This window comes from Haliotis cracherodii, unplaced genomic scaffold (genome assembly GCF_022045235.1).
Source record: "Haliotis cracherodii isolate W230 unplaced genomic scaffold, xgHalCrac1.p SCAF_11, whole genome shotgun sequence".
Taxonomy (NCBI): Eukaryota; Metazoa; Mollusca; class Gastropoda; order Lepetellida; family Haliotidae; genus Haliotis; species Haliotis cracherodii.
In genome coordinates, this window is record NW_027266266.1 from 4,702,090 (window position 1) to 4,816,515 (window position 114,426).

Below are 114,426 nucleotides of genomic sequence, written 5' to 3' on the forward strand. Positions count from 1 at the left end.
CACGTTTTACTTTTCATTTCATATGGATGCGACCATGGTTGATCTTTTGTTGGTAAACAATGTATGCTTCTTAAAGAACATTCAAATCTTGACTCATTACATACAGAATTGCACATTTACTTGTGGTTACTTTACAGACAGCTGCCGGGGGGATATGTCATCTTTCTGATAACTCTTGTTTTTTGTTTTTTTCACGCCGCACTCTGCAATATTCCAGCTATATGACGGCGGTCTGTAAATAGGCGAATCTGCACCAGACAATCCAGTGTTTAATATCATGAGCATCGATCCATGCAATTGGGACACGATGACTGCACCAACCAAGTCAGCGAGACTTACCACCCCATCCTGTTAGTCGTCTCTAACGTCTAAACAGTACTGACGTTTTTACTTTGACAGTACTGGAGTGTTTTCAATTAATACAGAATTACTACTATTCTACTACTAATGACTGCAGAGGACTACCGTATGTTAATTATAACCAAAAACACACAAAATAAATAATAAACTTTAATAGTGTTCTTTAGATGCTGGTACAACTTGGTTGTTTATTTCTAAAGAGAGAATTATATACATCAAAGGCATTGGTCACATAAATAAAACTGGCCATTTAATGACAAAATCATTTCATTATTACAGAAGATTTTGTGTTCACGTTCAATTTAACGACAAAATATTTACGAGACAATGACATGTAGGAAGCGTTCTCAGAGCGCTGATGTTCCGACAGATGTATATTGAAGCACACGTAAAATATGTTACACCGACGATGTAAACTTGCTTACCAGACGTTACTGAACATACTCTGACACGATGCATCTCTGCGTGGAAATCTGTGGATAAGTCCATTATATTGTGGACTTTGTAAACATCGTATGTGTCATTTCCTTGTTCCGTGTCATGTACACCCACAAAGGTGAGGTGAGGTGAAATGGGGTTTAACGTTGCGTCCAAGATTATTGCACTTCTAGAGCGACGTGTATGAACGCGTGTGTGTGTGTGGCCGCTTGTACTAGTCCGGACTGATGCCGATTTATAGTGCTAGCCCAGTTTAACATGAATACCCCACTCAGACACTGTATACTGACTCCGAGCCGACCAATCCTTGTTTTAGCCCCTTTATGCCAAGCGCCAGACAGGGTAACAACAAGTATCAACTTTTTACGTCTTTTGGTATGACGCGGCCGGGGACCGAATCCCGGACCTTTCGCTGTGCGGGCGGACGCTCTACCACTAGACCACGGAGGCGGTCACACTCACAAGGGAGAACCATCCAAAGTATATATTTGTCCTGTGTGGGCTTTCTTCTGTTAAAATCGAATTTTCCGAATGGCGGTGGTAAAGAAATGAAGCCAAATCGATTTTATAAAGCTGCATCTAATTGGCTGATTGGTTGAAGAACCCATGCATCCTTCATTCTGATTGGTCGATAATCGTTCAGGGTACTTCAATAGAGATGATCTCAGATCTTAACGCGGAGTGGTGTCTATGTAGGACCGGAGTAAAATATCTCATTGTAATGAGATTGTATTTTTATGCATGTCAAAAACAACCCTTAGCACTTGTAGCATGCTACTAATCTTCAGCGTACGTTTCAATAACACAGTACTTGTTGCAGTCTGGTATGCATTGATCTACGTTGACATATTAAGCGATTGTCGGTACATACTACTTGGAAACAAAACAGTTGCAGTTAAAACGAAATGTTGATTTATGCCAGGAATGAATCTTTTGACAAGGGTATGACAAATATACATGTGATTAAGAAGGTATCCTTGAACGTTATTCCCGTCTCGAACTGAAGAGTAAACAATAGAATTCATATACAGGCAAACCTCGATATTCCGGAAATTCCTTTAAAATACAATCGTCTTGCCTCTTATTAAGACTAAGGTAGACATGTAGAAGTTGAATAAACATGAAGACATAGAGGACGGGGGGAAAGGCGATATTTACACGAGTGGCGTAGCCAAGAGGAAAAATGTCTCCTTTTCACCCGTCACGAGATGAGAGAAACATGATAGTTCACGAGACACACGGAATATTCTATTCATTATATGCTTTTAATGTAGTAGTTTAAAATGTATACCTTGAAACGTAAATTCTCCCAGCGTAACACACAGGGACGGTTCACCACCCCTTGTATTTGCGACTAAAAATTAGTTTCGTGTTTGCAAAATCTTATTAAGTAACAAAACTTATTAAGGAGCACGAAAGTTCATACATATAGATATGATTATATACAAATTCAACTTTAACAAAAGAATATACTCGAAAACTACCAAACCGCTGTTTGAAGTGAATAAACGCTGGCCAAGTAACAAAAATGACCGTTTGCGAAACGAACGTCTGGATGACGAATTAAATGAGAAATTTACAGTTTATAACGAAACATTTTCAAGAGAATAACAAACAGCATGAAGCGATATTAACTCCATTAATGACCATCTGTCATTATTTTGCCTTGTCAATTTGGAACTAACTTAAAAAGGAAGTCAACAGTTTGTGTACGGGCTACACACCCACCATAAGGGGAGACAATTTGAGGGGAGGTCACCCTTGCATGACACTAGATCCGTCAAAGTGTTATTTTCACAGTAGTGAAATATCAAGAGTTATGTTCACTGCAATGAAAATATCACTTTTCTCAACTTCGGAAATCTCAGTCATTCACACTTAAGAATATAATAAATGACAAATTTCTGGACATCAATTTCTTCATTGTTTGTAACAGTGTTTCAGAGCTACTGCCAAATTGACCCTTCATCGGGTGAATGGTGCGGCGCTAGTATCCCTTAAAACTTGCAACAGACAATAAAGACGTTGTAATCCACAAACGTGTCATTTCTCTTGATGCGTTTCTCGGATGTGTTGACATAACACGCTTGTAGAGGATGCCTTCATCATATACCCGTTGAACCTGTTCCCTGTTTACATCCAGCAATGTCGTTTAGCTTGTTGATAGTATATCTTATCTAATACTGTTAACATGATGTGTTACGTATGTGTGCGGTTCAAGTACACCTTCGCTCAGTGAGTAGAACTGGTCATAAGGACGGATCTTACATGTAAGGCCACACCTTTTCAAAATTAAGGTTTACGGGTCGACCGATTTAACTGAACAAATATATCCCATTAATTCAAATTAAATTCCGTATTATTATTTGGTTCTAACATACGAAAAAGAGAGAGAAAACCCGACAGAGCAATTGATACCAAATGTTAAGTGATCAAATGAAAAGTATAAGCTCTGGGTCGTACGAATCGTAGAATAAAAGGTACTTATGGAGCATTCGTTCCAATCAGGTTCACACGTTACATTTAAGTCACGTGTTACTTTACATCTTCAAGCCTTAGGCTGTTGCTCGATGCCTTCCTTTAAAAGATTGACTGTTTATACTTATGCCTGTTTTTCGTGCTATCCAAGTTGAGTGGTTGGTAACGACCCGTAAACCATTAAATCGAAAAGAAATGTGCCCAACTACGTTTAATATGATCGGTGAATGCGTACGCATGTACCGCGAGTACTGGAGCAAGCACCTGCCGTTATACTTGACTAGCCACTCATAAATGAAGCACCCAGCACTAGCGTCTTATAGTCTGGGGGCTAACACATGGCACCGTGTAGAAAATGCGCTATATACAAACATGTTATACTGTTTCCTCGTATGCTGAAAATGTAAGAATGATAACAATTGTAATTCTTATCTTACAATTAGTGTTAGATTAGGTCTTCAGCAACCCATGCTTGCCGCAACAGGCAACTGACGGGATCGGGTGGTCAGACTCGCTGACTTGGTTAATGCATGTCATCGTATCCCAAATTGCGTGGATCACTGGATTGTCTGGCCAAGATTATTTACAAACCGCCGTTATATAGCTAGAACATTTCTGAGTACGGCGTTAAACAACAAAAAACAAACTATGGTCCACAGTACGTTACAATGTTTCGTAAATACAGAAGTTCAAGTTTTGTTTTTGTTTGTTGTTTAACGACCCACTCAGCAATATTCCAGCTGTGTGACGGCGGTCTGTAAGTAATGGAGTCTGACTAATGATATCACGAGCCTCAATATACGCAATCTGGAGACGATGACATGCATCGTTTTTTTCACAAAACACTAAGACTGTATTAGTAGATTGTAGGCCATGAAATACATAAAAAAAATTATCATCGTGCGTTTTTTTTTATGGCAAGCGGTGTGAAAGATTTTATTTCTGGGATATCACTAATGTTTTACGTCCGGTTTTCATATCATTATGAATTTACGATTGTTATTCTTAAACAGAAGAGTTATCCCTCCTGTATTTGTCGCGATGATTGCTAAGGAGAAGGATTGCGTTTTCTGCGTAATGAGAAAAACTGCGTGGGAGAAACATCATCTATGTCTATGGACTAATATCACTGGGTGGCATGGGAGGCTGGTGGGTATTTTTAAACGGAATACTAATCCTGCAGAGATTCCTTAGGCAGGATGGTGGTTAAAGCGTTCGCTCGTCACGCCGAAGACCCGGGTTCGATTCCCCACATGGGTACACTGTGAAGCCTATTTTATGGTTTCAACACTGTGATGTTGCTCTAATATTGCTGAAAGCGGCGTAAAACCACACTCACTCACTATATGGGCAATGAGAGTATATTTTCCTACTGTTTCTATGTAATATGTAAAAATAGCATCATATGCTTGATTCGTAGTCTAATATTTCCCGACCTTCAATGATTATTTCTATATTTACACCCAAATGAACATTATGGCCGCTGATATATAAGAGAATATACACTGTTGTTATTCCATTACAGTCTCAGCATACAGAAACAGTTGATATGAATAGTGAGCCTCCTAAAGCATTCATGGGACACAAGGTATTACCCTTGGTGTGTTAACATGCTACCAATTCAATAACCACTCAGACCACTACGTTACAAGGAGCAGATAAAAACATAGAATGTGCGAACAGTGTAACCAATGCTGAGGATGCTAAAAGATGAAACGAAACAAATACATGAGAGCAGGAGGATTCATGGGATTTTTGTGGAACTATTTCTTTTATGTATGGTGGTGGTAGTGTCTTGGTTTCGAAATAGTCCTCTTCATCCGCGTTCAGCCCTTCCGGCGCATTACACAGATTCTTGGAGCAGACGCATATTCTAGTGTCGACTCTTTCAATACACTTGTCCGCCCTTCCATGGCCGTCATTAGCGCAGTCGTATGCTACAACCGAGCCTGCGAAAAAAGGAAAGAGAATATGTACAATTACAGTAAACTACGGTTATAACGAACTCGCTTATAACGAACTGACGATATAACGAACTTAATTTTTTTGTCCAGACTATTTGCTGTAATTATGCTGTATATATGCTAATAACGAACTACGGTTATAACGAACTAAAATTAGTAGTCCCTTTGAGTTCGTTATAACCGTACTTTACTGTAGTTTATGTTGTGGCATACTTTATGTGTGAGCGAGTTGGGTTTATTGCCTCTTTGAACAGACGTGTATTATGTAACGCTAACAATAAAATATATAACGTCAGGACCAGTCACGATTCTCCACCCAAACAGATTCCATTGGGCGAAAAAGGCAGAATAGCGGTAGTAATAATATGAACGATTCTCTGATTGACACCAGTGATGACACCAGGTGTTCGCAGAAAGGGTCAGTATGTCCTGCTCTACCTGTAGCACCCGCCACGCACACAATTTGCATTGAAGCCATTGAAAAACGTCTCACGACTGAAAGCTATTGCAATCCATATTTCATCTTATCTCGAGTATCTAGTTCGAGGTTGTTTGAGTTGCACACATTGATTTGTCTGTACCGGGCCATGATACACTGGACCGCCTCCGTGGTCTAGTGGTAGAGCGTCCACCCGGAGGATGGAAGGTCCGGGTTTCGATCCCCGGCCGCTTCATACCAAAATACGTTAAAATATGATACTTGTTGTTACCCTGTCTGGCGCTCGGCATTAAGGGTCTAAAAGATGGACTCGGAGTCAGTATACTGTGTCTTAGTGGGGTATTCATGTTAAACTGCGGCATGGTATGTCAGTGGGCTAGCACTATAAATCGACATTAGTCCGGACTAGTACAAGAAGACCCCATTCCACCTCACACCTGATACACTTAGCAGGCAGCCATGGTTTTACTGACAATCTGTACACCTTATCCTACAATTATCGCCGCATCTCAAGATGGAAAATGTTTTATTGCAGTTTCAAATTGAACACGAAACCAATAAGGAGTGGACTGTATACATATATGGTATAAATGTAACCTTTCTCTGATTGCATCCCCTAACTGGATGATATTTCATCGTGGCTGCATGTAAATTCCGATACACTCAGGCCCACTCAGCTCATTAGCGGACTATCTACATAATACACTCGGGTCATCTCGGCTTATTCCGCTACCTACATAACACACTCGGATCCTCTCGGCTTATTCCGCTACCTGCACAACACACTCGGGTCCTCTCGGCTTATTCCGCTACCTACACAATACCTCGGGCAGAAGCTGTCAGTGATGTTATTTGATGTCACTGTCGGCCACATGACGCCAAATCCCGTCGCATATAGTACCTATAACAATTAACATGACAGCCAATTTTAAAGACTTCTTCTGTACTTAGAAATAATATACATACATCCCGGATGAGGCCCCTAATCGCCTGCACTGAGACCACATGGAACGTGCCAATTTACACTTATCAGAGGGATACACAAAGAACGTAATCTAGATTACCAGCTGCAGGTTAGCCTTCCATGGCTGAGTGGGTTCGGTCTCAGCTGGCGATTACCCTAAGAGTATGGGTTCGAATCCCGGATGGGACTCCACTTAAGAAAAGTACTAGAAATTGTATTTTACTGAGAAAGTGTAATCCCAAATTTGACATTTGACCACTTTTTAAAATGCGTTGTCTATTTATTATTCTTGTCAGCGCCATACCCGTGCTCGTGGGTTTCAATGTGATGAAATTGGGCTGGAACTTTTCGAACACATGAAGGTGAAATACTGACTACGGATGTGTTGATCCTACATACTCTAAAGGAGCTGACACGTGCTGATTGCATGCGAAATCCATTGAAACAGGCCTTATTTTACAGTTATTTTATGTGTGAAATACATATAATTTTTCATTCTCAGAAAAAAACTGAATATCGTCCTATCTGAAGACTAACTAATATACTATATACGATTTATTGTGGGAGATTTCTTAGTTATTGTAATCATATCACATTTGTCAGTAATATTGTTATTATATAACCCCCGAAGACAAACATATCGGGGCTCATAAAAATCATATATGTGCCCCAGTGTCATATGAGGTCACAAGACAACAGTGTATTGTTTCCGTCATCCGGACGGCATTGTTGACGTCATTCGAATCTTATTGTGACGTTAGGTTTGAATGACGTCACACTAGAAACGACGTAATAGCTGAAGGTTGTTGACGTCATTCGTCAAATTGTGGTTCCGCTGCTGGTGCGACTTGCCTTCCTTATAGTCTCTGTATGTCGACATATTCTTCGGTAATAGTTGGTTCGTTTGTTGTTTTACGCCGCACTCAGCAATATTCCAGCTATATGATGGCGGTCTGTAAATAATCGAGTCTGGACCAGACAATCCAGTGATTAATATCATGAGCATCGATCCGCGCAATTGGGATCGATGACATGCATCAACCAAGTCAGCAAGCCTGACCACCCGATCCCGTTAGTCGCCTTTTACGACAAGCATAGTCGCCTTTTACGGCAAGCATGGGTTGCTGAAGGCCTATTCTACCCCGGATCTTCACGGGTCCATTAAAAGAACATTATTTTCGTGTTCATGTCATACTATGCTTACGTCGCTCGTGCCTAAATTCCGGTATTTTGCTCGCATTCGCTCGGGAAATACCGGAACACTCATGAACACTCATATAATATCCTCTATATATAAGCCTCACTTGTATCAGCACAGCGCCAACAATGGCGCAATGACGCAAGTATTTCAACCTGTTCTTGAGAACTTTGAACCAATAAATACTTTCATTTTCAGCTGAGTTATTTAAAATATGAAATGTTGATATATCCTGTAAAAATGAAAACTTAGCCTAGCAGGCCACATGTAAAATAAATATACAGCATGTGTTTTCATATTAAATACACTGAACTAACCCCTTTCATAAGTAAACATCCGCTCTCCTCAGGTTTTGGCTTGATAACGAGGCCGGCGGGTTGCACTGGATTCTTCTAGCTGGTTGCCAGAGAAACCGTGTCTGACTGATACGTGTATTATTAAGAAGTAACAATCAGCTGGAGACGAGATTCCATCCTATGTAATCAAATGTCTGGAAGGAAGGAACAGTATCGGGCCCAGAGGGAGGGCTGTGATACGCAGAGTTTGACATGTGCCGAACTAAGGATGTATCCCTGATCAGGATCATGTTATCATGCTATTATTGGAAACATGATATTCCGCGCTTCGACACATTCTATTTTCTTCCAAAAAATGAGGGGCGAAATTGTTTCTTCAACAACGGCAGACCGCCTCCGTGGTCTAGTGGTAGAGCGTCCGCCCGGGGTGCGGAAGGCCCGGGGTTCGATTCCAAAAGACGTTAAAAGATGGTACTTGTTGTTGCCCTGTCTGGCGCTCGGCTAAAACAAGGACTGATCGGCTCGGAGTCAGTAAAATGTGTCTGAGTGGGGTATTCATGTTAAACTGCGGCATGGTATCTCAGTGGGCTAGCACTATAAATCGGCATCAGTCCGGACTGTGTGTATACAAGCAGCCACACACACACACGCACGGACGCACGCACGCACACACGCGCGCTATATAAGTGCAATAATCTTGGACGCGACCCAATTTTACCTCACCACCTCAACAACGGCACATCTTTTGTCAGAACATCCAGTTCCAAAGAACGATTTGTTTGTGGTTTTTTAGTCATTGTGTTCCAGCATTTTCGAGAGCAGATTATTTTTTTCAATATATTCCAAGGTATTGGACGGATTGATGTAATGCTTTGTCGGTCGTCAGCGATCGTGAATATTGATTCATGCCGCTTTTTACAGTATTCCAGCAATATGACGGCGATGGAAAACACACATGGGTATCACACAATGTACACATGTTGGGATTCAAACCAGTGCCGTCGGGGTGACGCGCGAACACATTAACCATTTAGCTACCCCACTGCCTTATTGTTTGTTTGTTTGTTGTTTAACGCCGTTTTCAGCAATATTCCCGCTATTTGACGGCGGTCTGTAAATAATCGAGTATGGAACAGGCAATCCAGTGATTGATATCTTGAGCATCGATCCGCGCAGTTGGGATACGATGACATGCATCAACCAAGCCAGCGAGCCTGACCGCCCGATCCCGTTAGTCGACAAGCAAGTCGCCTTTTACATCAAGAATGAGTTGCTGAAGGTCTATTCTACCCCGGGTCTTCACGGGTCCCGGCGACGAGTGACCCCTTCGTCTTTCATCATACAAGAGTGTCAGCCAGGTATTAATGAAGGCCAATACCTCCACTCCGCGACTGGTAGCGTATAGTACCCTCACGTTTCGTCATGCCGTTATCCACCTCCATTTACGTTATGACGTCACCAATGATGCTCCTTATTGATATTCCGAGAATTGTCAATTACAATATCATTTCATTTCAGGTCAGCATTCAGTTCAATCATCTGCTACCCTGTCGTATTGATGTCTTTATGACTCCGTCGAATGGTAATGCTACAATAATCATCGGTATTGATTTGATGTCAAGAAGCGTCCCATCAACATTTTGAAAAGACATCGTTCAAATAGAAATTATTACTAGCCAATTAGACAAGCGTTAATAATCGATGACAGGATAAGGCGCTTCCGCCTCGTCAGTCTGTTCTCATTTGTCACCCTTTGTAACATATCTGACAGTTGGATAACGAATGAGCACCTTTGCGTGAGTCGTGTGTAGGTTTGTGCGTGAGTCGTGTTTAGGTTTTATGCGTGAGTCGTGTTTAGGCCTGTGCACGTGTCGTGTGTATCGTGTTGAGTGTGACTGTGTGCGCGTCGAGAGTGCCTGTGCGAGGGTTGAATGTGCCTGTGTGCGTGTCGAGCGTGCACATTTCGAGTTTTACTGCGTGCAGCTTTAGTATGCCTGTGTGCGTGTTTAGAATGCCTGTGTGCGTGTCGAGTGTATCTGTACACATTTCGAGTTTTACTGCGTGCGTGTCGAGTGTGCCTGTGTACGTGTCAACCGTGCCTGTGCCTGTGCGCGTGTTGAGTGTGCCTGTGTGCGTGTCAAGTGTGCGCGTGTCGAGTGTGCGCGTGTCGAGTGTGCCTGTGCGCGTGTCGAATGTGCCTGTGTGCGCGTCGAGTGTGCCTGTGTGCGTGTCGAGTGTGCCTGTGTGCGTGTCGAGTGTGCCTGTGTGCGTGTCGAGTGTGCCTGTGTGCGTGTCGAGTGTGCTAATGTGCGTGTCGAGTGTGCGTGTCGAGTCTGCCTGAGCGCGAATCGAGTGTGTATGTGCGTGTGTCGAGAGTGCCTGTGTGCGTCGAATGTGCCAGTGTGCGTGTCTGTGTGCGTGTCGAGTGTGCCTGTGCACGTGTCGAATGTGCCTGTGCGCGTGTCGAGTGTATCCGTACCCATTTCGAGTTATACTGTCTGCGTGTCGAGTGTGCCTGCATATGTCAAAGTTGACAGGCTTAAGTGCCATGTAAAACGATCTGTCTGCCTAATCGCGTGTATGTAATATACATGATCACGACGTCACAAAATCTACACTGAGGCCATATGGAAGAAAAATACACAAAGCCCAGACGCCACTTCAGTATCCACTAGAGTCGTCCCGTGACCCTTGCATGCTCTGCATCAAACTGCTTTTGGCGATATGTATACAATCACAAATGACGTTAGATAATGTACCTTCAAATTACCGTAAGTACCATCCTGTCAACACGAAATGATATTCGTCCTCGCGCTGCTTAAAGAGTTCCATCTGTACTGTAACGTACATCATGCAAGCCCTCAAGCAGCGCGTGCAGGAATTCAACGCTAAGTTGTTTATTCTAAATTAATGAAGGGACCTAAAGACAAGTAGACAAGCTTCAAGTTGTTCCGTAAGAGTAAACAGAGAGATCCAGGAAGATAACAAGCCTTGGTTACATTTGGCTTGATCTGCTCGTCTGGGAAATGTTGGAGGTAGACACTACATGATGGATCATTCAGGGTCGATGAAACTCAACTGGCGTCAGAAAGAGAAAGAAAGTGGCGCCTCAGTGGTCATGTGGTAGAGCGTCCGCCCTGAGAACTGAAGGTACGGGGTTCGAACCCCTGCTTCATCATACCAAAAGAGGTCAAAAGATGGTACTTGTTGTTACCCTGCCTTGCGCTTCGCATTAAGGGGCTAATACAGGGTATGGTCGGCTCGGAGAGTGGGGTATTCATGTTAAACTGCGGCATGGTATCTCAGCTGGTTAGCACTATAGTCCCGACTAGCACAGGAGGACACGCACGCACGCACGCACGCACGCACGCACGCACGCACGCACGCACACACGCACGCGCGTGCACTATATCAGTGCAATAATCTTGAACGCGACGTTCAACCCCATTTCATACAGCTGTACCAAATATTATACGTCCATGGACGTGAAAATTGAGAGACGATCACCAAGTTGATGCAGTGTTACGGAATGACCGGCGGAACGGCAGCCAGGCAAGGAAATTGGGGACCCCTCGTCACAGCCGCCGCTGAGGACCGATGTCTCCACACCTTTCACCTACGTCACATATTCCTCATCTGCCGTGACTGCGCTTGGACGTGTCATCAGCCGTTACACCATACGTCGCCGACGACGAGAGCAAGGCACCAATGTCTATCCACGATTCAGAGGAATTACGTTGACGAGGCAACATCGGTTTTGGTGTTTACGTTGGGCACGTCAAGCTCAACGTTGGTATTGTCGTAACTGGCAACGTGTGTTATTTTCTGATGAGAGCAGGTTGAAGAACACTGATGTACCGACAAATAGGAGAAAGAACAGTTCCTTGTATTCGGGGGCATGTCTCTGTTGGCGGGGACAGTCGGATTGTTTGGGGAGAAAAATGAACAGAAATCAGATGGTTTGCTTGTTTGGTTGGTTTGTTGTTTAACGCCGAACTAATCAATATATTCTAGCTACATGACGGCTTTCTGTAAATAATCGAGTCTGGAACAGACTATCCAGTGATTGACATAATAGGCATCGATCGATCTGCGAAATTGGGATACGATGACGTGCATCAACCAAGACACCGAGCATGACCACCCGACCGTCTATCACGACAAACATGGTGTTGAAGATTTTAACCTGGACCTTCACTGGTCCAAATTAGCTGGTACAAGCACAGAAAGGGCAATGGAGGGCAACACCAGAGAATAACTGCCGAAACAGATTCCATTCGGCGTGAAAGGCAAAATAGCGGTGACAATTATATGAATGGATCACTGACAATCAGTGACGCCAGATGTTCGCGAAAAGTATTAATTCACAAGGATTGGTCATTTCCACAAAATATGCCCTTCCTCAAAAGGATTTACTCGCAATTACAATTGCAAACATTTGTCCACTTTCGTGCACTTGGCTCGTGTTCCTTCAAAGCAGACATTTAAAATAACGTTCGCAGCAGACGTCCCTCGTAAAAAAACCAACGCAGATGGATGCCGGGATCCTCTTGAGATAAAACATATAATTGAGTTTATAGGGCTGACATTGATCTCCTGCAAAACACATTACTTGCAATACGTCTCTGGTCCGTCAGTCGTTCGGAGACTGTTACTTTTTTGCTTTGGCTCTATACAAATCCTGCAGCAGTTGCGTTGGAGAAGATGTGATTTTCGCTAGCTTCAGATTTTCTTGGACCAAATATTCCTACAGAGACGTTTAGTTTATTCTGCAGATTCCCGTGTTAGTTTTCTCGCCACTAATGCGATTGCTTGATCATATTATACTACATTTCAGATGTGTCGTCAAACCATTCACAGAAAGTGACAGGAATGTAATCACGTCAAAAGTCTTATTGATGACCATTGCTTATGAACAAAATGTACATAGTAAACATATATTGATCTGGTTAGTAGAGGTTGCAAGGCATCGTAAGAACAATTCTGGTCATTATAACGGCTGATTATTGTTCTCTAGATATCACTGAAAAAGTCTTGTTGACTTCGGGCACATTTGTACGTACGCACTGATAAATATTAAATAGAATGAAGATTCGACTTGAAAAGGTCCACTTTAAATTGTTAAGATGTGCAATATCCTTGATCCAACAAAAGTATTTATGCGTTGCAGACATTTTTAGAACATCTTCATCTTGCAACTTGGGTGAGTGAATGAGTGAGTGAGTTGGGTTTAACGCCGCTTTTAACAGTATCACGGTGTGACAGCTTGATGTGGGAGGAAAGCCCGATGCATGTCTTAGACGTTTACCACTTCGGTGAAACCCACTAGCACGGGTATGGTGCTGACAAACCTAGAAACATAATCGGGGCGAACCGGGATTCGAATCCACAATCATAGGTTTCTGGCGTGGCAACGCTGCGCAGCGAACTGGGCGCCTTGGACGACTGGGCCACCCGTGCACCCTCTTGCAACTTGGATTACATACATTTAGTTGTTCTGAAGTTCCTGCATTCAACCACGACCCTGTACGAAATTATGTGCCTTCAGCTTTGTGAAACATGCTGACATCGTTTCAAAAGTCATCTGAACTCTTCAGTGACAATTTCCTGAACTTGGACGGTTCTGACTATGTGTGGGTACAAGATCCTGCTTGTGCCGCATCTGATAATCAGATGATTAACGCACATGGGGACCCAAGCTCCTCACAGCGATTGCCCTTTCGCGGAGCTCTACTATCGCTGCCACCAGTCAAAGCTCCCCTCAGTGATAGGTGGCTACAAGCATGCTTGGAGTTGAACTCGCAACAGACTGACCAATATGGTTACAAACAAGCGATGACAGCCGTGACGCCGAATACACTTACCCTAACAAAAAATTATTTTTGGGGGGGTCAATTTGAATTTCTATTGCATTTAAACTATCATGTAATTGGTATGGTAAGAATGTAAGAACCAATCTGATCAAACAAACAAAAAGGTAAATTCATCAGGGAAATATGGTCAGTCGTAAACCTTTTCAAAAATTACTTATGGTGGCATTCCCAAAGACATAAACAAAAGTATAAACGTTACTACATTTTGGGTTAGAGGGCAAATATCAAGATTCCTGTAATGGCCGCGCCCACACGATGTTACCGAGAGTGTAACGAAGGTGGTACTGGGAAGGAGCTTGACATGGACCCAGAATTCCTATACCGTCACAGCCAGAAAGCTAAGGTAACCCTACAGACAGACAGATTGACACACCACATTCTTGTCATCTAATTTTAAATGTGAGTGAGTGAGTATGGTTTTACGCCGCTTTTAGCAATATTCCAGCAATATCACGGCTGGGGACACCAGAAATGGGCTTCACATCTAATTTTATAAAAAAACATACTGACTTTGATACAATGATATGAGATAGAAACATAAGCACTAGGCGTTAAATGATCTTCTTGAAAAACTCACTAACTATTCACATGGCATGGACTGATTCGTAGGAAATTATTATGGCATATGCACAGAAGAGTTGACATTTGACTTTTTATCAAAACGGTTCCGATGTATTTTTTCAGGAATCCACAGCAACACGTGCTTGTCGTGAGAGGAGAGCTATGGATCGGGCAGGGGACGGGCGGACTTGGTTGATTTCGTGTCATCGTTCCCTGACGTTCCCCTTACCAATCACTGGATTGTCTGGTCCAGACGCTATCATACAACCTGAATATTACCTAGTGAGGCGTAACGCACATACAAAACACCAAAAAACACCAGTTATAGATATTGTGCCCAGTATGTCGTCAAGCCAACGAGGGTTACCCAGGTAACAGAATGAACATGTATTGATCAATGCTGACCACCACTGAGGTATATCAGCGTATGCCCCGACGGGCGGTTTTACCAATTTGGGGATAGGTAATTACTTTTGACTATTCTCCATCAATCTGTGTCTATAATCTCGTCTCATCCTGAGCACCTTCTGTGACAAGTTTCATTTATACAATAAGACTTACATTTCGCCTCATAGACTGCCGGCGGTGCTGTTATGCAGCTGGTGGACTTCGTGAAGTTCTTTGTATGAATATCTCTGATCATTGCGCTCGGCCGATTTTGATAAGAGCAAGTCTACGATCTGGCGTTTTAATTTCGGATGCATTGACATCAGATTGAAGGGAAACAGGCATGGAAGCTGGGATGGTTTCGTTTGATGTGTCAGCGGCGGTAATGGCTCAAGCTGAACTTTTACCGTTATGGTAAAACTATTGAAACGGAGAAAGTGTATATACCACAGAACTCCTAAATTGATTTTAACATGAATAATAGGTGCGCGATATCCCAAGTTAAGTAGGATGTTTCACTTCTTTTCATTTATCACAAGTCGTAAGGTTCCTATGTTGTCAAGCATACCGATAGCAGGCCACTCCATTGAGCGTTACCGACACAAGCTTTCACGACTCTTGCACGCATGTCTGTCATTATTGTACACAGCATCTAACTTGACACATGTATACGTCATCACCACATAGCTAGGTGAATCATTTACATACATGTAAGAGATGCATTTGGCGTTGTAAATCGTGGCACAACTACCGATTTCTTCAGGGCATAACAACTAACCGTTATTTTATCTGGTCTCTGCGGGAACGAGTGAACCTTTACACAAATACCTATTTTAGACCGGGAAGCGTGACTCACTGTACAAATGCCTTATATCCAAAGGACCAATGATTCCCTGTACAACAGCCTTATATCCAAGGTGGCGATGATTCACTGTGCAAAAGCCTTGTATCCTAGGTAGCGATGATTCACTGTGCAAAAGCCTTACATCCTAGGTAGCGATAAGTCACTGTACTAAAGCCTTATATCCTAGGTACAGATGATTCACTGTGCAAAAGCCTATATCCTATATCCTATATCCTATATCCTAGATACAGATGATTCACTGTGCAAGATTTAGATAAATCACCTTACAAAAGCCTTGTATTCAAGATACAGATAATTCACTTTACAAAAGCCTTGTATTCAAGATACAGATAATTCACTTTACAAAAACCTTGTATCCAAGATACAGATAATTAACTTTACAAAAGTCTTGTATTCTAGGTACAGATGATTCATTTTACAAAGCCTTATATTCAAGATACAGATAATTCACTTTACAAAAGCCATGTATTCAAGATACAGATGATTTACTTTACAAAAACCTTGTATCCAAGATACAGATAATCACCTTACAAAAGCCTTGTATTCAGGATACAGATAATTCACTTTACAAAAGCCTTGTATTCAAGATACAGATAATTCACTTTACAAAAGCCTTGTATCCAAGATACAAATAATTCACTTTACAAAAGCCTTGTATTCAAAATACAGATAATTCATTTTACAAAAGCCTTGTATTCAAGATATAGATAATTCACTTTACAAAAGCCTTGTATTCAAGATACGTATCATTCACTTTAGAAAAAAACTTGTATCCAAGATACAGATAATCACCTTACAAAAGCCTTGTATTCAAGATACAGATAATTCACTTTACAAAAGCATTGTATTCAAGATACAGATAATTCACTTTACAAAAACTTTGTATCCAAGATACAGATAATTCACTTTACAAAAACCTTGTATCCAAGATACAGATAATTCACTTTACAAAAACCTTGAATCCAAGATACAGATAATTCACTTTACAAAAGCCTTGTATCCCAGATACAGATAATTCACTTTACAAAAGCCTTGTATCCAAGCTACAGACAATTCACTTTACAAAAGCCTTGTATCCAAGATGCAGATAATTCACTGTATGGTTGTCAATGAAACCAAACCTGATTTCGAATAGATATTTGAGCAAACCTAAAAGAGAACATTTTTAGGAGGTCCTGGCTTCACACATTGTACCCATGTCGGGAATCGAACCCGAATCTTCAGCGTGACGAGCGAACGCTATAACCACAAGGTTACCCGACCGCCCCCCATATCCAATAGAAGCAGAGTCGATTGTACAATTCCGACTACAGTAAACTACGGTTGTAACGACTCAAAGGGACCACTAATTGTAGTTCGTTATAGTCGTAGTTCGTTATAAGCAAATGTACGGAATATATACAGCAATTAGACAAGACCAAAAAAATAGTTCGTTATATCCGTCATTTCGTTTTACGCGTGTTCGTTATAACCGTAGTTTACTGTATATCATGAGCATGTGTTCATCAATCACTATCAAATAGTAATGATTCCAGGTATTGGCGAAAAGTGAGCGTATCCTGCCTCATCGGTGGCACCCATCAAAACACATGCAAAGGAAAGTCAATTGTTCACCCGAAAAAATATGGGAACATTTGATTCAAGTCAACGGTTCAAGACTCGAACCAACCCCGACGATCCCAATTTGACCTGATAAGCTGCGGATTGGAACCCTGTGTCGCTGCTTGCGGATAGGATTCAAGCTAAATCTGCCTTTCAGGGCAAACTATTCCTTCATCCATGAGTTTCCATAATTTCATTTTAGTGTCCGCTTAAGCATCATTTCCATAAGGATGTTGCATGACGCATGTGTTCGCTTGAGTCCACTGTGGGGCAGTTTAAAGTTCCACGTGGGATACAACAGTTCATCATTTAAGTTCTGACGCATCCCTCTTCTGTTGACACGGTCGGAATTCTTGGTGACCTCCTCTTGTGTAAGTAGATGGAAAATAAAATCTACTGATTTTACAATTACAATTATGACTTTACTATGACTTTACTAATTATGACGGTGGACCGTCTGCCCGAAGAGCGTAAGGTCCGGGTTTCGATCCCCGGCCGCGTCATACCAAAAGACGTTAAAAGAGTGTACTTGTTGTTACCCTGTCTGACGCTCGGCATTAAGGGGCTAAAACAAGGACTGGTCGGCTCGGAGTCAGTATACTGTGTCTGAGTGGTCTATATGTTAAACTGAGGCATGCTATCTCAGTGGGCTAGCTCTATTAAATCGGCATTTGTCCGCACTAGTACAAGCAGCTACACACAAATCACACACGCACGCACGCACGCACGCACGCACGCACGCACGCACGCACACACGCACGCACGCACGCATACACGCACACACGCACACAATGGTAAATGGGGAAAAAATGGGTTGTGCGGAAAAACAAGTCACAGGTAGACATTAAATAATGAATCTTCTTTTTTATAGATGTTGACAACGTGGCACCATGGGTATGGTGTTATGGCCCAAGGGTTACAATTAAGGGGAATGTGGTGTTTAACATCACGACCAAGCTAAGGGGAGCAACTCTTCACAAAGCTTCAGACCGCTTAGCCATTTGTGCCCTCGCGTTAGCCTGGCGGAGTAAGTGAATGAGTTGGTTTCAATGTCGCTTTAAATATTCTTCACGTGTAAGATTAATGTGGGAAGGACCATCCTGACCGTTATAGATATCTAAACACATGCTGACACGTGACAATTTACATTTTTGTGAAAATAATAACATAACCATATTTTATATCTCTCATTACTTATTCATATATTCCTTTACAATTGGGATCGGTATGCGATAAACAAAGAGATCAAAGGCAACGTTTCAAGTGTTACACAGCGACAATTGAAACTCTCGCACATGGTCATGAACATTCTGTGATTTATACTTGTTTATCCTTGTCACACCCAAACCCTTCATCGTACGACCTACTCCGTGAGAGATGAAACTGCCCCCAATGCTGTTATCTTTGACGTTATGAATATCCCACATAGAAGATTTACGACAGGTGGCTCAAGTGGGCTCGTCGGGGTCAAACGGTGACGCTCGCCAGTGGACGGCCATTTACAGTTATATAAGCCGGTGGGATATCCTGATAGGGCCCGTGTCTGTCACCAGCCGACTCATCGACATATGTTGGCTTTCATGGTACACTTCAACAACCAGAGTACATGTAGGTTTATTGCCAGGTTTTGTAAGGCTGAAGGTGACCTTTGGTTATTACGAGCGTGTCCGCAGTTGTTTTTGCTGGTCGATTTGTATTGAGATAAAACATAGTGTTATTATTTCCGTATTGTTTTTTTCTGTCGCTATAAGTATATAAGAACATGTATCAATTTGTTAAGAGGGGAAACACACTTGGTTCATAAGGCCCTACATACAGAGTGGTCCCTTGTCACACTCTCTGGTCGATGCTTTCAGTATCCGCTTTATAAAGCTTGATCAACAGAGATGATTATGTCGCTTGTGCTATACCCACGGCCATTTAGTGACCGTGTAACGTCAAACACACACACCCCACCCCACACCCACACCCCACACCCCCAACACACACACACACACACACACACAGTAACAGCCATTTGACTGAACTATAAATGTATTAAACACGGCGGTAGGAGGTGGGCGATCGCGATAGCACAACGTATATCGTACAGTTTAAAGTGTTACATCTTAAGCCAATCCTGGTTTATGTAAACCCGTGAAGATCCGGGGTAGATAAGGTCTTCAGCAACCCATGCTTGCTGTAAAAGGCGACTGTGCTTGTCGCAAGCGGCGACTAATGGGATCGGGTTGTCGGGTTGGTTGATGCATGTCATCGTATCCCAATTGCATGGATTGTCTGGTCCAGACTCGATTTTTTACAGACCGCCGTCATATAGCTGGAATATTGCTGAGTGCGGCGTTAAACAACCAACCAACCAACCTGATTTATGTGGTGAATGTAAGAAACAGCTTAAAATTGTCAATATTCCATAAAACAATATACAAACAAAATACCTCAGCATAATTGATACAGGGTAAGATTGATTCTCACAACATCTCCGTGTAAAGAAAATATGCATTTTATACCGAATGCGAACTAATGAGCTGATGAAAGGTCGAAACTGCCCGTTACAGTATTTCATATGTCATCGTATCGTCTACCGCTCACATAACGTACAACAGATACAGCGATTGAGATTAATGCTCTCAACAGCTCTCACAACCCAGTGCGCCAGCTCAGGTGTGTGTTTTTTCTCAACGCGGCCGTTGAAAGGCAATCACTGCCGTTATTTCATATAATCGGATTAACCTTACCGTATTTACCTATCTGGAATTGACCACTCAGAAGCCATATAATAAAAAAAGTATTTTAACCGAGACACTTCAACGTTACCGTTATATGAAAACGTGTCAGTGTGTAACCTTTGGTTACCATGGTTACAATTAAAGGATAGCAAACCGTCTGGAAATATATTGGAAACACTATTGGTTGAAGGATTTGTGATGTTAGGTATATTTACATGCGTGCACCATTGCTCCTGGATTAATCAAAGCTGATAGTATGGAAGGAGGGATTGTTATTCTAACGCGGTAGAAGCTATTTCTCGGTAGTCTTTAAGTGGAATCTTCTCAGACGGATGACCGTAGCACTTGGACGCCCGTCTGGGACTAAACACCTGTAAAACTGCGCGCCTACACACATAAAACTAATGGCCTGTTCAAATTAAACTGGTACGGCTGTAATATAAAAAAGAGAGTGATCGCTCTTGTTGGATTTAATTAATAGCAAGAGTCGAGAATCGATAGAAAAATCCCATTCTAAGATACGATTTAGTCAGTCAAATTGAACACGAAGTAATTCAAGTCCTTTTAATTCCCATCTCACTTGATTTGAATAAAACTGAACATTTAGTACGTGCATCTCATTGTTTACTTAACCGCGGCGACGATTCCGGGACTATGTTTTCATGACTCGTGAATGATTTGTTACCGCGGAGGGATTCGTTACAGAACTACATCAATCACTAAGGTATGAACACTTTGCACTTCCGACATATCCTTTTGCAATATCCTAAAAAGTAAATTGGAAGCGAGGCCCAAAGACGCAAAACAATTTATTTCAAGATGTCCATTGATGTTTTCCCAATAGAGCTATATTCACGGAGCAAGACTATCGGATATGGTGTAAAATAACACTTAAAAGCAAAGGGAGACGGACGATGCGGCCATTCTCGGACCAGCCATTGCTTCGTCCTGATAAACAAATAAAGGTTCCAATTTAGAAATAGGTATAAATAGAAATTCCCAATAACCATCGCATAATTATATTATCTTAGCGTTTTCTTTGAAATGCGTATAGTAGGTAGACCTTGACGCAACACATCATATTAATTCCGCTTGATCAGAGGACATCGTGAGAAAAGGAACGGCAAAGCTGGCGCACTAGTATCATTTGGATCCGTGCCTAACTGTTCCCGTTACAACAGATAACATGGGATTACTTGATACTCAGAATGTGCTGCTATCGTAAAGTTTATGGGACAGGTTTATCATTCATTGGGGGGGGGGGGGGGAGGGGGGGGGGGAAGGATATATATGTACCAGGGTAATGCCTTTGATCAAACAGTTTGCAGTTTCAAATACTATATTTCTCTATAATTTGTTTGTTTGTTGTTTAACGCCGCAATATTTCAGCTATATGATTCTGGTCTGTAAATAATCGAGTCTGGACCAGATCAGACAATCCAGTGATTGACATCGTGAGCATCGATCCATGCAATTGGGATACGTATATAAGTACCAGGTGGTAATGCCTCTGATCAAACTGTTTGCAGTTTCAAATACTATATTTCTCTATAATTTGTTTGTTTGTTGTTTAACGCCGCAATATTTCAGCTATATGATTCTGGTCTGTAAATAATCGAGTCTGGACCAGATCAGACAATCCAGTGATTGACATCATGAGCATCGACCCATGGAATTGGGATCGATGACATGCATCAACCAAGTCAGCGAGCCTGACCACCCGATCCCGTTAGTCGCCTCTTACGACAAGCATTGTCGCCTTTTACGGTAAGCATGGGTTGCTGAAGATCTATTCTAGCCTGGCTCTTCACGGGTCTATTTCTCCATGAACTACCGATGGTGGTACAAGATCGTACAATATGATTACAAACTTTTAAATGTAAAAATTGAGCTGAAAAATAAACATTTTATTGCAACTTTTTCACTCTGTGTTGACCTTATTTAATACATTTTGAGAGTTGTTTAACGCAGCACTCGTAAGTATTCAGCAACGCTAGCATATGACGGCGGCCTGCAACGTCCGATGATTGACATGGGGAGCAACCATCCACGCCTTCAGGCTATGATTGCACGCAGTCAACCAAATCGCCAAACTGGCCGCCAGATCCTTTGGGAATCTAATTTGACCGAGGACAGGGGACGAAGAGAAGAGAGGTAGATGATATTACTTTGTGTTTTAGGTTGTTCTTTCATTTTTCATGTACCCAGTGTGGGGGGCACAGGTGGCCCAGTCGTTCAAGGATCCGGGATTCGCTGTGCAGAGTTGTGTCCCTTGGGCACGCCAGAAACCTATGATTGTGGGTTCGAATCCCGGTTTGCCCCGATTATGTTTCTAGGTTTGTCAGTACCATACCCGTGCTCGACGGTTTCACCGAAGTGGTAAACCTGCATCACCTCGGGCTTTCCTCCCACATTAAGCTGACACGCCGTGATATAACTGGAATACTGTTAAAAGCGGCGATAAGCCCAACTCACTAACTCACTAGTTCAAGTGCATATAATGTTTGGCTACCTTACACGTGTATGTTCATACAAGGGTTATACACAATGTTAACTGATGTTGATAAAACGCATCAGCAACTGCTGGGGAACTACCTCATGTACACGCCCTTCCTTCTGTTGTACACTAACCCCACGATCTGGCTAAAATGGAGAGCTACGATAATTATGTTTCACATTTGGTATTGAAACATGATATTAGTTCGGTAACAGGAATATCCTTCAGATTTTACCCCCAAAAATGTAGATTATATTGTCCAGCTCAAATGTTGAAAGAATTAATCCTGTATAATTATTTCCACGGCACTAACGAGTGAGCTGGTGTACGACTCTTTAAATTGTATTTCAGTCCATTCGTCACCACTCGCCCCTTTCCGTAACCTGCAAGAAGACACTTGCCCCTTTCTGTAACGTGACTCGTCCCCTGGTCTATGAATGTTAGGTGCGAAAAAACGATAAAAACAGAATGTGCGGTCAAAAAATCCCTCAGGAAAAAACTTGATTTTACATACGTCTTGCATCTAAATATATACCCTAGATACAGTTAAATGTGTTCAATCACACTGTATAAGTACCGTAAGTCCCAATGTGTTTAAATAGCCTCTGGAATATATACGGGAATCATTACGCAACGTGTTGACAATTCTTTTAACCATGCCCGTTTGCGCTTAGACGGAACCCAGTCGCAAAAAATTAGCCACGAGAGGGGCGCGAGTCGCTATTCGGCTTGTCTAAGAATAACACGAATTCTTCGAATAACACGAGTTGGTCACGAGCTGGTCACGAATGATTTCAGTTATGTCATGGCGGATGCAAATGTAGAAGGAAAGCCTGAAGTGATGCTGGACATGTGTAAGCGCCGTGACCCTGGCCCACTTGCACAAAGCGATCTTAGCGTTACGGCTATTATAAACCCATCTTAAAGTATGGGAGTTACGATCATCAAAGCGCTTAGATTTTGTGGAAGAAGACCCTTGGGGTCTACGTTCGGGCTAGGCCAAGGCATTGTAATTAGTGACTGGAGTCGGTTTCAGATAACGTCTGTGCATATTTAGGGTTGAATGCAGAGATTTAAGTGTGGACACCTGTTTTTATGCTTATATCTCAATAAACCCCAAAACATATTACAGTCAGTTCTTGTTAATGAATACGTCAACAATACGGACTGCTTATTTGACCAGTCAACTACGTTTATAACGAACACGCTTATAACGAAGAGACTGATATAACGAACAGTTTTTTTTGTCCCGGACACTTGCTGTATATATATTGTATATATGCTTCTAACGAACTACGGTTATGACGAACTAAAATTAGAGGTCCCTTTGAGTTCGTTATAACCGTAGTTTACTGTATACGAAATCAGTCGTAATAATGCAACATAAGCACTGCCCATTCTATTATCAGCCTATCAGGAAACAGTCGTCCGTTAATGGAAATATTAACGCAAGGACATTTGCTTTTTAGCCAATCAAATACCTCGAAATCACTTGCAATTGATTTACGCGTGCTTTATACAAATATGGATTTTCTATATTTCCATATCAAGAATGTGGTTATGAATCACTATAACATAGTGATGACACCAGGTGTTCGCGAAAAGGTGGGCGTGTCCTTGGTCACCTACAGCTTGGGTATGGTGCTGACAAACCTAGAAACATAATCGGGGCGAATCGGGATTCGAACCCACAATCATAGGTTTCAGGCGTGCCCAAGGGACGCAACTCTGCACAGCGAATGGCGGCGCCTTAGACGACTGGGCCCCCCGTGCCCCCATCTAAGTAAGAATCCAAACTATCGTGTACTTTGGTCCAGCATGACATGCTTCTAAATATCTGTAGCAATCATTGATGCTATACATACACACGCCATAAACAAAGTATTTACACATATATCGTGTGATTCACTTCCTGCGATGACAAGCTGTGCACCAAACAACTTCCTCTAATCGGATATACTTATACATGTATATCAACGCCATAGCTGATGATGTATGCTCGTTTCCGCTTTGAATTTTTTAACATGTCTGAATTCGGGGAATTTTTCGTATTTTCATGTATGAATTACCGCATTTTCGTTAAAATAATAGTCCCGTTGACATATATATCTGTCCCACTGATAAGAAATAAATAGATACAGCAGTGGCGCTGTTTCTAGGCAGCATGGAACATGGAATATGATCTTTTTGCGGCTGCACTTTACGTTTATTTCAATACTTTTAATGGGTATATTTAAGATATTTAAGATACTATTAATACGGTAATGTCTTCACAAAGTGTATAATTTAAGATGCTAAAATAAAATAATCCAACCGATCCAAAAGCTAAACCACCTCTAGTGAATGTCTTCTGAGTTGAAAACTACAGACAAGTATGTCCCACTAATTTAAGTTTCAAGCCTCACTTTGTCAATATAAAAACCTCAAAGGCACACGATCATTCACAGGGGGGGGGGGGGGGGGGGGGGGGGAATCACGCATTTAGCCGGAGTTAAGTCTCTTTGAAATGATGTCTTCTTTTCGTTCTGCGCTACTGCCACGCCGTGACGCCCAATCACGGGCTGAATGTCCATCAGGTCTGACCGACTGTCAAATCCAATTTTCAGCCCGACAACACGTCATCAAACACACACAATAGCAAAAAGCTCTCCCTGCATGTCCAGTCAGCTTGATATAATGGCTGTCTGGTGTTACGCCGTGAATTAAAATGGCCATGTTCACAACTCAGTATGGCGACGAGGTTTGTGGATAAAGGTCAGTAATGCAATTTATGATATATTCGATCGATTATTTCATATAACTCTCTTTTGAAATATCGAGTATTCTACTTCAAAAGGTTTCCGAAATGTCTTATCAACGATTACAGTAGAATATATGTCAAAGAATATAATGTTTTGGGAAGTACATGCATATTAAAAGTAATGAAAAAATAATGCTAGTTTAATAACTAACATGTTTATTTTCTAAGATTGATATAATAACAAAGATGAAACTTTGAATTTCAATTTGAGAACGTAAAAATATTTTTGAAAGGCATTGTAGGAGATATATCTGTCTTCATTAAGAACAGATAAAACAGAAGTGCAAAATGACAGTCCATTTCGTATTTATTAATTAGACAATAAATTATTCAAGAGGTGAGGTGAAATGGGGTTTAACGTCGCGTCCAAGATTATTGCACTAATATAACGACGTGCATGCACGTGTATGTGTGCTTGTATTAGTCCGGACTGATGCCGATTTATAGTGCTAGCTCACTGAGATACCATGCCGCAGTTTAACATGAATACCCCACTCAGACACAGTATACTGACTCCGAGCCGACCAGTCCTTGTTTTAACCCCTTAATGCCGAGCGTCAGACAGGGTAACAACAAGTACCATCTTTTAACGTCTTTTGGTATGACGCGGCCGGGGATCGAAACCCGGACCTTCCGCTCTCCGGGCGGACGCTCTACCATTAGACCACGGAGGCGGATAAAAGTATTCAAGAACCATGTACCTTTACTTTGTTCAAATCTTAGCAGGTGTGACTTAAACCTATTAAGGACGAAATGTACTCTGAAAAAAAAACAGAAACGCAAAAGAGATTTTAGATGTATATTTTATCATATAAATAATCAACAGATTGTAACCGATTGTTCAAAACTGGCACTCATCATTGTCATGGACCCAGGTTCCATATAGGACACATGGAACTATAGATTTTATCTGTTCTCAATATCTTGTATGGCCACCATTAGAGTCCAAAACTGACTGGCATCGTCGTCCCATGGATGCAATCAGATCCCGAATTGTGGCCTCGGGAGTGTTCCCCTTACTGTCCTGCGCCAGGCAGGGTAGCAACAAGTATAATCTTTTAACTTCTTTTTGTATGACGCGGCAGTGTTCGAACCCCGGACCTTCCGCTCTCCGGGTGGACGCCCCACCACTAGACCACGGAGACGGTCCACGGCATAAAGGGGCAAAAAAAGGACTGGAGTCAGTTTACTGAGTGGGGTATTCATGTTAAACTGTGGCATGGTATCTCAGTGAGCGAGCACTATAAAATCGGCATTAGTCACTAAATTAGGACGATACTGCTTTTCAACCTCATTGTCTTAGGAACCCTTATGGCTTGTGTCTGCACGTTAGACATCGAGGGAAATACGTATTTTGTTATCGACATACCCCTACATATTTAACTTAACATTATATTAAGTAAAAGTTTAAACTGTCTACATGGTGAATGATTTGTAAAGTCTCACTTTGGCGCCGTTGTTAATAAGTGCATTTAGCGTAATAAAATGTACACTATAGCTGACTGCCTTCTTTTTTCATTTCGACAGTTAGACTTCATATTATAGGTTTTTACCTGTCATATAAACATTAATACTCTTAATACAGACCAGAGGACGTCCTCTATCTCGTTAAGTGTTGAAGTTTCACTTCAAATCTTCGTCAGGAATACATCTGATTATCAAATTACGACATAAAAGAGTTATCTGTTTTAAAGCCCGTCTGATAAGATCTCCAACACTAATCTGACCCGTGAAGATCCGGGGTAGAATAGGTCTTCAGCAACCCATGCTTGCCGTAAAAGGCGACTAACGGGATCGGGTAGCCAGGCTCGCTGACTTGGTTGATGTATGTCGTCGATCCTAATTGCGTGGATCGATGCTTATGATGTCATTCACTGGATTGTCTGGTCCAGACTCGATTATTTACAGACCGCCGTCATATAGCTGGAATAATGCTGAGTGCGACGTTAAACAACAAACCGACCAACTGACCAACACTAATCTCCCACACTTGACGGTGAGACTTACTGATTTAATATACGGCACATATTGCACCTGGATGACTGTATTGCAAGAGAGACAGCATCCCATTTAGAGGTCCTACCTGCTGTTATGTTCATGCAGTGCCCGCGACACTCCACTGTGTAGTCATCAAGGTTCTGGCGCAACTCCTGGGGCGTACAAGCATCGGGTCTCTCCTCGGGCCCCGCACACTTCAAGCACCGAATAACCCTTCCAGGGGGTCCCTCCTCCTCTGCGTCCCCCTCAAATCCTGGTCCCCCTCCTGATCCCTGCTCTAGGCGTTCGGCCTCCTCAAAGTACTCCAGAAGGGCTTCGTGGTATGTGTCTGGAGGGAAAATACGCAATGCATGAGTGAGGGAAATATAGTTTACATTCTCCCATGTGTTACGATGGGACGATATTTGTTTGTTTTGTTTTATTTTTTATTTATTAAATATCTATTTTTTAAATAAAAAGATAAATAAAAAATAAAACAAAACAAACAAATGTTCACCCAGACTACCGTAACTATATATATATATATATATATATATATATATATATATATATATATGGGGGGGGGGGAGATTAGTCACATTCTTGCAAGGTGTTGATCCGATAAAAAAAAATCAGGCTGTTGGTTTAAAGTAAAACAGTATATAGTTTTGTGGCTGTTGCTTAAATGAGTGAGTGAGTAGGGTTTACCGCCGCTTTTAACAGTATTCCAGTTACATCACGGCGTGTCAGCTTAATGTGGGAGGAAAGCCCGAAGTGATGCAGGTCTCAGATGTTTACCACTTCGGTAAGCGAAGCACTGATTAATATGTAACATGCTCCAAAACACAACAGGTAACGTGTAACATTGTAACAATGTCGGGAGTGTATCCCTTGTCATCTGCGTTATGGCTGGCGCTGCCAGTCAACAAGCCGTCGTTTATATACAAGACGAACTGCTCGTGTATTCAATTAATCCTATTGCAATGTACAAGGACACCAATCGTGCACTGCAGAATATCCAAGATATGCGTGTCTAATTTTCCCAATCCCATTAACCTTAATGCAGCCAATGCACCTCAATGGTATTCCTGACTTTATTGTTCTTCGAGGAGACATTTCAGTTGACGGGTTGCACAAAACATAATTCAGGCAACGTTCTATTTATACAATTTAATATCGTTTCATTATATTGCAACACGATTTTGTGTGAAGTTAACTAAAGTATCAATCCCCAGTAACGTTTGGAAAAAATGATTTGTTCCGTGATTACACCATAAAATCCCCCTTGAACGTTTGTTTGTATGAGGTGTCTTTTTATGTTCGACCTTAAAATTGTCAAAATAATAAGCCTGGTAGACCTGGTCATCTAAGGAGCCGCGATTCGCTGTGCAGAGTTGTGTCCCTTGGGCACGCCAGAAACCTATGATTGTGGGTTCGAATCCCGATTCGCCCCGATTATGTTTGTAGGTTTGTCAGCACCATACCCGTGCTCGTGGGTTTCACCGAAGTGGTAAACGCCGGAGACCTGCATCACATCGGGCGTTGCTCCCACATTAAGCTGACATGCCGTGATATAACTGGAATTCTGTTAAAAGCTGCGTTAAACCCAACTCACTCACTCACTTACAAGTAGCATTAGTTATGGTTTCCATTTATATCCATTAGTAATAACACCTGACAGACGGGGTAATAACATTATCCAGACGGTGTAATAACATTATCCAGGCGGACAAACACTGGGAATGTCCTTTCCCGAACAGAGATACAATTTCAATTTCTTATCCAATAATATACATGCACATCTAATATGACAGAAAGTTCTTAGTCTCCGTGGTCATGCAAATATACCATACTATAAACTTCCAGGAACTGTCTAATCAATCCTCGCCGTTGATTCAAATCAAAGACAAGCTACTCATCCAAGGACTTAACGTCAATTTCAAAGAAAAGCAAGCGAAATCAATAACAAAGTAAAAACTAGCGGATTGTCAAAACTGAAATCACGAGAGCTGGAATAAAGACGTTTATAATGGAACGACCGTGGTGCTTGTGGATTCGTGAAGAGACGTCATTGGATTTCAAAGAATGCCATGTCCTGAAGCCAACGGTTATGTCAAAGCAATCAAGATTTGTATCTGTTGAAACAGGAGTCGGTGACAGTTCATTTGTTGAAAGGGATGTCCATGCACAAGGGAAGTCAGCTAAACTGGTCCCGAGATGCCGAGATGTACGACAAGTGTCACCTGAAGGGAACATTATCGGGAAATGTTTGATACGTTGTAACTTGATAATTGATTCGTTGAAGAAAATCGATTTCGGGGCAATTTTACGTCGAGTTTGAAATCAGCTTTCAAACTGAATTGAAAACAGGAGTAACGGGATTATCGTTGGAATACTACCCCAATGTCATGGTTAATTCATAGAATGTAAATTAGTCAATAACATCGCTGGCACTGTCGACTCATGTCATTTCATTTTATGTTTATCAAAAATATTGATTCGAACAAAGGTTGGTTACATGTTATTTGTTGGATAAAAGAATAATGTTCTCAACCCCAGGACTGCATGTAATCAAGTAATATGTTCTGCTTGCTATCATACATTATGTGTCCAGTCATCTGTTCTACTGCCAGACATCTGTTCTGCTTTCTGTCAGCTATTCTGCTTTTTGTTATCTAGTCTGCTTACTGTCATATGTTCTACTTTTTGACATCTGTTCTGCTTTCTGTCATCTGTTCTGCTTTCTGTCAGCTATTCTGCTTTTTGTTATCTAGTCTGCTTACTGTCATATGTTCTACTTTTTGACATCTGTTCTGCTTTCTGTCATCTGTTCTGCTTTCTGTCAGCTATTCTGCTTTTTGTTATCTAGTCTGCTTACTGTCATATGTTCTACTTTTTGACATCTGTTCTGCTTTCTGTCATCTGTTCTGCTTTCAGTCAGCTATTCTGCTTTCTGTCATCTATTCTGCTTTCTGTCATATATTCTGCTTTCTGTCATCTATTCTGCTTTCTGTCATCTATTCTGCTTTTTGTCGTCTATTCTGCTTTTTGTCGTCTATTCTGCTTTCTGTCATCTATTCTGCTTTCTGTCATATGTTTTGCTTTTTTGTCAGCTGTCCTGCTGTCTGTCATCTGTTCTGCTTTTTTGTCAGCTGTTCTACATTCTGTCATATGTTCTCCTTTTTGTCAGCTGTTCTGTTATGGGGGTTATACGGTTTGCCACTTAAGTTTGCCTGAAATATATAACCGTAGGTTCGAATCCCGTTCACGTGGGTTGCAACAAAGTATTAAACGTCTAATATCTGTTTCTTTGGGATGTCCCCCCACATCCAGCTGACTGGTCGTGTTATAACTGTAATACTGTTCAAATCGGCGTTAAACCAAACCCACTCTCTAACAAAGGAGTCAAATCTAGTTTTACAGAGACTAATACATTCGGTTCCTCTGTTGAAAAACAAACGACACTTTGAATGATAACATCGTTTCTAGCCACAGAAAAAATATGGCTAAATGGAAGATGTTAATGTTCGGATTGAAAATGTATTACAGAATGCCATAAAGAATACTGAAGTGTGATAGAGTGCGAGAAAGCCATTTTACATACTTTTATAAGGTCCCATGGTTGTAAGTGTAATCAAGGGAGCACAACAACTATCGTCTACTCTATTTCGATAGCTGAACCAAGGGAGACCTTTTTCTAGAGTTTCCAGTCTAGTCACCATACGGGACTTGGCACCGGTTATAACATATCTAGAATACAGACGTACTGGACAGTGGATATATAGGAATTCCAACTAAGTAATGACTCCTTGGTCTCCCAGGAGAGAAACCGGCATTATATCAACCTGCACCAGTTCGTTGTCGCCACTGCACACATTACAAACACACAGCCATTGCACACCGCTGACATTGAGGGTATTTCAAGACAGGGTTGACATCACTTCGATTTCTTCATTCTTTCAGGGCAATGTTTCTGTACAGGAGCTGGTACCTTTTTCAAGCAAAAAGGATGGGAAATGTCACGTTAAAGATGAAATCCATAAATGAACCCTGCCTTTATTGATATTACCCCATACTAAAGACTTAGTTTAATCCGCGATACTGAAGACGACAGTGGAAGTCAAGAAGTATTCCTTCATTCTATAATTTGTCTGCGTTCGTGCAAAAGAACGCCATTTCATGCCTAAGCCCAATTTCCCCCTCGGCTAAGAATGATGGTGAACCACGGACTCTCTGCTCAGACAGTTTATCACATTTAGTGCCAGAAAATGAAATACAAACGAAATTTCCTCATGTCGTTAGTTCGCCTCGAAATGGGAATGGCCCGGCCCCAAGCGAACTTGCCTAATTTGAACCCAGAAATTCGGATAGTGGAGATCTTGATGCGATAGACCCTGATTGTAACCAGAAGCCCGGGGGACAGGCAGAGGGGGAAGGGGAATCACCTGATTGCTGCATCAATGTCCGACGTGACAACCTAATGAAATCTTATATCTCTCTGAATCAACCCTCAGGCAAAATGCGTAATTCCAAGTTTAAAGCCGATGGTATAGATCGCCTCGCTTCTCCGATGTGGAGTCTGAGATCGACTTCTAAACCTGAATTTCTCGTTAACTGTATTATACTGTCCTTGTCTGTTATAGAATCGACATTTAGGTGTACGTATTTGGAACAGTCGCGCCTCGTGATTTGATTGTTATGTTATAAAAGCTTCTAACCCTCTTGTGTATGCAAATATCAGTCTTTACAAATTTGACTTCTAAATTTGCAAAATTGAATACGATAATGTTTGACGTCAGTGATTAAACTACTCTTTGAAAACGTAGAACAAAGGGGAATATTTTGTGTGGAACAGCTATTCAGACACCTCATACAATGCATACAATGTGTACAAGTAGTAGTACACCTAAAACGTCTGTTAACCCCCCTCTATGTGTATGTATGTTTGTTTGTTTGTTGTTTAACGCCGCACTCAGCAATATTTCAGCTATATGACGGCGGTCTGTAAATTATCGCGTCTGGACCAGACAATCCAGTTATTGACATCATGAGCATCGATCCACGCAATTTGGATACGATGACATGCATCAACCAAGTCACCGAGCCCGACAACCCGATCCTGTTAGTCGCCTCTTACGACAAGATTTGTCGCCATTTACCGGAAGCATGGGTTGGTGAAGACCTATTCTACCCCGGATCTTTACGGGTACTATCTGTATGTACGCAGCCACGTCTATTCAATAGTTATGGCATATTCTTCAGTCTAGTCTAGTGACCTGCATGCTTCCGACAATATCCTGATGGGCTCATGATGAACAAATTATGGTATATTCTGTAGAAATATCATTTGATGTGTGGAATGAAATATAATTTATTCTTTTTTTTTAAATGAATCTAAACTTATACAGCCCAATTGCATCTGAATCTTTTAAAAATGGAAAACTTGAATTTGTTCGAAATATACCGTAGATGCGAGCTCGTAATTGAGAGGAGAAACTATTTGGTCGCGAGAAATTTATTTATTAAATTAAAATGACACGGTACGAACTGAGGCGAACTGTACTCGTTTTTACGCATTATCTTGTATCAGCTTCGTCTGCCGGTTAAAAATCAGAAAAAAACGTCCTTGGGGTTGGTTGTACGTCTCATGGGGATAATGAGCCGCTGGGTCTCCAGTCGATGAACTCATCTTTTATTCTCATGTTTACATCTCTAGCCAGCCTGGAGTCCTGTGCCACCCCACACTTCATGTTGGCGCTTATGTCGTAAACAATAGTTAAAAGAATTGTAAAAATACTGACATTTCTCATTTAATTAATCGCTCGGGATGTGTTGTCGTCACGCTGTCGCCAGAAGAAGTACGTATTACGTCACTGTTGCAAGGTTCCAGAACTTCCACGTCACCCCGTCGTACATTGTTGTAGAGAAAGAAGTTGGATCTGTCTCCGAACCAAGTTGGTATTTGTCTAATGGATTAAGTTAGAGGGTATTAACGCCATCGCGACACATGGTATCATTGCTATGTGATAGTGATACATAAGCACATGATCTTTATATAGTCGGCATCGTACAGAAAGCCTTTAAGGCTTTTGTTGTTTTTGTTCATAAAACTTGTAAAACTCCAACAAACTTATACCTTCACCATCTGACTTTTTGAGCAGGAGAGATTAAACTATTTAATCCCTTCTCACCTCCTACATGACTATTTGTGGACATTCCCATTTACTACAGAGGGGTTTACAACTAAAAAACAATTCCTCACAGAAATAAAAGGCGAAATGCGATGTAAGCAAAATAAGAACACGCCATATAATCGAATCTGGACCAGGCAAGCGAGTGATTGACAACGTCAGCAACGTCAATGCCATCGGAATAAGATGACAGCCATTCAAGCCACAGAACTTGACTACTCGATCCTCATTATGATGGGCTCTTGTGACAAGCAAGAGCTATTGGGGAATTCGTCTAAGGCGCCGCGGTTCGTTGTGCAGAGTTACGTCCCTTGGGCACGCCAGAAACCTATGATTGTGGGTTCGAATCCCGATTCGCCCCGATTATGTTTCTAGGTTTGTCAACACCATACCCGTGCTCGTGGGTTTCACTGAAGTGTTAAACGTGTAGGACCTGCATCACTTCAGGCTTTCCTCCCATATTAAGCTGACACGCCGTGATATGACTGGAATAATGTTAAAAGCGGCGTTAAATCCAATTCACTCACTCACTATTGGGGAATTCACACGATTGCCCGGTAAACCAGCTGTAGATTGCTTATATTTGGTGTACGATGACACGCCATCAGCCAGGTTGGTCAATCTGACCAACCGATCCTCAGTTATGTCGATTCTTTTACGACGAGCATTAAGTACCAGAATATACTCCAAATGGTAACGAAGTTTCCTCGAGAGGAAACTTGTCCTGATTGCAATGCGACTCTATAATCTTCCCTGTCTAGATAGTGTATACACGCAAGAGGTTATCAGCTGCTGTGGAGATGAGTGTGTTGCACACGGAGTCCTAGATACACTGACAGCTAATTGCTGCCGCAATCTGCCAGCACTGACATCACAGGTTTGAACTCTGACGCCATCCTCGCCTCACAGGTGTGAGTGGGGGATCCTTAATGACCCGGCTTCTGAGTGGTTAGATCTGTGTACACGATGAACTGGAGGGGATCCTTATCAAACTTCAAACTCGCTTGATTTGTGTGTAAAAGATGTAAGCTGCATTTTGTGTTGATGTGATAAAGCCTTTGCATGTGAGTATTAAATAAACAAAATGAAAACCGTTGTAAAATATAGTGCTTCTTCTGCCATCTGTGTTACGGAGATTAAGCTCTCCTGCAACTAATTTGTTTATAGAGAACTATGCCTTCTGGTATTTATTTAACAACATTCCTGCTTGTGCTAATTAAAGCAAACCAAACAAATATTGTAAGAAATAGTATTTGTTCTGCAAGGATACTATCCGTTCGATCAATAACTGAAATCTATAAGAATGTATTATCGTACATTGACGTTAACAGTACACATGCAGACACATAAAGAAGGCACGTGTAGACACACACATAGGACCATATGTAGACACACGTATAGACCAACACATAGGCTCAGATGTAGAAAGACACATAGACACACATATGGGGCACAAACAGTCACATATGTAGACACACGTATAGACCAACACATAGGCTCAGATGTAGAAATAAATATAGACTCACATATGGGGCACAAACTAGAGTTACATATGTAGACACACGTATAGACCAACACATAGGCTCAGATGTAGAAAGACATATAGACACACATATGGGACACAAACTAGAATCACATATGTAGACACACGTATAGACCAACACATAGGCTCAGATGTAGAAAGACACATAGACACACATATGGGGCACAAACAGTCACATATGTAGACACACGTATAGACCAACACATAGGCTCAGATGTAGAAATAAATATAGACTCACATATGGGGCACAAACTAGAGTTACATATGTAGACACACGTATAGACCAACACATAGGCTCAGATGTAGAAAGACACATAGACACACATATGGGGCACAAACAGTCACATATGTAGACACACGTATAGACCAACACATAGGCTCAGATGTAGAAATAAATATAGACTCACATATGGGGCACAAACTAGAGTTACATATGTAAACACATGTATAGACCAACACTTAGGCACAGACGTAGACAGACATATAGACACACATATGGGATACAAACTAGAGTCACATATATAGACACACGTATAGACCAACACTTAGGCACAGACGTAGACAGACATATAGACACACATATGGGAAACAAACTAGAGTCACATATATAGACACACGTATAGACCAACGCATAGGCACAGCTGTAGAAAGACATATAGACACACATATGGGACACAAACTAGAGTCACATATGTAGACACACGTGTAGACCAACACATAGGCTCAGATGTAGAAAGATATATAGACGCACACATGGACACAAACTAGAATCACATATATAGACACACGTATAGACCAACACATAGGCTCAGATGTAGAAAGACATATAGACACAAATATGGGGCACAAACAGTCACATATGTAGACACACGTGTCTACATACATACACCACGCCACGCAGAAAATGTATTACCCAAATTTATTTATGCTAGGAAATTAACATGTAATCCGCGGTCCATATGACAAACGTTCACATGTTAACGCGGGTTTTGAAGTAAAAGAATCTCAACGTCATTATCATTAACGATAAACGTTAGTATGGTCCTGATTCATTAACTGATTCATACAATATTGCCTTGTTTGAAAACGGATTGAACACAGTAAAATAAGGTCGCACTTGTAGAAGCGGTGCATATATTAATAATGTACGATGAGAGAATAGTTACATCAGAAATAGCTGTACTTTTGTAATATAACATACTTGGAACAATATTTAAGGGACCCCGCCCCCCCCCCCCCCCCCCCCCCCCCCCCACCACCACCACCACCACCACCACCACCACCACACACACCCCAACACACACACACCACCACACACACAATTTAATTATTAATTATATGTAAAGAAAAGACGTTGTGGAATGAATTCAAACTTCAAAGTAAAGTCAATCTGGTCCATGCCTCGGGGGCATCGATGTAGGCACGGCATCTTCTGGTCATATTGGATATCAAAGGCCGGATTATCTCCCCTGCTGTCCTTCGCCCACCTTTCTTGTGAGGCCTGCCCATGCTGTTGCCAATTCTGGGCACGCTGAAGTCATTTGCAAATCCTTCGGCCTAGTACATCCCATTTGTGTTCAATCGGTGACATTTCTAGATTTGGCTGGTCAGGACAATGTTATTACTCCTTACTGCCTCATATAGGCAACTGCAACACAACCTCTTTGAGGACGCGCCTCAGATCCGCCCTGTTGTCTTCTGTGGTGCCAGCCGAGACCATGATCCTGCCACCACTGTACCTATCGTGCTGTTGAACTGCTGTCGTATTGTACCTCGCTCCACATCGTCTCCAAACACGTTGTCCACCAGCTGTAACGCAACATAACCTCGATTCATCAGAAAACATGGTGTATCTCCAATGCCGCTATTGAAGACTTCCAATCCGCTGTACCCACTGTTGTTTGAGGCGTCTGTGTGCCACAGTCAGACGCATTCCTCTTGAAGGACGTCTTGATTTCAGATATGCGGTTTTCAACCTGTTTCGTATCGTTGACGTCGAAAGTCGGATTCCTGTGGCAGCCTGAAAGTTGTCCCTCAGTTCCAGTGCAAAAATGAATCAGATTCTGTTAAGCAACGCAATGGTACCTAGATATCGATCCTTCCTGGGAGTAGTCTTCCCAAGCCTTCCTCTCCCCACCTGGATCCTGTGATTCGCCATCCTCATCCATGCCTATTGCGTGTAATATTTCATTTTCTGTCATGTACACTTTTGGAGGCACTTTCCTTCGTTGTACCCGATCAGTGAACCATGTGGTCGTGACATACTTGAACATGCCAGGAGTCAGGATATGGCACCGTGGCTGGCATACGTTACTGGTGCAATGTGCAAAGTTTGAGTGACTTTTCTTTCTGCGTTCAATGACTGTGTCTCGTGTAACAAAGATCTTTCTTATAGCTGTTATGACAGTCCTTACATATTCGTTCTGGTATGTTAGGGAAGATCCTTCTGACCAACGTTAAAAACAGCCACTGCATAAGAGAAAACGGCCAAAAGGGTTAGTGATCATGAAAACGACCACCACGATTGGACTCCACTATCAATACATTATAAACAAACAGGCCGTCTTCTCCATTCGCTATGGCCATCTTCACTACCCCGTGTATTGGCCGTTTTCTCTTATGCCATGGCCATTTTCACCCAATACAACGTGGCCATTTTCTCTTATGCAATGGCCGTTCTCCCCAAATACACCATGGCCGTTTTCTCTTATGCAATGGCCGTTCTCCCCAAATACACCATGGCCGTTTTCTCTTATGCAATGGCCGTTTTCCCCAAATACACCATGGCCGTTTTCTCTTATGCAATGGCCGTTTTCCCCAAATACACCATGGCCGTTTTCTCTTATGCAATGGTCGTTTTCCCCAAACACACCATGGCCGTTTTCTCTTATGCAATGATCGTTTTCCCCAAATACACCATGGCCGTTTTCTCTTATGCAATGGCCGTTTTCACCAAATACACGGTGGCCGTTTTCTCTTATGCAATTAGCCACTTTCCCCAAATACACCTTGACCGTTTTCCCCAAATACACGGTGGCCGTTTTCTCCACATACACGGTGGCCGTTTTCTCTTATGCGATGGCCGTTTTTCTCCACATACACGAGGGTCGTTTTCTCTTATTCGATGGCCGTTTTCTCCAAATACACGGTGGTCGTGTTCTCCAGTTCCCGTTAGCCTCAAAGGGTGAAATTATAATCTTACATAAGGTATCAGTGTGAGAGTATCTAATTACTGTTACATATAGACTTATCCTCATCCTCATATTGCGCTCTCATACGGTTGACATTCAACATCATAACAGTCCCACTGGAACAAACGACAAGATTTCAGAGCTAAACGAAAGCTGCCAACTGCTAGTTCACCGACAGGTCTATCACCAATGCATTCATATTAATTAGATTCGAAATGTCACTTTTGTGTTCGGATTAGCTAATGCTGGGTGAAGGAAATAGAGCTCGTGTCTGCCCAGATCTTTGTACGGAACAAACACTATGATACTTTCACTAATGTAACTAACTGCGACAGGGAAGCTACACTCTTCACAAAAAGAAACGCACAGTTCGTATGTAGTTCAATGAACCTGACTACACAAAAATTCGGTATATAAATTGGATATATGTCATTGAAAAATGTTGGTGGCCTGATACTCGACAAACGGTGCGTCAAAACGCAGCTATTCGTCCCTGTTTTGCAACAGATCCATCGACAGCGACGCTTGCGTTGGTGCCATACCTTACAGCTTTTGAATTTGGGAAACTGGAGACGAGTCTGCTTTAGCGATGAATCACGATTTCTTCTTCACCAGCGAGATGGAAGACAGCGTGTTTATCGTCGTCGAAATGAGCGTTTTGCCCTACATTGTGAACGTGAACTCGACAAATTCTGTGGCGGTAGTGTCGTGGTGCCGGGGCCATATCCTACACCACGAGACTTGGTTGTGGTTAAGGGAAATTTGACAGCAAATGACCACATGAATCAAATTCTTCAACCTCATCTTCTTCAAATCATTGACCGCCAGAGGGAGCTGTTTGAACAGGACAACGCTCCACCGCACACAGCTCGTGTCACGGTAGACTACCTGCATAATACCAACATCTAATTGCCCTGGCCGTCGAGATCTCCAGATCTAAACTCAATCGAACACCTTTGGGATGAACTCGATCGACGTGTACGTCAACGTCAGAACACGCCGCAGACACTCCCACAACTGGCCAAAGCGTTGCAAGCAGAATGGCGCAGAATTCCGCAGGACAGAATTCGTACACTTATCCAGTCAGTGCTGAGGAGATGCAGAGCCGTGATTGTTGCAGGGACAGTCACACGAGATACTGAGTTCAGCGCAACCTTGTGGCCTTAAGTGACGTGACAATGAACAGTTTCCAATGCCCTTGGAGAACGACAACATGTGACTATCGAGCTCCAAAATTTCATATTTGTATCTATGTTATTAAATTAAATATATCGACTTTATCAGGTACAATCAATTTACTAAAAATCTACCTGTGCGTTTCTTTTTTTTTTGAAGAGTGTATAGAGCCGACCATTGCTTTAAGGTAATATTCGGGCTATTCTTCATTGTTTTGTGCTTGAACAAATATGTATATCACCTCTTCTATATGTACGTTTAATATTGTCCATGGCGCGTGAACAAGGTAGATGTGTAATGTGTTCACTTAGGACCTGATCGAAATTATGATCGATCTCCTTCACACTTGATGTCGGGATGCTGATTATAAAACGTTTGTTTTTTCTGTCTGTCTCCATGGCGCGCACACTGTGTAGATACATTTACTATAATATCGACAAGTGTACATCCTGGGGAGCAGTTAGTAGGAGTTTATAATATAAGCCTTATCAATAAGTTTAAGGCTATTCACTTCTGTTCTATAATATGTATGTATAACAGCGAAAACTTTCCACTGTCATGGAACGGCGACACTGACGAACCTTTAGGCACAGATATTGACACATGTGTGAACACACGTGTAAAACACAATTATGCCAGGATGAAGACAAAAAATGTCACAGATGTCGACATAGATGTAGGCACACTTATAGACACATTGACACATATATAGACACATATTTACATGTAGACACAAATGTACACAAACATAGACACACGTGCACACACACACATAGACACAGATGTACACGTAGACACAGAAGCGGACACATGTACACACAAAGACACACATGTACACACACACACACATACACACACACACACACACACACACACACACACACACACACACACACACACACACACACACACACACACACACACAAACACACATGTACACGAACAAATATACAAAGATGTAGAAACTAATGTAGATCCACGTGTGGACACAGAGAACAGGGACACCGGGATGACGGACAATGCCCTCTCGTACAATTATCCTAAAACTAACAAATCATGCACTGACGTTTAACAGGGTTTTCAAAACGCCATGTCGATATATGTTCCGAAACCCGAGACATCCCCAATGTTTTTATTCTTGTAGCTGAGTACTTCTAATCTACAATCCTTAAAAATATTTTAACAACGTTATCGCACTTGATTCCTGGGACGTAAACATAGTTTAAAAGTCCCAGCACCAATCATATGTTCAGATCATTCATTATGAAACCTTAAATTGTAAAGGTTTTGTTCGAACTCCGGACGTGTACGCCGAGAGTTGACATTATAAGGTTGGTTCGTGTCTTGTAATGTGCAGTTGACATGTGAATGTTTCGTCTCTACGATAAAGACTTTTTACAATGAATGCAATGTAGTCATAACACATCCAAATAAATGTAACTGTGCACGTGATGTAACACTAAAAATGTAATTATGCTGGCCGCTGTTGTAATAAATTATCACGAGATTTATGTTTTGCGTCTAGAAGGACGATTCGCTGATGTGCAAGAGTCTCTACCAGACTAAACACAACGTCGAGTTGAGTAAATACGTGTGGTTTATTGTAAACGTTTTCGACCATTTGCCATCATGAACGATAAACATTCAACCATAAAAAAATATTTTTTGTCACATGCACGGTGCCGATCTCCTGATAATTATCAACTATCTTCAACTAACGAATGTCACATGGATGTTAGAGTGACGACAATGTTCCACATTAACGACGCGCATCACTGGTGGGAAATGGTGGTTACACATTCATAACAAGTACAGTAAACTACGGTTATAACGAACACGCTTATAACGAACTGGCGGATATAACGAACTGTATATATTGGTCCCGCCCATTTGTTGTATATGCGCTGTATATATGCTTATTACGAACTACGGTTATTACGAACTAAAATAAGTTGTCCCTTTGAGTTCGTTATAACCGTAGTTTACTGTACATGTATGATGAAATATTTTCCCGATTACTCAAACAGTCACGACTCGGGAGCTCTTTAGGAAATTGGGGCGATATATTATGAGAACATCTTTTCCCTCATAATGTCACAGAAGTCAACCTAATTAAAAAAAATATCATCATCCATAATTTTTAAACTTTGCAAAATATGTTGCTTTTTAATGTATGTCTATTTTGTTAAACAACAACCCACTGGGGTGATGACGTACTTCCTGCTGGGGCATCGTGCAGCTACAGTGAACTACGGTTATAACGAACGAAGGGACCACAATTGCAGTTCGTAATAACCATAGTTCGTTATAAGCATATGTACAGCATAGATACAACAAATGACCGGGACTAAAAATATGTTCGTGATATCGGTCAGTTCGTTATAAGCGTGTTCGTTTTAAACGTAGTTTACTGTACTTATGTAACTGATATACCTATTTTTTCTTAAGTATGTCTGGTTAGTTTTATGCATAATCTGTGATGTATATAGAACCAGTTTACTGATAGATCGTTGTGTTCATGAAATATTGTTGATACGATTGCTGAGTCAAAAGTCTAGAACCATAGACGAAAAGTCAATTCGTCAAAACAGCGATATAATCAAACAAAATGTGATATTTTTTTTTGAATTTCCCATTTTCCGACGGAAGTGAATCAAAGTGGCACCGCAGTGTTCATCAAACTATTCCTTTACTGCACTGTAATATGTATGTCGCTGCATGTTCGAAAAAGAGGGAAGTACGTTAATGTGCGAGCTTTCATCCATTTTGTTCAAACCCTAGCACACTAACGTATGTATGTTATGATAGACTTAAAAGACGAGCATTTTATCCATGTGCTCAACATATTTAAAATCAGTTAAATTACTATTTATTATTTATAACTATACTATTATTTCAACCAATAGCACAGTGAGTGATCTCCCTGTACAGGTCTATAGTAAAGTATGAAATTGGTGCAGTCTATGTTAAAAGCGAGGGACGCACAGTGACCCCTAACTTTTGTCATTTTGTAAATAATTTTATTCACATCATCTATAATTACCATCATTAATTCAATTGTATTTATGCAGACCAAAATGCAATATTTTTTTAGTTTGACGTTTACACGTTATACGGCTTTTAAATTGGACGGGAGGTCGGTTACCTGACCGCAAAAGTGACGTTCGTAAATGTATGAACGACACAATTTGACGTTCATACGTTTTTCACGAGACCGTGTTCTTGAAATGACGTAAACACTGACGGACTACTTCCACATTCCTGAGGAAACCCCTGAGAATTCACCTAGCACGAAAACATACATAAGCTTTCTTTCTGATCATTTAGACTCTTTTATCTTGAATTCGGCGTTTTAGTATACATTGAGAAATGTCAGAGTTTGACTACACGATCGTTCACGAATATCCTCGCTACGACCCACCCTAGTGAACAAACGAAATGCACATCCAAACTATGGTAGTATCGACTCGATCCGTGTCTAGTCTGGCAGTGACGGTTGACAGCAGTCTATGCGTCTACCTTAGTGTCTATTTGACACATCTTTAATCACCTTTCAATGATCGGCCAATTGATCAATAATGACTAAAACATGTAACCGCCACGGGTTCATTAGCAACTCCCGAAATATCTCCCGTCACGTTTATCGTGTCGGCCATTTTGAAAACTTGTACTTAATGTAAATGTATTACGACGCGCTGTCATTGTGACTGACTTACTGAGGTAGTCCTTAACAGACCTTTCTCATCTAATGGTGATATTATTTGAATACATGTGTTGCGTAAGATGTTTCTGAAGAGCAAGTTGTGCATCCATACGCTCATGTCACCTCTCTTTTTGAGGAACTATTTTATCCCGCGATATAGCTGGTTGTTGTATGGCTGTCAGTGGAAACATGAAGTCACATGTACCAAATAAAATGTACCTTTGAGGTAAGAAATTGTGATAAAATATTATAAGAATTGACTTTTACTTTGTGTGAGTTCACTGGTGTATGAATCTTCATAGAGTGAGGGCCAAACTGTATGAACGTCGGAGCTACACAAAAAGAAAGTCAATTCTTATGTATTTCAAGAGTGCGGAGATGCACCTTCCACACTAGCAAGCTCGGTAACTAGTGTCCAGTCAAGCATGTCGTTAAATCGAACGTAACTGATCGACATGGTCTGAATATACATATGATCTATGTCACGGCCTTTTCACGGTCTTGTCACGGCCTTGTCACGGCCTTGTCACGGTCTTGTCACGGCCTTGTCATGGCCTTGTCACGGCCTTGTCACGGTCTTGTCACGGCCTTGACACGGCCTTGACACGTCCTTGTCACGGCCTCGGAACTTTCTGACCTCCCATCTTGAATTCTGATAACTCGATTTATTAAGTCTATATAAGTTCAAAAATCCCGGTAGTATCTATATTTACTTTTCATCATTTGATTCAGTCGACGTCGGGCGAGTCGATATATCTGATATGTTGATATGTTATATATAACCTATAAGCCAAATAGTCCATTATCCTAAATGGCATTATAACGGGATTGCGATGCTGATTCACACTGAATAGACACCGGCAAACCACAATAGCATCTTCGACTGACTCCTTGGTCGGGGAACGATCCCCGGCCGCGTCATACCAAAATACGTTAAAAGATGTTTTTTGTTGTTACCCTGCCTAACGCACGGCACCAAGGGGCTATGACAAGGACTGGTCGGCTCGGAGTCAGTATACTGTGTCTGAGTTGGGTGTTCATGTTAAACTGCGGCATTGTATCTCAGTGTGTGTGTGTGTGTGTGTGTGTGTGTGTGTGTGTGTGTGTGTGTGTGTGTGTGTGTGTGTGTGTGTGTGTGTGTGTGTGTGTGTGTGTGTGTGTGTGTGTGTGTGTGTGTGTACATATATGGATATACTGCATAGGTAAGTGATTGCAATACAAACGATACAAGGTGATGTTGACAATACTAACAGTCCTGCGTACACAAATGTAAAACAATAACGGCAATGTGCCTAAATATCAAAGAAATGACATTTCAAATATTTTACATGTCAATAATAGAACAAATCTATTTGTGATATAGAGCCACAAAAATAACGATCCGGCGAAATACCGATTACTGTGACAACAGACAGTTTGTCTGGTACACTCGTTCGGTGCTCGATGCGACCATGACAAGGCTTGTAGCTCCATCATGTACAGAGATGCGGTTAATTGACAGCTGAATGTACCTGTTATGGACTTCTTTGACCTAGAATCTGTCACTAATGACATACATGTTTCTGACATAGACTGTGAACGTGGCACACAGGCACCTACCATGGACAGTAATTACTCCACGTGTGTCATGGCTGATGGCCTTATTGGGTTACTGGCAGCATATATGGACATAAAGATATGAATGCGTTGTTTCAATTTAAGGCTAAATGTGGACGCTTTTCATGACGTGGATTCGTGGAATAAAGTTTAACTTCGGACGTTTTCTAAGTTTTTATGCAAACTGTGTGAGAAGAGGATGCCATCGTGTGGGCAGGAAATGCCTAGTAGTACTACCCATTTCGAGAACACTGATTAACAGTGATCCATTCATATAATTTTCACCCAACTTTGCCTTTTACCTCCAATTGAATCTGTTTCGGCAGATAATCACGACATTAATTTCTGTCGTTGACATTATATATTGTACTTGCTGCACAGACAATGTCTTGATTCCTTGAGACAAAATGAGTTTCTGCGGGATGTCTGTACTGACATCGGGTGCAATCACACTGATGCTGTCCTGACATCGGATGCAATCACACTGATGCTGTCCTGGATCACCTGTCATTTTGAGAGAACAGCGTTTCTCGGTTTTATTTTGTGTGGACTCTTTTAATGAGAACGAAATAAAGAATCAGTATCCTTAAGACTGACGATTTGGCAGACAGCAACGTTAATGGGCCTGTCCAATTCTTGCAGCGATGAATAAGAAAGACATGTATTGTAAATTTATGCAAACGTTATGTGTGTGTGTGTGTGTGTGTGTGTGTGTGTTAGTGTCCATGTGAGTGTTTGTATGTCCATGTGAGTGTGTTTGTATGTCCATGTGAGTGTGTTTGTATGTCCATGTGAGTGTGTCTGTATATCCATGTGAGTGTGTCTGTATATCCATGTGAGTGTGTCTATATGTCCATGTGAGTGTGTCTGTATATCCATGTGAGTGTGTCTATATGTCCACGTTAGTGTCAGTATATCCATGTGAGTGTGTCTATATGTCCACGTTAGTGTCAGTATATCCATGTGTGTCTGTATGTCCACGTTAGTGTCAGTATATCCATGTGAGTGTGTCTGTATGTCCACGTTAGTGTCAGTATATCCATTTGAGTGTGTCTGTATGTCCACGTTAGTGTCAGTATATCCATGTGAGTGTGTCTGTATGTCCACGTTAGTGTCAGTATATCCATGTGAGTGTGTCTGTATGTCCACGTTAGTGTCAGTATATCCATGTGAGTGTGTCTGTATGTCCACGTTAGTGTCAGTATATCCATGTGAGTGTGTCTGTATGTCCACGTTAGTGTCAGTATGTCCATGTGAGTGTGTCTGTATGTCCACGTTAGTGTCAGTATGTCCATGTGAGTGAGTCTGTATGTCCACGTTAGTGTCAGTATGTCCATGTGAGTGTGTCTGTATATCAATGTTAGTGTCTGTATATCCATGTGAGTTTGTCTGTATGTCCATGTGAGTGTTTGTATGTCCAAATGAGTTCCTGTATGTCCTCGTTAGTGTCTGTATGTCCATGTGAGAGTATGTCTGTATATCCATGTAAGTATGTATGTATGTCCATGTGAGTGTATGTATGTCCATGTGAGTGTGTCTGTATGTCCATGTGAGTGTGTCTGTATGTCCATGTGAGTGTGCCTGTATGTCCATGTGAGTGTGTCTGTATGTCCATGTGAGTGTGTCTGTATGTCCATGTGAGTGTGCCTGTATGTCCATGTGAGTGTGTCTGTATGTCCATGTGAGTGAGTCTGTATGTCCATGTGAGTGTGTCTGTATGTCCATGTGAGTGAGTCTGTATGTCCATGTAAGTTTGTCTGTATGTCCATGTGAGTGTGTCATACACGTACACCGACAGTACGGACGAGCCAAGGCAAAGGTAATACAAGGAATAAACTGTTTTAATCGTAGTAGATTAGTTGCGATATGTTGTGAAAGGCGTCTAAATTGCACTTTAATCTAAAATATGGCGATCCATTCACAAATAGAATGCTTTACCATTTGAATAACCTTCACGTGACAGGTACATCCCTTAACGTTACCATTACATGTGAAAAGTGACGTGTTAAAAATCACACGTATATATTTAAAAGATCTGCCGAATCAATCATCATTATTCGCAGCAAATTACAGTTCAACCATCTCACCATTCACACCCCTTCTAGACGTTCCAACTGTACATATAACCTAGCAGAGAAGCGCACGATCCATACGTCTTAAACAAGATCGACATTAAACCAATTACAGTCGCGAACATATTTCAGTTGAGGGAATCAACTGGCATGAAATATGCAGTGGCGACCCGTGGGCATTGATTGCACCCTTCCTTGTCAAATAATGAACTCTGGGTGTGTGGAAGGATTCCCTGGTGTCTCCGAAGATTGCCTGTCACAAGCTACATCATTTTTTAGGGGTAAAGCTTCATCGAATCAGTAAAGATACACATTTTGACTTCTTCGGTCTAATTTAACTCGGCTCAAAACGTTAGGGTTGCTCTCACGAAATTTAATTACATTGCCGGGCTAAAGAAAGTAAACACCTGAATATTAAATCTGCCCAAAAGATTAAAATCGTTACTAGCTATAGGTTAGTCCCCGGAACACTGCAAACTGTAGAGAGAGTGAGTTGGGTTTAACGCCGCTTTTAACAATATTCTAGTAATATCGCGGTGTGTCAGCTTAATGTGGGAGGAAAGCCCGAAGTGATGCAGGTCTCCGACGTTTACCACTTCTATGAAACCCACGAGCACGGGTATGGTGCTGACAATCCTAGAAACATTATCGGGGCGAACCGGGATTCGAACCCACAATCATAGGTTTCTGGCGTGCCCAAGGGACACAACTCTGCACAGCGAATCACGGCGCCTTAGACGACTGGGCCACCCGTGCCCCCTGCAAACTTTAGATCCAAAACAAACCTATGATACCCGTATCAAATACACCCTCATCAAATAACCAGAGTAAGAAAGTGTACACCCGTGTTTGATGGTGGCTAAAAATGAAATAAACAAAACATGTTTATTCGATTGTTATAAATTCTTTTGTATTCTTTTTGTCATATACAGTGTTCAAGTGTAGACTTTCATATACCCGGCGTGTGCGTGCGTGCGTGCGTGCGTGCGTGCAGGCGTGTTTCAGTATGCGCGTGCGTCAATACGTATGTATATATCGAGGGATGGATGTGTGTGTGTGTGTGTGGTGGGGGGGGGGGGGGGGGGGCAGTACACACTCCACATCTGTCCTGTGAATTAGATAACATTACAACTAACTCTGTCGCAGTATGTCCCCCGCCAGCTATACAGTTATAACGCTGTAGGTTATTCCCAGACGGACGGAATCACGCAAACCTGGTGACAAATAGACATCCGTTTATCAAGTCAGTCCACATTTTCCATCACTGCAAAAAGCATTACGGACAATTGGGCAAGACTAATCTCTTCAGCTGGGGAAATAACGAGCTGAGACCAGACATTCAAGCGTCAATGATTTTTTAGGGGAGAAGTGAATCGTATTTCTTGATCTCAAATCAATAGATTGATATTTCCAGAGCAAGCTGCATGAAGACACCGTCCCTGAGACACAGCTAAAGTCCAGTTCCGATGCCTGATTTCTCTCGAAATGTACTTGTCCCTTGGTCCAGACCGACGTGAGTGCTGCGACTGATTCGCTAGTACTCCTTGTGAAAGAATCGAAGTACCTCCAAATGTTCAGATATAAACGGCAAGTCTCTTTCTGGTAATGTCTTTTCGACAGATAAACTCCAGTTTATATTTCGTTTAATGTAAGGGTAGAGGGACGATCGGGTATTGAGCGAGTCAAAATGGAGTTATGTTACGCCACACAGGAAATACTCCACCTTTAAAGAAGTGCACCAATGGCCTATGGAGGCTTGTTAGTAAGCTAATTTCATTCTTGGCGCACTAATGTTCCTTTCAGGTTAACGATTTTCAAAGGTGACCTAACCGCTGAAATAGTTCTGCTAATTGAGATAGTACCGTTAGGAATGCACGCTAGTACTCCTACAGTGAACTGGCATCTTAATCCTAAATCTATTCCGGGTCAGCTGGTTCGAGAGAAATCATCTCCATGCGTACTCAATCCTTTTCAACTCTGGGATTTAAGTGTTCAGCGTGTGCGAGTGAGTTTGACCTAACGCCGCTTTGATAAGTATTTCAATAATATCACTACATGGCAACTTGATGTGGGAGGACACCCAGAAGTAATGCAAGTCTTTGAGGTTATCACTTTGGTAGAGACCTCGAGAATGGTAAGGAGCTGACTAACCCAGACATACAATCAGGTCGAACCATAGCTCAAAAGCTTCTGGCGCGCCTAAGGGAAGCAACTCGGCTCAGGAAATTACTGCGCCTAGACGACTGGTCTGATTTATAAAGTGAGTGAGTATTGTTTTACGCCGCTTTTAGCAATATTACAGCAATATCACGGATGGGGACACCAAAAATAGGCTTCACACATTGTACTCATGTCGGGAATCGAACCCGGGTCTTCGGCGTGACGAGCGAACACTTTATCCACCAGGCTACCCGACCACCCCTGATTGGTAAATGAAATAATAATGAAGGTATAGATATATAGACAAAAAGGTGAGGACCATAGAGTACACACAATGTAAAGAGGGAGTATTAACCATACATATGTTTAATGTCAGCGTAGTGCAGTTCACTGCAGTTCAACACTATTACTGCCATCATAACACAATCCGCCCTCGACCCGAGGGCCCTGTGAGTCTGGTAGGAGCAGATCTAGACTAGCATGGTGGTTACAATGCAATACCTGGCAGGTTGTGTGTCATCATGCCCAGGTGGCATCGACTAATCGTTGCTCACACTATTAATCACAGGATTGCTTGGCCCAGAATAGATTATTTACAGTGCGTCGTGATGGAGCTGGTTGATGATGCTGCAGCGTAAAACATCAGTCACTCTGTAGTTTACCAGAGCTCTATATTTTCGCTCATATATGATCGCACACAGTTTGACTACATCAGGTTTTAGGACATTGTTGTGTCCGTATAGAAGTTCCCCATCAGGGCGGGGGTTGCAATACAGTTATAATGGCCCGTGTTGAAGCATAGAAGAGAGGGAACCTTGAACAACAGTTTTCATAGGTCCGTGTTAAGGTATAGGAGAGGGGGAACCACCCACAAGTGTGAGGCTTGAACAACAGTTATCAACATTTTTGTTTTATTTGTTTGTTGTTAAACGCCGCACTCAGCAATATTCCAGCTATATAACGGCGGTTTATAAATAATCGAGTCTGAACCAGAAAATCCAGTGACTGACATCATGAGCATCGCTCCGCGCAATTTGGATACGATGACATGACATCAACCAAGTCAGCGGTTAAGGTGTTAAGGTATAGAAGCGAGAGAACCACCCACCTGTGAGAGAAATGCACATCAGTTATCATAGAGCCACGTTAAGGTATAGAAGCGAGGGAACCACCCACCTGTGAGAGGCTTGCACATCAGTTATCATAGACCCACGTTAAGGTATAGAAGCGAGGGAACCACCCACCTGTGAGAGGCTTGCACATCAGTTATCATAGACCCACGTTAAGGTATAGAAGCGAGGGAACCACGCACCAGTGAGAGACTTGCACATCAGTTATCATAGACCCACGTTAAGGTATAGAAGAGAGGGAACCACGCACCAGTGAGAGGCTTGCAGATCAGTTATCTTAGACCCACGTTAAGGGATAGAAGCGAGGGAACCACGCACCAGTGAGAGGCTTGCAGATCAGTTATCTTAGACCCACGTTAAGGGATAGAAGCGAGGGAACCACGCACCAGTGAGAGGCTTGCACATCAGTTATCTTAGACCCACGTTAAGGGATAGAAGCGAGGGAACCACGCACCAGTGAGAGGCTTGCAGATCAGTTATCATAGACCCACGTTAAGGTATAGAAGCGAGGGAACCACCCACCTGTGAGAGGCTTGCACATCAGTTATCATAGACCCAGGTGAAGGTAGAGAAGCGAGGGAACCACCCACCTGTGAGAGGCTTGCACATCAGTTATCATAGACCCACGTTAAGGGATAGAAGCGAGGGAACCACCCACCTGTGAGAGGCTTGCACATCAGTTATCATAGACCCACGTTAAGGGATAGAAGCGAGGGAACCACCCACCTGTGAGAGGCTTGTACAGCAGTTATCACAGACCGTGTTAAGGTAGAGAAGAGAGGGAACCACCCACCTGTGAGAGGCTTGCACATCAGTTATCATAGACCCACGTTAAGGGATAGAAGCGAGGGAACCACGCACCAGTGAGAGGCTTGCAGATCAGTTATCATAGACCCACGTTAAGGGATAGAAGCGAGGGAACCACCCACCTGTGAGAGGCTTGCACATCAGTTATCATAGACCCAGGTGAAGGTAGAGAAGCGAGGGAACCACCCACCTGTGAGAGGCTTGCACATCAGTTATCATAGACCCACGTTAAGGGATAGAAGCGAGGGAACCACCCACCTGTGAGAGGCTTGCATAGCATTTATCACAGACCGTGTTAAGGTATAAAAGCGAGGGAACCACACACCTGTGAGAGGCTTGTACAGCAGTTATCACAGACCGTGTTAAGGTATAGAAGCGAGGGAACCACCCACCAGTGAGAGGCTTGCACAGCAGTTATCATAGACCCGTGTTGACGTATAGAAATGTGATTGCCCTTTGTCGAGCATGAAAAATGAAACAATATATATATGATTTCTTCATATACCACCTTGGTCTTTGACTGTGGACACGAAGTAATCATTCACTACCTCTGACGCCTTACGGAACATTGGGTATCACATCAATATATCGTGGAAATGTCAAGCCAATTCTGTACAGGCAATAACTTAAGCAGACCGTGTCTGGCTGGGACAGTGTAATTATGGCTATTACAGAATTTGTCTGCAGTTCCTGTTGAATGTGTGCGCGGGCCCGACAGTCACTAACCTCCCGCTAACCAGCATGGGGCAGACAACACGCAGCTATTTATAGACACCAACACCTCTCAGTCTAAGATGTGCTTTCAAGAGCCTCAATTAACGATTTTAATTTCTATTCGCTACGGCTCTATCAATTAACGGGGCTTCAAGTCTGTTAAGGGAGGCACTTTTAGAATGTTATAACATGCATGGTTTAAATTCTTAACACGGCTTGCCATTAATATCGAATGATTGACAACATAAACATCTAACGACGTTCGCATTATTAGTTTTTTCGCTGTAGCCGAGGTAATTGTCGTGATTAAATGTGGGATTTTTCACAAGGTTATTGTTATTGGGACATATATGAGTGCTTAAGTGTTCTATTTCGTCTCTGTTTATCAAGCTATATGGAGTTTTGACAAGGCAGAATGGTGGTTTATAGCATGAGCACCGATCAACGGTTACCACCCGATCTTATTAATAAGTAAACACTTACAATAGCAAGAGATATTGACGGCCTATTTTGACCCGGAATCTCCGCGTTGTTAACACTGTAATCCTATGGGAATCTCCTTTTTCCGTCGTGTTTCGGGTAATGATTCGAGAGTATAGGTATTGTTGTGACATTGTTGTCCCACGATGATGTCTCCAAATAGCATTAAATGTCACTGATTATGCATGTTTGTATATATAATACAGGGACGGGATAACGAATTAAAGAATTACAATTATGAAACGATGTGTTCTTGAAACATGTTTGTCCTAATTGTAACAACGGTTGTGTTTGAAAGTCATTCTGGGAATTCCGGAAATTCCGGAAATTGTTCACCCTGTAATTTAGGATGGCGACTTAGTCTGGCAAATTTCTGAAAGGCAGTTGTACTCTGCGGTCGTCAATGATAAAACAAGTAGACAATAATAATTGTATACATTTTAACGAGAATTTAATAAAGTAAGTCGTCATACAAAAATTACCATTTTCTCGGGTGCATCTTTATCCATAAACAAAATCCTTCCTAGCCTTAATCTAGCGTACTGTAATAGTTAAATATCAGATTAACATTAGGACTTAATATCATAGGCGCAGTGAGAGAATAAAATACATCAATATTGTCTGCACTGATATAAGAGGTTTTTGTTGTCTCTTTGTGAGCTAAATATGCCATCAGATTTAAGAGAAATTTAATTTATTGTGCTGAGCCCAAACTACAAACATTATAGCAAATATGATCAAATGTACATTCTAAATAAGCGTCTGGAGTACGATACACTTCATGTTACACCGATAGATGTATTGCTTCTTATCTTTAGTACGGAATTTACTCAAACATTATGAATAGCGTCCATTGACATCGGTTTTACAAGGAACTGGAATTGACTGCAACTGTGGACAATCTTAGGTGACACATCCCGCACCATCAACATCCGAATCAAAGAGCACAAAACCTCAACCATCAATTCAGACATCATATCAGCAACTGTCCTAATCACACCATCAACTGGGACAACGTCTAAATCCTCTCCAACACCCTCCATGACTTCACTGAAAGAAAACTAACAGAAGCAGTCCACATTCGCCGCCACAGGCCATCAATCAACAGAGATCAAGGCTATTTCATCCCATCCGCCTACTATGAACTCATTAAGCAATAATCACCACACCTATGCAAACTTATCCTGTTTAATTGGCTTCATGTCCCATTGGCTTCCACCTATGTGTTCTGTGTCCATCATATTGTGACAGTATTATCCTTCTGTTGTCATTACTGACTCATGTTACCACACTCATGTATGCAATTGTTGTTACTGTTAATCCTCCACCTACGATATATATTATGTTCAATGTCTCTGTCCTCATTCAGTCTTGCTTGACAACGGTATAGGGATCTATGCCGAAACGTCGGCTTTACAGTATCAAAGAAATTGTTTTCCATGAATTGTGTCTACTTTGTTAGTTTTACAAATATTTCAGTTGTTGCTGGATTGATTTCGACTCTGCAAGTTTCCTCTAAGTCGTTTTTGAACACGGTACATGCTCTTAATACAAGATATTGGGGGCTTAGGTGATGACAACCAGCTTAAACCATGCACATGTGTACTGATTACGTATGTTCTAACGCATATTCAGAGTACATCGGCGTGTCAGTAATGGATGGTCCCGTCGGCGTTGAAATATAATCCTTCACGAACAGGCGCGTGCCATGTGTATAGCTCTTCAGTTGCAACAATAAAGTATATAGCTGTGATAGGAGACTCCAACACGTGCAAACAACAATGACAGATCGAGCACAGCATGCTAACATGATTAAACTAAATCCACATGAAGAAGTACGGCAATGTTTACTGTTCTGTACTCGCAAACACAGACAGTTGTCAGCTGTATTGGAACACTCATCCTCATTACAGAACACAATGGAAGCTTCGTTATATATCGATTATACAACAGAACCACTGTCACTTGTATTTTGGTAGCAAAGAAGATAACATCAAATGGTAAATAAGCCATAGAGGGGAATAAATGTTTAGGACATTCAGAAAAAAAATATGTCAGGGACGGACCACTTTCTCAGAAAGTGGGAGTGGCTGCTCTTTCCTCATTTCGTAAAGTTTTAAATTACGTTAAAGACATTTCCAAATTTGACCCGTCAGTGACAGAATATGTCCGATGCAGTTCCCTACTTTGACTTGTACCGTATGTTCCCCTCATATTTGCAGATGAACCATTGACTTGCCTTTGCATGTGTTTGAGACGCGTGCCACAGGTAGGGCAGGATACGCTAACCTTTCCGCGAACACGTGGTGTCATCACTGTATGATAATGATTCTCACACACATGCGGATCATGTAGTCGGAATCGTACAGTCGACTCAGTTTTTGACAGACATTTGTTTTGACTATGGAAAGGGGTTTTCGCTCTTATTTAATGTAAAAGGGGGCGTGTTACTTTTTAACCAAAATAAGGATTTTAATTTGGATATTATTCATTAATTGTGCTTTTTGTAAGTGGATGAAAAGTATTTTCTTGTTTGCTTTCTTTGGATTATAATCCAATTATGCTCGTTAAACTGACGTTCGATATATGCTTCCTGTCGGCCATTCTACAGCTCAAGATAAATGCAAAGTAAAGATCTTTATGACAGACAACGCTTTATTTCCTTCCTTTCCAAAGGGAACAAAGATTGGCCATCGACTAACGCGACCATGCTGTGATGCGTTGATTACCCATATCAATCGTAATAGCTGCAAGTGCTCTCACCTCGCATCAATATCACTTTAGTAATCATCGGTTAATATGTTTCATTTTTCTGCCACGATGTGTTACTGAGATCTATCAATGTTGTTCCTAGGCTCGTTATGCAAAGATAGGAGTGGAACAGATTATAGAGACATACAAATATATGTTGTGTTGCTCCTCTTCTTGCTGATCTGTTTCTTTATGCATATGAATCAGAATTTATGCGCGGATTGGCAAAGACAAAACAAAGTAATTTGGCCAAGAAGTTTAACTTAAGCTTCAGGTATATCGCTGATCTGATATTGTATTATATAATCATTGATATAGTACATGGAATCTATAGTGTGCATTATATAACGGTAAAGATGGTACAGTTAATCGCTATATAATGATAGATATGGCAACATGAATCTCCACAAAATGTGTTAAAATGTTGATACCGATGGTACAGTGGATTTCACCTCCAAGACTTTTGCAGAGTACTAGTAGATAGTATATGAATATTATGAAATCAAGAACAATTGGTGAAAAGAAACAAATCACAAAGATTTATAATTTCAATGAAATATGATTTCAGCTATCAACACTATAATTTGTTTGAGCACCGAAACACGCTTATAAGTGAAAATGATGTCATATCTCAAGGTTTTAAACCCTAAGTGTGTGACTTAGTATTGTTTTACGCCGCTTTTAGCAACATTCCAGCAATATCGTGGTGTAGGACACCAGAAATAGGTTTAACACATTTTACCCATGTCGGGAATCGAATTCGGGTCTTCGGCCTGACGAGCGAAAGCTTTAACCGCTAGACTACCCAACCGCCCCCTTGTAAACACCGTGTGTCATATAAAAAGAAAATAATGGAGACGACTAAAAATACGACAAACTAGACACAATAGTGGGTTGGTTGGTTGGTTGGTTGTTTAACGCCGCACTCAGCAATATTCCAGCAATAAGACGGCGGCTAGACACAATTACTTTCTCAGACTACACTTGTGATACATTTTGATTCACTGACAATGTAAGTACATTTACTTTGACGTCGTACTCAGATGCCGTATTGGCACGGCTCTTCCTATTTTATTATAAAATCTATACTAATCTACCCTTTGTTGCAAAACATATCCCACATCAAAATTTCACCCGACTGATTAAAACGCATTATTCTGTGACCTACATTATTGCTATACAAATCACATCACTGAAAACCCATAGGATTCTTGTAGATGCCCACAACATCAAATATTTAAGGGGGATTGTTTAGACATATCCCTGTGCCAGCTGTTATGTGAGACAGACATGTCAATGATTGATGGCAATAGACAATACCAGAGATGAAACAGACACCGGCAGAATGCTCTATTTCAGCACTTTACTGTAATTACGTAGGATATATATATATATATACACACGACCTGATGTTGACTGTCGTCGCTATGTGTATTTCAGTGATGTCATTATTTGCTCCATTTGAATAATAAAGGTTGGACATCCTGCTGGGATGTGTATCGTCATGTCAGAGGACGCTTGTATGTACATATGTCGAATTCCTGTGCGACGTGTCATAACATTGTGGTTATAGGACAGGGGTTAAAGTGAATTAGTTGGGTTCAACATCGCTTTGAACAGTTCGGTTATATCACAATATGTCACCTTCAAGTGGGAGGAAAGCCCGACGTGATAAAGGTCGTAGGCGTTTACCACTGGCTAAGTATAATATAACTCGGGTAGGGTGCTGGTAATTAGGATCTTAAGAACGGAACATCTGTAATTCGTACTCGTGTTAACTGGATCCTGACATGCTTAAGCGACGCAACTTCATCTGTTATTTCAACAGTCCTCATTTGATGCTTGGTATCAAAATTGCGTGGCTTTATTTTCTCATCTAAGTAAGGCCATCTTGATGAGAAAAAAACTAATAAGATGGATAAACAAAACATGATACCAGAATACGAGAACGTAGTAGCTAATCCATGCGATCCCTACACAAACGTCTATAATGGACTTTGTCCATTTGAAGTTTTAATCATGCATGCGATTACTGGATTCAAACCAACGACGATTGACTTCTGGAAAATCTAAAGGACGCAACTCGGACAGCACCGACAGTGGTTATAAGGGAATTGGCATCGAACCAAATGGCAGAACGAGCACGTTTGATTATAGTGACTCAAACCCAACGGAGCTGCTGACTCTATCAATTTCTATGATGTGTATAAGTCTAGCAATTATTGACTTCCCTAATCACGTTATTACATTGATAGTGATTACCTTAGTTTCTTTGGGGCATTGTCTCATTTGTTCGCACAGCATTCATTATACCACGTCTAGACCTGGACTGGAGATAGGCACCTGGCAAAGTTCCCCTTTAATCCACATGGGAATTACGTGGTATACTTCAGAAAAGAAATCTAAACGCACATTGATCAAATTTATATATCTACATGATAAGGTCACCACTATATATACGTGAACTCAAACGTTAGCTGGCTACCGGTGGACGACAAGGAGATATGATAGATATCTATAAGTTTGAGTTGTATTAGCGTGATGTGAGACGTAGTCGATAAGGATCTATCATACATATCTTTTCATTTATGTTATGTTGGCATGATGTGTTACGTGGCCGACAAGGAAATATGATAGATATCTATTCAGTTTGGGTTCACTTTTGTATTAGCGTGATGTGTGACGTAGTCGATAAGAATCTATCATAGTGTGTGTGTGTGTGTGTGTGTGTGTGTGTGTGTGTGTGTGTGTGTGTGTGTGTGTGTGTGTGTGTGTGTGTGTGTGTGTGTGTGCGTGATGACCAGCGCCGTGATAATACTGTGATACTGTTGAAAGTGGGAGTGAACCCTACCATTCCCCTCACTAGTCAGTGGGAGAACACAGTGGCATAGCGGACAACCGAATTATTCTATAATTTTGAGATAACATCATTAAAACACAAATATAAAACGTCAACCCCAGAGATTAACCTGTTCTGATTATCTTCCGAAACAGATTCCGTTCGGCGTTAAAGGCAAAAATGTGATGCAAATTATATGAACAGATCATTTAAACTCAGTGATGACACCGGGTGCCCGTGAAAAGGGTAGGTGTGTTCTGATCCTGTCACATCCCAGACGCTCTGTTGTATACGTACAACATACATGTTGTATACAGACACATCATGCATATTGCCAGGTAATAAACACCACAACATACATGTTGTATACAGACACATCATGCATATTGCCAGGTAATAAACACCACAACATACATGTTGTATACAGACACATCATGCATATTGCCAGGTAATAAACACCACAACATACATGTTGTATACAGACACATCATGCATATTGCCAGGTAATAAACACCACAACATACATGTTGTATACAGACACATCATGCATATTGCCAGGTAATAAACACCACAACATACATGTTGTATACAGACACATCATGCATATTGCCAGGTAATAAACACCACAACATACATATTGGCTACACTAGAACACATATACATTAGGACAGCCACACAATAAACACCACAACATACATATTGGCAGCACTAGAACACGTATACATTTGGACAGCCACATAACAAACACCACAACATACATAATGGCAGCACTAGAAAACATATTCATTAGGACAGCCACACAATAAACACCACAACATACATATTGGCTACACTAGAACACATATACATTTGGACAGATACGTAATAAACACCACAACATACATATTGGCAGCACTAGAACACATACACATTAGGACAGCCACATAATAAACACTACCACATGCATATTGGCTACACTAGAACACATATACATTTGGACAGATACGTAATAAACACCACAACATACATATTGGCAGCACTAGAACACATACACATTAGGACAGCCACATAATAAACACTACCACATGCATATTGGCTACACTAGAACACATATACATTAGGACAGCCACATAACAAACACCACAACATACATATCGGGGGGAAATGAAGCGCCCAAACCCTTTCCATATCCAACAGAAATCTCTGCATTATGCAAAGTCGACTGTACGATTCCGATTATTTCATGAGCATGTGTTAAGGAATCACTATCATATAGTAATGATACCAGGTGTTCGCGAAGTCACACACAAAAACCTAAGACAACAGAATGTGAAATAAATCCTCAGGGTTATTTTCGATTTCAACGTGAACTGTCGTTCTAGCTTTATCTTTTAATATATCAACACATGTATATGTAGGGTAAACATACAGACTCGCCATTGGAAGCAATAAAGCTAGCCTGGCTTAGGGACGTGTAGACATAGCACTTGATGAGGTTTATCTCGTGGTGTGGCCAGTCACTATGCTGATACTACAAGTCTTGCGAAGTTTACGACTCATAAAATACGTATAAACTTATGGAGATAAGTACCATCTTAAAGTACACATTGTTCGTTGCCCACGACCAAGTTATAATATAGGAGTTTTATGTGCTATGTTCTATGGTAACGTACATGCTACGGGTTTTTAGTTATCATTGTGCAAAGCTTTCAAAATGTTTTATGTTTTTATGGAAATAGTGACAGTGTGTGTGTGAAAACTGACTAACACTCACGCATGCATGACTGAACACCTTAAGTCCATTATAAACGTTTGTAAGAGGAGTATGAGCATTAGCTTCTACTTTCTCATATTCTGGTATTATATTTTGAAAAGAGTTGCGTCGCTTGATCATGTCAGGATCCGGTTAACATTGGAATTTGAATACATTGAACATTATATGTCGTAAATCTATATACTTTATTATGTTTATCCAGTACAGCTTGCATACAATGATCTGGAATTTTATGCCAGGCAGAAGAAAGTATACACCCATGTTTGATGGTGACTAAAGAAAGTATACACCCATGTTTGATGGCGACTAAAGAAAGTATACACCCATGTTTGATGGTGACTAAAGAAAGTATACACCCATGTTTGATGGCGACTAATAATGAAACAAACAAGAAATGGTTATTTGATGGTGATGTATTTGGTATGGTACACATTTGTGTTTTGGGCGTTTATGTTGCAGTGTTTCCGCGACTGTTATCATTCTGGATAGTGTTCTTACCGTTTGAAATGTTTCGGTCAAATCCAGTTTTCAAGTGTATACTTTCTTGTGACCGGCAGTTTAGTATGTATTTTTTTTACATATATTTGATCTGTTCACAAAATGAACAGAATAAACAACCAATCTAATCAAATCGAATATTATATTCCATCATATCCATAATATTATCCCGAAAGAGATTCATTTGCTCATTTTAGATTTTTTCAATATTTGTGCATCAATCATATAACGATTGGGTCTGTATTTTTCAGAATAATACGACAATCGCCAGCGAGTTATATAATCGTTTTGTAATAGCATATGACAGACGGATTACTAATTCGGCATAATTTGACAACCAGCTTGTTTCAGATTTGATCTGAATCATTAAATCACTCTACACGATGTCGATATGCTGATTAAGAAGGATTAGACCTTCAATTGCTTCTGCGCCCACACCAAACCTACACGGTTAAAGATAGGGGAGAGAATTTCGGGATGGAGGGGGGTAGGGGATATGGGTAGCGTCAATGGCATATTTACTTTTAGTCTTGACTTTTAAACAGCAGGTGGCTTAAGTAATTCAGGATTCTGTCAACAAGAGTTTAACAAACAAACGGATACAGTCGTAATTTGATAACATTCAGCTACGACCCTAGGGACTCGGAGGTGGTAAATATTTAATGCCATCGTTAATGGGGATGGTATTTTTTGCTTTGGATTATTTCACCCTTGTTACTCGTAAACTCTCATAACAGCAAGGACAAAAGCTGTCAAGCAGAAAAAAAAACATTCATGGAATAAAGTGGTGGAAGTGCACATGCGCCGATCCGCGACTCGGCTGACAGAGTCCAATCACCAACACAATGATGCCCATCTCATTACAAGGGGGCTCAGCCAAGCGAACAAGTAGGTCACTGAACATTTCCAAATGTTTAAAAATTAAAGTAATTTCATTTAGATGTTGTTGAGGTTGTTATGGCATACGTATGTTCAATATTTGATAAACATATCATTCATATACTTCATGTCATGTGTTCAGAGTTATATAGCTGAGAAACAAATAATAGTTATGTTTGTAAAACATATCATTCATATACTTCCTACATTGAAATGTACTGTCATGTGTTCAGAGTTATATAGCTGAGAAAAAATAATAGTTATGTTTGTAAAACAAACTGCAGGACATAGGCCAGAGTTCACCCATGTTTGATGGTGACTAAGAAGAAACAAACAAGAAATGGTTATTCGATGGTGATGTATTTGATGTGGGTATCCTAGCCCATATGACATGCATCATGCATGGCCAAAGCCCATATGACACGCATCATGTATGGCCAATGTACCTCACAACAGGTCAACCTAGTAACGTTTTGATAATGTTTGTAATATTTTGGTGAAGCCAATTTTCAAGTGGGTTTTTATTTTTGTCTTTCAGTTAATTATGTAAATTTGAAAGGATTCAGAATTCGTAATATAATTGAAATTTGGTATATACCTTACAAGGCTCAAACTGATCAAATCGTAATAGGTATTCCAAATCCTGTCTCCGATATTCAAAACTATACAAACGTCTCGCTGTGGGGGATGCAAGGCCAGCTGCTATGAGCAGAGACCTTCAAATAGATGACAGTTGCAAATACTTCCTCAATGTTGTAGACGGCAAAAAAGATATGCGGGTCAAGGAGTGCGTGCGTGCGTGTGTGTGCGTGTTCAGGGGTTTTAAGTAGATCGGTTTGAACAAGTGGCAGCTCTGAGACCAAATCTGTTGGTGATCTGTTTTCTACAAATCTACCACGACTACCAGGCGCAAATTGCTTCGCTCAGTATTTACAAGAACCTTGCACTTGTACATTGTTTATTTCACGTGACCGCTGCTGTCATCCACAGGTATATTCATGTTGATCTGTAAGTCTTACATAGCGACGGAAGGATATGACCGAACGAAATAAGGCGACCAATCCCTTTCCATATCCAACAGAAATCACTGCATAAAGAAGAGTAGACTGCACAATTCCGACTATATCACGAGCAAGTGTTTATGAGTCACTATCAAATAGTCATGATACCAGGTGTCCGAGAAAAGGTGAGCGTATTCTGACACACCAGTGGCACCCGCCACAAATACACGCAAAGGCAAGTCAATTGTTTGCCTGAAAAAAAACATGGGAATATATGGTACAAGTTGACATTTGGAATTGCATCGAACATCATTTTTGTCACTGATGCGTCACATTTGGAAATGTCCTCCACATGTCTACCATACAACCTTTTGAAAGCTTTACTAGTCCTTGAATGTTGTAACCTTGATCAAACAACTTCTGAGCAAGAGTCGTATGACGCTCTTTGAAATTGTGGTAGACAGAGCATGCTCGATTGTATAGCAGAAGTTGTGAAATTTAAACACCAAAGGCTGGAGCTGATGGAATATTGCTCGACGAGAAGGGAAAGTTGACTATTGTAAAGTTGAAGTCATCCCACTTGTCATACAGTCTCTGAATCTTTATGCATAGATCTTAATATGCGCGTAAAATAACACCATAGACTAGCTTGTCCGTTCCAACTGAAGGCGTAACATTTGTCCAAATAAATAAGAATTGATTTCAACGTAATCATTATTAAGAAAAAAAATTGAAATAAATGTTTACGGGGCAATGCGCCCTTTTGATATGCACTTTATCTTCTAGCATTAGTGTATTTAACGTCAACGAACACTTACTGTTGCCATTTAAACGTTCAACGCTGACCTTTCAATCAAAACAGACTAGCGTCATAATGTATGCTGCATAAAAAGTGGTCACTCTGGGCATAAATACTGCATGTGAACCATTATCTTGTTCTCCCGACGTGATGTATGTGGCCATGGCGTGTCTGTGTGCCCTCGGTGGCAGGGCAGACAAGGGAATTAAACCACATAATCGTGTTTGTGTGACAAGCTTAACTCACAGCGATGGATTAATTGGATTTGTCGCAATTGTCTTGACATAAATCTACCCATCAACCCCGACCGTGTTTCACGAGAGGCTTTGGCTTATTATTTCTTTTTTAAATCAGAATTTACAGTCGTAGTGTTTGCTTTACAAAAGGTGAAGTTATGTATTCCTACATATGATAATGTTTGAATAACATTGAACCTCTTAACCAGAACGTCAACATTTTCTGTTATCAGTGACAAAATTGTGTCCGATTCAATTCCCTATTTAACTTGTGTCATATATTCGCATGTTTGTTCGCAACATTCGCAATAATTGACTCGCCTTTGCATGTGTTTGTGTCTGGTGCCACAGGTTTGGCAGGATACGTTCATCTTAAACGCGGACATCATTACATTTTTATAGTGATTCATGAACATATGCTTATGATATAGTTACAATAGTACAAAAGACTCTTCTTCTATGAAATATTTCTTTTGATTATGGAATTGTTTTTGTCGCTTTGAATTATGTAGAAGCTCTTGAAATCGCGCTCTACATACAGATATCTTGGTTTGGAAATATATTTCAAAGAGTCCGTGTCAAGCAGATTCTGTAGCTTTCTAACTACAGGTTTGGTCGCGTTGTCTTTGCATAGCTTTTGTCATGTAATCGTTCTATAAGTAATGCCGGATTGAAACATATCGCTGAAAATACTTTTGCGTGAAGTCATTGTTGCAACATAAACAAACTGAACCTGACAACGTACATTGTCAGTAGTTTGCGTTTGATATATCAAGGGAAATGGCTCTGTCCTACCTGTATAATAGAGGACGTGAATACATGCACACACGCGTTTATTGTTTTCCTCTGAATGCAACCTGTAGCCTGCACCACTATTAATGATTAGTTATTTTTACTGAATAATACCTGTTTCGTTTTTGCAAAAGATATACTAACCTTTTGGTGTGTTAATAAGGCACAAATGTACTTATAGAAGGAAATAGAATTAATATGCCTCCTCACATTTTTTATTTCTTGATGATCTATAAAAATAACTGCGTCATGAAAATATATTTTGAGTGGGTGTCACTCGCAGTTCTCGCCGTAGATTCCTCCTCGCACGAATCTCCAAATTTACAGCATATATTTGGCCCCAACTTTAATTAAATCGATCGCGATCGATCGCATCTTCGCTTCAAAGGTTGAAAGGAGAAACGTTGTGAACCCTTAAAATAGGATATGGCATTATTAAGTACAGATTAACGGTCATATGTTGATGTACTTTTCCCATGAGAGCACACAAGATATCAAGCGGTTCTGTGACAAACCGGTTTCACGAGCACCTGGTGTTATTAATGTATTTCAGTGATCCAATCATACAATCTTTACCGCTATTTGCCTTTTACGCCCAATGGAATCTGAAAATCGAGGCATGTTATTATCGAGCATTGATGTTTTACATTCTTACTCTAGTTATTACTCTATCAAGGTAATGAGTGGTCAGAAGACGTGGAGTTAAAACAATTACGTGCATTTGTACCAGATCTCATACGAAGGCAGTTCTCAAATGGCCCCTTTTGGCACAAATGTTATGTGTTTTAATTGAGAAACATTCAAGTGTCTAACTAATGTGAAATAATAATTCACGTAAACTCATATAATACAGTTCATATAAAAGGTGACTATGTTTGTCGAAAGAGGCGACTAACGGATCAGGTGGTCAGGCTCTCTGACTTGGTTGATACATGTCATCGTATCCCAATTGCGTGGATCGATGTTCATGATGTCAATCACTGGATTGTCTGACCAAGACTCGATTGTTTACAGACAACCGTTATATAGCTGGAATATTGCTGAGTGAGGCGTTAAACAACAAACAAACAAACATAATCAGAAGTTGTTTTATATAAATTGGGCAGGTTCGTGGCCAAGAAGATATTCTCATTCTGCTCTGTCCTTTGTGAATTGTAACACTAATTTTTTAAAATTCGCCCCAACTTTTGAAAGCAATAGAAAAATCAGCAACCGGGATTTGGCTGAGACTGTTATAAATATTCATAGTGTTTTATCTGTCTGGATTTCAAACTAAGGATTCGAGCCATTAACGCTGAACCAACCAGAGCTCGTACTTTATTCACTTGTGCCCAAATCTAATCCAATATAAGAATCAAGTAAATATTAACCCTGCAATATTACAGCTCCTCCCGTGACACCTTCAGCTCTAGTCCTCATCTCTGTTGTGTGCCCATCTCATTCCTGCCGGAGTGTTACACACGTTGTTCAAGTATCTGTGTAAAGTCTGCAGTCTCCGACGTCATAGTATTTCCTGCAAACTTATCCCAAATCTTGGTCACTCATTTCGCGGACACCTGCTTGTATCATTGCAACATTCGCAGTTGAATGCTGTTGAGTTTGTCAGCCCCATGATGTGGACGTGTCTTGCTTTCCATGTTTCGATTTCTTTTTACTGTACCCGGCTGTCTTATTGCTAACATTTCCTCTACTTGTTTTCGACCGCCACCGTGGTCTAGTGGTAGAGCGTCCGCCCAGATAGCCAAAGGTTCGGGGTACGATCCCCGCGTCATACCAAAACACGTCAAAAGATGGTACGTGTTGTTACCCTGTCTGGCGCTCGGTATTAAGGGGTTAAAACAAGGACTGGTCGGCTCGGAGTCAGTATACTGTGTCTGAAATCGGCATTAGTAACCACACACACACACACACACACACACACACACACACACACTTGCATGCACGCCCCTATATAAGGGCATTAATTTAGACGTGACGTTAAACCCTATTTCACATCACCCTACCTTTTCACTATAACAGAGATGCCAATGGGGACACCTCAAAGTCCTCGACGAAACATATGCAGTCTCCCTGTCGATGGGACATAATCCGTTATGCTGTCTACATATTTCCAGTTGACATATTTCTACTACTGTTTGTGGACAACGCCATTAAAGTCTACATCTATGGTATCAGAACTTTTGGAAGCTACAAGTGACTGCTCTTCAGGAATGTTAGCAAGGCAGCAAAGCAACTGACGTTCATTTCAGAATGAGGACATGAAACCATATCGCGAGATACTTTGGAAACTTCAAATTGAAACGTTGTAACAAACCGCTGTCAGTAGATCTCATTAAATCGGATAAATATGTTCTTTTTTTCTTGTTTGACTACAATTTACGCAACAGTATATGACGTAGTAAGAAGAGAGCAATAGCAGTCCTGGACTGAACAGGGGTACATGGCTTGAATTTATGCTTTCCTGCTTTGATGGTCGGGTGAAGAATATTGGCGTGACGTGTAATGAATGTTGCAGAATTTAAGGAAAGAGATTGATTGAATATTTGTTTGTTGTTTAACGCCGCACTCAACAATTATTCAGCTATATTGACGGCGGTCTGTAAATAATCAAGATTGGACCAGAGAATACAGTGATTGACATCATAAGCATCGATCCACGCAATTGGGATACGATGACGTGCATCAACCATGTCAGCGAGCCTGACCACCCGATCCCGTTAGTCGCCTGTTACGACAAACGTGGGTTGCTGGAGACATATATCAGTGGTCATAACAAAGGAGCATTATGGTCACAACAGTTTTTCACAATCAGAGGATGACTCTTCAGTGAAATCCCAGGACATTCGGCCCCCTCTTTCAATTTAATCCATTTTAATTGAGTCCAAATTTAACCTCTTTCCTCCATCTACGTTGTCTTGGTTGGTTCATCAATATAGAATCTCTTCAAACGCTGACCATAACTCAAAATTACGTGTTTTCTTGTCGGCAAGCGATAATCCAAGGGACGTTACTCTAAGGGTAACATCAAGGGCAGATAACTGCAAGTGATATCCAACCATCCCCTGTTTCGTTCCATGTCCTCGCTAAGCACCATGAAATGCTGTCTCTTTGCGTTTTTCAGTTTTGGTGCTGTCTCTGTACTGTCCATATAAGGATTGAGAACGTACTCGGTGGCGGCCGTCGACTGATGAAGACGCTGGCTCACGCGATCAAACTCCGCGATGCGCGAAACACTTAATGGTGCATTTGCGCATAAACCAATGTCTTCATAACTGATGAATGTCAAAACGTACACATTCGATCGTCAACTGAGTATCAAATCGATCGTTTAAGAAAGATGCTTAATTTAACAGAGGACGTTGTGGGTCGGGCCAGTGGGTCAGTATGAAGTGCAGTAAATAGATATGGAGCGTAGAATGTCTGTATATGGCATGGTGAGTCAGGGCAGGGCATTTTTTATGCCACAGGGGGGGGGGGGGGGGGCAATATAAAAAGGGATGAGTCCGTATTTGGCGTCGGGGATCAGTGTAGGGTATTGCGGGTCAGAGGTCAAAAGAGAACGTAGTGAGTTCATATAAGGTGACGTTGGTCAGCACAGCGTGTCATGGGTCCGTAAGGTGTACTTTCTGGCTGGCTGAGACAGTGTGTCCGTACAAAGAGTATGTCGCGTAGCAGTATTTGATTCGTATGAGGTTTAGTGGCTCTATTTCAAGATAAGTGAGTCGGTTTGGAGTGTATTAGGCCTGTATGGGAGTCACTAATGTGTGTAGCGGGATGGTCGGTACAGAGCGTCGAGGTTCAGTAAAGGGTGTTGTGACTCGGTATAGTGCGTAGAGGATTAGTAAAGGCTGTAGTGACTCGGTATAGTGCGTAGAGGATTAGTAAAGGGTGTAGAGACTCGGTATAGTGCGTAGAGGATTAGTAAAGGGTGTAGTGACTCGGTATAGTGCGTAGAGGATTAGTAAAGGGTGTAGTGACTCGGTATAGTGCGTAGGGGATTAGTAAAGGGCGTGGTGATTCGTTATAATGCGTGGTGGCACAGCAAAGGGTATGGTGACTCGGTATAGTGCGTAGAGGATTAGTACAGGGCGTGGTGATTCGTTATAATGCGTGATGGCCTAGTAAAGGCTGTAGTGACTCGGTATAGTGCGTAGAGGATTAGTAAAGGGCGTGGTGATTCGTTATAATGCGTGATGGCCTAGTAAAGGCTGTAGTGACTCGGTATAGTGCGTAGAGGATTAGTATAGGGCGCGGTGACTCGGTATAGTGCGTAGAGGATTAGTAAAGGGAGTGGTGATTCGTTATAATGCATGGTGGCATAGTAAACGGCATAGTGCGTAGTGGATTAGTAAAGGGCCTGGTGATTCGTTATTATGCGTGGTGGCACAGTAAAGGGCATAGTGCGTAGAGGATTAGTAAAGGGCGTGGTAATTCGTTATAATGCACGGTGGCACAGTAAAGGGCGTGGTGACTCGGTATAGTGCGTAGAGGATTAGTATAGGGCGCGGTGACTCGGTATAGTGCGTAGAGGATTAGTAAAGGGAGTGGTGATTCGTTATAATGCATGGTGGCATAGTAAACGGCATAGTGCGTAGTGGATTAGTAAAGGGCCTGGTGATTCGTTATTATGCGTGGTGGCACAGTAAAGGGCATAGTGCGTAGAGGATTAGTAAAGGGCGTGGTAATTCGTTATAATGCACGGTGGCACAGTAAAGGGCGTGGTGACTCGGTATAGTGTGTAGTGGATAAGTAAAGAGAGTGGTGATTCGTTATAATGCGTGATGGCCCAGTAAAGGCTGTAGTGACTCGGTATAGTGCGTAGAGGATAAGTATAGGGCGCGGTGACTCGGTATAGTCTGTATTGGCCCAGTAAAGTGTGTAGTGACTCGTAATAGTGCGTAGAGGATTAGTAAAGGGGCGTGGTGAATCGTTTTAATGCGTGGTGGCCCAGTAAAGGTAGTAGTGGGTCAGTATAGGGAGAAAGGGTAGTTTGGAGTCGAACTGCAGTGTCTAAGGCCAACTATTGGTAGTTGTGAGAGTGGACACATTTACACGTTGTCATCTTGAAGTGAATAGCTCATTGGAGAAAAAAACGCCGAGTGCCCAAGTTACCCACACGCTAGAACACGCCCAAGAAAACCACACGCCCAAACACGCCGGATTAGCTAACTTTTGGAAATAGTGAGTAGTTTACGCCGCTTTTAGCAATATTCCAGCAATATCAAGTCAGGGACACCAGAAATGGGCTTCACACATTGTACCCTCTGAGAAATAACAGAGTCAAATTAGTCATGCTTTCAAAACAAAAGGTATAATTCTACAGTTAACTTAAATGAAACTTGTAACAAAGATGCCATGTTACCGTTTGTGTTAATCAACACAATCTGAAACTCAAGCAAAAACAAACATGTTGATTTAAAAGCAGCATCCGTATGATCAACTCAAAACAATCCCCAAGGGAGCTGTTGAGATCTAATGACATACAGACAAAATTGATCAAGTCAATTTAATGCCCTCACAAATATGATATCTCATAATTGTGGTGGATGAACTGTGATGAATGGGCATTAAGAATTTCAGTAAGATAGCTGTTCAAGATACATCTGAAATATCTAGTTTTTCTTCATTCTCTTTATTGCACTGGGACTTAGTGCAGCAATTATGCATATTAATCGCCTCGCAACGAAAACAAAATGAATTCTACAATCTTCAGGGACGAATGGAAACATGAAGAGAAAATTGGCTCAGGCAAATCTGAAATGTCGTACGAGACAGCTCCGTTATTGCAATACATTGGCTCCCACTGTAAGCTTAGAAATAAATATCACTGAGGTTCCAAGAGACAAAGGGAGAGATATTGAATGCATTTGAGCCACGTGACTTAAGATGAAACGACATGACTTCACAATCATGTGATGAAAGCCATAATATTTATATGGAACCCTTAGAGTTGAGTGTGGCATGATAATAATCATCAGACCATAATTGCCTGGGCGATGTCGACACGAATGACACTCGTGCTTGAAATGTCACTGCAGATGACGTCATGGTTAAATGCCACCAAATTAAAGATGAGGAAATATCAGATTGAATTTGAATTAAATTTATTTGTAAAGTAACGTCATTTGTATGATCGATCAGGATGGAAGATTCTACATCAAAGGATGTTTACCAAGGATGGAAATAATGCGTCTAAGAAGCGATGTAATCCTTCATTGCAACTGCCTATTCCCTATGCATTCAGCCAGCAGAGCAGGCAATATCTGTCGCCTGCAGTCGTCTGTGTGCGACCGACCCTCATGTGTATCACTGACCCTCTTCAACGGTAAATACTACCAGCGTTGAATAAAACTGACATGAATTGTGAAGCTTATGTAACCCTTGGCAATGTGTATTTAGATATTGATCACATGCTCTCATGATGGATTGCTTGTCTCCAAGATAGATACACGCAGTCTCGACGTAATATGGTTTGTTTAACTTAAGACAATAAAATTTCAAGCTTCGGTGATTTATTTCACTGATGACTGGTTCGGGCAACGAGGTGTATTATTATGATATATCTTTTTCTGTCTCTCTTCTCACTCCCCTCTCTCTGTTTCTCTCTCTTTCCCTCTATCTGTCTATCTATCCTCACTTTCTGTGTACCCCCTTCTTCCCTCTCCTCTCCCCCTCTCTCGTCTCTCTCCCCACTCCTCTCTCTCTCTCTTTCTCTCTCCACACACCCTCTCCCTTTCTCTCTATCTATCTATCTTCACTCTGTTTCTCCCCTCCTTCCCTCTCCCCTCTCTCCGTCTCTCTCCCCACTCTCCATCTCTCTCGCTTTCTTTCTTTCTCTCTATCTATATATCTATCTATCTTCACCTCTGTCGATCTCTCTTTCTATCTCTCTACCTATATATCTTCCCCCTGTCTCTCCCCTCCTTCCCTCTCCTCTCTCTCTCTCTAACACACACAACCCCTATTCCTCTCTCTTCCTCTTAGTCACTCTCTCGTTCTCCCTCTCCAACTCTTGCCAAGAGTTTTCCCTTTTTCTCTCCATCGCAACCTCTTTGAATCAATACCTCTGCCACCTTCAACAAATCTCTTCCATTTCTCACGCAATCTGGCGCATTCTCTCTGTACATATACTAAACATATATACCTATATTCTCAAGGATCCAAATGCAAATCAGTAACTACATAGAAGTGTATATATAGCTGTATGTCGCTCTAAATGTAAGTGTAAATAAATACCTCAGGTGTATATTTGCAGGTTCATTGTTCATACATTAACGTTCGCACCTTCCATGCATGATTTCAAACATATCTTTGGGCATCTTTGTTGTTATAGCAACATGATATTAAGGACATTTATGAACATTTACATTTGACGTAAATAAGCCCTTTTACTGGTCACGGAATAACGAGATTTCGTGAGAGTATGTTGTGTGTGGTGGTATAATGACAGATTGGTAGAAATGTCCTCAACCGCACATGCTCCCCTAAACACCACATCATTCGAGGTATGTACTGCACACATATCAGCTGCACACTGACCGTCGTATCATGTACAGACACTGTCAACATAGCTTTTGAAAAAGCCCCTAGACAATGCTGCATCCAAGCACTGGAGGTGAACATGTGATCGATCATGGATGGTGTTTTATACATCATAATCAACCTCAGAAACATGGTGTCGTTACATACACAGTGCCACCTCAATCTTCAAAACCATTATTCAAATTATTTTTGATGCCTGGCATTTCTATTGCAGATGTATATTTGTTTCCCATATATGGATATCAGTCTGATATTAAGTTCCGTCTATCATCTTCAGGTGATGAGAAATACCAACGCGCTCAGTTTATTTCCTTCAAATCATCATTTGATGCATGAGAAATATCTTAACGTGAGTGAGTGAGTGAGTGAGTGATATTCTAGCTATATCACGGCGGTCTGAATAATAATCATAACCGGGCCTGGCAGACCAGTGGCCTATAGAATGTGCAGTTATCAACGTTGTTTTCACACACTCCACGATTCCCACGAAAAGTACAGGTAGGTCAACCTCTGCGCCATGAGCTCTAAACATCTGACAGGTAGGCCGGTATGTACCAGTATCTATCAGAAATCAGATGACATAACCAATGTTCGATCAAATTCGAATTTATTGTACCATGAAACTTAAGTCACCCCAGATCACGTGTAGTTAAATTGCGTGGAATCTGGACAGTTTATCTGAAGACTCAGTCTGCTGACCCGAGGTATAATGAAACTACTTCATACAGGATATACCTTAATCCAAATAATTAATGCCACAAAACCTTTTGCATATCCAATAGAAATCTCTGCAAAAAACAGAGTCGATTGTTCGAGTCCGACGATATCATGAGCATGTGTTTATGATCACTATCAAATAGTGATAATACCAGGTGTTCGCGAAATGGTGAGCGTACCACCTCTATAGGTGGCACCCGTCACAAACTCACGCCAATCCTGCCGCCCCGAGGTTTGGTATTAGTCCGGGTTAGTATAGGTTTTCAGCAACCTATTCTTTTCGTACGAGGCGGCTAACGGAATCGTGTGGTCAGACTCGCTGACTTCTTGCATGTAATCGTATCCCAGCTGTGTCCACCGATGTTCATGGTGCCAATCACTGGATTGTCTAGTTCAGACTCGATCACTTACAGACCGATATCATATAGCTTGAATATTGCTGAGTGCGGCGTTACACAACGAACAAACACTAATACTGTTGATTTCACATAATACATAACGGTCGGGAATAACGGCATCTCACCTTTTGCATACGAAATTAAAACGACATTTCGATATGCCCCACCAAAACCGTTCATTTACAGGGCGCAGTGTTTGTTTCTTTATGAAGCTTCCATATTTACAACCCTCTCGACTGAGATGTTGCCCTGGGTCAAGTACTTCCACATTGTACACACGATATGGCTGCAATATTGCAGACGCGATGTAATTTTAACTCACTCATTTCATATTCTACCGAATAACCTTCAAGTGCTGTCGCAGCAATGACTTGTTGCATCTCGAATTAACAACACTCTTCTGACATTATGTTATCATAACACATCGTTTCCAGCTCAGTTTAAACATATTTACTGTCAGCGTAATACCAGGCGTCAGCGATCACCAGCTGTACATCACAGCGAACTGTAAAACTGTACAATTTCAATCCGTTGAAATTTAAACACTGTTCAATATTTCATTAAGTGCTTATCAGAACCACCATTTGAAAATGTGGAATTTTTACGTATGCACCTTTTAAGGCGCATAAAAAAAAATACGGTAATAACGAAAGAAAAAAATAATTTAGTTGAGAATAATTCATAACATATGGTTTTCATCGTAGCGATTTACGTGTATATCTGCTGTACGTGCCTAAAATTCAACACACAGGAATAATTACGATATACCTTAGGAATGCAATACACAACCATATTATATCTATCTGGGATTGGCTGACATACTGATTTAACCTTTGCTTGAAGTATATGGCCTTATATCGTTGCCATAACCTATTTAATGCCAGGTAGAAACCAAACGTTAAGACCTACAACAGTGCATATGAAAAATGCATATGCATATGAGAAATTATATTTGAATATTAATATTAATAATTTAAATTATTTTAATCCGTGTTATTGGTAATATTAAATACGAGCGCGATCCTACATATATGAAAGGTCACCTTCGTGTGTGTGTGTGTGTGTGTGTGTGTGTGTGTGTGTGTGTGCGTGCGTGCGTGTGCGTGTGCGTGCGTGTGTGTGTAGGTGTGTGCATTCTCTACACATTGTGCAGCAATGTTCACACCGAGCTTAATTTGATAAAATAGTCATTGCTTACTGCTGCCTACGACACGTTATATAAGGGGCAGTTCGTGTTGTATTTCTCACAGAAATAACTTCACAAAGCACATGGACGAAACAGTTTATAGCATATTTACAGTACATGAAAAACTCTCTTCGTTACCTCAGATCGATAAGGAGCCACGTGTTGTCGGTGTAAATGTGCTGCTGTGTAAATATATATATATACACCTACCTTGTGACCGAATCAGTACCACCAGGCATACCAAGATCACAAAAGCTCGCCTCCCCATACCGAAGGCATAACCCGTCTCTCTGCGATGTTTGTGGAGGCAATCCGCCTCCCTTGGACGAGTCCAGTTTCACTTAGAGGGTAACTCGGTTAGCGACAATCGGAAGCACACTGTTTCTTATTCCGCTGACAACTATCTCTTGGAAATCGAATTAAAATGGGCGGCACAATGGAATTGGCGAAATATAAAAGCAATCGATTTCGCTATCACCAGTAGACAAGAATAATTCCTGTTTTGTATTGATTTGTTATTGTTTTTATCCAGCCTCCTCGACCTGTTTAGTTGACGCAGATTTCACAGTCCAGTCGTGTAGGTTTAGTTGCGTTTCAGCAAATTGTGTTTTCATGGGACATTTTATGTAGAGCTTCGCGTCCTCACTCCAGTTACATGCCGGCGGTACATGCTATAGATCATTGTTATCGCGCGCAGGTGATATATTAGCTCATAACAACCATGGAGATACTACAGAATGGACGTTTACACCCCCTAACGCTGTAAGGAGCGGCTTCCCCCGGCCATAGTGGTGTCTGGCTTGCTTGGCTTTGATAAGCCAGACTATGACAGTGATCACAAGGAGCGTCGGAAGGTCATGACAATGTCCAGTGGCTATCAGTGTCAAGACGACTTTACATATATATATATATTTGGTGTTTGTACTGGTTACGTTGAAAACCGTTGTGACAAGCTAGTGCTTTTACCGCCAGGATCCGCTTTCGGGACAAAGACTTTTTTATACCAACATTTTGGTGATATTTTGAATGTCAACAGCCAACATATTTTAAATCAGACAAAAAAACATACAATCCAATGCGATGAAATGTAATAAATCTCAATTTAATATATTGAAACGCAATCCAAAACAAACAAATGCAATCAAACGCAACTCTTATGTAATCAAACCCAATTACACGCATTCTAACGCAATCAAACTCAATACAGTTCAATCAAACGTCATACATAATAATCAACACAACCCGGTGAAGGCAAATGCAACAATACTCGATAAATCCAACTCAAACAAACGCAATCCAGTGCATTCTAACGCAATATATTTCAATGCAATCTAACACAATGTAATCCTATGCATTCTAACTTAACGCAATATAATGCAATGCATTCTAAAGCAATATAATGCAATGCATTCTAACGCAATACAACCCAATGCATTCTAACGAAATACGACACAATACAAAGCAATCGAACGCAAATTAAAATCATACAAACGCATTCCAAATCAACCCAGTACGGTCTAATACAAGGCAACGAATCCGAAAACAAACGCCATTAAATGCATCAGATAGATAAATGTGACAAACCCCTTCCCATCGTCACAAGAAAGTCAACGCCAGTATTCATGGACGTCATTTGACTGCTTTAGAACACATTGGTATTATGGGTCGCGTCGAATGAAACGTTCATTCCAAGTACTATAATACGTATAGATCTAGTAGATCTAGTACAGTATCAAGGTATTCATAGCAACTCTTCAGCCATAACATAGCAAAGGACATCGAGAATGTCAAGGTTCCAAAGAGCCTCTTCTTCCAATCGTCTTTGAAGGTTCCAATGCAAGATGCGTATTGCATCCTTCTTTTGGCAGCAATTAACCGTTATCGTTGTTTCTTAACTCTGGAATACGGATTACTTGACGATGAATTATCTGTATTCTGCCACCAGCGAATTGTACAGTTTATTTCCTATGTTTATTGAGACAAGGAGCGAATTTCACATAATATGCAGACATTTCCAGGAGGGCTGTCACGAATATATGTTTGGTGAAGGTCGAAACTAAATCAGAGCTCTTTCTCTTAAACAATGCACATGCATTAAGGAACATAGATGACACGTGTATGATGTGCAGTCAAGTGCTGTTCCATACTTATAAATATCAGTATACCAGAGACAAATAGACAAGTATATTCAATATTCGGTCAGGTAAGGTGAACTGGGGTTGAACGTTGCGTCAAAGATTTTTGCACTAATATAGCAACGTGCATGCACGTGTGTGTGTGTGTGTGTGTGTGTGTGTGTGTGTGTGTGTGTGTGTGTGTGTGTGTGTGTGTGTGTGTGTGTGTGTGTGCGCGCGCGTGTGTGTGTGGTGCTGCTTGTACTAGTCCGGAATGGTGCCGATTTATAGGGCCAACCCACTGAGATACAATGCCGCAGTTTAACATGTATAACCCACTCAGACACGGTATACTGACCAGCCGACTAGTCCTTCTTTTATCCCCCTAATCCCGAGGGAAACAACAAGTACCATCTTTTCACTTCGTTTGGTATGACGCGGCCGTTGATCGAACCCCAGACCTTCCGCTCTCCGGGCGGACACTCTGCCACAAGACCACGGCATCGGTCATACTAAACTATTCGCATACCCAAATCAATAAACGTGTCCCTCCAGCCACATTAATATATGTTAGAATAGGTATTCAGCAACCCATTAACAGGACACTGGGCTTGCCGTAAGAGGCGACTAACGGGGTCGGATGGTCAGGCTCGCTGACTTGGTTGGTACATGTCATCATATCCCAATTAAGTAGATCGATGCTCATGATATCAATCACTGGATTGTCTGGTCCAGACAATGCTTGTCGTAAGAGGCGACTTACGGGATCGGGTGGTCAGGCTCGCTGATTAGGGTGGTGCATGTCATCATATCCCAATTACTTAGATCGATGCTCATGATATCAAGCACTGGAGTGTGTGGTCCAGACAATTCTTGTCGTAAGTGGCGACTGACGGGATCAGGTGGTCTTGGCTGATGTATGTCATCGTATCCCAATTGTGTAGATCGAGACTTATGATGTCAATCAAAGGATCGTCTGGTCCTGGCTCGGGGCGGTCGGGTAGCCTAGTTGTTGAAGCGTTCGCTCGTCACACCGAAGACCCGGGTTCGATTCCCGACATGTGTACAATGTGTGAAGCCCATTTCTGGTGTCCCCCGCCATGATATTGCTGGAATAATTGCTAAAAGCGGCGTAAAACCATAATCACTCACTCACTCACTCACTCACTCACTCACTCACTCTGGTCCTGGCTCGATTATTTACAGACCGCAATCATGTAGCTGGAAGTTAGCTGAATGCGGCGTTAAACAACAAACAAACAAACAAACAACACATTATGGTATCCGTAATAAAAAAACCAAGGATCCTCACCGGGGTAAATCTGGGATTCGAACCACTCATTAGCGGATCCAGGTACAAGGCGATAAGTCTCTACACGGTGACTATCGACGTTTTAGTCCAGTGACCTTCACGCTCCCGGCGATCTCATGATGGAGTCAAGAATGATCTAATCTACTTCAGAGGGTTGTGTTGAGCTCTGGGACAAAGTAGAGATGTAAGCGGCCCAGCAATAAAAGAACCGGTACCGTACAATTCATATAATTAATGATGTTATATGTATTCGACGTAAACTTGACGCGTCTCATGATACAATTAACTACGTTTGAACGCATGAGTGTTTGCAGCTGCACGACGATTATATTGTTGAGGTGTAGACTACGTGGGCTAGACGAGTCTTGTGGTTAGAATGATGGCGAATGCCTCTCTTATAAGCACAATATATCTCTCAGGCATTTTGAGTTTTGGTATTATGTAGGTCTCTTGTGATGATAATTTATGGGTGTTTCTTTTGGCTCATCCCCTTTATCTCCAGACTGATAAGATTACAACATCAAGTTATTTATCGTTTGTTCTCTCGAGTGTAAGCGTGTTCCTCAATCCTCCAAAATCCTTCAGTGATCTCTCATAATTTTCCCTCGGGGAGTTCAGACAGAAACACCCCCTGTACTCCATGTTTGACGTAAATAAACGACTAAAGTAACGATGTGGTGCTAACTAACAGTGAGTAACTCGGCTCATTGTGTGTCATTGGACCCCGACGACGTAGAGCGGGGCTCATGCTATCAAACACTTGTTTGTCCGATCATACTACGTCCCCCATCACCCCATGCTTGTAAGATCTAAACTGGGTTAGTGTGGTCAGGCTGTGACTATATTGAGGACTGTGGCTTAAAACAACATTCACTCACGCTAATTATGTCGATATCAAAGAACATTACTGCTTATGTTTTGTGAATTCCGTTGATCTGAGTGCCTTTGTTGAATTGAATTGATCTGAGCATTATTGTGGCGTGAGTCCGTTGATCTGCGCGTCTTCGTGTGGTGAGTCCGTTAATAAGAGCGTCAATGTGTGGTGAGTCCATTGCTCTGAGCATCTTTGTGTGGTGAGTCCGTTGATATGAGCGTCAATGTTTGGTGAGTCCGTTGATCTGAGCGTCTTTGTGTGGTGAGTCCGTTGATCTGAGCGTCAATGTGTGATGAGTCCGTTGATCTGAGCATCTTTGTGTGGAGAGTCCGTTGATCTGAGCATCTTTGTGTGATGAGTCCGTTGTTGAAGATGGAAGCATACTGTTTCTGACCAAGCCATAAACCAACTCACTAACTAACGATGCACCAATCCAACCTTTCAAATATATTTTCGAAGTACAAAACAAAGTTACATAGCGGTGTCTGTTCCACAGACAAACGTTTAGGTTTGATCAACATTGCGTTATGATAGATAAGATTTTTTTAAACCATCAGCCCTGTCCATATATTTCAGTACACATAAATGTATTTCAACTGGTTCTCTGAAACCCCGACAGCTGTTCCTCGATACGCAAGATTCCGACACGACATTCACCTGTCACAATTTCCATCACAATATCCACTTCCTCTACCCGTACATCGTCCTTAGTTACACCACGTCATCTCCCAACCCAGGACGTGACATCCTGTATAAAAAAACAGTTACAATAATCACCAGGGGACTACGCATGAAGACGCCGGAGTTATCCTTGACCAGGATTTCATCCGTAACTTGCTATTTGCCACATGTCGACTTCCAAGCTCAACCGACAAAGACGCTGCCTTCTTGTTCTTTCAATTATGCAATGACGACAACAATCGCTGCTCTTTCACCATTAATCCCTGTGTAATTGACAGATGTTTCAGTCATTGCAAATATTGACCTTCTTCGGAGAAGATGGCATTGAAATTGTTATTGGTTGGGTCATTATAAATTCTTTCTTTGTCCCATCAAACCGAGCACATGATTTATACCGTAGAGGCAGACAGTTAGAACTAGGTTTTAACAGCCTGTCATTTCAAAACTGATGAGGCGTAAATATTGTTTAATTACAGCGTATAACAGGCTATTGATGTAGAATATGTTCATATGGCATTCATTAATCCTTTTCTTTTTTGTTATCATTTTTTTTCCTTTTAATGCATGATATTTATTTTTGATGAAATCGTCTAATAATAATGTATACAGGTGCAGTCCACAAGTAAAGGATGTGCGACGGCTTTTGGATAGCAACCACTACGCGACAGCACGTGACACAGTGCTGGTCCAATGACCAGGCTATACAAATGTTGGGGCACGGGTGGCCCAGTCATATAAGGCGCCGCGATTCGCTGTGCAGAGTTACGTCCCTTGGGCACGCCAGAAACCTATGATTGTGGGTTCGAATCCCGGTTCGCCCCGATTATGTTTCTGGGTTTGTCAGCACCAAACCAGTGCTCGTGGGTTTCACCGAAGTGGTAAACGTCGGAGATCTGCATCACTTCGGGCTTTCCTCCCACATTAAACTCACTCACTCACACTATACAAATGTATGGACTATGTCGCGTGTATCTGTGCACATGGTTATGTGCATGGCTACTACAACCCGTGAAGATCCGGGTTGAATTGGTTTACAGCAACCCATTCTTGCCGTAACATGCTACTATGCTTGTCGTAAGGGGCGACTTACGGGATCGGGTGGTCTTTTTTGATGTATGGCATCGTATCCCAATTACGTAGATCGAGGCTCACGATGTCAATCGAAGGATTTTCTTGTCCGTGCTCAATTGTTTACAGACCGCCGTCATATATAGCTGGAATATTGCTGAGTGCGGCATTACACAACATACAAGAAAGCACGTTTTCGCATGGTGTGTGCATGTTTACGAATAATTGTGTGCGCAATTGTGTGTGCATTTGTGTGCATGTTTGCGCATGGTGTGTGCACGTTTATGCATAATCATGTGTATGTTTACGCATAGTTGTGTGCAAAGTAACACATAATTGTGGGTACGTTGACGCATAATTGTATGCACATTTAAGCATGATTGTATGCACTTTTCGCATAATTGTCTGCATGTTTACGCATAATTATGTGCACATTTACGCATCAGTGTGTGTATGTTCACGCATATTTGTATGCACGTTTACGTATCATTGTATGCATGTTTATGCGTAATTGTGATTATGTTTACGCATAATTGTGTGTATGTTTAAGCATAATTGTGAAGCAACGGGTTTATTGCTGGGAACTCACTCACTCACTCACTCACTCACTCACTCACTCACTCACTCACTCTCAATTTGCCATACGCTGATCGACATACGTAATGTGGGCTCCATTCCGTGATGCATTGCAATTCATGTCCTTTCACGACGGCATGAGTTACGTGCTCAGTCAAGACACACTAACGCCACCTACCATTCTGGAAAGGTTAAATCATACTTCAAACGACCGTCCAATATTCTGTGATACAAAAATCGATATACGTATAGTGTTTAATAGCCTCATATCTTGCCGGTAATCAAACACCACCATAATCTGATGGCAATGTTTGATATCAAAGCGATAGACCGCTGTTTCTCACGGAGTTAAAATACACATCAATGAAGTCCAGTCTTATACGTTCGGTCTGATTGATTAAAACGGACTGTCTGATAAACAAGTCAATCTGTGATTTGAAACTAGAAAAGCACTAATCTCCTGCTTAAACAAAGAAATGACGCCATACATTCTTACGTATTCTGCATTGTATATCGGCGTTCGGAACTGTAGAAGGGGTCCCGGGCTATGTAGCTCCCAGTACAACGGGTTTATTGTTTAAATAATCGCCAACAATGCCATTTTTTATCGGAATGGTCTACTGCATTATATAATTAACTTAACGACTATTACAATGTGACACGATATCACATGTGATACAAGGCTGTGTTCCCCGTGGGGCGGTCGGGTAGCCTAGTGGTTAAAGCGTTCGCTCGTCACGCCGAAAACCAGGGTTCGATTCCCGACATGGGTACAATGTGTGAAGCCCATTTCTGGTGTCCCCCGCCGTGATATTGCTGGAATATTGCTAAAAGCGGCGTAAAACCATACTCACTCACTCACTCACTCACTGTGTTCCCCGTGGTTTGGCTACTTGGTGATATTGAACTCATTAATTGAAGAAAATATTCTCTGTGACTTTCAAAACCTTATATTACGAATAGCGATTAACATGTTTTTTACATATTAAAAAGAAACATAAATACGGCTTCACTGTTCATAAACAATTTACAAAAACTTCAAAACTTCATGATTTGCCTCTTAGGAATTCCCGATTTGATTGAGAACTAAGTACATGTACCCCATGCTTTTTGTAAGATCCGGGTTAGTATTGATCTTCAGCAACCCATGCTTGTAGGATGAACTGACTACTAAAACATCCGATGGTTACAATATGTGAGTTCAGCACATAGCAGTTGCAATTGGTATTATTGATACTATATACCTATCTGATAAAGTTGTATCAAGATCCGATAAATATGCAAATGAGACCAACTTGCAGGAACTACCTTCACGCGCCATATATCGATGCCAGTGGTTGCTTGTTGAACACTGTTGACTACTATTACTAAAAAAGAGGAAATAGGGCCTCGAACTGTGTGGCCCATTTGGGGACAAAAGGTTCTGCAGGTCATTTGGCACCATACATGTTAAATGGGGCGGTACACCCAAACAATATATCATAGACAGTCGAACCTCGTTATCCCGAACTCCACATATGTATTATAATCAATCGAGATTAGTGGAAAATATAGCATCTTCCATAAAGGATTTTACTGTTCGCATAACCGTCTTAGAACAGTGAGTGTTAGCTCCCTTCGAACAGTGGTTAAAACAAATTGCACAACAGTGAATGGTGAGATCACATTGAATATATTCAGCAACATCCGATTAAAAAAACAATTGGTATAACATAACGTGGTCATTTTCTATTCTAATCCTAACAGGTTATTATCGTTATGAAATAAGGATCAACGTCTTGTCGTGTGGCCATGCCTTGTTAACAATTCCAAAGTCGGAAGGCCAGGACCCGTTTCCGTTAATGCTTTAGATAGCTCTGTCACTGACTCTATTTCCGAACGTCGATGTGATTGGATGTTTTATTGACAGCGCATCGTTCGCAATGTCCCAATGCGCTTCCCTCTGAGAATCAGCTCATTCCAATCAGTGACTTTCGGGATAAAACCTGACTTAACAACATCAAAGACACGAAAAGATGACGCTCTCATTCATTTCCTTTTGAGAACTGTCGCTATGTTTTATTTCCTGAAAGAAATTCATTGGAATTTCAAATGCATCCTGAAACACTGATTGTGATAGCTAAGAGTTGTACTGTAAGACACGGAGTAGGGGGCGGAAGTTGAATGGACATGGTTCTCAGATGTATTAATTTGAGTGAGAATTAAACTTGTTTTCTATTCAAGGTAAGGCTTAAAGTAGGGTCTCAAGTCACAATTATCTACACGAGAAATTTATATGAAAAGTCAGCTAGTTTTCATAACTTTATTTGAAAAAAATTCGTATTTCAAAACTTTGCCATGTCCAATGAGCCAGCCACACGGCGTTTTTTTGTGAATTGGTTGACGGATTCGCTGACCGTTAAAGACAATTAAAAAGAATTAAAGAAAAATAGTTCAATAAAAAAACATCATTAACACAGAGTCTAAAAACCTAATTCAGCAATACAATGTGTCACAAATTGATTTCAAGCTTGTTCTGACAAAAGATAAGACTCCCCACACCCACAAAACATGCACAAAAATAATATGTTTTGTTCACAATCTATTTACCACGTTTTCACACAAAAAAGAAAGAAAGAAAATTATTTCCTTTTTTGACCACAAACTTTTCATTTTTTGATAATAATAAATCCGTAAACCAACAAATAAAAAAGGCCTTCAGAGACTCATACCTTGTCCTGGTGTTTGTGTGGTTAGACAGATGCTACAATGTGAACCAATAAGAATGGTATGCCTGTTTGACGACACAACAGGTTATCTTCCTACACATTTCTAATGCCTAAAATCTTTAGACCCGTGAAGATCCGGGATAGAATAGGTCTCCAGCAACCCATGCTTGCCGTAAAAAGGTGACTATGCTTGTCGTAAGAGGCGACAAACAGGATCGGCTAGTCAGGCTCGCTGACTTAGTTGATGCACGTCATCGATCCCAGCAGCGTGGATCGAAGTTCATGATGTCAATCAATGGATTGTCTGGTTCAGACTCGATTATTTACAGACCGCCGTCATATAGCTGAACTATTGCCGAGTGCGGCGTAAAACCACCCAAACTAAAAACTTTAACAAATCTCACAACTTAATGTGGAGTGATCTTGCAATGGTACAGTACAATCGACTCTGCTTTATGCAGAGATTTCTATTGGATGTGGAAAGGGTTTTGTCGCTTTATTTTCCAAGGCATGTACCTACCCAGTGTGTACTCTACAGTACTGTGCCTTGAACCTATCACTAACCGCAAATGGAAATCTTGATTGCCTTGTTATATTGTACCGTAGTCAGCTCTTTGTTATAACACCAAGCCGATCACGCGAGACCTTCATGTTACTTAATTGTCCCCTCTCCTCAATCTCAGGGCAAGAAGTTGTCCTGAAACGTCATTACAAAGCATTGTTATCCATAAAAAGTTATATATACATATTCTCCCCAAAATATCTATGAAAAGCTACATTTCTGCTGTATACTCAATACAAATGGGAGCTGTAGCCAGCTACGATAATGAATTCACCTGACGAAAGAGCAGGAAGTAGCTATCGTCGTGACAAAGAATGGAAGAAGTTACTATCCAAAGAAAGTGACATGTATGCATGTTCTTCCAACTTCTAAATGCCTATCAAAAACTTCAGCTACGATAATCTTGACACAACACTTGCTCAATTGCATGCTGCTTTAGCAGTATACCGGGGTTTGTTTACACGCGCTATAAACGAATATGTGTACCGAGAGTCATGACGAGTGACTGACGAAATCGGATGTTCCCTCACGCCTGAGATGACTTTGATATAAGTGGCTCGCAGAACAGTTTTTGTGGAAACAGTACGCGGTATATCCGGGTAAACAACAGCTTTCAGGAAATGGATCTTAATACAATTCTGAATGAATAGGTTGATTGCGCGAACGTGACCCGCGATTGTGTAAGCCTTGGAAACGACACATTCATCTAGCTAGGATTATCGATCACTGCACACAGAGTTGAATGGACAGGTTTGATATAGAAATACAAATCGTCAACGCCAGAGAGTAATCAGTCTGATTATCTGCCGAAACAGAGACAACGTATAGACGTAAAGCCATGAATGTACAGCGTGTATGATGTATAGCGCATTGTATCGAAGGAAACAAGGACAGTCGTCCCTAGAATCTAACCTTCCCTGCAGCCAAACAATCAATGCAAGGTGAGGCAACATTCTTATACCAATCGTATCATGTGGGACGGTATGTCGAGTGCTTGTATATATAATAAATCGTCAACGCCAATACACCCTGCAGAACGTTATTGACAGACCATCTACAGAGTGAAGTTTATACTCCATGCATTGTTACAGACTCCTTCAGGAAATTGTCACTACTGCATGAAATATTAAAACGTGTGTCTACAAAAGCTTTGTGAATATTTTCGTAGAATATTACCCAGCACCCTACGATGATTTTTTAATGCACACATGACTTCACGTAACAACTGTCTTCGTTGATATATCTAAACATAAATGACCTATTTGCTAACAGTCGTGGTTTACAAGGCGCTCTCGGTTGTCATAACACATACACAAGCGCGTTGCCACACTATGTCGTTCAATTACTATTCTCGACCTCGGGAAACACACCCGGCATGCCACACTGTCAGTCTAAATTTACCTCTTCTGTTAATGCATGTGCCTTTTCGTTATGGGTGATTGGGGTGTCGTTGCTGTTACTTCGTGCGTGAAATCTACATTAGGTTCACGGGAGCATATACTTGTATCAGTAAGGGGCCCGTATTACACACAGATTATGCCATTGAGCGTGAGGGCGAGTATCACCCATGGGTTGTGGTAACAGTGTCAGGCATCCCGCGGGCAACTGAGTCTCGGAGATAAGGATGTGAAACAACCAGTGAACGGGTAGGTTGAAAGATGGGTCGTGATGGGACAATCAGTGCAACAATTTCCACAAGGAACGGTTGATATGGAGATGTACGTATCGTTCTTTCTGTCGGTGCACAGACGTTGTGAACACTTCCTAGTTAATAAACGCGGCGCAAATTACAGTTGTCTACCCTGATATTTCAGGATCCTACATTCTGTTTGGTTGGACAGTGGTCTCTAATCTGCCGGAGATCAAGTTTTTGTTAATGGCCGCTTAAGAATATTTATTTGAACGTAATAATATTTTCCCCGCTCGGTTCCCTGTTTCAAATATTGGTTTTAAACAATTATTGAATGAATGACTTCTTTATTCTAATATTATTTTAACAAAAATATTAAAATAATGCGTTGTATTATTAAGTAACATCAGATAGACAGACATATGGTCTACTCTAGCGTGTTAACTGCTTCTCAATACTTTGATTTCCTTTCTGTAAAAAAACATTATGCCGCCATAGTGGGATTTGCAATCATTTCCTCAAATTAGGGCTGGGAAGAGTCCACATTTATTACCCGGGTACCCACCCCACTATTACCCGACCCTACCCGGGTACCCGCTGTTGGTCTCAAGAGATAGGTACAAATGTCCGATTGGGAATAGTTTGACCGAAGCCCTAGCAAAATGTATTCAGATACTCGTATTAAACGATCTGGTCATGCATACACTGAAGTTGACTGAAGTTTTATCTCTATTCAAAGATATAAAGTCGGAAAGAATGCGTGAATAGTCAGAAAGAAAATGCGAACATTAGTCACTTATAGTGTAACCGTGGAAGTTCTAGATGATTTTTGTCATTAAACAATATATCACGTGACTAACCATGGGTCCTGGTAGACTCCGGGTACCCCGGTCCTACTCAGGAACCACCCGACCCAAATACCCGAGTTACCCGTCCCAGCCCTACCCCAAATGTTATCTGTTTCAGTTTTTCTACAGAGTATCTGAGCTTTTTGTTGCAGTTTCGTACAAAGATGTATGAGATCTGTCGTACTTCTTTCAACAGCATCAATAAAATATGATAATTTCGTCAATCCAGAGTTACTCAGCATCCTGAAGATCCCACGAAAAAAGTACGAACCGGCTTGCATATTGTCTCTGAGAAAACTGAAGATGCAGTCACAACTAAATCCACCATGAGCAGAAAAACATCTGAACAGAAGTCACGACGACAAGATGGCAGACATGCAGGGAGACCTAGAACCAGTCATCGACACAGAGATCACCCAAGGCATCATGGGAAGACATCAGCAACCGATGAAGTAATGCGTGGTAATGTGACAGTGGAATGTCCGTCCACAGCAAAAATTGTCCGTATCTTTACAAGCAGCACATTTACAGGTACCTTTCAGCTTTACAACTCTGCCAACTGTCCGGTCCACAACATCTTCTCGAGGCAAGAGAGTTAACTGACTATAAAAGTCCAGTTTCCACCCTTGCCGAACTAGGCTGGTATTATGGAGTTACATTGTGACTGGATTAACGAGTCTATGCATAGTCCAATCAAAATCGCGCACCTAAATCGAAATCCGGTTCGTAAACTGTCGTACAGATTTCGGTCGATTGCAGGATTTGCAAAGCATGTGCACCACCAACGCGTTGTCAGCAGATAATTTACAAAAACATTAATGTTTATGATCAAGGTGCTCACGTGATTTGATGTACTTGCGATGTAAGATCCGTTTTATCACCATGAAATCTTGATTATCGATCAGATCGTCTTGACTGGGCGCCGCCATTTTGTGTGAAGCAAACGCAAGTGATACGAGAGGTAGAATCTGATTGGTCTAAAGAAGAGACTTAGAAGGGACATAACTGGTAATAGCCACTGGTGGCGTTACAATCGAGTCCAGTAATTCCAGCTTAGTTCGGCAAGGGTGGAAACTCGACTTTTTCAAGTCAGTTAACTCTCTTGCCTCGGGAAGATGGGTCCACAATGACATTTTACATTTCTTACTGCTGGCAAATAACACTTTTGACATGAATAAAGAATGTTCTCCTGTATGTTCCTGTATGTGTCTCTCTGTTTAGACACTCGGAATGAGCGGAACGCCCTGATGGAGAGTGCGTACCCCGCCCTGAAAGAGGTGTGCCAGCAGCAGGGGTATGAGTTCCAGGTGGTGGACATGAGATGGGGGGTCAGGGATGAGGCCACGGACGACCACATGACTACAGAACTTTGTCTGAGAGAAATTGATCTCTGCAAGAAATTGTCTACCGGACCTAATTTTGTTGTAAGTGATCTAGTTTCTGATCGGATACTTTGCTTCATTTGCAAATTACATTTTTCCTTAAATGAATTCATGTTCAACTAAGATTGTTTGTGATGATATGTAGATGGCATCCCAATGTATTATCTACACTGTTTCACCAGTGAGGGAGTGAACATTTTATCTTCAATGGGGACTGTGAATTTTTGTTTCAGTGATAGAAAAAACGTGGGGGTTTTACCGGTTGTTTTTTTTATCTTCTAATACATTATTCCTTATATTTCCCCTTGCAGACATTTCTAAGCCACAAATATGGTTACCGTGACTTCCCAAACAAAATTGAAGCAACTGAATTTGACAAACTGTTTGCTGCTGTGGAAGATGAAGAGGCGTTAATACTCCTTAAAACGTATGTGCATACCCATCGCTTGTTTACGATTTCACAGGAAAATGGCCAACACAAAGATCAGAATCATACGAGACTCGGACAAATTACTTGCATAATTGTTATTGTTATCAAAATAAAAGTCTAAGATACAAATACAAGTGTCTAAAAGTGGTGAAGCTAAGGCCTTTCGAAAGTGTAGGCAACTTTCGAAATATAAAGTGCTGGGAAATTTAGCGAGGACGGCCGGGAAATCAGTTCCCCTACAAGTGCATGAAAACCACTGCCTTGTTTCATTTATGGGGGCTGTTGGGTAGCCTAGTGGTTAAAGCGTTCGCTCCTCACGCCGAAGACCCGGGTTCGATTCCCGACATGGGTACAATGTGTGAAGCCCATTTCTGGTGTCCCCCGCCGTGATATTGCTGGAATATTGCTAAAAGCGGCGTAAAACCAAACTCACTCACTCACTGTTTCATTTATGTCGTGGTGGCGGATATCTCACTGCATCATGTTACGACAAGCCTTGAAGACTCTAAACGTGATGATTCATAGATTAGAGTAGCCTCCCTTTCATAAAGGGTAATTACTGTAGCGCAAAATATTGCCGCGAAACTGTCTAAAACTACTCAGTAACAACTGTATTGATTGTGGTCACAATCTGACTTTTCAATGACATTGTGACATAATATGTTAATAAATACATTCCATGAAAACTTGCAATGTTTAGATACCGTTTGTGAGAGATGAAAATACTTATTTTGGTGATAAAAGTTTATTTTTTCTACATGACATCAGTTGGTTCAAGAGGGATGACAACGCCGTGCCCCCGACCTATTTCCTTCAACCAATCAGCTCCATTCTACCAGACTTCCGAGATGAGAATGAGGAAAAACGGAAGTCTGCGAAAACAGAGTGGTATGATCAGAATGCAATCATGCAGAAAGCCCTTGTGAAAGCAGCCAACAAGAAACTTGATACAAAGGCAGCTCATCACTACGTCATGTCTGGTTTGTAACCCTCACTTGTCCTCTTTACGTTTTGTGTCTTGATTATGAGTGTTCCATTCAAGCATTCCTATTGATGACAGCGTTTATGCCTTCAGGTTTTACTTAGAGTGGCGTTGTATTGTTTTCAGTGACTGAGGCAGAAATCACACGAGGGATAGTGGAGTCTGAAGATAGGTCGTCCAGCTGTTTGTGGTTTCACCGACACATTCATGCCATAGATAAACAGGAACCAGGCTACATTCTCAGCAGATATAAGGGTAGAACTTTCTTTGAAAACTGTCAATTTGTTACTTGTATTTAACAAGAAATTGTTTGTTACAAAGAGGAACAAAATCATTTCCCAGTGTTAATATAGCATGTGAAAATCAACAACCATTCTTATGCAATACTCTCAACATCAAACGTAGTTATATACCAACATGCAATGGCAATGATATTATGAAGTTGTTGATGCGTATGATTTTTTATAGAATGCCTTGGACCTGAAGAGAGAATCAAAGAATCTCAGGATCTCCTATCTGATCTGCGGGACAAAATACTCCCAACCCTGTTGCCCTCTGAGAATCACAAAACATACAACGTCGAATGGACTGCCGATGGTGAGTCCTTTGCTCAGATAGTGTATATGATACACCCAATCAGTGCACCTGCCCACTCCCCAGCCAGGGCTCGCTTAAAATAAGAATTGTAGTTAGATCCGCTATCTGTCGTAGATCACCTAAAGCCAAGAGATGCAATAGCGAAGGCCAAACTAACTCTGTTTCTGAGAGATGGACAGCTGCTGGAGCGTATATAAACAGAGCAGCCAAAGATAAAAAGAAAATTATATCAATATACGAAAATAGAAATCATATCAAAACAAACAACAGAAATTCTGTGAATACCAAACACGCAATGGATATGTGTACCCTACTCACACACATAAGTCCCAAAGAGGGACAGGCCAGCGGAAATTGCTACGACAAAAGGCGACCTCTTAATACTGATAAGGGACAACCTGTTTGAATATTGTGGTGAGACAAACAAATATTTTTGTTTTGTTTTGATTTCTTAAAAGGTGTAGATCCCACAAAGAATAAAAGTCACGAGGCCTACATCAAACAGCTGTGTCAGGATTTCACGGAGGAGATTTCAAAGAAAGTGATGCAGGCCATCGAGGATAGGAAGGAAACAGATTTGGCCAACCCCTTTTATGGAGAGATTGTCGAACATACAGTCTTCTGTCAGTCCAAATGCAAAGCTTTTCATGGACGACAGGAAACGCTAGACGTAAGTTCAGCTTTCCTAATATTTTTTTTATTATGATAATGATAGCGATATTGATTTGATTTAATGATTATTGTAATGTTACTCTGCCATACACCAATTGTCAGTTTAATCATAAAGAGATTTGTACGTAATACCGTTCCCTCGGTTGGTTGGTTGGTTGGTTGGTTAGTTGTTTTACGCCGCACTCAGCAATATTCCAGCTCTATGACGGCGGTCTGTAAATAATCGAGTCTGGACCAGACAATAAAGTGATTGATATCATGAACATTGATCCACGCAATTGGGATCGATGACATGCATCAACCACGTCAGCGTGCCTGACGAGCCGATCCCGTTAGTCGCCTTTTACAACAAACATAATCGCCTTTTACGGCAAGCATGGGTTGCTGAAGACCTATTCTACCCCGGATCTTCTTGGACGCCAACATATATGCTTCCCTATTTCAGCACAACATCTGTCTTATTATTTTAGCTTATTACGAAATACCTTCGAGGAACTACTAGAACTCCTTTCATTGTGCACGGACCTTCAGGCTGTGGGAAGACATCCATTGTTGCCATGGCAGCTACATTAGCATCACATTCCTTCAGCAGCAAGGCCGGGGTGGTAATAAGGTATGATAACATCATTCATCCAGGTATAATTAACACAATGAATTGGCATATATAGTTTTGTTCTGTCACTCAATAATTCCTCTCATATTTTAACCACGGAAATACTCACAAGCGTATTTCTCTTCTTAATTAAATTGTAACCTTTAAATTATCCCTTATAATCTCTTCAAATTGTGTACTAATGTCCATTGACATGAAAGTCGAAAACATTTATGTTTATACTGTACAAAGGACATTGATCAGGATTGTTTCTGTTGTGTTTGTTCCATCACATCAGATTCATTGGTACTACACCGGACAGTTCATCCATTGGTGCACTGCTGTCCAGTGTGACGTCACAGATATGGAGGATATATCGTAAAGACACAGACCGGGAGCTGCCTCCTGTAAGAATCACTGTTTCCCCTTCATAGCATAATCAAGTTGTAACAGATTTGCCTATCTTGCCTTGTGGGTAGACAAGTGTTTCTTCTTCAAAGTGTAGTCTTGCGTGTCTCTATTTTGAAGTGTAGCCAGGTGGTTTAAGATTGCCTCTCCTCTCTATAGTTTAGCCCTCCGAGGAGTAGAGATGTGTCTTTTCTTCTGTGTGAAGTCTACTAGGTAAAATTATTCTTGGCAGGTTAGTCTAGTGGATAATGAGATGACTCCTTCAAATCTTTCTTATTCCCAATGAATACAAATTTTGACAAGGCACTGAAATTAATTGGTATCCATCACTGACTCTTATATGTATATAGACGTAACACACAAAAAAATATTCAACCTTTTCTGTTCAAGGATATAAAGGAACTTACCCCAATATTCCACGAGGCTCTTAATATGGCCAACAGCGATGAGCCTTTGGTTCTTCTACTTGACTCACTTGATCAGTTCGACCCATCTGGGGGCGCTCGGCAGCTTTTCTGGCTTCCTGAACAACTCCCTGACAATGTGAAGATGATCTTGTCCACCTTACCGGAACCTCAGTATGAGACATTTCCCCGATTACAGGTAAATATATAACATACATTGCGTTTCAGAGAAGAATATATATTTTAGACTCTATATCAACAATAAACACCCTATTTATGACATATTGTTAAGGTCTGCATTCTACGTATCTTTTTCAGGGAATGTATTCTGAAAGAAACAATTTCCTGAAAGTTCCAAAACTAGCGGACAATGACGTCGATGGTATACTTAACAAATGGTTAAAACAATGCAATCGAGTTCTGACTGAGCAGCAGAGGCAAACCGTCCTTGGGGCTTTTCAGAAGTGTCCACTCCCTTTGTTTCTGAAACTGTCATTTGATGAGGCATGTCGTTGGTCGTCCTTTGCATCCAAGTCAGAGACAACTCTCCAACCATCTATTCGAGGAAGCATCAATGCCCTGTTTTCCAGAGTTGAGGGACTACATGGAAAAATCTTTGTGTCACGAGCTCTTGCATATCTCACTTTGAGTAAGTATTTTGTATTAGATCACACGGGGTTGTTACAATTTGTTGTACAGAGTTGTGCCACTTAGTTGTGCAAGGATACGCTAATTTTGCTATTTTATACCAAGTTCGACCTGAAAATCTCAGTAAGTGAGCACCTTTACCTGGATTGGTGGGTAACACAACAGTGAAGAACGTATAAATCCTGTGTAACATTGGTTTTCCCGACATTAGGAATCAAATATTTGGAGCACATTACTTTAATAATTGTCACCAAAACAAAGGAGTTTTGGCCAAGACGTTTTATTTAAGCTCCATTGATATGTATGATCTGATATTGTCCCATAGCGGTCAAATAGCCAAGTCCTTTCCACTGATTTACCAACCTAAACTAGAAAAAAGAGACAAGTGAGACCGCCTCATCTATTTAGATTTGTGAATATTTATACAGAGTAATGACTAATGAGGGATGGCTTCAACTTTCCAATTGCCAGCTTTCTCTCTATGTAAAGCAATATTCCAGCACCTCCAGTCTATTATATCTACATTTCAATACTTAAAAGGTGCAATGGAGCATGCCCTTTCCACGGAGATTTCAAAGAGACCTTACGGGCTAAAAAGTTGTTTAGTCAAGGTTACAACTTCCAAGGCCTCAGAAAATCCTTCATAAAGTTTAATGATAGACATGTGGAGGACATGCCCAAATTTGATGTATCAGTGAGAAGCATGATGTGCGATGAAATTCCGTATTTGACTTGTACCAATATTCTCCCTTTCTTTAAGTGTGCAAAAAGTATTGAATTGACTTTGTATGAGTTTGTGACAGGTGACAGTGGTAGGGTGGGATAATATCACCCTATCGCGGACACCTATATGGTATATGGTATAATCACTCTGTGACAGTGATTCACAAATACATCCTTGTGGTGCAGTCGGAACGGTATAATGGACTTCATGATTTTAGGGGGGGGGGGAAGGGGTTGTGATTATGGGAATGTTTTTTTGTCCCTTTTAATGAAAATATTATTCACATGTACTTGACGAATATTTATATGTCAGCATTTATGTACATTTGGTTTATGTACAAGTATGGAGGGAAAACATATATTATTATTGGATATAAAAATAGAAAGATTTGGTCTTGTGTCTTCTTCAGGTAAAACAGGCCTGACGGAGAGTGAGTTGGAGGACATCCTGTCATGTGACGATGACGTACTCAATGACGTGTACATGTACTGGACTCCTCCTGTCAGGCGACTTCCGCCTCTTCTCCTGGTCAGGCTGAAGGCAGACCTGGGTCAGTACTTGGTGGACAGAGGGGCTGATGGCGTGAGAGTCTTCTTCTGGTATCACAGACAGTTCATAGAGGCTGCCACAGACAGATATTGCTCTGATCCTCAATTGAACCAAGTATTGCATGGAGCTTTAGCTGATTTCTTTGCTGGAACTTGGGCAAATGGTGAGTGTTTGGACACAAGCGATACAACCTCGTATATTTCCAATGTCTTGTACATGGTATATGAACATTGACGTAAATTCTCTATCAAAGTGAAAATAAATGAAGACATCAAGTGCTAAACCTACAATCACGCATTTCTGAATGTGTTCAATCAATTTAGATAAATACATTTTCGGCATACTTTCTACTGGTAATGTTACAACTCAAAAACTAAAAGAACCCAGGCAAGGCCACAGCTTACCGTGACAAGAAGGGTAACAAAGAAACTGCTGGCCATAGGGCTGCAACACAGCCTGACAAATGGCTGGTTTTAATTTGAGTAAACTGAACAACCTGCCTTACCAGTGGACAGAAACATGTCAGTTGGGTTTGTTAAAGTTCGAGTGTTTGTTGAACTCTACTTTCCTTTTGTCAAAACTAAAAGCACCATGTTAGACTAAATTCTGACACTATTTAAGTTATTAAAATAAGTGAAATTACCGAGTCCTAATTCATGTAATTATGAATATGTTCAATCAATTGAGATAAATAAATGTTTTCATTTCTGTCTGGTGTCAGTGGTCAACCAATATAACTTTCACTACTATTCTGCCTTTTACGCACTATAGTGTCTGTTTCGGAAGAAAATCGAGACTGATTATTCTCCGGCGTTAACGTTTTATATTTCTTTTGGTAATGTTAAAGGTAAGGCCAAAGCGTATCTTGACAAGAAGGGTAACAGGGAAACTGCTGACCGTAGGGCTGCAACACAGCCTGATAAATTCAATACTGGTTACAATTTGAGAAAACTGAACAACCTGCCTCACCAGCGGACAGAAGCAAAGCAGCTGGGCCTGCTGAAGCAAGAGTGTTTGTTGAACTTTGCTTTCCTCCTGTCAAAGCTACAAGCATCGGGTTTAAGGTAAGAAGACTGGCACTGAAAAATGAGGTAAAATCTCGTTTGAGGTCTCGTTCAAGGTTATTTTACTGACATAGTAACGTGATTAGCTGTTAATTCTAGTCCAGACTTTATGCCAGTGTTAATAGTACTAGCCCACTGAGATATCATACCACGATATGACATGGATACTCCACTCAGACACATCAATCTGACTCTAAAGCAGCTAGTCCTTCTTTTATCCTTTTGACCACCTCTAGTGGTAGAGCGTCTGCCTGGAGAGCAGAAGGTCGCGCGTTCGTACCCCGGCCGCGTGATAGATGATATTTGATGTTATCGTGCCTGGCGCTCGGCATTAAGGAGTTAAAACTAGGACTTGTCAGCTCGGAGTCAGTATACTGTGTATGAGAATTCATGTTAAAACTGCGGCATTGCATCTCAGTGGGCTAGCACTTATAAAATCGGCATTAGTCCGGACAAGTACATACACACACACACACACACACAAATATATTAAAATATATTAAAATACTTCTTAATATGAAAGATTCTGTATCGTTTCTAATTATATTAATATCTCCATGAATCCAGGCCCATCCTTGAGGACTTCATTGCGGCCAGAAATGTGTACCCAGGGGACCATGAACTAAAGACTGTGGGAGAGAGTCTTCAGTTGTCCCAAGATGCTCTTGTATCATATCCAAACGAGCTCCCGTCTCAGTTGCTGGGCAGGATAAAACTATGGGATGGCCTGGAGGATCTCCTGGCCGGTTGTGGGAATGCACCAAACTTCTTCCTTGAACCTGACAGACCAGTCCTAACAGAACCCGGTGGACAGCTGGTGAACTGTCTTGCCGAACACCAAAAACAAATCTCTGGAATTGATATGACCAATGACTCCAACTTTATTGTGACATGTAAGTCCTTTATTAACTTACGTCATATCAAAATGCCATTTTTCCAATATTCGTTTGATGTACAAGTGCCCTCTATTTTCTAATGTGCAGCTTCACTTCTATTCCAAGGTGCTCATGATGTCAATCACTGGGTTACCTGGTAGAGTTTTGATTATTTACAGACTGCCGGCACATAGCTGAAATATTGCTGAGTGCGGCGTTAAACAACAAACAAACCAAAACAAACAAACCGTTCTTCTGATGTTCACTTCTATTCCCAGGTGCCTATGACAGGTCGATGAAAGTCTGGCATGTTAGCAGTGGAAAATTGGTTCGGTCAATCGATGCGGGAGAAGACCCGGAGACGGTCCTACTCTGCTGTGATGATTCTGTAATAATTGTTCACCCAGATGAACATATACTTGGTTATGACTTCAAAACAGGTGCCCTGCTGTACGACCTATTCTTAGAACAGAGAAGACGTTTGTTATGTGTGGGAGGAAAGAACAACAGTATCCTTGGAACCTTTTACAAACAGACAGTGTCACTATATGCTGCTGACACAGGGACACTCATAGGAACTGTGGTGTGTTCTCTGCTTGGATATTTTCAGAAATGGTCGCGTAACAAGAGTCTCTATGCCGGTAGGTATCGATGAACTGAACGTTTAGTCCACAAGCCCTTAAGATGGTTCCTGTCACATGGAAAGTCATGGCTCTAAGTCTATTATTGCACACAAAAACGTCAAAATACAAACACGAGATAATCAGTATATCGAAAGGCGTAACTGTCACACCAGTAGCAACCGTTCTGTGAGAAGGTCAGGATACATTTAGAGAACTAATCGTTCACTCTCAACAGTTAATTTGGTAATGCTACCATTGAGAAATCATTGAGTTAATCCTTTGTATCTCGAAAACAACGTTATGGTTAAATATTAACGAGTGTGTTCACCACTAAATTTAATGGCATTTGGTTTATATGAATTTTGTATGTGTATGTATGAATATTTTTTATTTCTTAATTTTACCCAGGTAGCCTACGGTATATGGCAGTAGCTGTGGATGACCATCACTGGGTATGTATTCTTGATTTAGAAACATCACAATTCATTCAAAAGAAAGAGATCTTCGAGAGGTTCAGAACAGAGGATGGTGGTGCTGACCAATACTCATTGGATACTCTTGCTCTTTCGCTCAGCGGACACCGACTCTACCTTTCTGGATTTGAAACTGGCGACCTTTATGTGTACAACACGAACACAATGGAGCAGGAAACTGTCTATCCAGGTAGGCATAATGTTCACTGTGTGTTTCTCTTCATGAATAGAAGAGAAGCCTTGTTTGTGAAGGGTACTGTTGTCACACTGAAGACATTGGCCATCATGATGAAGCTCGAACCAATAATATCATCCACATACTCAACCTTCCAAATCAAGTGTCACGTACATAGGATATGTTTGTAAATACACATATGACTTCAATGGGCAGAAGAAAACTTTGTATGTCCATGTACACATTTGTGCCCATTTGTATTCGAATTTCGACGGTAGTGCCTTCTAATTCCTACAGGTAGTGACGGAGACACCTCTGACAAGTTCAAGATTACAAAAGATGGAAAAACATTATATACTGCCAACATTGACCACGTTGTTTTGTGGGACTTACAAACTGGAAAAAGATCTACAGTACTTCAACATGGACAAGGTTAGTTTCAGTATAAAACAAACACGTTTGCCATGTTTACACGGTGCTCTGTTATTTAACTCTGCTACTGCTACTGGATCTTTATCTTTACAAGACATGACCGATGTGGTGATGATGGACATGACAACAGCTGCGTCCTACAGCGATGACAGGGTGGTTCGAATCTGGGATTTAACCAGGGAAGCAAAGACTCACAGTGACGAACAAGAAGACGTTATAGACTCATGGGTGACGTGCTCTGTCGGCGATGATGAAACTGATAATGTGGAAGATGAAAACAAAGCAAAGCCCATTGAAATCAAGTATGTTTATGACACAAATTATCTCATTATCTGTCTAACGCGTAGTTCTATGCCCTCCGTGGGCAAGCATACATGATGAATTGAAGAAGGAAATATATTAATGACCTGCATATATTAGTCTAGCATATAGATTTTCAACAATTGCAATTATAGTTACACATTATCCTTGTCATTGCTAGCACCTGATCCCAAGATTTGAGAAAAACCTCATCCTTCTGAAAACAAATTGTATTGAATTTTTAAAGGGGGTTGAAGACCCTTCCAAATCCACGCTATGTCCTGTTGAAAGCCAGTCGACCCACGACGAAATACCTTCAAGTGTACGATCTGCTAGTAAAGAAGGTAGTCAGACACATCAAGGTGGTAAGTAATGCAATAAACAATCATTTCATTTTTATCATGTTGGGATAAGGTGAAGTGAGGTGAAATGGGGTTTACAGTCGCATTCAAGATTAATGCTTTCATAAAGCAGGGTGTTTTGGCAACAGAATAAAGGAAACACATGGCCTTCTTTTCAAAAAGCATGCTTTGGAATGTTTTTTGTTATTGTATCTCATTTCTGTTATCATATTGCAGATTGTTAGTGAAAGTGCTTAACTGAAAGGACGTTTAAATTGCCTGTTTTTCAGGACCTTTTGCCGTCCAAAATCACCCCCCTTGAAGACAGCATGCACATCCTAATACCAGTTAAAAGACGACTGAAGGTTGTAGACCTATCATCTGCAACTCTCCTGAGAACGTTCGAAGGAAAACTGCCAAAACACAGTTCAGATTTCAGTCTAGTTGCAAACAAGAAAGGTTGGTTGGTTAATGATCATTACAATAATAACAAGAAAAAGACCCAGAAACAGTTTTGGTCAATCCCTGGCAACTGTAACCTCGAGGAATCATGGGTAGAGGAATATAATGATTGTGTACACGAAAAAATAAAATCACCATTGTTGGGTTTCATTACACCTGATTGCCCAAAGAAGGTCATTAAAAAGTCCATATCTAATACGGCGCCAGGGCCTGATGGTATTCGAAACCGATTTTGTTAACTGTTCCCTAGTGCCCAAATACCATCACAGTTTAATACTTCGCTGTTTAAATTCTCTTGTGGGTACATGGAATGCCTTGGTTGTGCAAAGGCCGAACAATACATCTCAAAAAGAAAGCTGATTTGACTGCTCCTAAAATCTTCCGCCCTATTACCTGTCTGAATACACAATTCAAAATATTTACAAGGTGTCGTACAGATTTTGTGTCATGATACTGCGCATCCAATGACATTATTCACATGGTGCAGAAAGGAGCCAGAAAGGGATGTTAGGTTAGTAAGGATCAATTACTAGTTCAGAAAATGATCCTTGAAGATGTATTGACCTCACCGAGTGACTACTTATTTTACTCCAGTCTTTAATGATTTGCTGGTCAACACAATTTGAGATGTATTCGCAGAGGCAGATGGTGATTCCGGAACCCATTTATATTAAAAGAGGAATATTTCAGGGCGATTCTTTTAGCCCTTTGTTTTTCTGTTTGTCACTAAATCCTTTAAGCTTTTTGCTCAGCAAAGAGGATGGTTATCACCCAGGACCTCCTCAGCACAGATCCCCAAAACCCCTCCTTTACATGGATGACCTTAAAGTTATTGCCAAAAAAGGATCTACACTCAAAAAATAGATTCTGCTTGTCGAGTCCTTTATTAATGATATCGGCATGTTCCTTTGGACTCGACAAATGCAACATTCTTCATTTGAAACGTGGCAAGGTAGAAGAGGAAGGATCAGTCAGTTTACTTGGGAAAGGAGTTATTGACCATCTCGTGGAAGGTCAGGCATACTTAGGGATGCAAATTTGGAACAAACTCCAGAATGCCCATATCAAGGACAAACTTCGGGCAGAGTGCAAATGTAGACTTTAGAAAATCTGGAGTTCAGAGCTGAACGCTCACAATGAAGTCAAAGCCACAAATACTTATGCTGTGCCCGTACTTTTGTATTCTTTTGGTGTTGTTGATTGGACAAAACAAGACATTCAGGGTATTGACACCCTCACACGAAGAATCATGGCAGACAATAGATCCCGCCACCCTTCCATCAATCGCTTATATTTACAAATCATAATGGGAGGCTCTTCGTGGTAAAATTGTGTTTTTCCACATTTGTCTGATGATGCTCTTATATAACATGTTAAGACTCATGATGAAAACAAGGCATTCCACAGTTTTCCAAAACGAGCCAAGGATGTGGAACATAATCTCAATGTCAGTGTTGATTATATTGATGGTTCTGTACTGCTGGATGGTACAGAAATGAGGGTCAACCAAGAAAAGTGCCATACCAAATCGACCCAGTTTTCCAAGGAGAAGCTATCTGAACGACTACTGCATCGAGTTTATGTGCAGTGGGTTGAGAGGATCAGCAACCCCGCTGTGTCCTTCGCTTGGATGAAGTCGCCAGCCTGAAATAGATTATTTCATGATCCCTAACTTTTTTTTAAGAGAAAGTGTTAGACGATTGATCATTCTGTAAAACTTCATAATTCACATCACCATTAATGTTATCGAGTTTGTTTTTTCACATAAAGCACTGTACAATGCAACACTGGCATGCCATGTAATGTCTCCCACTGTGTTACTTTGCATTCGCAAGGGATTCACATTATCAAAGCTCTTTTCTCGTGTCAGCGAGCAACTTATCAGCTATTTGAAAGAAATTGGTCTGTATAATAAATTTTAAATATGTATGGGAATAATTAAATGCTTGTTTTTAAATGTGGTGTGATGCTATTATCTACTGACTTTATTGAAGGCTCTGTCCAAGGGGTTAAAGTATCGTAAAATTATAGTCCCCCTGTGTGACGCGTAATCCTATCATAATCGATGTAACTATCATCGACCAGTGTTTTTAAGCCAACTCATTGCTGAGTATTTTTTTTTTATTGGCTGGTGTTATTCACAACCACCAGTGGCTAAAGTGCTTACGTAAATCCAGCTGGTGTATCATGCAGGAAGCAGAGGTACTGTAAGTCCCCATGATCCCCAGTGATTACTGGTGGCCTATAGCCCGTGTTTAAAACTGTATATATAATATTGATATGCTCAAATATGTTTCATAAATTGTTTCTAAATATATTATTCTCAAATATATTTCACAACCTGTTTTTAATTAAAAATTTGCATAAATAACCAAATTGTAAATATATTAACTTGGTCTCGTCGCTATATGGCTGAAACAATGTCGATGCGACATTAAATTTTAACTCACTCCCTCACTCACTGTTGCACGTTGTATATTTTTCTACTCATTCATATAATAGAAGTTTCGACTTTCACAAGAGGATGCAAGGGAATCAAGCTGTATGATCTTGCAACTGGAAAGACACTGGCCATAATGGAGGCACAGAACACAACGAAATTTAAATACTTGACGGTGAGCTATAGCAAGTACTTTCTAGAAGAGTAAGTGAATGTTTGGTTACATTCAACAATATCACAACTATCATGAATGGCTGTGTATAGTAATCTCCGAATTGCCCAATGCACTGATTATTACGAAGAACTGTTCTGTGGAACCAGAATGTTAAAATAATGTTATAAGAGTCCTATTCTGACAAGAACATTTGGGCATCCTCTCAATGTTAGTTGTGCTCCGCAAGTGGACAACAATATGTTATAGCTGCTTGATGACACTCGACAGTGTATACAAAATATCAGCAAGCTATGGCGCATGCAGGGGGGGGGGGGGGGGGGGGGGGGGAGGGGGGGCTGATATTTTGTATACACTGTCGAGTGGTAAGCATGTTTTATACCTAGTGGTAAACGAGCATACGCCTGAATGAGGACACATCCGCACAAAATAATTCTGGCGCAGACTCTAATTCATTATTTTGAAATGTCTGATATAAAAGGCCCAGACCTTTTATTCAGATCACGAATATCGGTACAACTTTGTGTCAACATCGTTTTACATTGTATTACTTACCCGTGAAGATCCGGGTTAGAATAGGTCTTCATCAACCCATGAGTGTCATACAAGGCGACAATGCTTGTCGTAAGAGGCGACAAACGGGATTGGGTGGTTAGGCTCGCTGTCTTAGTTGATGCATGTCATCGATCCTAAATGCGTGGATCGATGCTCATGACATTAATAACTGGATTCTCTGTCCGGACTCGAGTATTTACAGACGGACATCATATAGCTGGAATATTGCTGAGTGCGGCGTTAAACAACATGTCAAACAACAGCATTGTTATTTATTTCTCCTGACTTCGTTTGATATTGTTACATTCTGTTGTGCGAGGGCTACCCAGACACCAGCCAAATCTGCCTTCATTTGCGTAACCAGTCAGTGATTCCTCAAACGTGTGGTGAAATTTTAGATATAACATATGTGATGTCTGATATATCAGGGCCTGTTTACAAGTGTAGCATTTATCGCCATGAATGCATCATAGGACTTTATGCAAGCTGGTAGATATCTTATTGATGCAAGACGTTACCTCATTGACAGTCATTTGTGACTTTTTATCAAAAGCATTTTTGCTGCTATTTTACTATGTTAAAGAATAGTTTTACCAAGAATTTATAATATTCTCTTGCTGTTACTTCATGCTGCGAATCTATTAGTTCTATGAGAAACTATCTCTGTGTTCAAACTGGAGATCACCTCATAACCTCTGTGGTGTGGCTTCTGCTGCAGGCTGGTGAGAAGGGCACAGTCCTGGTGGCGGCTATACATGGCGGGCCCTGCTACGTATTCGACATACCAAAACGGACATGTTTGCATAAACTCAACCTTCGTCATTTCAACTCACATAGTATGTACATCGGCGACGTTGTTTTTACCAACGACGACGCCTATTTAGTGTTCGAAGTCAAGACACGCCCTCAAAAGGCACCTGAAGGTAGTCGCGATGTCTACATGCCACTATGCTGGGATATACAGAGAAGTAAGTGCAAGGTCACAACCAAATAAAGTCCAATTCTTTGATATCTTTAAAGAAAGTGAATTGACAGATGGCCAGGACGATTTCTGCCCTATTTCCCTTTGCCAGATGACACAAAACTAATAATAAGATATTATTTTCGGTTAATGCTTCTCTTTTAGGGATCTGTCCTGGTCCTACCATAACGAAAACATAGGCTCAGAACCAAGTGTTACATCAAGATGTAGAAGTTTAATTACGATAATTATGATATACACTACCACATTTATGCAGTGATAGTGCCTCAACTCACCAACCCCATGGAGATTCCGGGTTACAATATAGGGGCCCAGCAAGTTTTTAGCACGAGTTCAATTTGTGAAGCCCATTTCTGGTGTCTAACGCCGTGATATTGCTGGAATATTGCTATAAAAAGACGTACAACCATACTCACTCACTCACTCACTATTGCTAAAACTCTCAACTATATATGTGTTTCTGTGCCGTTTTCAGACTGTATTCACAAGCAATTGGTTGACTATGAATACTACCTTAAATCTATCAATAATGGGCAAAACGTCAGCAAGGTAGATGCGTTCCAACTGCTTGATAATAGGACAATAGCTTCTAACCATTCTGATGCCGTCATTCGAGTGTTCGATCTACATACAGGTAGGTTAATCTTGAATATACGTCCGTTTGCACTTGGCATTGTATAATGCGGAATCAACATTGTTCTAGAAATGATGCTTTGTATACAAATACACAAGGGTTGTTTCTGTCATCAAAGAGAAGAAGGATATAGCTTAAAAGCAAGTCCGCGTTTGCTTGTATGTGTATTTACACGGTCCTTTAATAACAAAAGGACAACGTTACCCTTTAATTATTAGGTTGCCTTCTGGTTCTAAATTGTTTCATATAAATTGAATTAGTAATATATTAGTAACTGTAACTTTAAGTGCATATATTCAATTAACATAGCTTGCTCTTGTGCGTTAACTCTTAACACTTGGAGTACGACAAGTATTACCTGTGTGTTGTTTATCTTTGACTTTTCCAGGAGAAGTGAAAAAGAGGCTTGAAGGACACCTCAATGCCAACTTTTCAATTGTCAAAGATGGGCCTTTCTTGATGTCACATGGTATCGATATTGAAGACAATGTGATCAAGATGATTGACAGGACAACATTTGAGACCAGAGCCACCTTTTCATTGGATCATGAGGTTGGTTTATCATCATTTCATATGCACATAAACATGACAATATCTAGCCATGGTTTGTTTGTTTGTTGTCTAACGCCACACTCAGCAATATTTCAGCTATATGACGGAGGTCTGTAAATAATCGAGTCTGGACCAGATAATTCAGTGATCATGACATCATGAGCATCGATCCACACAATTTGGATACGATGACATGCATCAACCAAGTCAGCGAGCCTGACCACTCGATCCCGTTAGGCGCCTCTTACGACAAGAACGGTCGCCTTTTACGGAAAGCATGGGTTGCTGAAGACCTCCATGTATTCTTTCCCGGATCATCACGGGTCACCTAGCCATGTACGTCAATCATCCATTCGAAAATGGTTCCAGAATAATGGAAGTAAGACAGGTCATCTCTAACGGTATACGTTTGTTGTTCAATATATCGCAGGTGCCACAAGACGGGTATTGTACAATTCTAATATAACCTGAGCTAAGTGTGTAATTATGTCGTGATTTGACCTCTATCCTTTCTTTTTACATGCTTAGTTCAGATTTTCGCTGAAGTAGGAAATCGATCTTTCTTTACTCACTTGATATACCAATCCTTCAAGACTCTTTTGGAAATAGTGTGCCAATTCGTTCTATTTGCTCTTGGCACTATGTACCTTTAGAGTTTAAACATTATGTTATGAATATTGCCTCGTGTCAATCCTTATAGATACAAGATTTAGTGTTCACCGAGGATGGCTACCATGCTGTAGGGTACTTCAACGAGTCCAAGAAACCAGTGCTATGGAGCCTAATGGGAGGATCTGAAGATGACCCAGCCAGGAAAGCATTCAAACCTTTATCCAGTTTCCCTGACATCTATGGACCTGACAGTAAGTTTGATACACAATCTTAATCTATTATTGGACATTGTTATTGTCATAAACCATCTGTTTTATCGACATACAGGGCGAACGTGCCAGTCAGATTAACAAGAATGAGGGACTGTATGAGTCAATGAGTATAGTTTTACGCCGTTTTTAACGTAATCGAATTGTGATCCCGAACGTTAGCCTTCTGCATGACGAACGAAATTTGCTAAAACCACAAGGTTACCCCACTGTCCAACCTTTACAAGAAATTGGATTGTATGATATATGTTATCGTGACATGATAATGGTCTTAAAGTTATTTCAAAAATGCAGTTTTAAAGACGAATGTGTCAAATCGTTTTATAACACCGTAAACAATATTTGGAAGTATAATAAAAAGGATTTCATGGTATGTAGATGACAAATACATGCATAGTGTATATGATTAAATATACGCAGCGGTTCAACTACAACTACAACTGGAAATGGACACGGATAAGGAGGAAGATCCGGATGACCTTGATAAAGACATCGACGATGTGTAAAGTGACATCAAAGTTGACAGTGATTCTTCGAGTCCTATGTCTTCTATCTCTTCATCGAATGAATCTGATTGGTTAGATTTGGACTTGGATGAGATGCTATACGGGACGAAACGGGAAAGCGGGACAAAGAGGCAACGGACTGAATACTTGATTCAAGCTCTCATAATCCAAAACAGTTACAATGTTATAGTGCAATATTGTACGTATGTTTGTGTATGCATATTGTATGTATGCCAGGTGGTGGCATTTCACAGATCAGAATGTTCAATATCGCGTTTCAGATGCTTGAAAGATTTCTTCAAAACTTAATACAAATAGGTTATAATATCTAATCTTCATAAATGTGAGAATACACTAATAGGACTCCTCACGACTGTAGTGTACAGAGGAAATAGAAATATCCATTGACTTCAGAAATAAGTGAATTCAGTCAATTTTCAGTTTAGAGTTGGCATCTATTATTTCTGTGCTTATTTATTTCAATTAGATTATAGTTCAACTGTTGACATAAGTAGTGTCTTTATACTACTAGAAGACAGTAAAATAAATATAATAATATTTTAAATTATAATATACACTATATACAGCTTATCCTTTGGTCGAAAAGTCGGTCACGTGACCACGAAACGGACGTTCATACTCGTATGAACGATACATTTGGACATTCAGAAGTTTTTTACGAGACTCTTGAAATGTCATTTTTCTGAAATCTTGAACTCAGCATCGTTAGATACATTGGGAAAAGTCGGAGTGTTTGACCACATGTCCGTTCACGAATCGCCTGGCTACGACCCACCCTAGTGAACAAGTGGAGAATCTCACCCGAGTGTCTTTTGAAACCTCCACTTTTATCAACGAGTGTTGATGTATTTGATGTGTGGTTGTTGCATGCCTGTCATTTTTAACAAATTTCACTTACCACTTGAAACTGTTTGTACCTCCTTCCTTCGAGGCATAAAATAGTGATAAAAACAATTATAAGGACTGACATTGTGAGTTTATTGGAGTATGTAACTAAATAGAATGAGTGCCAAATATTGTATGCTCCGACGCTCATATAGTTCTCACAATATGAAGGTTCATACTCCAATGAACTCCCACAAAGTGAAAGTCAATTCGTACATGTAAACATTCATTTGAAAATTTGACATACCTATGTGATATATATATATATAATATATATATGTAGTAGTATTAGTGAATTGGTTGTTTTCATTTTACCCTGATCACATTCTCTATAAGAACGCCTGTGATACATTTTACTTATTACTTTAGTGAGTGAGTGAGTTGGGTTTAACGCCGCTTATAACAGTATTCCAGTTATATCTCGGCGTGTCAGCTTAATGTGGGAGGAAAGCCACTTCGGTGAAACCCACGAGCACGGATATGGTGCTGACAAACCTAGAAACATTATCGGGGCGAACCGGGATTCGAACCCACAATCATAGGTTCCTGGCGTGCCCAAGGGACGCAACCCTGGACAGCGAATCGCGGCGCCTTAGACGACTGTACATATTACTTTAACACGGGAATAAAATTCTTGAATATAATCGGATTGACGTGTGTTTTATTATATACTTCTGTATGACAGACTCTTCTGAAGTTGAAAAAGAGATATTTTCACTGCAGTGAACATAACACTTGATATTTCACTGCAGTGAATATAGCACTGTCCCTGGTAACTGCTGTGATCATAACACATTGATGGGAGTTACCTCCCTTTAAATTGTCTCCCTTTATCGTAAGTATCAAGCCCGTGCACAAACTGTTGACGTCCTTTGACGTTAGTTCCACATTGACAAAGCAATATATAATGACAGATGTTCATTTATGGAGTTAATATCACTTCTCGCCGTTGTTTATGTATTCCCTTGAAAATGTTCCGTTATAAATTGTAAATTTCTCATTTAATTCGTCAATAGAGACTGTTCGTTTCTCAAAGCGCTATTTTTGTTATTTGACCAGCGTGTATTCTTTCGCTTCCAACAGCGGTCTCCAAGTTTTCAAGAATATATTCTGTTAAGGTTGATTTTGAATATAATTATATCTAAATGTATGCTAAAGAAGTTTCGTGACACTAAATATTTTTTGGATACGTATGTTTATATTTTTTAAGATTTTGAAAACACGAAACTATTTAAGTCGTAAATACAAGAGGTGGTCAACCGCCCCTGTGTTTAAGGTAGGGAGAATTGACGTTTCAAGGTTTTACATTTGTAATGAAATAATTTAATTTTCCGGTAGAAAACTACACACAATGTATATAATAAATAGGATATTCCGTGTGTCTCGCGAAATATCATGTTTCTCTCATCCCGTGAGGTGGGAAAATGAGTTATTTTCACTTGTGAAAATATCTCCTTTGCCCCCGTCACTCGACGAGAGAAACATGATATTTCACTTGAAACATGAACTATCCTCTATATAAATTGTTTGATAGGCATTACTTAGAAGTTGACGGATGACAAGATAGACACAATTTTTATGGATAACAACTTCTTTAATACAGTGAAAAGCGACGTTTCGATATAGATCCTTATACCGTTGTCAAGCAAGACAGTCTTGCGAACACCTGGTATCATCACTGTTTGATAGAGATTCGTTTTTATATTAGTGACAGCCAGTTGGACGTGATAGGGGTCCAAATGGACACAGAATTGGAAAGGGACGAGTACCGAGCAGTCATCAAGTTTTTATATTTTAGAGAAAAGTACTCCCCATGAAATTTATGACCGCATGTCACACGTATTATGGGGTTACGTGCCCTAGCTATTCCACTGTTGAAAATTGGGCAGCTATGTTTAAGGCTGGGAAAACAAGCCTTGATGATGACCCAAGATCAGGAACTTCCATCAAGAAAAACTTATACTGTCAAGTAGACGTATTACCGTTGCTGAACTTGACGATAACCTGAGAGATTCTATCAAAGAGAAGCGGGAAGGAATGTTGACTGCTTGAGTTCTACTACTTCATGACAATAGATCTCCTCACACCTCGCGACTTGCAAAAACTGATGTGCGACAATATTGGTTCGCAGAGCTTCCTAACCCTCCATACTCGCCATACCTGGCACCAAGTGATTTCCACCTGAACCTCTTAATAGAAAATTATTTACTTAATTAAAGGTGTGTGACAGAGTAAATGTGACCAAATATAGTGCATATTTAATTTAAATTACTAAATTACAATAACTAAAAAAATAAATAAATACAATACACTAAAATAAATTTCATCACAGAAGCATGTAACACATCCTCCGTAATCATAAAACACTGACCACTGAGTCTATAAATACGCGTCTGAACGACAGTACTGCACTGGTTGTCAAAAATATTTTGAAGGTAAACACATACCTTTACGAACGGTCCCATGGTTGTTGGGAACCGATAAACCTTCCAGGAATGACAAATATTCGATCATATTATTCCGAAATAAGTAAACATTTACGACGGTCAACAGCGGTGACAACCAAGCGTGGTAGTGTACTATGTCTAGCAGAATTATCGTTGGCGGTCGGTCATTTCGAAAGCAGAACTAGTTCATGAGTATAGGCATGTCACCGGAAATGGTGGTACCGGAAGTAGCGCTTCGCGAGACTTACGGGCCCTATATCACGGCGGGGGACACCAGGAATGAGCCTCACACATTGTACCCATGTGAAGACTTCGACGTGACGAGCGAACGCTTTAACCACCAGGCTTCCCCATCGCCACCAAAGGTATAAGGCTGATGGAAAATTGCATCTTACTGGTGGAAGTTAAAAACTGGCTGTGTATACGTGAGACTGAATCCCGCATCCTTCTGGTAGATAATTTAGTCAATGTTTTAAAGACTTGCACTGACAACAACTTAATGTGAAGTGATCTTACCATGTAAGGGTAACCTCACAAAGATATTTTCTTTCCTTTCAATAATTGTCATGTATTCATGTTCTTCCCACTTCTAAACGCCCATACGCGTCGTGTCTGTACTCAATACAAATCGTGAGCTATAACCAACACTATGAGCCAGCTGTAATAGAGAAGTGTGACACAGCACCAGCTCCATGGAAAGTTCCTTATCCCTATCGGGGTTTGTTTGCAAACCCTATCAACGCATAAGTATACCACGAGACAATGGCGAGTCACTGACAGCCTGCTTCCCCGGGAGTGTTATTGGTAACTGCACGTGGTAGGCGTTGGTGACTTAAAGAACTACTTTCAGAAATGGTTGCTAATACAGTACTGGATCAATAGGTTGACTGGAGGAGCCAGGTCAGTCTACACACAGACCTGAATGAACAGATTTGATGGAGACACAACGTGAGGAGTTAGTGGTATAGCGTACATTATGTATACCGCGTTATATCGAAGGTAAGACAGCATTCATATATCATCGATCAAAATATTGTGTATATTTGAATATCAAGGATGGTATGTGGAGGGATTAAAGAAACATACCGTATTCGACATAATAAGCGCCCAGGGCGCTCTCAAAATGAGAAATAGGGGGTTCTTATTAGAATATTATTTTGGTGAAAAACAACAGTTGAAAGATCGTAAATTTCGTGGTTTATGCTGACAGCCTGAAATGTTTATATACGACAGATATATTTTTCAAGAATTTAATTTCCTTTAATTAAGGATGTATATAACACACGTATTACAGACGAATGTCTTGTGTACATTGATCAATCGGAATGGGTGCTAATTTGGATTGTTCACTAGCCAATATATTAGCAAATATCTCCGTGGGCGCTTTTTACGTCGAATACGGTGTTGCAAAACGTTATTGACAGACCATCTACAGAACGAAGTTGATAATCCCTCTATTTTGCATAATGCATATATGATTAAATATAAAACTGTCAATATGTTAATATCTAATAACGAATGAAAGATCTTCCTTATAGCATTAAATGGTTGATTACAAGAGGGCTCTCGGTTGTCATAGCAGTACATACACACGCACGTCCCTACACTATGTCGGTCATTCAATAGTATTGACCTCGGCAAACACACGAACGGCATGCTATTCAGCCACCCGCTGTCGGTCTAAATATACCTCTACAGTTAAGACATACGCCCATTCGTTAGGGGTGATTGGCGGTGTCGTTGTTTGCTTTTTACTGCGTTAAAACATCATTGAGGTTCACCGGGGCATACACTTGTCCAAGTGAGGACCCGTATTACACCTGTGAGCATGACGGCGAGGGCAACCCATGGGTTGTAGTAACAGTGTACAGGCAACTCGCGGGCAACTGAGTCTCGCTGCTACGGATAGAAACACAACCAGTGAACGAGTAGGTTGAATGATTGTGCAAAGAGTGCTACGATGATATTGTTAATGACAGCATCAGAATATTTATCTGAGAGCACTAGTCTTTTTTTCTCAGAATCGACCTGTGGGCAGTATCAATCATACTCAAAATACAGTCTTTAAAAATGAGGTCTTTGTCCTGGAGTATTAACGTGCAGGCACGTCGCTATATAAGTGCAATTATCTTAGACGCGACGTTAAACCCAAATTCACCTCACCTCCTAGAGTATTCAGATGTGCAGTATATACTAAACTGAACACACACCAAACATATTTAAAGAATGTATTGTAAAATTAAGAAGAGAGTGAGTGAGTGAGTGAGTTTGGTTTTACGCCGCTTTTAGCAATATTCCAGCAATATCACGGCGGGGGACACCAGAAATGGGCTTCACACATTGTACCCATGTCGGGATTCGAACCTCGGTCTTCGGCGTGACGAGCGAGCGCTTTAACCAAAAGGCTACCCGACCGCCCCGAAAATTAAGTATAATGGCCAGACAAATGGTGTACTCGAGCATGTACTGCATCACAATGCACGATTTCCTTTCCGTAAAACAGTATGACGTTATAGAATGGATTGGCAATCGACGTTTCATTTCCTCTAAGGTTATCAGTTTTTCTATGTTTACAGACTGAGTATCTTAGCTATTTGTTGCTATTTATCTACCTTTTGTATCACGGTGTAAATTGAGGCAATGGTAAGAAATACATTGAGTAAAGCCGATTGTAATTGGTCAATGAAATGGAACGATGAACCTGCTAAATAAACTGACGTCCAAAAGAAACTTTACCAGAGTTTGAAGTCACTATTGCTCAAAAACAACAAAACATACATGTATGAAGTAAAGTGTATTGAGAAGATCAATATATCAACATAATCAACACTGAAAATGACAATCATACCGCGACCGAGAATGACGTCAGAGCCCCCCAAAGTTGGGTGTGGTACAAAACTCGAGCTTTCAGAATCATGGACAATAGACAATCGTGATAAACAATCACTCACGTTCAATAACAAGTCATTAGCAGCGTGTGTGACCACCAAATGCCTCAATACACGCAAAAACTCTTCGACGTACAGAAAAAGTCAGTCGTCTGATGAGGTCACGTGGGATTTGACGCCATTCTTCTTGGAGGGCCAAGATCAGTTCTTGCCGGTTGGCTGGAGAGTGTGGTCGTTGTCGAACACGACGATCCATCAAGTCCCAGAGGTGTTCTATGGGGGACATGTCCGGTGAGCGTGCAGGCCACGGCAGGACGTTGACGTTGTTGGCTGCGAGGAAGTTAGTGACAATTCTGGCTGTATGGGCTCTAGCGTTGTCATGCTGATAAATGACACCACGTGGATGCTGTTGGAGAAATGGTAGGAAAACTGGACGAAGAATGTTATCCATGTAACGCTGAGCTGTCAAGTTTCCGTCAACGATGACCAGCGGTGTCCTCACCTGCCCACAGATCCCTCCCCACACCATGACACTCCCTCCACCATATGGTGCGACCTCCTGCACGCAACACGCCGCCGTTCGTTCACCCCTTCGGCGGTAAACACGTTGTCTTCCATCAGCACTAAACATACAGACTCGACTTTCGTCAGTGAAGACAACCCTCTGCCAGTCACGTCATTGCCAACGTCGTACAGTCCAGGCCAATCTCAATCGCAGACGACGATGTTGCGCTGTCAATAGCTGTCCTCTGTATGGTCTAAAAGCCCTGATTCCATGAGCCCTGAGTCTCCTGGCCACTGTCTGTCGACTAACCCTGTGACCTAAGGCATTTGTCGCCGATGACGTCACTGTCAGGAAGCGATTTCGGAGGTGCAAGGTACGCAAGTACCGGTCATCATGGGGCGTGGTCACCCTGGGTCTGCCTGTTCTTGGCCTGTCAGCGGTCCGCCCTGTCTGTCTGTAACGTTATACCCTTACCCGCACGTGCAGTTGTCCTAGGTGTACGTGTTTTTCACTTTTTCGCAAACATGTAACAGACAATTAACATCTTCTGCATATTGTTGTATTTGGGTTATGTGTTTTAGATAGACTTCATCGAAAAAAAATTATACTTTGTCTGAAATCTATATTTTCAGTTGGTAAAGTTTCTTTTGGACGTCAGTTTATATTATATATATATATAAGTTCAAAACGTCAACGAAAGAGTAAAACCAGTCTCGATTATCGACCGCAGCCAGTTTTATTAGGCGTTAAAGGCAAAATAGTGATTGATAATTAAATGAATGGATAACTGAACATTAGTGATGGTACGAGGTGTTAGCGATAAGGGGAAGCGTGTCCAGCTCTACCTGAAGCACGCGCCACACAATTCTTTTATAAAACGTATGTCCTTGTTTGTTGCTTAACGCCACACCAAGCAATAAGGACGGTATGTAAAACAATTGATTCTGGTTCAGGCAATCAGTTATCAGTAACATGAGCAAATGATCCTTGTCGCCATGCCACGCTGTGAACCAACTTTCCAAACATGACCACCCGATCCATTTAATTAACGTGCCATTGAGTGACGAGGGGTGAGATCTCCATGTAAAGGTCTTGTGCGCAATGGCATTGCGCATCATCCTTTCAAGCGAAGTGTCATATTTCATATATTCAATGGAATGTCTACCATAACATTTCTGGAATTACTTGACCACAGCAAGTACAGCAACCTTTTAATACAGCAAGCAAAAGTTCAGGTACCCAATTTCAACACATAGGCGAAATTTATGAGCAGCAAATTCTTAAAAAGGCGCGTAAGACTCTAAAGGACATCAGTCGTATACTCCATACCGAATACCTTCCGGTCGCCGACTGCGCATGCCGATGCTGGAAACAAACAGGATCCGGAAATAATTCATACCAGCCAGTATTAGTCTTTTAAATGTATGTCTGTTTAATACTTTTTAACAGTTCGCTGTTCACAAATCTTATCCTGTCATTATCCCTTTAATTAAAGTTTACTATTGCTGTGATATACATGTAAATATATATACTTCAAAATACCATTCCTTGTCGTCACTGTGATTGTGTTCACTTTTCTAGTGTTCCATTTTCTACATGTTTTACTCGTGGTTGTATAATTAAGTGTCTTATTATGTACATATTTTAATATTATATATTTTCTTTTTTTCATATTTTAGTTCTTATCAACTGTGCAATATGAATTTCCCTTGGGATTATAAAGTTTTATCTTATCTCTAATCTTATCTTAGTTGAAAGTAAAATGTGTCTTTTGAATAAGTAATATGAACATGTTCTTAAATACCTAGGGCGGTCGGGTAGCCTAGTGGTTAAAGGCGTTCGCTCGTCACGACGAAGACCGAGTTTCGATTCCCGACATGGGTACAATGTGTGAAGCCCATTTCTGGTGTCCCCCGCCGTGATATTGCTGGAATACTGCTCACTCACGCTTTAGTACCTAAGCAGCTGGGCCATGTAGACACATTAAGCTCGAGCTATATTGTCTCGACATCGAAACCATCCCTCTTGTCATTAATAGGTTGCTATTATTTTGCATTTCTATGCATAGCTGGAGATAGGACACTGAATATGGTTTTTCAATTGTTGTTTTTATTCCCAACTCTGGTGGATCACTGGTGAAGGAAATTGCATGTAATCTATATATCTGAAACTGAGGTTGAACTTCTTGGCAATGTGATTCATGTAACGTAACTAGTCACAACATCCGATTCGTATGCAAACAGAAACAGATCACCAAGGAGAGGGGCACAACATGAGCAACCCATGGGAATACTTACTATTTGTGATATCCTTTCTTAAAAACAAACGAACTTTTTATTTAGAAATGTAAAACCTCTTTCAATTTCATCCTGAGATATAGTTGTGTAGAAGGTAGAAAAATCACAAGTATTTAAACGTTTTTTTCCTGATCTGAGATTGTAACTTCAAGTAAATCTTTTAAATGATTCACGATCACGTCCACTCAACCTGCTTCATATATTCTCGGACAGTATTTGATTAGTCTTATACTTTTTATTTAAAGAGGAAGATTTCTGATTATTTATTGTTTCTTCTATTACAAAATCCGATGCGTTTAGTTTTCATTGTAGAAGGGAATAAACTGACACTGTTTATTTTAGAGGTTTGCAATTAATATGTGGTGTGTTCTAAAGATGTTATAGATTACAAATCATGAAAAATATATACAAATGTCCGATTCCAAAGTAGGTTTTCTGTATCAATTGCTGTTTTCTTTTGTAAGAATCGACTTTAATTGGGATAATAATGTTTCCATCTGATAAAGGGTGCTGTTGGTCGGTGAATTCCGATAGTGTGGATCATGTACCTTCAAACACTTCTTCGTGGTCGTCTGA

General features: G+C 41.0%; 1 protein-coding gene and 1 pseudogene across 1 annotated transcript; one reads left to right on the plus strand and one right to left on the minus strand.

Moving 5' to 3' along the window:
- Positions 1-497: 497 nt before the first annotated feature.
- Positions 498-74,282, minus strand: LOC139456132 (uncharacterized). The gene is made up of 3 exons (XM_071237669.1): positions 73,790-74,282; positions 27,532-27,774; positions 498-5,225 (listed from the first exon to the last, which is right to left on the minus strand). The coding sequence occupies exons 1-3, from the start codon at positions 73,845-73,847 to the stop codon at positions 4,909-4,911; spliced, it is 618 nt and encodes a 205-aa protein (XP_071093770.1). The 5' UTR covers positions 73,848-74,282; the 3' UTR covers positions 498-4,908.
- A 9,728-nt stretch (positions 74,283-84,010) lies between these two features.
- LOC139456133 (NACHT and WD repeat domain-containing protein 2-like) lies at positions 84,011-105,960 on the plus strand (annotated as a pseudogene).
- Positions 105,961-114,426: the final 8,466 nt, after the last annotated feature.

Excerpts from the sequence above, each read along its gene's own strand:
- LOC139456132 (XM_071237669.1), bottom strand. The coding sequence starts at position 73,847 with ATGGGGAGGCGAGCTTTTGTGATCTTGGTATGCCTGGTGGTACTGATT. Across the intron at positions 27,775-73,789 it reads GGTACTGATTCGGTCACAAG|ACACATACCACGAAGCCCTT; the intron begins GTAGGTGTATAT and ends TTTTCCCTCCAG. Across the intron at positions 5,226-27,531 it reads CTGCATGAACATAACAGCAG|GCTCGGTTGTAGCATACGAC; the intron begins GTAGGACCTCTA and ends CTTTTTTCGCAG.